This window comes from Papaver somniferum, chromosome 4 (genome assembly GCF_003573695.1).
Source record: "Papaver somniferum cultivar HN1 chromosome 4, ASM357369v1, whole genome shotgun sequence".
In the NCBI taxonomy this organism is placed as follows: domain Eukaryota; kingdom Viridiplantae; phylum Streptophyta; class Magnoliopsida; order Ranunculales; family Papaveraceae; genus Papaver; species Papaver somniferum.
The window spans coordinates 81,404,017-81,548,195 of record NC_039361.1 but is presented as its reverse complement, the minus strand read 5'-3'; the positions used below and the strand labels follow the sequence as shown (position 1 = coordinate 81,548,195).

At 37.0% G+C, this 144,179-nt stretch overlaps 4 protein-coding genes, 2 long non-coding RNA genes and 1 pseudogene across 9 annotated transcripts; 3 read left to right on the top strand and 4 right to left on the bottom strand.

Moving 5' to 3' along the window:
- Positions 1 to 26,077: 26,077 nt before the first annotated feature.
- LOC113274029 lies at positions 26,078 to 27,218 on the bottom strand. The gene is made up of 2 exons (XR_003322718.1): positions 26,933 to 27,218; positions 26,078 to 26,521 (listed from the first exon to the last, which is right to left on the bottom strand). It is a non-coding gene; the product is annotated as an uncharacterized LOC113274029 (long non-coding RNA).
- A 1,716-nt stretch (positions 27,219 to 28,934) lies between these two features.
- Positions 28,935 to 32,940, bottom strand: LOC113276024. 3 transcript variants are annotated; one of them, XM_026525614.1, is made up of 2 exons: positions 29,899 to 32,940; positions 28,935 to 29,789 (listed from the first exon to the last, which is right to left on the bottom strand). In XM_026525614.1, exon 1 carries the CDS (start codon positions 32,842 to 32,844, stop codon positions 30,157 to 30,159), a length of 2,688 nt encoding a protein of 895 aa, XP_026381399.1. In that variant the 5' UTR covers positions 32,845 to 32,940; the 3' UTR covers positions 28,935 to 29,789; positions 29,899 to 30,156. The 3 variants fall into 3 exon arrangements, with proteins under 3 accessions (XP_026381399.1, XP_026381400.1, XP_026381401.1); XM_026525615.1 differs by having other exon boundaries at positions 28,935 to 29,707; XM_026525616.1 differs by having other exon boundaries at positions 28,935 to 29,546.
- A 21,327-nt stretch (positions 32,941 to 54,267) lies between these two features.
- On the top strand, positions 54,268 to 57,740 carry LOC113276022 (probable serine/threonine-protein kinase PIX7). 2 transcript variants are annotated; one of them, XM_026525612.1, is made up of 6 exons: positions 54,268 to 54,955; positions 55,330 to 55,667; positions 55,758 to 55,893; positions 56,280 to 56,416; positions 56,497 to 56,620; positions 56,947 to 57,740. In XM_026525612.1, the coding sequence occupies exons 1-6, from the start codon at positions 54,724 to 54,726 to the stop codon at positions 57,471 to 57,473; spliced, it is 1,494 nt and encodes a 497-aa protein (XP_026381397.1). In that variant the 5' UTR covers positions 54,268 to 54,723; the 3' UTR covers positions 57,474 to 57,740. The 2 variants fall into 2 exon arrangements, with proteins under 2 accessions (XP_026381397.1, XP_026381396.1); XM_026525611.1 differs by having other exon boundaries at positions 56,277 to 56,416.
- A 546-nt stretch (positions 57,741 to 58,286) lies between these two features.
- Positions 58,287 to 60,717, bottom strand: LOC113276023. The gene is made up of 6 exons (XM_026525613.1): positions 60,416 to 60,717; positions 59,943 to 60,323; positions 59,579 to 59,700; positions 59,200 to 59,363; positions 58,822 to 58,976; positions 58,287 to 58,567 (listed from the first exon to the last, which is right to left on the bottom strand). Exons 1-6 carry the CDS (start codon positions 60,635 to 60,637, stop codon positions 58,463 to 58,465), a joined length of 1,149 nt encoding a protein of 382 aa, XP_026381398.1. The 5' UTR covers positions 60,638 to 60,717; the 3' UTR covers positions 58,287 to 58,462.
- Positions 60,718 to 71,165: 10,448 nt separating this feature from the next.
- On the bottom strand, positions 71,166 to 74,873 carry LOC113272744 (E3 ubiquitin-protein ligase UPL5-like). The gene is made up of 5 exons (XM_026522542.1): positions 74,819 to 74,873; positions 74,612 to 74,727; positions 72,320 to 73,537; positions 72,071 to 72,139; positions 71,166 to 71,429 (listed from the first exon to the last, which is right to left on the bottom strand). The coding sequence occupies exons 1-5, from the start codon at positions 74,871 to 74,873 to the stop codon at positions 71,166 to 71,168; spliced, it is 1,722 nt and encodes a 573-aa protein (XP_026378327.1).
- A 15,286-nt stretch (positions 74,874 to 90,159) lies between these two features.
- LOC113276021 lies at positions 90,160 to 91,787 on the top strand. Its single transcript, XR_003323865.1, has 2 exons — positions 90,160 to 90,351; positions 90,441 to 91,787. It is a non-coding gene; the product is annotated as an uncharacterized LOC113276021 (long non-coding RNA).
- A 20,844-nt stretch (positions 91,788 to 112,631) lies between these two features.
- LOC113276721 lies at positions 112,632 to 112,731 on the top strand (annotated as a pseudogene).
- Positions 112,732 to 144,179: the final 31,448 nt, after the last annotated feature.

Sequence of the window (144,179 nt, the reverse complement as noted above, 5' to 3'; positions counted from 1 at the left end):
TTAAATGGTGTTTCCATGAACCTGCTAACAAGTCCTACACCATAAACTATGTCAGGTCTTGTAGAAGTTAAGTATCTTAAACTTCCTACAAGCTGTTTGAAATATGTGGGATTAACACATACTCCACTTCCACCTTTTTCTAACTTCAACCTTTCTTCTACTGGAGTTCTAATTGCTTTGCAGTTGCTCATCTTGAAACGTTCCAGTAAAGTCTTTGCATATCTTTGTGTGACACAAAAATTCCTTTATCAGACAGTAAAACTTCAAGTCCAAGGAAATATGTCATTAAACCCATATCTGTCATCTCAAATTCTCTGATCATGGCCTCCCTAAATTCATCAATAATCTTAGTATTGTTTCATGTGAAGATAAGATCATCAACATAGAGACAAACTATAATTTGATTTCCCTGAGTATCTGTCTTTACATACAAAGTATGTTCATATGGGCACTTCTCAAAACCTTTTTCAAGAAAATATGTATCAATCCTTGTGTACCAAGCACGTGGTTCTTGCTTCAACCCATACAATGCTTTGTTCAACTTGTAAACTTGATCTTCTTTTCCTTCTTTAATGTACCCAGCTGGTTGCTCAATGTAGACTTCCTCTTCTAACACTCTATTTAAAAAGGATGATTTTACATCCATTTGATAAATCTTCCACTGATTTTGTGCTGCTAAGGCAATGATCATTCTAACAGTATCTAACCTTGCCACTGGTGCAAACACTTCAAAATAGTCAATTCCAGGTTTTTGCTTATAGCCTTTAGCTACTAGTCTTGCTTTAAGACGCTCTATTTCACCATTTGGTCTATATTTAGTCTTATAAACCCACTTAACACCAATTGCTTTTTTTTCCTTTTAGAAGAGGAGTGAGCTTCCATGTATTATTCTTTTTCAATTGCTTTTATTTCAACATCCATAGCTTGTCTCCACCCTTGATTCTTTGAGGCAACTTCAAACAACAATGGATCACAGTCTCCACACAAAGCAAAGTTCACTTCTTCATCTTCTTCATCATCTCTGTTAATAACATAATCATTCAGTCGAGCAGGTACATTACGATTACGTACTGATCTTGTATTTTGTTGTGCTGTTCCATCAGTTCTTGTTTCATCTTCAATTCTTTCTTCATTTCCAATTCTTTCTTCTTCTTCTTCTTCAATTCTTTCTTCATCTTCAATTCTTTCTTTTTCTTCTTCAACTAATGTTGTTTCATTAACCTTTTTTATTGATACTTCTTTGTTCCATTCCCACTTAGCTTCTTCTTCAAAAATCACATCTCTGTTGATTACTAACTTCCCTGTTTCTGGATTCAATAACTTGTAGCCTTTGGTTGCATTACTGTAACCAATAAAAATACACTTTTCACTTTTGTCATCAAGCTTCATACGTATTTCTTTAGGTATGTGTGCATATGCTATGCACCCAAATACCTTAAGATGTATCACACTGGGTTTTCTTCCACTCCATGCTTCCTCGGTGTCATATCAATCACACTTCTTGTTGGACATCTATTCAGCACATAGACAGCACAATCAACAGCTTCTGCCCAATAATCTTTAGGTAAATTCTTTTCCTTTCTCATTGTATGTACCATCTCCATAATGGTGCAATTTCTCCTTTCAGCTACACCATTTTGTTGTGGTGTATATCTTGCAGTCATTTGATGTTGTATTCCATGTTCTTGCATGAAAGAATCAACCAAAGTGTATTCAGTAGCTTTATACTATTACCACTTTGTCTTTCAGCATATACCTTAAAGCTCTTGAAGGCTAAAAAAGCATCATTCTTTTGTTTCAATAAATAAACCCATCCTTTTCTGCTAAGATCATCAATGAAGTAAATAAAATACCTATTTCCACCACGAGATTCTACTTCAATTGGTCCACAAAAATCACTATGTACCAATTCCAATAATTTCTCAGCTCTTCTTTCTTTGCCAATGGGAAATGGATCTCTATGTTGTTTCCCAAAAACGCAATCTTCACACCTTGATTCAGGAGATTCAATAGTTGGTAATCCTGAGACCATCTCTTTTCTTGAAAGAATTTGTAAATTATGAAAATTTACATGCCCCATTCTTCTATGCCATAACCAAGAATTTTCATCAATAGTAGAGTTGTAACATCTCTCTATTTGATGCTGAATCTGTAAAGGAAACAATTTGTTCTTAGTCATATGAACTCTAGAAATCAATCTCCTTCTTTTATCTCTAATTATGCAAACCCCGTTGTAAATGTTCATAGAGAATCCTTTTTATGAAAGCTGACCCATACTTAGGTTTTGATGTCGATTTGGTACATAAAATACATCAGTTATGTAAGATTGTGCACCATTCTTGAGTCTTATTCCTATCATGCCTTTTCCAATAACTCGAACTGTTAAGTTATTTCCAAATTTTACAGTGGATCTCATAGACTCAACAAGATTTGCAAATAAATCTTTCCTTCCAGTCATATGATTGTTGCAACCTGTGTCTAAATACCATTGCTCTTGTGGTTGTTCTTCTGCTGAGTAACAAGCTAACAAGAGAGTTTCTTGTTCTTCTGCAATATTTGCTTTATTATCAGCTTTATATCCACCATCTTTGTTGTTATGATCTCCAGCTTTGTTGTTGTAACCTCCACCAAAATTGTTGTTGTAACCTACAGCTTTGTTGTTGTAAACTCCAGTTTTATTATTGTTGTAGTTTCCAATATTGTTGTTATAGGAACCATCTTTCTGTGGTTCAGGACATTCACTTTGAAAGTGACCAATTTGTTGACAGTTATAGCAGTGGACTTTAGATCTATCAACAAATTTTCTTCCTTGATATCTTCTTGAGTTTGCTTCATTGTTCCAGTTTATCTGACTTTGTAAGGCTTCCTCAATTGGTTTCACAGCTGACTTCTCCAATATTCTTTGCTCATATGCTTGAAAAGAACCCAACACATCATCAGTACTCAAATCAGATATTGTATTACACTCTTCAATTGATGTTACTTTAGATTCAAACTTTTCTGGTAAGCTACGCAATATTTTCTCTATAATGGCAGTATCTTCGATAGTATCTCCATTGGCTTTCATCTCATTAACAAGACTCAATGTTTTTTAAAAAGAAATCTGCTATCAATTCAGTTGAGTTCATCTGTAACAATTCATACTTTATTTTTAGGGTTTGTAGTCTCACCTTCTTTACTTTGTCAGAACCTTTATAGTAACTTGTTAAAGAGTCCCAAGCTCTCTTAACCTCTTTGATGTACACAAATTTATACATGATAGATTGATGAATTCCTTGATGGAGAATATAGGTAGCTTTCGAATTCTTTTTTATATTTTGTGTTAAAGTAGTTTGTTCAGCTGTTGTAAGTTCAGCTCCTGCTGCTGGTTCGACATATCATGTATTAACAATGTCCCATACCTCTTGATATGAAAATATATTCTCCATATGTATTCTCCAATGCTCAAAGTTCTTTCCTTCAAAAACTGGAACCTTGATTGAACTCAAGTTTGTAGTCATCTTCTTCTTCTTTGATTAAACCACAGACCTAAGATCATATTTCTCTGATACCAGATGTAGATATCTGATATACAAAGACTTACGAAAAGAACATAACAAGAGAGAATTCTTAAACTCAGTTTAATTAATAATTCTGGTGTGCTTTGTTTCATGGATTTACAGCCTATTTATACAACTCAATAACACCAAGAGTTCTCAAAACAGGAAATACTAAAACATACCTAATCAAACTCAAACTACCAAAATAAACAAACTTCTAGAACTAAGTAAACTTCAAACTCAAGTCATTTCTAAACAAAACACCTTCTAGAAACTTCAATGCTTGATTGTCAAGCAACAGTGTACGGTATTTGCTTGTTTAATTCTGTGTGCATATAGTCTTCACGTCACCTTTCTGTGCATATAGTCTTCACGTCACCTTTCTGTACATATAGTCTTCACGCCACCTTTAAGTCATAGTCTTGGTTAGACTTTATTTCCAAAAGATATAACCGTGTGTATGGGACTTGAAATAAAGAAAGGTTTGTTGTTATTGCGTGCAGTGAAACAGTTCCATGTACTGATATTTCCTTAAAGCACATCGACTTGACGAGTTCTAACAATGGTAAAACAACAATATCCTATTGTCTCAATGCTATGGTGAATCCCAGGGTGAAATAGTCCCCAAAATCCCATGTTTTCATCATTATTCATCTTGATTTGTATATTCCGATAACCCGATGTATATATATTATCCTTCTTCTAAAAATATTTAGTATAATCTATTAAATCATCAAATGCACCCCCTAAGTGATTCATCCTTGTAAATACAAGCAACCAACACCATGAACGAACCAATCGTACATCAATGATTTAGCCTTTTCTACCTTTCTCTATATGCTTTTCATCTGATATCATATTTAAAATTTTCAGTTTTAAATAGTGTACCTACTTTTATTTTTTTAGTGCATTTTCTCAAGATTGCTAATAGGGGGTACCAAATTGCTTGGGGGTGTACCATATTACATATAGGACAAAACCCATTTGCCTTTGGGTTGGTACACCCCCAAGCAAGTTGGCACCCCCCATTAGAAGCCTTGCATTTTCTCACGATAAAAGGAGAAAGTAAGTACACTACAACCTCTTCGTCTGTGAGATATAATCTTAAACATGATATGTGATTAAGTGTTGAATATGGTGATGGTGGTATTTTGACAAGGGTAAAACTTGTAAAATTGCATCTGTACGAGAGACATATCTATACATATATATGTGCCACGACTTCACCCAACGGAACTCTCAGTATCCTATATTCCCTCTATTTCAAAATTTTAGTCCACTTTGACAAAGTCAAAATATTAAGGAGATCATACGATATCGTAGACTACCCTTATAATTAGGGGATACCTCCACAAATTGGGGGATACTCACAGTTATATGGAACTAGATTTTGGCTAAGAGCATCCACATTGGACGAGTAAAAACCAAAATTTGGTCCAAAAACCAATCACAATGTAAGGAGTAAAAACCAAATATGTGGAGTAAAACCAAAATTCAGAGTATATTTGGTATGAAATCCGGACTGAAACTATATTTGGTCGAGCGGAGGTTAAAAGTACGTTCGATACCAGGCGCATGTATTATGTCCGTTTGGAGTGAGGCGCATATTAAAACTACGTTTGAGTGAGGCAATTGTGTAAACCTCGCCTGATGGGGTGTGAATATAAAGTTCGCCCGGCGGTAGGCGAAAATTTTATGTTCGTTCAAGTCAGGCGAACATTATATTGACGCCCCGTCAGGCATATGTAATACGTTTGCCCCACATCAAATGAATTTTACACTTACGCCTGGCTGCCTGGTTTGAGCGGAGTTTATACCTCTGGTTAATAATTTTCGACTGTCGATGATTTAGTGGCTGTTCTGAAATTTTTTTTCGAACGTTTAATTATGACGACTATCTTTCTTTCGTATACCTATATATACATATGAATTCCTTTACCATTTCCTCACGACTACTAATTCAATCATATATCATAACAACAACAATCACGGTACCATTTCGTCTTTCAAATATTTTAGAGTTTCTTCATTGAAATTGTTTAGAATGACAACACGAGTACCACGAGGTCCAAATTTTTTAGTAATCGAAGACGTAATGATGTGTAAAATTCATTTATCAATATCTCAAAATGATAACGTTGGAGCCGATCAATCAGAAGCGGCGTTGTGGAGTCGCATCAAACATGAGATGTAACGTCAATTACCTAAAAAACCAAAGCGCACTTGGACCTCCATTCAAAAACGATTTCAAGGAATAAGTAAAGATGTGGAGCTCTTTTTTGCAAAAGAGGCAGAAGTGGAAAGAGAATATCATACTGGATGGGATCCTGAAAAAGAAGGTAAATATTTTTTATCCTTTTGAACCCTTATTAATAATTATTTAGATGCGCATGCATTAAACTTATTTTAAAAACAATAACAGCTTGAAGAAGTAAGGAACCGGTTCACGGGATGCAATGACAACAAAAAATTTAAGCACGAAGTGCTACCCAATTATGTTAGAAAATATAAAGTATTCACGACGATCAACATTTGTGTTCGATACGACGCACGATGAGGAAAATTATGAGAATGACAGGGAAGACGGGGAAGGACAACATCAAGGCGAGTCCATTAACGACACCGATATATGAGACATAGAGAACACATATCTCCGTAAGTTGGGAAAAAAAGAAGCGAAATGACTAAAGAAAATAAGGAGAGAAAAATCCACTACCCAAGAGGAAATAATGGGAATAATTATTAAAGAACAACAAAATTTTAATTTCCATTACCAAGCACAATAAAAATTCAAGATGGAATAACGAGCATCCGATTTTGTAACTAAACAAGCTGAGTATGCGTCAAAACAAGCAAAGAAAGTTGCAGACGAAGAATTTTGCATCGTTATTTTGGATGTCTCTAAATTGGATCCTATACAAAAAGAGTATTTCGAACTTCGAAAGGCATACACAGTGCAGAATAGAAGAAACCAAGCTTAATGCGTATGCGGATTAGTTCAAACCTTAATTATTATGATTAATAAGTGACTAATAGTTTTAGTAGTTAAATCGTGCTTTAATATTTATTATTATCATTAGCAGTTTTATTATGTACCTTTTGGATTTTTATTTTATTTCCATTGAATTGAATTAACTTTAATACTTTTTGAAACAACTTACCATTTCTTAATTACAATCTTATGAAGAGTATATAAAGAAGAGATAATACATTTAAATAAAATCATTTTTCAAAATTGTGGTGCCCGATCATTGATTAACATCTTATGTACAGAAGTTAAACGAAAGATAAAACATTATAATTTAATCATTCGTCAGGATTGTAGTGCCCAAGACTTGATTTGAAGATTTCATAGCATTCCTCATGCTCAAATTCCTTGCATGTCTCTTGGTAATATTCCAACCGAGCTGTAGTTTGTTGAAAATTTAAAGAAAAATAAGTTAGATATGTTTAGCTTAAATATAGCTCTAATCATCCGATTTGAACAAATACTCACCCGTTCTGCATACTCCATACTCCGATCGCGTATGTTAACATCAACCTGAAACGTGATAAAAGTTTGCACCTCCATGTTGATGCAATCGAATCTATTTTGAACATTTTTTTAGTTCTACCATTTTCATTACCGGTTATCGTATCGAATATTTCAAAAATATTTGACCAAAACCGGTACGAGGTTGCTCTGAATAAAGTGGATCAGTTGTAACATGGATCCATGCTGTCACAAGACCAAAATCTTATTCTTTAGTGAATCGTTTCATACTTCTTTGGTGAGTCAACAATCTGGGATTGTTGTGGTTAGAAAAAAAAACTGGAAGGTTTATGTAGTTTTATATGATATGAAGAAAAAACTGAAATGACAAGAATTGATTATAATCCGTTGGGATAAGAAAATTGTATCAACAAGAAAAAAAGAACAATAAGAAAAAGACATGAAACTATTATTATCATAAGTAGGATAAGAAGAAAATGACAAGGATCAATTTCAATAGCAACACATTCAGAAATATTAAATTTAAAACTAATAATAGTATATAACAGCAGCTCATATAATTAAACCTATTAGCCTCGTGTCCAACTTCTTAATTATCGATATTCTGCCCATATGCGTTCGATCAAGTCATCACGCAAGCGAATATGCGTCTATTTGTTACACATTGCACGACCAGGTTGCTCAGCTCTCATTTGGGAAAGTTCATCACGTTGCTCTCTCATTTGGGAAAGTTCCTCACTATGGTCTCTCGGTATATTAACTGGTGTTGGGTTGCCGCGTTGTTCATATACATGTGGCCAGTCACAGGGTAGATGCTCATCCTTGACTATCATATTGTGTTGAATAATACAAGTTTTCATGATGTAGGCAAGCACATATGGATTCCATATTGTTGCAGGTTGTTTGATGATTGCAAATTGTTGTTGCAATACACCAAATCCTCACTCTACATATTTTCATGCACCCTCTTGCATCGCAGCAAAAAATTCCCTTTTTCTCGTACTTGGATATTTTAAAGCCATCGCAATTGTAGCAATCTCTGGGTATATGCTATCACCGAGATAATATCCTATATCATATGCATTTTCGTTTACCAAAAAGTTCCCCAGTGGTGATTTCCCGTTGATAAGACTTCAAAAAACATACGAACGGTTCATCATGTTAATATTATTGTTTGAGCCGGGAATACCAAAAAATGCATGCCAAAACCAGAGATCATACGACACCACTTCCTTCAACACAATACTTTCTCTCCTTTTATACGCAGTGTAAGCCCCTGATTCTGCCGACGTACATTTACCTGTTTCCAATGCATGCAATCTATACTACCCAGCATCCCTGGAAATCCCCTGTCTCTGTTTTTCTTAAGCAACAATTCAACATCACCTGCAGTTGGTTCACGCAAATATTCTTTCACATTCAAATAGACAATCGTCTTACAGAACCTACGAGTAGCTTCCAAAATAGGGGTTTCTCCAATGCGTAAGTACTCATCTATTGCATCTGTCGCACATCCATAATCTAACATTCGGACTGTTGTTGTTACTTTCTGATGAGGGTTTTATCCAAGAACCCCGCAAGCATAGGGCTTTTGAAAAAAAAAAAATTGTGGATGCAACACGTGCCACTATTTAGTTAAACAATTGTTGTCGCATTCCGAATCTTTTATAAAACACATTAGATGGAAAGCGTGGGTTCGGGGAAAAGTAGTCTTTCCAAAGAAGTTCTGCTCTCGTATCACGATTTCTTGGTATTTTGGTTCGAGTTTGAAGCCAGTTTGAATCTGTAACAAGGACTCTCAAATTGATGGACAGGTTATTTTCCTGAATTGCTACTGAATAATCATCTGAGGAGTGGAAACTATTATTAGAAAAAGAAACTGAAGAAGAATAGTGAGTGGTATTCTCATGGTATTCCATTATTATCAGACGAGGAAGAACTGTGTTGGTTTGTATAAATTAAGAGATCGAGTCTTCAATTTATAACGAAAATTCAAAACCATTATGAATATAAAAAGAGTAAGTGGTGGGGTCTTGATTTGACTATACATTCTTGGTATTTTAAAAATTATAAAGAGTAAGGAACGGTGAAAATAAAACACACAGCAAAAAGAAAAATAGTTTGAATGACAATACCATGCAAAAAAAAGACACGATATTAAAAAGTTGACATTTGAAATGACAATTCCATATCAAAGAAAACAAGCCATCAGAAAAACTACATTTAAAATAAGCCAGTCATACAAAATTATCCATTCATACCATATAAATCTTGATTCAATGGCACATGTCGCGGTAGGATAAAAGGATTTGGCATTCTCGGCGGGAGATTAACTTACGATGCGGTTGATGTTGAACCTTGGCCTATTTGACGCCAAATGTGATGTGACATATTTTAAAAAAATCTAATGTATCCAAGGGAAGTCCGGGGTGATTTTTGCATTTGATATTGTGATACTTGCACCTCCAAAATGCGGGTTTTTTTTTGTAGTATCTGTTTTTTCTCCATCTTTCACCATAAGAGCATATGACCTATCCTTCGTTTAATCTAATGTAAATTTGCAAAATTTTTGATTAAAATCGGTTTGTTGTTGAAAAAATTCATAAGCTTCAGCCTGTTAGCAAATAATAAATTACATTAGCAAAATTTACATTAAAAAAAAAAAGTTTGATGCAACTTACGTATGATAATTGATGTTGAGGTGGAATGGGAACATGTTCAACAAGTTTTTCAAGCATGTGCTTATTAAGGTCACCAACATACCATATGCTTCTACCTCCCAATCAGGATTAGTCAATAATTACCTGTCACCAATATTGTATATATACGTCATACAAAACAACTTTCACACTGGTCATTGCATTGATCCAACCACCATATTTAAAATTTGTTGCTTCATCATCATTTATGTTCCTCATACGAAGGGGAGGGTTTACGGAAATTCCAAAATTAGGATGGTTTTTCCTCCAACACCGTTCTCCCATTTAAAACTCATGTTGAACAATTTATAAGTAAACGTCTCAATAGGTACATGTCCCAGGGAATATGCATGTCATAAGTATGTTATCATCAAAATTATATAAAAAAAATAACTATCAGAAAATAAATGTCAGTGTTAATATATGATAATGGTGACATAAAAATAAATTTTTAACTCATAGTGCCATTCCCAGAAAATATATCCAGCGAGTCCGAGAGCTTCGCATCCTTCCGTCGTTCGTCGGTGTCAAGGACATTTTGAAGGATTCCCGCGGTTCCCATGTCACTTGGTCTACAGTCAGTTGATTTAGTCGACTCCTTATGCGAACAGTATCAAATGTTTTCTTCTTCACCTTTCACCGAGAACTTCTAGGCAATCTATGTTCATTACCTTTTTTGATATCTGGTCGACATATGCCCAGATATTCGTACCCCAAAAGCTACTCAGTCATAACAACCAACCAAAAATCAATCACCAAAAAAATAAACATTTAAAGATAGTAGAAGTAGGAGGAAAATGTACCTCTAATATTTGGAAGGTCCCTCTTACTGCCTTTTGTCTCTTACCACATGCGCCGAGTGCCGAATATAATTTTGAAAAAACAGCACCACTAGGTGCCAACTGCATTAAGATCCTCGAAAGAATCTAACCATCCGACATCAATATAGTTCTTGGCATTAGAAAAGAAAAATTACCCTAAAACATACATGAAAAAGGCTCTTGCAACTCATTCAGCAAGTATGTTATCATCGTTAGCCGCTACCATTGTATCTACATTGAAATATGTGCTTAAAATGTAACTGTTATTGCATCTGAAACCCATTCTTGTCCTTTTTCTTCTCTTTTAAGAACTTATGGATCTTTCAACTCTGGGAAAAATTTCTCACGAACATAATCAAATTTGTATTCCAGTGGGTTATAAGGTACATCAACCCCAACACCAATACTCAATCCTGTCAACATGACCCAATCACGTAGTGTGAATCCCATTTCACCAAAGGGAAAATGAAAAGTGTTCGTTGTATCCCAAAAATGCTCAACAAGATAATCAATCAACGGTTGACAAGATTCTTCTATGTCCATGGTCAAAAAACTTTTCCATCCTGCTTTTCAATTATATATTGAACTCTAGGATTGTGCTTTGTAACGTCCTTGTAGTGCCCAATGACCAGACGACAGAACCACGATGATGATAACTGAAATTTTGATCTTGTGTATATGTAATATCCGTCGATCTCTGTTTATTTCCATATTCTATTACATGATACTTACCAAACCCGAAAAGATAGACCTCCACAAAGACTATATCAGGCTCCGCAACAACTTTAGGTTTCTTGTTGGCCTTTTGTCGACGACCGAATCTCGCCATAGGCCGGTTACTCATATGTGCAAACGATAAACTCTGCAAACATTCATAAATTCACAAAAATACAAATTTCATAATTAAAAGAGTAATCATCTAAACAAATCAACTCTACGAACATTCGTAAATCCACAAAAATACAAATCTCATCATTAAAAGAGTAATCATCTAAACAAATCAACTCTACAAACATTCATAACTTCAATATATATACTAATTGCCAAGTTAAAAGAGTAATCCTCTAAATCGAGTAATCAACTCTATTCAATCCTACAAAATTCAAATTCCATCCATAACAAAGTCTACATATAATCAAATAATCAACAATATTATACAACTCCATAAACATACATTGTTCCATAAATTCATATACATTCATAATTCAAAATCACATAATTTCAAAAACATCCATACACACAAATTAGATTTTGTACAACAAACATATCCATCTCTATTGTTTTAACTCAATTTACATACACATATTAGGCCTTCTACATGTACAACAAACATATCCATCTCTAGACACATAAAATTATCCAAAACCCAACTCCAATTAGTGAATCCCAATTCAAAATTAATCCTTTAAATCCTAATTCACAACTTCAAAAACCTAGCTAAAAATTAAACACATTCTTTAAACCCTAATTAAAAAGTACCAGAATCATAACTTTAATCCTCAATTACATTCCTACAAACCTAATTAGAAAAATACTATAACAAAAATTAATTATACAAAACCCTTGAAAAATTAGTTGTAACATCAAAACTAATACCGGTGAGTTACATACCTTCTTTAAATTAATTCATTCATAAATTTAGGCTAAAATTGGAATAGAGATTGAAAGATGAAGATTATGGACGTCTCTTGTTTTTGTGTCTAGGTTTTCTTCTTAGTGTTGAACTGTGTAGAAGTGTTTGAGAAGAGTTTAGTGAAAAAGCAGGGTCTAACAACCACACCCAATATTTCGATTCGACATCTGTATGGACTAACTCCAATATATTTCCAAGAGAATCAACTAGGCAGTAAGACTCAATCAAGGAAAATACATCCAAGAGTTATATCTCAATTTCTCAAATCAACCTGCAATTGAACGGATAGGAATCTGTGAGCCGGATCAATAAGAAAAATAACTTGAACGGTCAAAGACCAAGGTTCAAATGTCAATCAATTTATATCAAAAACCAAAGGTTGGATTATATAATTGATTGAAGTACGCACAACCTATGATATTTCAATTATATAAATATATAATGCGGAAAAGAAATAACACAGACACCAGAAATTTTGTTAATGAGGAAACCGCAAATGCAGAAAAACCCCGGGACCTAGTCCAAATTTGAATACCATACTGTATTAAGCTGCTACAGACTCTATCCTACTACAAGTTAACTTCAGACTGGAATGTAGTTGAGCCATAACCAATCTCACACTGATTAAGGTGTCGCGTTCCTTACGCCTCTTGAACCATGCCGGATTCTGCATACTTGATCCCTTAGTTAATCTCACCCACAACTAAGAGTTGCTACAACCCAAAGTCAAAGACTTGATAAACAAATCTGTCTTACACAGAAAAGTCCTTTGAATAGATAAATCTGTCTCCCATAGAAATACCTACGAGTTTTTGTTCCGTCTTTTGATAAATCAAGGTGAACACGAACCAATTGATACACCTGTCTTATATTCCCGAAAAACAACCTAGTAATATCAATCACCTCATAATAATCTTAATCGTATGGAAGCGAAACAAGATATTCTGGAATCACAAACGATGAGACGAAGATGTTTGTGACTACTTTTTATCTTACCTATCAGAGATTGAATCTCGAGCAAATCTTAGAGAAGATAGTACTCAACACGATAGAACAAAGTAATATCAGAACACGCAACTACGTAGAAAATAGTTGGGTCTGGCTTTATAATCCCAATGAAGTCTTTAATTCGTTAACATGTAATGGTTTTAGGAAAAAACCTAGGTTAAAGGAGAACCCACTCTAGTCGCAACTAGTATTGATAGACACATTTTTGTGTCTACGTTGTCCTTAATTTCATGTATTGTTGGTACTCGATTTTTTATACTTATTATGGTATTTTATGTGTTTTTAGGTATTGTTAGAAATAAACATTCTTGGAAAAATCGTCTTGAAAAGTCGTCTAAAGCACCGGAAGGAACGTGTTATTCAGACTCTCACTTGTGGATAAGGGGAGCCCAAATGATAAGGGGTACCCAAAGGATATTTGAACCCAAGCAGCTGATTAGAGACACCCCTCATGGCATCTGCTATTCGCACCCCAGGACCGGATAAGGGGCACCCATCTTCTTCTTCACGGGAAAGATATTTGGCGGGAAAAGAAATCTCAACTGTGTGAGATTCTGGTCATGATATTATGGGGATATTTGTGTCTTTAAGACACAATTATCTTCTTACCATGATAGTAAGATTTTGTACGTGTCTTGAATGGAAGGAAATCGTATACTTTTGAATATTTTCGAAAACAGGGAAGGAATTATTCACGGAATTAATTGAAGATATTCTCTTCATTATTTGGCTCAATTAAATGAGAATATTTGGATATACCATACAACTCAGAAGACGTGTGAAAATGGAGAGGAAATATTCCCGTGAAATACTTTCATTAACTGCAAAGATCTTTTGGAGTAATTGAGATAATTGTCGACCTAAGATTGGATTCACAGTATAAATAAGAGCGTCTTGGGTATCAGTATGGGGATGGAGAGTTTGGGGATCGTATAGAGCAAACCCGGTTTAATCATTATTTTCTCCCATTTCATCACTTGTAAACACTTTTGAGCAATGAAAAATTATTCACGAAATTAATTAAAGATATTCTCTTTATTATTTGGCTCAATTAAATGAGAATATTTGGATATACCATACAACTCAGAAGACGTGTGAAAATGGAGAGGAAATATTCCCGTGAAATACTTTCATTAACTGCAAAGATCTTTTGGAGTAATTGAGATGATTGTCGACCTAAGATTGGCTTCACAGTATAAATAAGAGTGTCTTGGGTATCAGTGTGGGGATGGAGAGTTTGGGGATCGTTTAGAGCAAACCCGGTTTAATCATTATTTTCTCTCATTTCATCACTTGTAAACACTTTTGAGCAATGAAAAATTATTCTGAGTGTGTTTCCAATATGCGGAGCTAAACCCAATCCTTGGGGCTATGGAGGAAGCCGTTGTTTCGGTAAAAGTGATATATTTTTATTAATTAATTACAACAACTCTATTATGATTTTTGCATTGAATTAAAAATTGTTTATATGATTTTGATTAGTTAGGTATATTTTCTCTTGATAGAATATGCTTGCTTTAGGGTTTTGATATTATATGCTTGGATTAACATCTATTCTTTTGGAAATCTACATGTCTAGGCAATACTATTAGAATCAATCTGAATGTTGAGTTGCATAATTATTGTTTTATTAAATCACTAATATCAACCAATAGTGGAATCCTAGTCCTATTCTCTCCATAATTTTCACAACATCTTTTTAATTTAGTTCGCTATTTTTATTTATTAAAAAAATCTAAAAATCCGCTTTCACAAGTCTTGAACGAATCATATTACTACAACAACTTTGAAAATACATCAAATTTTGGCGCCGCCGACGCGGACTTGTCTTTAGGCTAGAGTTTTTAGATTTTTTTGTTTTAGGTTTTTTTTTTTATTTGTTCTTCTTTACGTTTTTGGGTTTTTGTCTTTTTCTTTCAGATTTTGGAGCGAAAGAAAATTTTGCCAAAGCTTTTGGTGAATACTTAAAGATTGGAGTAAAAGGCAAAGCGAAAGGAGCGAAAGAAGAAGATTTTTTTTATATAAAAAAAGAGAGAAAAAAAAAAGAGAGACATTTTTATTTTTGTAGATTTTTTATTTTTTTAGACTTTCTTTTTCTTTTGCACTTTATATTTTTGGACTTTGGATTTTAAATTTTGGGACATTATTTTTAAACCCTACGGAAGGGTTTTAAATATAAACTGTTTGCAGAGAAGGACGGTGATTACGATATCACCTCGGCCCCTCGGGTTCGTACATGACATAGGAGTCGTGGCCCGAGTCGACTACAAAGGTTCATCCCCCGTCTGGTACGGGAGGTAAGTTTGTCGAAACACTCGCGAATCCCCTGTCAGCGAGTTACGTCTTCCTTCATATGCATATATATTGAGGACTTGAAAATGGCTGCTTTAATTTCCTAGTAAAGGGCAAGGACTGGCCATACAAGATAAGGGTTCGGATTTCATCATCGTTCTCTTCTTGCACGCCTCAGGAAAACGACACCAAACGCGAACCTAAGCCTAAAATTTTGACTAGAACGAGACCGATAGGGTAACGAGCTTAATAGGAAAGTCATTCGAAAAGTATTGGTTACTCTTTTAAGCATACTTCGAAGTTCTTGATGGTTTCTGTAAGTTGAATGCGTGACTGCGCCGCCTTGTAATACCGGTGAGGCCATGGGTATCAAAGCTCCACCGAGCTTCCCTCGCTTCTATTCAACTTACTTTAACTCGGATTGATTCCAGAGGGGTTTGCTTAAATTGTAACGAATTCCCGTTCGAAGGATTAAGCTGGTCTAGAAACAATCTAAGTGGAGCCATCATGCTTTTTGTTTGCTAGAAATCAGTAGGTTTGCTGTGGTGGAGTCAACCTTGTTTGTGTTTGCATAGAACATCCCTTCCTTTTTAGGGCTTTTCTTTTTGATTTTATTTTTCTAGTGTATGCCCGAAGTTTTTAAACGGGATTGGAAAAGAAACACTCTAGGTCGTTTGATTAGTGAAAAACCTAGTAGTTCTTCTTGTGAAGACGAGGAGCTCGAAGACTCTTCTTTTGAGCGCCCCGTTTTTGGAAACTTCAGTTTTGAGAATCTGTCTCTTTGTGTGGAAAGTACCCATAGTACTCCTAATCCTTTGGTAGTGCCAAAAATGGAAACTTTGAAAGCTTTGCTAAACCCAACTAGGACCTCTCGTCCGTCTTGTATCAAGTTAGCTGAAACCGAGGCAAATTATGAACTGAAACCTGGGACTTTACATATGCTCCCAATGTTTTTAGGAAAGGAGAATGAGAACCCCTATTTTCATGTTAGGGAATTTGAGGAAGTTTGTAGTAATCTGAAAATTAAAAACCTAAGTGATGATGCGTTGAAACTTAGGTTATTCCCCTTTGCCTTAAAAGATAAAGCCAAATCTTGGTTGTATATTTTGGACTCTGAGTCAATTGAAACCTATGACCAACTTACTTCTGCCTTTATACATAAGTTTTTCCCAAGGCATAAAACATCGTCTACTAGGACACAAATATGTACTTTTGCCCAACAAGAGGGAGAATCTTTATATAGGTACTTAGAAAGGTTCAATGACTTGATATCTCAATGTCCTCATCATGGTTTGGAGAAGGTTAGGTTAGTTCAGATCCTCTACGAGGGTTTAGATTGTTCAACAACAACCATGGTTGAGTGCTTATACACAGGTGGGTTTGAAAATAAAACTGTTGATGAAGCGATGACATTTTTGAATGAAATCGCCGATAAGACCCAACAATGGGAAAATAGTAGGGAACCCCAGAAAACAATTCTTCTAAGTAGAGGAAATGTTAATAGGGTAGAAGGATATTATGAGTCAGATGCCAAAATAGCAGCTATAGCCAAAAGGTTAGAAGCCTTAGAATTAGGTCATTCTAGTGGTAGTAGTGGAAGAAATGAGCCTTTTTGGGAAGGCCATGTTGTTGAAGAGCAAGCCAATGCTCTTTATAACAACACTAGGTTTGATAACCAACAGAAGTTTAACCCATATTCAGAAACCTATAACCCTGGCTGGAGAAACCATCCAAACCTTTCTTGGTCCAAGGGCCAGAATCAAGGTCAGTCTAGTAATACTCAGGTTCCCCCAGGTTTTGGCTATACTAAGAATCCTTCAGCTCCGGCACAGTTTCAGAACCCTTCGGATAAGAAGATTATGAGTTTAGAAGAGTCTCTTCTTGTTAACTCGTAACACTGTGCAGTTTCAGCAATCTGTTGCTCAAGGTTTAGAAGAAATAAGAATAGGTCAGCTAACTCTCAGGCTATTTCCGAGTTGAAAACCCAGGTTAGTCAGATAAATGAGACATTGAGAGAAAAAGGAAAGTTTCCTAGTCAACCACAACCCAACCCTAGGGGAGTCCATCAAATATCTTTAGCTGGTGAGAAATCATCAAACCATGTGAACTCGATAACAACCCTTAGGAGTGGTAAAACGGTAGACAATAAGGTAGCCATGCCTAGTGGACATACTGTAGTTCCACCTTCTACTTCCCAAGAGGAGCCCGTAGACGAGGAAACTGAAACAGTCTCTAAGGATTCCCAAGAAATTCCTGATAGGTCTACCTTTGTGCCTAGAGCCCCATATCCACATTTGTTAGCCCCAACAAAGAAGGAGTCGACTTTCAACGAGATAATGGAAACATTTAAGCAGGTGAACATCAACATTCCGCTATTAGAAGCAATTAGGCAGATGCCTGCTTATGCCAAGTTCCTTAAAGATCTTTGTACACGAAAGCGTAAGCTTAATGTCCATAAGAAAGCTTTTTTAGCTGGTCAGGTAAGTTCCATTCTTCTGAACCAAACACCCCCTAAGTATAAGGATCCTGGATGCCCCACCATATGTTGTGCGATTGGTAATCACATGGTCGATAAAGCTTTACTTGACTTAGGAGCTAGTGTTAACTTACTCCCGTATCATGTATACACCCAGCTAGGTCTTGGTAAGTTGAAACCGACTAAAATGACACTACAATTAGCTGATAGGTCTGTCAAAGTCCCTCGTGGTATCATAGAGTATGTTCTGATTGAGGTTGATAAGTTTATTTATCCTGTGGATTTCGTTGTTCTAGACACCCATCCTGTTCAGGACCCAAGTCGTCAAATCCCAGTGATTTTAGGTCGCCCATTTTTAGCCACAGCTAATGTTGTCATCAACTGTAGGACTGGGCTTATGAACATATCCTTTGGTAATATGACCACTGAACTAAATGTCTTTAATGTTACTAGACAACCTTCTGAGAATGATGATTTAGAAGAAGTGAATATGATTAGAACTTTAGTTCAGGATTTGGTTCAGGATAATTGGCTTGGCACTTTACTGGTAGATTCTTTAGATGATTTTGAGGAAACCATTCTCTTAGATCAGATATGTGATCAATCTTTAGAAGAAGCTCTTGAGTATTTTAAAGATTCTATGGACCCAAAAATTCAGGCAATAGTTTTAGGTTTTTCTGAGAATAATGATGACCCTAAGTTTGGGGGTAGAGAACTAGAAGAATCTCTTGAGTATTTTAAGGACTCTGAAGATCCGTAAATTCAAGAAATAGTTAGAGGTTTGTCTGTGAACCCTAAGTTCGGGGTAGTGATGGTTCTCGTGATTGTATCGTATTCCTAATTAGAGTCCCTAACTTGGGACTCGAGCCTTGTACATCTGAGATATTACTTGAGTCTTTTCAGACTCCGCAACCCGATCCTTATGATACTGTCCAGGAGGTAACCCAGGTATTAGAGACCCTTTTTTCGGATGAATTTATTTATCGAGACACACATATGAAGTTCAATTACGTGCCGCAGATAAACCAAGTTGTATTGACAGAGACCTTAGATGAGGACGTGCTCCTTCTTTTCATTTTTCTGAATCAGTGCAGTTGTCTCATACTGGTGTCAACTCTATTTGGTCTTATGGACCCACAATTGTTTCGAATATTGATATATGACTTTGGAAGGTGACAATCCTTTTGAGGTATTTGATGTCTAGCTAAAGACTTTAAATTTAGCATTTCCTGGGAGGTACTCATGCTTACGGTAATATCCTTCCTTATTTATTTTTCCATCCATCAAGTGGTAACAGTTTCTTATTGTTCATGCTTTTAATTTCATCTTTAGAACATTGAAGACAATGTTAGATTTAAGTTTGGGGGTGGGGAAGAAACTTTTTGTTAGCTATTAGTTGCAACAAATAAACTCCAGAGCCTAGAAATTTATGTTTATTAAGGTTTGCATTAACCAATCTAAGTGGATGGGAACATCTTGGTTGTAGGAGTTGAGGAACCAATCTGATTAGATGGAAACATCTAAAGAGTCTATTCATAAAAGCACAAAGATCAGGTGTTAGAATTAAAAAAAAATATGGTAGTTTCGCCATATCTCGTTGAATCCTAATCCTTCTGTTTTTATTTTTTAAGTGATTTGGTGGGGCACACGATTCAAGTTGTTACCTTTGCTAGGGTGGAATAGAATGATTGAGATACCAAAAAAAAAGACCAGGTCATTAGACCAACCGGAATAAATTCAATAAATTCGACCACTGGTGCCCTTGTATATGCCAGTTGTGTTGACCTAGAGTTAGGTTTATCGACCACTGGTCCCCTTGTATATGCCAGATGTGTTGATATTAGTCATACCGGTATCTCAGTACATTAGGATGGGTTCACCTTGGCAGAGGCCTTCAGACAGATATGGGAAACACCGTTCACTTTTAACCATCTCTTTGTCCATCTTCTTAATCTTTCCATGTGATTGGTTGACTCCAGTTATGATGTACAGAAATTATCTGAGTAGAGCTCTGTCACTTATATATGAATTTTAGTATGTTGAGTGCAAACTCGTGTACAACAATTGGAATTTCGCATCAGGGTACTTCCTCCTATAGTAAATGATTGTATGCCAACCAAGGAGATTCTTTAGTGCCTTCCAAGGTTCTGCGTAGATAGCTAGGGTCTGGAGTAAAGGTTTTGTGGGTACACCTCTAGTAAACCCTCCGGAGACAACACTCCGCCACTAGGGCCACCTAGCGGTTTAACGGCTTGCTGCACGTGCTAAGTGTAGTAATTTTTATTTTCTAGATTTGCTCGAGGACTAGCAAATAATAAGTTTGGGGGTATTTGATAGACACATTTTTGTGTCTACGTTGTCCTTAATTTCATGTATTGTTGGTACTCGATTTTTTGTACTTATTATGGTATTTTATGTGTTTTTAGGTATTTTTGGAAATAAACATTCTTGAAAAAATCGGCTCGGAAAGTCGTCTAAAGCACCGGAAGGAACGTGTTATTCAGACTCTCACTTGTGGATAAGGGGCGCCCAAATAATAAGGGGTACCCAAAGGATATTTGCACCCAAGCAGCTGATCAGAGACACCCCTCATGGCATCTGCTATTCGCACCCCAGGACCGTATAGGGGGCACCCATCTTCTTCTTCACGGGAAAGATATTTGGCGGGAAAAGAAATCTCAATTGTGTGATGATATTATGGGGATATTTCTGTCTTTAAGACATGATTATCTTCTTACCATGATAGTAAGATTTTGTACGTGTCTTGAATGGAAGGAAATCGTATACTTTGGAATATTTTCGAAAACAGGGAAGGAATTATTCACGGAATTAATTGAAGATATTCTCTTCATTATTTGGCTCAATTAAATGAGAATATTTGGATATACCATACAACTCAGAAGACGTGTGAAAATGGAGAGGAAATATTCCCGTGAAATACTTTCATTAACTGCAAAGATATTTTGGAGTAATTGAGATGATTGTCGACCTAAGATTGGCTTCACAGTATAAATAAGAGTGTCTTGGGTATCAGTGTGGGGATGGAGAGTTTGGGGATCGTTTAGAGCAAACCCGGTTTAATCATTATTTTCTCTCATTTCATCACTTGTAAACACTTTTGAGCAATGAAAAAAAATTTTGAGTGTGTTTCCAATATGCGGAGCTAAACCCAATCCTTGGGGCTATGGAGGAAGCCGTAGTTTCGGTAAAAGTGATATATTTTTATTAATTAATTACAACAATTCTATTATGATTTTTGCATTGAACTAAAAATTGTTTATATGATTTTGATTAGTTAGGCATATTTTCTCTTGATAGAATATGCTTGCTTTAGGGTTTTGATATTATATGCTTGGATTAACATCTATTCTTTTGGAAATCTACATGTCTAGGCAATACTATTAGAATCAATCCGAATGTTGAGTTGCATAATTATTGTTTTATTAAATCACTAATATCAACCAATGGTGGAATCCTAGTCCTATTCTCTCCATAATTTTCACAACATCTTTTTGATTTAGTTCGCTATTTTTATTTATTAAAAAAAATCTAAAAATCCGCTTTCACAAGTCTTAAACGAATCATATTACTACAACAACTTTGAAAATACATCAAGTATCACATAGGAGGTGTGGGGATTAGGTTTCCCAGTTGCTAGCATTCAATATTCACCGTTAGATGAAAACCTGATTAGAGTCAAGCTAATATCTTTCAACCATTATATCGAACTTAGCTTGTTATACACAAATGAAATGTGACGTCATTTAGGTATGAGTAACCGTACCCAAATGTTTACACATGGTTGGCTCAATAATGGTTAACCGAAGTTATCTATATGAACACTTTCATATCAACTTTGTTCATCTTAATCACAACTAGTTCAAATGACTCAAATGAAACTAGTTCTAGAGTTGTTCAATTGTTTATATTCTCATAAAGTATATAAGACACAATTGAAGCAAAATCGATTTTGATTCATTCGAATCAATTCATGAACATTATAGCCACGGTTTGCAAAAGATTGCATTCCCTATTATATAAATGTATTTGTCATGAACAAACCGATTTTAGAACTTAAATCACTCAAGTATGCAAAAGGGTACGCATACTTAGAGTTTCAGACTTGGTTTGGGTTCGCCAGTATGCGGACGGGCACGCATACCGTCGTACATGACCAACCTCAGTTGAATTCCCTGACTTGAACTGTTAAGCCGTTAAGCATACGAATATGCATAATAAGTTCCCGGACTTCAACTACCAAACCAGTATGCTTACGGGTATACATACTATGGTTCCCGGACTTAGAATGTGACGGACCAGAGAATTTTCGCTTCCAATGGGTCGGGTTATGACCCGCTTGGAAAGCTCCGACTCTCTGACACGCAACTCGAGAAAGTAGACTTTCAAATTTTTCGGACCGATTCAAATTTTGCCAAACAAATGCTCATCGATTTACGCTAAATTGCTTCAATAGCAGCTAAACTCTGTTTTCATTCCAAGGTGTAATTTTATATATCATCGCTAACCAACCAAATGATATGAATCACCTTGTGAAAATGACAATCATCTCTCAAGCGAACACCAAGGTTCAGAGACTGAGATTCTGCTGAACAGAAACCTCGTTTAAGGGTCACGTAAATATCAGAATTGTAAGGGTAGTTCTGAATACCAGCCACCACCGGCCAGTGCCAATGGTCTTCCGGGTAGTCACCGAGGTGGTGGGGTGCCCCAGTGGGCCTGACAACACACCCCGTATCAGACGGGTGAGGGATGGCCAGTGTCAATGTCAGGGTAGTTCTGGATAGGGGTATAAATTCGGGCAGGACGGGCAGGCCAGGCTTAATATTTGTGAGCCCGTAAACAAATTCAGGCCGGACAGGCCGGGCACAAGTAGATAATTTGCTACCCAAAGACCGCCCAAAGCCCGCTTTTTATACGGGCAGGCCAGATCGGGCCGGACAAGCCACAATTTTTTTTATTTTTTTTTTAAGTTTAAATTTTCAAATGAACGGTAATAAATACAATATCCTTTCCTTCCAACATCGCATATCGTAAGTGATAGTATTATTTTATATTTAAATTACACTGACAAATTTTTAATTTTAGCCTATAATAAATAATTAATTAGTGTACAATAAACTTTCTAATAAGAAAATATATTAATGTTTTGAAAAGGTTAATTATAAGTAAAAACAATTATATATTTTATTTTTCTTGACACAAAGTTGACAATTATAAAATTGTAACTTTTAACTCTTTTTAAGAGGATATTAAATGATTAATGGCACATAGAAGGCTTTCAGGCCGGGCACCAGACCGGATATCAGGTCGGGCATCATAATTAATCGCAAAGCCCGAGACCGCCCAATAATTTAATCCAGGCCGGGTGGTCCATGACGGGCCATAACAGGTTTTGGGCTACTTCGGGTACAGGCGGGCTCGGACGGATACAGGCAGGCCGAGTATTTTCGGGTATTATTTACACCCCTAGTTCTGGATACCAGCCACCATCGGGCAGTGCCAATGATCTTACGGGTTGCCACCCGTAGATGGGTTGCCCCAGTGGGCCTGACAAGGGTTGCCACTTAGGCTTAACAATCTCACCACCCAGACAATTCATCCACCGGTGTGGGAGTCCTTCCCTGCAGTAACCATCCTTCCCTCGTTAGATGGTATGAACTACCCTACAGTAACCATCCCTCATTAGATGGTATGGTCTAAACGACAACAACCATATCCTCTTAGATGATATGAGTTACCAAATGTGATAAAAACCATTGCGTAACTCACAAACGGAGACGGATGATATGAATTACCTCGAACGGTAATAACCATCTCTTGTCTTACAGGTTGTACAGTTGTCAGATGGTATGATTTACCCCGGATGGTAATAACCTTCTCTCATTAGGTAGTATGAACAGCCGAAGCCGCAACTACCTCTAAAGAAAGCATTATATAATCTGCCAAAGTCACAATCATCTCTGAATAGATGATATGAACTGCCAAACAGCAACCAACACTTTTCGATGATATGAACAACCTCACACAGTTGTCTTGAACCGCATAGCGACTGCCTACGTACTATCTCCATTGCTCGAAGGGATCAAGCACGACCGTAGTTTGTCAATTTAGTTTAGATGATATGAACTACCCACAGTAGCAACCATCTCTTATCGTCTCTATCAAGTAAACTGATTACATTTGCAGTATATATGATGAGTTAGAGTAGAATACCACTCCGAGTAAGCCAGAGGTCCCCAAATACAATCCATATGCTCCAAAATGCTAATTCATAACTTACAACCATCATTTACATATTTCTACAACAAAGAATGGGTTGGAACAGGCTACAAACTTACCACAAGCAGAAATGGCATTTTAAAGAAATTAGTTGAACTACCAATATTTCAACTTAGATTGTTATCGGTCCTGAGTTCTAAACAGTTACACCTTCAATACGAAAACAAAGATTCTGTAACAAGCCAACAACTATAAATGCACATTACAGAGGATAGCTATTTCCCTTCCTAAAAATCCAAAGAAATCACAAGGATAAGTGCGCTAATGTGCATACGTATGACAAAATATCCAAGCTTATATTTTAGAAAGAATTCACAAAACCGAATAAATGTCTCACACAACTGCCACATATGAAATTAAGTAACACTAGAGTACACTCAAAGCCAACAGTTACGAATATCTTCTTAAACATCAAAGCACCTATAGCTTTAGGACACTCAAATATGCACAATAACTAAGCATACACAAGATTATTGAACACATTTCTAAATGCGGCTCAACCATTTACCCTGAACTAGTTTGGCTAGGTCCAATAATTCAAGGATGATTCGAATACTTTAGCAACTGCTGCGCAATTGTGAAAAAAGATCTTTCTTTATCAACTTAATTATGAAAGAAATGCAAGCTAGGTGACGATATCTAGCTACTAATTATAATCAACAAGTATCTAGCTAGATTTCCTATCTAGCCATGAAACATTAGAGCTTCATCCGATCTGAGGCTAATGGATATTATGAAATCTCTTAACAAAAGAAAAATGGTACGTCCCAACACCATACTTAAGTGCTCCGTAAATGAGCAAGATCAATAGACATCGATACACAATTTAGTACATAGTTCACAGCCCAAGTTCACAGAGTAATTTCGGTATACAGTACTTCTACTGAAAATATTGAAATAATTATATCGAAACTTAACGAGAGCCGATGCCTTCATTTTAGAAGGTTAAGATAAGATTAACCACCACAATCGTCTAACCACATTCAAAACGCTACAACGATTATCTTTAAAATGTAGAACATCAACTTTTAGCTTAACTAATCAATTTCTACTTGTTCGTATAGAACAGTATATCAACACCTTTTCCCTATCAACTAATTTAAGTAAAATGAAGACACAAGCTATATACCAAATTTGAATGTATTCCTGTTTCCCCTCTTACGGTTCCACTTACTGTATATATAACAATGAGCCAAAATGACATTTTCATTTTACATGTAATACAGGAGAAAGTGAAGAAAGGGAGGCATCGTTCTAAATCTTTTTACGAGAATCCCATAAAGTACATTTTTGGTAAGGTCCTGTAAATACACTTTAGAAACTAAGCTTAGACTATTCTAAGCGGTCCGAAATACACCGAAAAACACCTTGTTACAGAACTAATATGAATTACTAAAGTCTCCATTAGCCCTCTTGTATAGTCTGCACTAAACATACATCACTACGTTTGAACACGTTACGTCCAAGAACGCACCATTAATTATACCCAATAAATTGATAATTTATCTTCCAAAACTCGTAGGTACAAATCTTATAGTCTGCACTAATGTGATATAATCTAAAGATAAAAGTACTAACCTGCCGGTACTCTGAGCAAGCCAAGGCATCCAAAAAATGTACCAACAACCCATTCATTCTTACAATATCTGGACTATATCTGGACTGTAATTCTCTTTTCAATGCAGTGGAGAAAATAGGAATGTGATGGTTTCATAAATTCAAAAGGGACTAAATTAATTAAGCCCAATGGTTAACCAATTAGATACAACCAAGATTATCTACCAGTAGCAGCATCGTCAACAATCCATGACCAGAATTCATAAAGATGTGCTAACATACATATAGCAAACAAGAATATACAATGCATCTGTTGCCTTTCCCACTATTATAAATCTTATCACTACTCACATCGGATCTATCTAACATGTAAGCTAATAATCATCTGATACAAGTCAACTGCACCTCGCTATCTTAGCATTTCTCATTCAAACTTGTACTCTTGAAAAACTAATATGTAGTTAATTTGAATTCTCATTAGGAATTAAATAGTACATGAATTCCACTTTCACACATTACCTTTTCATTCACTCATTAATAGAGTCCAAAAATCAGGGAAATGTTGAGATTACTTAACTCGACATTTGTTGGTGACTGACCACCAACCTTGCAGCACTCATTGAGACCTTTTTACAAACACCTGGAGGCAGAGTTGAGATCCAGAGAGAGAGATTTCTGTTGTTAGGGGTAACGCTCCTTTATCCTGCAAACACGAATTCTTTAGGGTCCAAGGACCCAGCTGACTCCACACTCAGAGCTGGATTAGCTTAATTCAATCCAATAGTAATAATGCAATATAAGTACTCAAACCAATATCAGCATGCTACTGTTTGTCCTTTTACAGTTGAGAAACAAAATATCTATGCAACAGTAAAGTCAACATTTTGATTCCCAAATAAACTAGGATCAGTTGGATACAAAGAAAAATAGTTATTATAGCATAAAGAATACTTCTCATTTGCTATCAAAACGAATCCAAGGTTAACAAATCAATCAAGCCATTGCAAGTATTAGTCACGAATCTACCCGTACAAGCAGACTTGGGAAAAATTCCCAAATACAAATGTAGAACCCTAATTCTACAACTGAAATCAGATAGAAGAAATCCTCTTACCCTGCTTATGAAATCAGCCAACATTAATTGCATCCACATCTTCACTTATTTGCATCTCCACCAAGTCTCAAATCAAATTTCTTTCAAACTGAAAAACAGAAATTAGGAATTCTTCCGGCAACAAGAACCCTTCAACTTTTCGGGAAATCAGATCTCTCTCCAAAGCCTAGCTTAGTTCTGTTATTGCATGAACCTAGATTCTAAATTTTCTTTCTGAAAGAGAGTGACGAGAATGAGATCAGTGAAGGAAAAATAAAATCTCTCCCCCAAAATTTCACTCCCTGTCCTTCTAGTTTTATTTTCATATAAAAATTATGAAGGTTCCCTTGAAAGCTACACGTGTGCATCATGCATGGATGTTTATGAAAGCACCCAGTTCAGATTAATACAAACTCATCATTAAGAAAGAAACTATCACTTATAATTAGGGCACTTAAATTGTTAAAGGCACAAGAACATTTCATATTCAGGCAACCTAAAAGTGTTTATAACACTTGAGTGTTTGAGTTCTAGGCATTCTACATTCAGAATTTACCTGATGGGTTTGTTCAACCCTAGAAAAAGTAACGGAGTGTGACATGGAATAACTTGCAACTTTTAACATACAAGTACACATATTGTGTTATATCCAATCAATGGTTAATCGTTCTAAACTTCATGTTAATCATTGAAACATTCTTAGAAGACGAGAATAGCTGTCTCACATAAACTATTAGCTTCAAAGTAATTTTCAAGTGATCAATAGATCAATACGAAATATTCCGAGTCTACATCAAATGACTGTCTCACACAAACCATGTAAGATGTTACCATGCGATTTTCAAATGATCATCTTTTGACTTTCGTCGAGAATAAAGATGAACTTGGTTAAAGCGAAAGCTTACCAACACATATTTCGAGAATATGTAAGCTATTTAAACTCATCTCTAAATATCAAATGTGTATAATATAAAGTCTATATAGCTATACGACTTTTGTCTCAATAGAAGATAGAATAAAAATAGGCTTCTGAGTGATAGATGAGTTCAAGCCTCCACATACTTTTTGTTGATGAAGTTCCACAAGCTCCCCTTAGTAGTTCTTCGTCTTCAGTCGATGAACGTCGTGAAGTCTAAAACTCAACTACATATTCTATCATAATCCGAGACATAGCTATAAGTAGACTAGAAATCAAGACTTATACTTTTGGCAACTAAACTTGACAAACAAGCTTGAGATGGAAACGCTTGCGAGTTCGACCGAGCAGTGCTCTAACATTTAGAAGTGTTGAGAAAAGTAAAGAAGAAATGCACTTATCCTCTATGGAATTTTACTCATGTTCACACGCACGAATTTTTCATGTGAATAATGAATGAAATAGATATATAAACTACACCTGAAACAGGCAGAGGTATAGTTAGTGCCTCACCAGGAGAAGGTATAATGTGCGCCTGAAACTCGGGCAGAGATATAGTATATGCATGGATAGGACGAAGGTATAATTAACGCATAATATGGTGAAGATATAGTTAACGCCTGAAACACGGGCGGTGACTACTGCATCGTTTCATTTGGGAAGTAATTATTATGTTCGTCTGATACCAAACATTAGTATTATCTACGCCCCATACAGGCGTATACATCGCATGTGCGTGAGACAGGGTTTATACGTTCTCCTCTAAGTGAGCGTAGATTATACGTGCGCTTGACTATAGTTTTCTCGTCACCCGCTGTGTTTAACACAAACTATAACAAAAAAAAATAATGGTATTTTTAGTTTTTGCTCTTTGGTTATAGTCGCGTGATCGTGGACACTCTAAGGGAGTTTTTTTTTCTAATAATGAAATGTCAATATTGTTTTTTACCTTAATATAAAATAAAAGGAAAACCTAAAAAACATTAAAAGTATCTCTTTTCGTAATAAGAGAGTGTAGTGAACTCACTACAAATTGGAATATCAGTAACAGTTTGAGTCTCTAAGGATAGAGATGATCTGGGATAGATAGAGGGAAATAGAGGATTAGGAGAAGAATTAGATGAATTAGGGGAATAAGAAGAAGAAGAATACATTGTTACACAGAGAAGTTACAGAAGCAATTGGATAAGAAGATAAGTTTTACACTATTATTAGCTAATTTTACAAATGGTACCGGTACTGCATATAAAGGAAATACTCGACGTGGAAGGGAAGATACTCGTGATAAGGATAACTACACCTAACAAGGGGGTGCCCCAATTGGGTGGCCCATAACCAAACATACTAGTCATGAGGGACATGAAAAATACCCACCCCTCCAAATCATCCTTGTCCTCAAGGATGGAGGATAAGAAACACTCTCGATCAATGCAGATCCAGCTACTGCCACTACAATAAGAATTTGACTTCGTCCCCACTTCAAAATTGGCACGGCAACTGATTGTACAAGCACTTTGAAGAATGATGAAGTAAGCCAGTACTCGAGTTTAAGTAATTCCCCTTTGTCATATATAAGAAGGTATTGTACTCGCAGAGCCCATCTTGTAAAGTTGATGCCGTTAGTACTTGTGTAAGTACAATCGAGCCCTCGAAAACCTCTATGGGACAACAACTCGACCAATATTAGGTTGTCTTGAGATGCACAGTATCCCTTCCTCTCTGCAGTGACAACCTCAATTTCAGAAATGGTGTAACAAGCCAGTTACATGTTAGTGCCAATTAATTGAATTGATGAGGACTTTGGCTTCAAAATCAACTTCCCGTAATCACCCTTGTTGGCGGCTGACAAAACCTTGACTAATAAGTATTCCACCTGGTCACTGTGTGAGATGAATAAATTCATTTATTCCCTTGAACCAGTTGTACAGTTATGGTGACTTGTACTAACTCGTAGAGAAGTAGCTGTTGTGGTGAATATATCATGCCAAAGTCTTATAAGAATTATATATTCATGGATGTAGAGACTGTATAACAACAAGCTATATAATTCCATCGGAAGAAGTGGACTTACCCATTCAAATCTGTGTATAATAATCCTGGTGATGCGAGACTTAGCTGAATCAGGAGTTGAAAATGCGATATGCAGTGATAGCTCCCAGGAAGCAATTTCAATTTCCCATCTGGATTTGAGTATATAAGAGAAAAATACTGGTCCTATCAGTACCACGGTATATATACCCTTCACAATATCATGCACAATCTAATTTAACTGAATTGTGTTTTCTGATGTGCTCACACTAAGTAGAACACCGCAAACAACTTTAATATCCTATAATAAACTGCATATTTGAATAATCAATATGACAGTTAACTTCAAAACTGCAACTCTTAGCTGAGTACGAGAACAACCAACTCCCATAAGCATTTCTTCCAACCATTCATGTCCACTGATTTCACCAGCACAAGCCTTTGCGAGCATTCCCTTGATTTCCTTTCTTCTTGCATAGCGTTCCACTCCTCTATAACCTCTCTTGAGCCAAAAAATTCTCCTAGTATCCTCAAAGGTGTTGAAAACAAACAAGCCAGGAATAATAGTTTCCTTCATAGATTTTCTTCGGGTATTATGGTTATCATTCATAGTAGATGTATGCAAGAAACTGGGCAAGAAGAAACTCACCCACGGAAGAATACTTCTAGGCCTTTCTGTAGAGAACTCATCACAGGTTGTAGCTACAGTATTTAGTGACAGAATTCCAATGTTGCCGCCTAAATTTTGTACAAGAATCTTCGATAAATCACCTTTCTCTACTGTGTTACTATTAGTCTTCATCGAACTAACATTCAGGAGCTTATTACCAATAGGTAATCTATGTGAAGGCCTCCAAAGTAAGGATAATTCAATATCTAATAAGAAAATCCATAGGTTTAGCTGTACAAAGTTTAACATCTTCACTAGTAGCATAGTGGTATTGGTTGAGAGTATTTCTTGCCCCATGAACTTCTTACAAGCCTCTTCCATCTGTGTAGAACGACTGTCATCTTTAACAAGCACTTGACTGAACCTTTCTGGTACATTTCTGTACTCACGTACCCTTGTCACTTGAAGGGTCGAACGATTCAAAACTGTCCAAACGATACTGCCCTGTTGCGACTTTTCATAATTCAGCTTGCTAGCATCACAACAATCCCCACTTAACAAACAAAACATATTCATATACTTGAATAAGAAATCACAACAGAGCCCAAGTTCCAGATCTAGCTCATATACTGAATACCCACTTATAAGTACGTAAAATTCTTTACCACGATCAAATAATGTTCGAGCAAGGTCAAGGCTACATCCAACCCACTTTACACTTGAAAATTTGTTGTTGGTGACAGTGAACATCTTTGAGTCGTTAAGCTGCTCATAAACAAAATTCCCAGTATACTCATTCATCCAGGCTGACACCATAAGAAAAAACACACCAGAACTAAGAGTATTCAAGCAGAATTTAGAACTATTCCAACTCGATTTCAACATCCTTCCTCGATCAAATACCCTTCCAACAATCAATGTATCACCATCTTCATTATGTCCTTGAGATGTTTTCACAAGCACTTCAGCCACACCAATTACATAACTATTTACATTCAAATAATCCAGCTCATAATCATTGCTTCTCATGTAATTAAGTAATGTATGAAATAATTCTGAACTTGATGCCACTAGCACCTCTAAATAAGAATTCCACAATTTGGTCTGATGTATTCTACATTGATCAAACAACAAACGACCACAAGCATAACTGGTGATGCAATCTCTGTCGTACATTCTTGCAAACAGATTCTCACCATTATAACTGTCACTATCTTTTACCAATACAAACACAACTGAATTCATAAATTTGGAATCCAATTGGCACCCATGCTGAAGAATAAGCTCATAATAGGATTCCTCATCATATTTCTCCATTGGGATAATCAAACAAGAAGAAAGTGTCTCAAGACATAATTTCAAATTTCTTCTAGCACAATAAGAATACATCTCACAGACTACAAACTCTTTACCGCAATCAAAAAGCATACAGACAGAATCAGAACTAGATATAATTTGCAGTCTGGAAAATACCTTGAGAATTTGGAATATGTAAGAAGTAAATTGATTAAGGTTATCATATGTAATTAACTTTTGATCTTCAAACTGCTGAGATTCAGCATTGGCATTCTGATGTAACAAGTTGAAATCCTTTACCTCAGCATTTGTAACCCTTCTAACTTGAGAATCCAAAACAATATTAAGAGAATTATGTTGAGAAACGAAGGGTTTACCTTCTTGATAATCTAGAAACTTCAATTGCTCCATGTATTCCTGAACTTCAGCACTAGATCCATTGGTTACAGAGAAAACATATTTAAAATTAGATTGAAAATTACCTTCATCTGTTGTACCAAAAGTTGAATAATTTTGAATTGATTCTCTTACTGAACTTAAATCATCTGCAGAGTCAAGTGAAATTGATTTCAAATTAACATCAACTTCGTCCTTGGTCAGCTTCGGCTCAATAAACTCGGATTCAATTAAACCGATGTTTTCAAATCCGAACTTCACGATTCTTGTATCAGTACCTAATTGAGAATCAACACCGGTACCAACGATGACCTTAGTATCCTGATCGGAGTCTGTATCATTTTGGTTTTGATTTTTTCTCAGAATAGTTAAGAAGAGATCATTAAAAGCCTTTTCAAACTCCAATGAAGATTCGTCGTGATTTTCTCTCCTTAATCTATGAAAATAATCCTGTTTCTTTGAAATTTCTTCTTCTAGTTGTGAAGATTTATCTACTGTAGCTTTGTTAACCATGGTAGCAGTCTCATGATCAACTGATCTGATACTACTTGTAGTGAACTCACTACAAATTGGATTATCAGGAACAGTTTGAGTCTCTAAGGATAGAGATGATTTGGGATAGATAGAGGGAAATAGAGGATTAGGAGAAGAATTAGATGAATTAGGGGAATAATAAGAAGAAGACATTGTTACACATAGAAGTTGCAGAAGCAATTAGAGAATAAGATAAGTTTTACATTATTATTAGCTAATTTTACAAAGAGGGAGGATTCATGGACACTCTTAGATGGACAAGGTCGGATAAGATTTGTGCCATTTTCTCTGCAAAACCCAAATGATAATGAATTTAAGTCTAGTATTTTGATCGTATATTCTTCTTATAAGACCCTACATTCATATAAAAAATGAGCACAATTCGAGATGTATAAAACCAACATCTACCCCTTTGAATATCAGCCGTTCAAAATTAACAGTTGAAATTAAGACCGGTAGATGGTCAGGTTTACTATCTCGAATTGTATTCATTTTTGGTAGGAATATGAAGTATTATAATAGGAACATATCATTAAAATATTAGACTTAAATTCATTGTCGTTTGAGTTTGTTGGAGAAAATGGCGCAAATCTTATCCGACCTTGTCCATCTAAGAGTGTCCATGGATCATCCCTCTTTTACAAATGGTACCAGCACTGCATATAAAGGAAATAATCGATGTGGAAGGGAAAATACTCATGACAAGGATATCCACACCTAACAAGGGGGTGCCCCAATTGGGTGTCCCATAACCAGACATACTAGTCATGAGGAACATGACAGAGAGGAGAGTCGATATTGGTATGACTTTGAAGGCAATACCGCCTGTAACTGGCGGTATAGATTTATTGATGAATCCAGTATCGACTTTGTTTGTCGGTATTGTTTGTAAATTTAATTCAATACCGACTAGGTATTGGTTGGAGTATAACATCAACAACTGGGCTAAAGCTAAGAACACCAGTGATTCTCTACGGATAAGTTAAGCAGCATCATAAGATCTTTTGAACATGTAATTCGCGAATCCTCTTTGAGTTTTTGCACAAAGGCAAGATATTATGAAAAATAATGCATTCATGTGCACTATATGCAATGGAATATCATTTACACTTCACAGGTAAAACAGTACTTGGTGATCTTAAGGACCAAAGATGCATAACGAAAGTTGTATTTGGTACTTGAGAACATATCACAATCACACTTGAATAAAAGCTTTAGGATGTCTGCTAATTGAATTTCAATACCGGCTAGGTACGGATTGGGGGATACTCCTTTATTCCTTCTTCTTCTCTCTCTATGCTACAATTAAAAGGATAAAATCTAAATATAAAGTCTAATCTTAACACACTTGAGGGATATTCAAAGGTGATTTAGTCATTACTAACTTTTTTTGGATAAGGGATTTTTCAAATTGCTTCATAATGTTTGTTTTTTTTCTTTTGATTATGTTCTTAATTATTTACCATAATTATTTTATAAAAGGAATGAATATGAAAAAAAAATATAAAGATCTTAATCATATTTGTTTCCTATTTAGATAGATATTTTTAATAAGATCTTGAAAATATTAATACAATGAAAATAAATAAGGGTATATTTGAGAACATATTGAAAAGGTATAACAATAAATAAAAATAGGACATAATGAACTGACGAAAATAGTATGAGAGCAGAAAATTTGAAATAGAGAGAGTATATTTTTATAAAAGAATTTCAGTACTTAAACTGTACTCACATTCGTATTGAATTTATACCGATTGGGCAGCTCCTAGATGGTTTGACCACTAGCATAGAGCAACATTTTTCTCAGGATGCAACTGGTGCTGGTTGAAACTCCTCTCTAGATGTTGTCTGACTATACAAAATGTATGTACAAAACATATGCTTACTCTTAAATGACACCAATATTGAATGTGTTCCAAGACGCAAACTTCCACGGCTGTATCCTTGAACATGCTGCATATGCACCTCGTACTCAAATACTTGCATGAGGAGCATCATACCCTAAACTCGATCATGACATATTTCCAACACAACTTGGCGACGTCCATGGTGTCGTGGTATTCCTTAAAATTCTCGGTCATGGCCATGCCATGGTCATTACTGACTATCCGAGCCACGACCACGGTGCCGTGGCATAGTCAACACTAGGCCATTCCACAATATACAAAGCTACGTCCACGACGTTGTATTATTACCCGGCCAAATCCAAGCCACAGTCATGTCCATCACCTCTACTATCCATGGATAAACCACGGCCACGCTGTCGTGGTCATCTCCCCTACAGGCCATGACTAATCCATGACCACGCTTTCGTGGCCATCCCCTCTAAAGACCATGGCATGGCCGTGGATGTTTCCTATACAAGATATGGCCAAGCAATGGACAACCACGTCCACACTGCCGTGGCCATCTCTTCTACAAGCCATAGCCACTCATGGCACCGTGGCATAATTTTTCCAAATCATGACCACGCCATGGCCGCTTACGGTGTCGTGGCATATTTTGTATAAGTTACGGTCGTGTCATGGCAACTCACGACACCTGGCATAATTTTCTTAGGCCATGGACACTCACGGCGTCGTGGCATAATATTTTCCAATCCATGACTACGTCACTGCCATCCACTGTGTCGTGGCATATATCTCACTAGGCCATGGTGCATGCCATAGCCATTCAATACACGACCACGACGCCGTCGCATATTCCTGCTAGGACATGGAATTTCCATGGACATCTAAGTCACCTACGATGTTGTGTCATGTTTTTTTACCATGATATGGCAACGCCATGGTTACCCATGATGTCGTTGCACATTCCTACTAGGCCATGGCTATATCATGACCATTCAAGTTACTGTCATGATTCTGCGACGTATTCTTTGCTAGGATATAACTACGATATGGCCTCTAATGCGTTAGTCATATGATATGGCATATTCAAAAGGCTCACTATGACAAGAGACTAAGTGTCACTAACACTCCACATGGATTAACATGTCCATAACTGACGCTTCACACATTATATATGGCTTAGCTAAAGCAAGAAATTGTTCATGACTCTACTAATTCCTACGAAACATCAAAATATGTCACATGGGGGATTCTTCATAGAGTATTGGTTTGGTGGTTTACCACAATATGCGGCATATGAACACCCCATGATGAGAAAGTTACGAGTAGTTGTGACAATTTATATCAGTTAGAGAGATGATAGAGTAATGGTCTAGAAGTTTCCAAAAACTTCCCAAGCATATAATGGGCATGACCTTACCATTACTTCCATGATATCTATCTCTCTATCCCTTCACTACCTCCACTACTTACGAGGAAAACAGTTTGTACCTTAACTCTTTCATCTATTCATAAAAAGAAAACAATTTTATCATCCAAAAGCTTTGTATTTTCAAAGTTCAAACCCTTCATACACACAATTCATTACCACTGCAATTTATTCAAATTTCTCTACTTTCCTTCCCTAAGATCAACCGATCTTCTTTTATCGTGAGTGAAGTAGGACAGTTAGAAAACTTTCTTGGTTCAGGCTTGTCTTGTACGGTTTTGATTTTTGAACCTAAAGAAAGTACCACGACGATGTATTGTTTTTCCAAGGAGTAATTTTTAGGTACTAACAATTGACGATTATAGATGGAGATTAACCTCTCAGTTACGATTTAACTCCTCAATTTTCTCAAGATGATTGATTATAAGAGCGGATCAAAAACGGTCAATCTCAAATCCATGTATTAAACACCGGAGGAGTCACCCTTGTTGCTCCAGAATTCCTCATGCATGTTCAAACTCCTTTCGAAGCTATAGATACTAAAAGCCCAACCATTATAGCTGATTTCGTGAAATTCTAAATGATATCATCACAAATCAAGCTGATGTTATCAATATCCATAATGAGATGTTTCCACTTTTGATAATTCTTAGAACTCAAGTATTAAAGGATCCAATGAACATTCGCTATAGGTGCAATACTACTGAATTATGGATTGAAGCTGATGGTATTGATTCTTCTTCTGGTTCCATGTCTCTGACAGTGACGACGAATACGAAGTACATACCTATGTTTAACGGGAACTGGAAAACAACAATCAACCTAAATTTGTTGCTTATGAAAACTTGGAACAACCTTCTCAAGATAATAAAGAAGACGCGTCGTAATTATCACATTGCAATCAACGTCCTCATAATAAGAGCAGAACGTCAGTATCCAAAGCCTTGTTGTAAAGTTTGTATTTTCAAACTTTTTCCGAACTTCAGAAGACTGTCCAGCGATCCGTGACAACTGCCCCAGCCTTGTTGAAGAAAACAAGGCCCATTAGAGAAGAAAGTCGTAAAGTAACATGTTGGAATAGACGACTGGAAGCAAACAACACTTCGTCAAACCATCCATAAGCGTTGTCGCTAAAAAAAGAAGCCAATATGAATGTTATGCCCCAACAGGTGTCTGCCCTACATCACCCCAACTCAATCTCTAACCATCCCGACACTAGCACCAACCCAAGAACGACACCCATCCAAAGCTCTGCATCAGCAACCGCCGGAGCAGCAGCCAAAAACGAACCCGACATTTCCACCATGAATAAGATCTCAAGGTGTAACCCAGTCGAATGCATTAGGGTTTGTGAATTTAAGTTGATCTTAGCATCAAACGCATAAGCTCGCTCTGCTTACTAGTGTTTTCTTCACACATGATTGTGATTAATGATTTAATGATGGTTGTAGTAATGAAGGTTCGAACTCTAAGACTTGTGAAGGTGAAGGATTTTTAGATTTATAAAAATTATATACAAAAATATTGACAAATTGGTAGAGAGGTACTGGGACTAATGATTCGGCCAATCTTCATAACATAGGGCTCAATGATTTATTCTCAACAATAATCGCTCAAAACATATATGGACTCTTATTTTGCCAAAGTAGATTCTCAAAACATTGATTGTAAATGTTAAGCATGGAACATCAAATCACCTAAGCTAAGCATGACCCATCTAATCAAATAACACCCAATTTAATCAAATCATATTTCAATTAATTTTTAATGCAAAAGTCTTAAAAAGAATTAATAAAATTACCCATGTATGAAGCTCGGCTTCCTCCGTCGTCCCAGTGTTGGGGTTTAACTCATCATAGTAAAAATGCTCTCAAAATAATTTATTATGGCTCAAAAATGGTTTACAAATGATGAGAATATGAGAAATACAATAAAACCAGAGAACTACGACCCTCAGTGATAAAATAAGACTGCTGAACCTCTGTCGCAAATGCTGTGTAAAATAAGACTGCCTGATTATGACCAACAGCTGTTGGTCGTTACTACTGTAGAAAAACGACTGTTGTTGCAGGTCCGTTCTTCGTGTTCTTCATGTTCATCATCATCAGCAGCAGCAGAAACCGAGTTTGGGAAAACTCGAATTTCTTCTTCTCTGGCTCTCCTCAGCCCCCCAGACTCTCGACACCCTCTCTGCTCAACCCCAGCAACCTATTTATAGCCAACAGACCCATCGAATCTCGCTCATTCACTCCATATAATTCTCCATTACTCGGAAAATATTTTTTTCCATTTTCTTCACTGTCAGCCGGGATATGATCTTTTCCATCCCCTCTGCCTGCGCATATGAGCTGTAATACTTCCATAGTTGCATAAAAACTTAAGAAGATCAGATATCTTCCCCATTTAGTCCACAAAACTTCCCAAAAATTCCTCTCACAGAGAACTCGAGCGTATCTTCCCTGTTTAACTCTCGATTGAAAGTTAGCGGATTCTATCCAAATTTAACTCATTCCAACGCTCAGAATAATCTTGTTATACTCAATAGATATGACCCAATTAATTCCAGCCATTTAGTTTCTCCACAAATCCATCTAAAATCAATTTGAAAATCTTCCAGGGAGAGAATATATTTTCCCGCCAAAAATGAAATTTGAATTATGAGAAGAAAAGTGTCCTCCCCCTAATCCTGTACAGGTGTCCCTTTAGCAATTGGGGTGGAAATAGTAATTTTTCTGGGTTCCTCCGGTACATTTCTGGGACGCTTCCGGTGCATTTCTGAGGTGCCACCGGTACATTATCCTGGGGTGTAAAACACTACTTTTCGAGCTCAATTCGCCGCAAAGGCTTATTTCTCTAAAAACATCTACAAAAACACAAAATAACACAATAAGTACTTAATCGAGTCCAACAATACAGAATATTGAGAACAAACTAGACACATAAATGCGTCTATCAAATACCCCCAAACTTATTATTTGCTAGTCCTTGAGCAAAAATAAAACCGAGTTAATCTCGGGAGGGCTTACAAGAGATATACCCACAAAACCTTAATACTCCGGACCCTAGCTATCTACAACGAACCTTGGAAGGCACTAAAGAATCTCCTTGGTTGGCATACTTATTGACTACAAGAGGAAGTACCCTGATGCGAAATTCCAATTGATGTACACGAGTTTGCACTCAAGCATACTAAAATTCATATATAAGTGACAGAGCTCTACTCAGATAATTGCACTATGGACATCATATTCGGAGTCAAACTAATCACATGGAAAGATTAAGAGATAGATATAGAAGAACATAGATGGTTTTGATGTTTACTAAGTGAACGGCGTTTCCCATATCTGTCTGAAGGCCACTGCCAGAATGAACCTATCCTAATGGACTGAGATACCGGTCTGACTAATATCAACACAACTGGCATATACAAGGGAACCATTGGTCAATAACTTAAATCTAGATCAACAAACTGGAAAATACAAGGGAACCAGCAATTGACTACACAGAACAATAACCATTTTTTTTTTTAACTTAACTCAGGCACTCTAATTCACCCTAGCAGTGGTAACAACTTGAATCGTGTGCCCCACCTAATCACTTAGAGTACATAGTTTGAAAACAAAATAAAATAAAAATAGAAGTGAAAAGGACTCAACGAGATATGGTGAAACTATCATGTTATTTCTAACATCTGAGCTCTGTGCTTTTATGAATAGACTCTTTATATGTTTCCATCTAATCAGATTGGTTCCTCAACTCCTACAACCAAAATGCTTCCATCCACTTAGATTGGTTAGTGCCATCCTAAATACGCATAAATTTCTAGGCTCTGGAGTTTATTTATTGCAACTAAAAAGTTTCTCCCATACCCCCAAACTTAAATCTAACATTGTCCTCAATGTTCTAAAGATAAAATTAAAAGCACGAACAAGGAGAAACTGTTACCATTTGAAGCAAAAGAGTTAAGGAAAGATATTACCGTGTTGCATGAGATTGGGTTACCTCCCAAGAAGTGCTAAGTTTAAAGTCTTCAGCCAGACTTAGGAAAGGATTAGTCAACTCGAACCATAAAGTAACAGTCGAAATAACTGTGGGTCTTCAAAACTAAATGGAGCTGACCAAAGGAAACTGCAATGAACCAAGAAAGTGGACAAGAATAGCATGCCCTTACCTAGTTTCCTGAAAACTATCGCTAATTGCGGTTCAGGTTCAGGTTCTATGAAAGGGTCTAACTAGAATATTTTTCATTGGCTGCGTTTCTTCATAGATGGGATCCGAATCACTAGGTCTTAGAGTCTGTAAAAACTCAAATACGAACTTAGAATCACGAGTAATAACCTAAATAATTGTGGATCCTCTAAGTCAATCAGATATGACTTACATAGTTGACCACAGTGAGAGTAGTGGTCATTCTTAGGAAAATGTGTCGATTCTATTAACCTAAAGTACTTAGGCTTAGTCTCAGAACTTAATATTCGACTCATTTGAAACATTCCCACAGTTGGAAGAAAACTATTTGGTGGGAAAACAAAGTCAATCTGGGTATCATAGCCTGGGCAAACCACATCAACCAGAGGATGGGTTTCTAATAACTGAAATCCTTCATGGACATCATTAAGCTCGGGAAAACGAGTATGAAGGTAATCTTGTAAAATGGTCGAGGCACAGATATCAAGTCCTAAGTGTGGGGACTTTCTGAGAGTTAAAGGTAAGGCACTAGAGAAGTGATAATCACCCTCAAACTTAGAGTTTTCAGTGTCTCTAGATAGACCTCTAATTATTTCTTGAATTTCCGTATAAAATATTCAAGAGATTCTTCTAAGTTATTATCAGGTAGTGCATCTTTACTCATCTCTACGGGTATATCTTCTTCTTCCAAGACTATTGTTTCTAAGTCGCTAGACTCTAAAACAGTATTTTCGAAATGAACTCGTTCCTCTAAACCACTATCGGCTTCGTAATCAAAAGGAAAATCTACATCGTCTAAAGCGGTGGTATCCCTAATCAAATCCTCGTCCTTTTGAATAGGTGAATAATCATAAAAATTATTTGGATTTGAACAAGATATAATATAATCACTATACAGCTCAATTGGATTACTAGACTCCTGATCACTATGCCTACATATTTCAGATTCTTCATTACTGCTATCATCATCATCATAATACGAAGATGATTGAACCTTATCTAAATAATTAGTGTATTTTATTCTAACCTCGTCCTCTAAATTAGGCAAATATTCACTATTTACATCGAGGGTAAAATTGGAAACACTATTTTGGAATGTAAGATTATTTCGAGCAAGTCTTTCGTTCGTCTCAGCCATCAGCTTGAGGGATTCCTCTATAGAAAGTTCACTCATTATTGTAGTTCTTTCGTCTAGAATTACACTATTCATCTCAGCTAACTTACGCGTCGACTCAGCTAACTCCCTGAGGGACTCTTTTAAATGAGGAATAGGAACAGAGGGATCATAAAAAGGACTACTTTTCAATAGTTTGATTGTATCCTCTAGAGACGAAGAACTAGTACTATAATCTTCTTGCTCGTAAGACTGATGCATGTGTGGATAGTAATTGGGCTCACCAGGGTATGACCCATATCCTTCCAAATGATGGCGTTCCGAACCACTATTCCCAACATGGTCATAGAAAGGATGATGTCCATGTTCAAATTCAGGTCGATATTCATTGTATTGGCTTCTATCATACCAGCTCGACATTCTTAACTGCAAGGGAATTCTACACAACCACAAACAAGGCCGACTCGACTCCACCAAAACAAACCTAAAGATTTCTAGCAAACAAAAAGCATGATGGCTCCACTTAGATTGTTTTCTAGACCAGCTTCTATTCCTTCGAAAAGGAATTCGTTACAATTTGAGCACGCCCCTCTGGAATCAATCCGAGCTAATGTAAGTTGAATCGAGGAGAGGGAAGCTTAGTAGAGCTTTGATACCCAAGGCCTCACCGCATTAGAAGGCGGCGCAGTCACGCATTCAACTCACAGAAACCATCATGAACTTTGAAGTGTGCTTAAAGAGCAACCAATATTTTTCGAACGAGTTTCCTATTAAGCTCGCTACCCTATCAGTCTCGTTCTATTCCAAATTTTAAAGCTTGGGTTCGCGTTAGGTTTCGTTCTCCTAAGGCGGGAAAGAAGGGAGCGGTGATGAATCCGAACCCTTATCTTGTATTGGCCAGGCCTTGCCCTTTACTAGGAATTTAAAAACAGTCCAAATTCGTCCTCAATCAATGAATCACCTTAAGGAATACAGTAACTCGCTTACAGGAGATTCGCGAGTGTTTCGATGGACTTACCTCCCGTACTAGACGGGGGATGAACCGTTGAAGTCGACTCGGGCCATGACTCCTATGTCATGTACGAACCCGAGGGGCCGAGACGATATAGTAATCGTCGTCCTTCCCTGCACACAGTTTATATAATTTTTTTTTTTAATAATACCCTTCCGTAGGGTAAAAAAATAAAAAAAAATAAAGTCTAATTGTTTAAAGTCCAAACTCCAAAATAAATAAATAAAAAATTACAGTTTTCCTCACACACTCTAAAAAAAAAATTAAAAATTAAAAATTAAAAATTAAATCCTAAAATTGTCCTTTTTTTCTTCTCTTTTCGCTTTTCGCTTTAAGCTTTTTCCTCTCCAAGTCCTTAGTGCTCCACTTCGAACCTGTTATACAAAGATACAACCAAAGAGACGTAAAAAAGAACAAATGGAATGATAAAAAAAAACCTAAAAATTCTATCTAAGCACAAATCCCCGGCAGCGGCGCCAAAATGATTAATGATTTAATGATGGTTGTAGTAATGAAGGTTCGAACTCTAAGACTTGTGAAGGTGAAGGATTTTTAGATTTATAAAAATTATATACAAAAATATTGACAAATTGGTAGAGAGGTACTGGGACTAATGATTCGGCCAATCTTCATAATATAGGGCTCAATGATTTATTCTCAACAATAATCGCTCAAAACATATATGGACTCTTATTTTGCCAAAGTATATTCTCAAAACATTGATTGTAAATGTTAAGCATGGAACATCAAATCACCTAAGCTAAGCATGACCCATCTAATCAAATAACACCAAATTTAATCAAATCATATTTCAATTAATTTTTAATGCAAAAGTCTTAAAAAGAATTAATAAAATTACCCATGTATGAAGCTCGGCCTCCTCCGTCGTCCCAGTGTTGGGGTTTAACTCATCATAGTAAAAATGCTCTCAAAATAATTTATTATGGCTCAAAAATGGTTTACAAATGATGAGAATATGAGAAATACAATAAAACCAGAGAACTACGACCCTCAGTGATAAAATAAGACTGCTGAACCTCCGTCGCAAACGCTGTGTAAAATAAGACTGCCTGATTACGACCAACAGCTGTTAGTCGTTACTACTGTAGAAAAACGACTGTTGTTGCAGGTCCGTTCTTCGTGTTCTTCATGTTCATCAGCAGCAGCAGCAGCAGAAACCGAGTTTGGGAAAACTCGAATTTCTTCTTCTCTGGCTCTCCTCAGCCCCCCAGACTCTCGACACCCTCTCTGCTCAACCCCAGCAACCTATTTATAGCCAACAGACCCATCGAATCTCTCTCATTCACTCCATATAATTCTCCATTACTCGGAAAATATTTTTTTCCATTTTCTTCACTGTCAGCCGAGATATGATCTTCTCCATCCCCTCTGCCTGCGCATATGAGCTGTAATACTTCCATAGTTGCATAAAAACTTAAGAAGATCAGATATCTTCCCCATTTAGTCCACAAAACTTCCCAAAAATTCCTCTCACAGAGAACTCGAGCGTATCTTTCCTGTTTAACTCTCGATTGAAAGTTAGCGGATTCTATCCAAATTTAACTCATTCCAACGCCCAGAATAATCTTGTTATACTCAATAGATATGACCCAATTAATTCCAGCCATTTAGTTTCTCCACAAATCCATCGAAAATCAATTTGAAAATCTGCCAGGGAGAGAATATATTTTCCCGCCAAAAATGAAATTTGAATTATGAGAAGAAAAGTGTCCTCCCCCTAATCCTGTACGGGTGTCCCTTTTTTAGCAATTAGGGTGGAAATAGTAATTTTGGGGTGGAAATAGTAATTTTTCTGGGTTCCTCCGGTACATTTCTGGGACGCTTCCGGTGCATTTCTGAGGTGTCACCGGTACATTATCCTGGGGTGTAAAACACTACTTTTCGAGCTCAATTCGCCGCAAAGGCTTATTTCTCTAAAAACATATACAAAGACACAAAATAACACAATAAGTACTTAATCGAGTCTAACAATACAGAATATTGAGAACAAAATAGACACATAAATGCGTCTATCAGATTGCTCTACAGAATCCCTCTACGAGGTCTCACGTTCTCTACTTGTGTAGGATATGATCGACTATTACACGTATTTCACAACTCTCTACTACAATATAATGGTCAATGCAATAATCCAATTGTACAGTTGAACGATTTAGAAATCGATTATAAACCCTAAATATAGTGAAAACAAACGATGATGATAAAACTTCAAACAAACTTGTATTAATAATAAAGCTTCACACTTAGAACATTGAATTCATCCTTAATCAACAAAAGTTTAGATACTCATATCACAAAGAAAAAGAAGATGAAAGAATTGATGAGTTTCCCTTTAGTACATCTTGTGTTTAAGATGTAAAAATTATGATATGAGATGTAGAGATATCTTGTGGATAACCTTAGATGTCTTATTTTATATCTTCCAATGCTTGGCCTTCAAGAATCCTAGTCGGTTCAGGAATCCGACCCTAAAAAGTTGGAAAGAAAGGCCTAAAAAAAGTTCGTGAAATTTGGCCATTAGGGTATGTGCCAGGTATGCGCACCCTCCTTACTATACTTTTGATACGTGTACTCTTACCACTCACGAAATTCCAGATACCAACGGGACATGTACCCAGTACGTGTACCCTCCTGTTGTCTTCGATATCAAAATGCTTGTTTCAGCAATAAATTTTTCGTTCGAACTCAGAATGACATAATTCTTTTTGCGTTCTCTACGTAATTTAATTATATTCAAGATGTTAACGAGAAATCCTGAGTTTGGATGAGTTGAACTTGGTCTTTGGCCCGCACTTTTGCTCATTTTCTCGCACTTCTTCCACTTTTCTTCGACTTGGGCACTTGGATACTTGGAGTACTTATCTTCCCAACTCATTTATAGCCTTTTTTCGCTCTTATTGATATGATCACCTAAAATATATAAATAATATAAAACAAGAGAAAATGATAAGATAACATGCAAGAATTATAGCTAAAGTAAGTATGTACGTGATAGACACTAAAATCATATGAATTATGCAATTATCGTTTCCATAGCCATCAAGCCACGACCACGGTACCGTGGGATATTCTGCTAGGCCATGGCATCTAAGTCATCCACGATGTTGTGGCACATTTCTTACCAGGCCATGGCGTCCATGGCCATCCACGATTTCGTAAGACATTCTTACTAGGCGATGGCTACGCCTTGACCATTCAAGTCATGACCATGGTGCTGCAACGTATTCTCTGGTAGGCCATAACTACGCCATGTCCTCCAAATGCCTTAATCACATGATATGGCATATTCAAAATGCTCATTATAGTACGAGCCACATTGTCATTGAGACTCCACATGGATTAACATGTCCATAACTGACACTTAGCATATCATAGCTATGACTTATCCAAAGCAAGAGGTAGTCCATGAGATGAAACATCAAAACATCTCACATGGGAGTATTGGTCTGGTGGTTTACATCAACATGAAGCATGAAAATACCCCATGATAAGAAAATTACGAGAAACGATGACGGTTTGATAATGGAATAATGGTGTAGAAATTTCCAGAAACTTCCCAAGCATAGCGGGCATGACTTTGCCATTCTGATCTCCATCTCTCCATCCCTTCACTACCTCCACTACTTTCGAGGAAAGCAGTGTGCACCCTTGAAAACTATAAATAAATTCTTTCATCTATCCAGAAAAACAGAACAAGGTTATCATCCCGAAGCTCTGCCTTTACATAGTTCAACACCCCTAACACACAAATTTTATTGCCACTGCAATTTCTTCAACTTTTTCTTCTTCCCACCCTTAAGATCAATCCATCTTTCCCTCGTGACCGAAACAGGATGGAACGACCATTTTCTTGTCCTGTACAATTTTGATTTTCGAACCTAAAAAGAATACTATGGCGGTATATTGTTTTGCGTAGGAGTAACTTCTATGTATTAATATTAAGAGCATGTATAGCAACCAAAAGCAGAAATGTTTTTAATTTTTTTTTATGTAATATCAACGTCCGAAATCATAAGTAAATAATAAAATTCACTTCACCAATTCTTTTTTTTTTTTGCTTTTAAATGTTATATTGGAATTTGGCTCCCAAATTATTTAACTTTTTAGACTTAATTGTATATGATATCCAAAACAAGAAAGGTTATCTACTAGCATTCTCCATTTTTTTGAAACAAGATATTACTTTCATTCTATATACTGAAAGATGAGTGTGAATGAGTCCTTTTTTCTACGTATAATCTATATCCTTTCTGTTTTATTTGGAAAGGGTCTACATATAATAATATACTAATGTAGCATGCTGCATGATATTCTCATGGTTTCATGCAATATCTACCTGTTTATCTATCCAGATTGCCACTTTTGGACGCCATTTTGGACTTCATCTGAACTCCAATTCTCATTTCATACAATTTTACTTTTATACGGACTATTTTAATATTTCGTACCCAGTTACTAAGCATGGGAACAAGTCTTAAGCCTATTGATTTTTCACTTTAGACTAATACTATTTGTTTAAAGTGATAGATAAGTCTCCAGCTCTAAAGTTCAGGATTACCGAAGTGACATTTATGCTGTTACTCGTAAATTACCCAAAAATAACTTTCTAGTAAGAAGCAAGATAATGATTACAATAGATAGGTAAATTTGGGTGCGATCGGATGAAAAATGGTACTAGAAAGTGGCTGAATTTGCTAGCAAATTGATTGCAACTTAAACCCAATGATGCCCTGTTTAGCGTTAGATTTATGATTCATTCCAGATGATTTGACACTTGAGTGAAAGTTTAATGGGGTAATCATAAACTAGCTAGTTGCACAGCAAGGTCGGCAAAAAACGATAAACCTGAGGGGCAAAGTTAAGGACCAATCCATTATTTGTTTGAATGGAGAAGATGGACAAGACTAGCTTGACCTTGAGTCCACTGGTGGCTAAACCATATCGGTGTACAAGATATCAAGATTACTCATTGAGATACTAATTTTGGCGATGCTACATTTACTGCAACTTTCACCGAAAAGAATTCTGAGAGGTCGTGCTTCCCTCTACCATTCCGACAATGGGTAAAAATTGGGCCAGGCAGATATAAAGGGTCGGGATTTTTAACAAGATTTGCGCCCGTCAAGCTAACATTTTCGTACTAATTTATCTCAAAGTGTATTAAAATTCGTATACGACAAAGCACTGTTACTCGGATACGGTACACACCCTTCAAATTATACATCTATCAACCATAGAAAAACATAACATCCTTTTTTTTTTACAGTTTTTCTTAGTCGGTGGTGTTATTTACTTCCCTGCTCTCCACCTCCATATTCTGCTCCCTCCAATCTAAACCCCACATCTGCGAAATGATGAACTCTATGTGTATCAGAATGTGACTCAAATCTTAGATATATAGTGTAGATTGGAGGGAGCAGAGTAGGGAGGTGGAGAATTGGGAGTATAACATTTCCGTTTTTTAATGGAAGCACAGTACACAAGGATATATGCATGGAATGGAGCAAGGAAAAAAAAAAGTTGAATGAAGGAAGAAAGTAAAAGAAAAAGTGAGAACAGAGATATCCTAAAAACATACTAAATGTTTATTACTATATTTTATTTAAGCTAAAATATTGTCGGATTGATATGAAACCGGTTTGAGTTTTACTACAATAATCAACAAAATTTTAAAGAAAAACTAATATATTAATGAAGACCTATGTTCATGTCTTCACCTAACTTTAGTTTGATGTATTTAACTAGTAGTTATTAAGACAAAACTTTCTTAAAACATCAATCATATGTTTGATTAAGCAATAATTGATTGAATGGGGTTTGTTTATTTGTTTATGAGTTATCAAGCTTCCAAAAATCATACTGCCTACCTAATTATGGAGATTTGTTAGATTATTGCACATTGCAATATCTAAACTGGAATTCGATCCCTTTAATTCGTGTATAACGCGTCGCGAACAAAAATTCATTTCATTTTATTTGTTTATGAGTTAGATTATTTTACTCTCAAGTATCTTTATAGTTGTAGATATTAACGGTGAAAATAAAGAAAAAAAATACAAAAGCAAAATACTATCAAATTACATCCAAATATGCATTCCTTTGCATAGAGACATGATTAGTGCATACGTCGGGTGTAATTTATGCATATTTTTTTATAATCGCTCTGAATTGTTCATCGATGAAATCGGAATTTCTGAGAGTAACATATTTTCATGTGAACTTTAAGTATATTTTGGAGTTTTTAATTTTAAAAAAATAAAATAAAATCGACATTAGTTTTCCATTTATAATTTTCGTCGTCATTTTTTGGACTTCTGCAGTTTTACCAATACAAGTATTTATCCTCACTAAACCACAACAAGTTCCGCTGAGTTTTTATTTTGTTGCTAAAATTGTGCAATACTCGGACAAAATTTCAACCTACTAAATTGGCAAAAATTATCTTCAGTTGTCTTTAATATGATCATCCTTTTGTTATCTTATGGTTATTCCAATATAAAGGGCTTGCGACAACACATGCAACTTATTGAAAACTATTTTCTCAGATATAGGTATTTCATCCTTTTGAATACAGGCACAAACTTTTGTCCAACATGTCGCAAGGCAAAAATGGATGCACGGGGGAACACATGACGTATAAGCACAAATGGATTCACTGTATGCTTTACACCGAGGTTCTAATATAAACATAATGACGTATAGACACCTTGATACTCTAGGAAAGGCAGATATTCCCGTTAAAATAGAGGCACTTGTCAAAAAAAATATTACGGATTTACGGGAGGGAAGATTCACTCTTTAGCGCCAGATTTTCCTATATGCGAGTAGATTCGAAGAAAACACGCATATGTTGACCTAGCAAATGTTTTCCTTTTATTGGGGGTTAAGAGATACAACGTGCGTTGTATGAGAAAAAGTCTGATTATAACTAACATGTCGTCGTCTCTTTCGCTTTGATAAGTTTGAGTTTCTAGCTCCAAACGATGTTGACCTCCTAAAAAAGGCTCAGAGATCCATGCGTAACAATGTTTTAAATGCCAAATCAGTGGATGTTGTTCTGCAACGAGCAGAGAAATGCAAAATAAAACTGGCTATGCAATTCATTTCTTACTCCTACAATTTAAGTCTTTTATTTTTCCTTTTTGCTAGTGTAGATACCTAAATTGGGGTGAAGGGGTAGAATTAAGGTTTAAGATTTAAATGAATGTGAGAGAGGTTGTAAACGAACTATCTTTGCCTAAACTAAGAGGAATGACTATCTGAAGACTGCTTTAATCACAAGAGAGAAATCTAGGGCTGGTTTTAGGGGGATAAACAGATAAGAGAGATATCTGAGTGATTCTAGTTATGTAAAAGAAGATATTGTTCTGTCGCTTGGTTGTTGTGTCTGGAATGACTGATTGTTTGTCTATTATAGTTACAAAACCCTGATCTCAAGTCAGTGAGAAAAGGACGAAGCAATACGAGGAGGACCCCTTCCACAATTAAAAGAATATCCAAGGATGGAGCAACTGATTGGTCGTTTTAGCGGTGAGAAATGCAGTTATATATTTTCTACAAGTATTGTAAACTGCCAAACCAAAATCCAAAAGATATCTCATATTTGTTTGAGTAAGTCAGCCTTCGTACTGATGTGTCGGTAGGGTTGCAATACTCTCTGTAGCCGATGTTGGTTAATGTAAAGGAATATTCCCTGATATGTGCGTCATAACTAGGATAAGTCGTGTGGAGAGCATAAATACATCATGACGATCGTGTGTGACACAGGGAGGAGTTGAGAAGAGCCTCAGCTTGGCATGGTCTTCCATGCATGACCCACGAGGCCGGATTATATTGATGAGTCTTTACGTGTGAATGCGAAAGATTTAAAGCCTATATTCGAGGATGAGGCCTATTTCTGAGACTTGGTACCCTACATACCGTGTCTTTGAAAGATAAAGATGAGCTCGTGGGACTCAAGTCTCATGGATTCAACTAAGACGTGCTTATGAGAGTAAGAGTGAGTCTAATATATGTACCTGAGTGTGTCTTATTTATTCTTGGCTTTGACTGTTGAATCTCGTGGGATGTTATTAGGAATCGGTCATGAATCATGTTCATTTTCGGAACATACATGACCAATATATATCATGGAGATGTATTAGGAGTCAGTCACGAGGTTCGTAAGTTCTGAATCTCTCTTATGAGGCTGAAAAAAGAGATTTGCTCACTCTTTTATGAGGTTGAGAACGGAGGCTTGTCCCTAAGGTGAGCTGAGAGCGGAGGCTTGCTCACGATATGAACGGAGTAAAACTTGGGAGGCCAAGACTTTGGGCTACGCTTGTAAATCTAAATTTTTCGACAACATTCGAGCTGAGTCCTAAAATGAGCATTTTGTCCTCGTTACAAAAATCACCATCTGCACCTAGTAAGAGTTTCTCCAATGGAATATATGTGAAGATAAATGTCTAAGTCCACATATGATAGACATTCATTTTCCCTAAAATTCTTCTCCAACCCCAACTTCTTAAATCAATGTGAAGATGACATGGCTAAATTTTTGTTAGACATTGTCAAGGTGAATGTCTAGTTTTAGACATTCACCTTGACAATGTCATGCTATCCTAGTAAGAGCTACTCCAATGGAATGTGTGTGAAGAAAAAAGTCTTCATCCACATGGGATACACAACAATTTTTAGAAAAAATCATCTCCAACCCATTAATGTGAGGATGATGTGGCAAAAAAAAAGTTAGACATCCTCTACATTCAACCTCTAGTTTTAGACATTTACTTAGAGGATGTCTTCCCATCCTAGTAACATTTTTGTTAATTAAATTCAGCAAAAAAAAGGAAATAATTTTAACCAATTATATACCTACAAACAGGTAAAAAAATGGTACACCATTTTATGGATTGGAGACAAAATTTATGTTCACCTATTAGGATTTTATATCTAAAGGATGTCTTAAAAGTGATGCCACATTTGAAAGATCCACATTCACCATTGGAGAAGTTCTAAGCTTTTGCTTACCTAAAATAATTCCAATATATTAAATAACCATTTTTAGCTCTAATAAAAATATACATATTACTAAATATAAAATTTACATTTAACCCAAAATTTCTTTTATTTTATATTTAAAATATTTTGAAATATTAGTCTTTTACACATAAGATTTTTTAGTTGGCAACCAAGCAACAAGCTGGGCACCAACCTCCTTTTGAATAGCAACACCCAATCTATGAAAAATAAAAGTATATAGACCACTACCAACATCATTGTTAACTAAACAATTATTCAGACGCTTAAAAACAAACAAACATTATCTTCACTAAGCTCCCCTAAAGTAGTAAAGGCTAAAATACCCAACCCATAACCATGCGAAACACATTCATTAAGTATTTAGTGCGTTTACGCGAGATTGCTTTCGAAATGGCCTGGCCTGGAATGAAAGCCCGAACCCTGTCACCAGTGAAGGGCGAGACACATGTGACATCCGTACACACGTCTTGGCCGTTTTACCAATTAAGTACAAGGATGTCCGCTGGACACAAATCCTTGTTAGTAGTTGACGACAAACCCAAAGCAACTTTTTTGCGCGCAGGAACATCAGACTTGTAACAAATATCCATAATCACATCATGAACTAAGTCATTCCGAAACTTACACCCAACATCATTGGCACAATGAAGCGCATGGTCCCAAAAATGTCTATAGGCTTATTACAACAAGAGCACGACCCGTCTTCAACAAACAAAGGGATACCGAGGAGATAACAAACAACCGCTCTGAACTGTCTAGGCCTGAGGCATTGGTCTAACCCACTGATAGGGACTTCCAAAAGGTAATCTTGCGCATGCTTGATTTGGTTACATTGCTACAGAATGGAGTCTCTTGCAGATAATGTAAATTGGAAAAGGATTTGCTTCTTAACTGCTTCAGTATAAGTGACTTCCAGGGAGTGGGGTGAGGGGGGGTGGGGGGGGGTGGGTGGGTGGGGGTGGGAGTAGTGTCATCAGTGTAATAGGTGGAAGGAAAACCACATACCTGAATGAATTTCTGAAGAGTCAACTGATAGGCAATATCGTTATCGGTTGAGAATAAGCTACCAGTATCACCTTCCGCACCGAAATAGTCTGACTATGGGAGGCAAGGTAACAGTAGGTACGAGTGTCTACGACAGTGTAGATACCAAGCCCACCATCTTTGATAGGTAGGGTAGCCCATCTCTGTTGCAAAGGACCAAAACCAGCTCTATCTCCGGTGATTAAGAGTCTTAAATACTTGAGCAAATGGACGTCAAAGAGGTCAGAGGCCTGTTGTAGAGCTGCAGGATTGGTGCTACGCATAGCAAAAATATAATTTGGATACTCCAACACAGTTGCGGAGTACCAACATCTCACTTTGAGGGTCCTTGAGTTTTTTGATGGCGCCCATGAGCTGAATAGTCTTTTTTACCCCGTTCAATGCCAAGTCGCTCATAAAATCCAAATCTAAACTCACGGTCCACCTAAAAGTTTAACTCCCTTGCTAGGTTTGCCAATATCCTCAGGGAAAACACCCTCATCAATGCTACGAGGATCAAGAGAAGGCCAAAATATCTCAGTTTTCTTGATATTGAGATGTAAGCCCCTACTTGGACCTTCGGCTTCTATGATTCTCAAAGCTTAGGCGACCTCCAGCGTGTCACCGATAATAGTGCCATCATCCAGATACCAGGCATGCAAATCAAGCTTACAACGAGATGCGATAGATTTCACTAGAGGATGAAGTGTCAGAGCAAACAACAGGGGACCGAGAGGATCACCTTGTTGGACACCAAGTGCAGAAGACAAGATATACTGATCATACTAAAGTCTAGCAGGTCTAGCATAACATAATTCTACCCAACGAGAAATACCTGGAAAATGAAGCCGGACTTCACTAATGAGATGGGATATGCACACCATATTGAACGCATTCGAGAAGTCAATAAGCAACATTAACATCTTATCCGAATGAATTTTCAATTCTAGCAGACCATTTACAGCATGAAGTATACTTTCGCCTCCAACTGGTACACCCACACCAAATTGATGATCTCCTAAATAAGATGACATGGCCTTACCGACGGAAAAGGCGCCACCTTAGAGACCAATCAACGCCAGATAGTTCCAACCGCAATAGGCCTAAGCCCACCTCCGGGTTTGATAAGAGGTGTGAGGGGTGCACTGGCGATGAACTCTCCTAAGACCATATGACACTTTCCTGCCAACCAAAGGTTAACAACCTCTGCAATCGAAGCCAATAAATCATCCTCAACAGCGACAGCTGCATCAATCAGAGCGTCGATAAGATACTGGGCTCGTAAGCCATCACGACCACAAAAAGTACCTATTGGAAAACTCTTGATCGCATCGAAAACAGCCCTAGAAGCAACCGTGACTTGTTCACAATTGACATCTTCATCTGGAATAGAGGGTGGAGAAGCTACTAGGTGTTTAGCTTGTAGTTCAGACATGGCACTCTCGCAACGAGGAGCAACACCATTCGACGGCAAAACACGTATCACAGTTGTATAGTGTCCGCACCCGATCTTCTTCCTAGAGGCTTTTAAACATATATTGGAGATGAACTATTTTTTCTCCTTCAACTTAAGGCAAAATTGGAATGAAATGTCTTATTTCTATTGCCACCTAGAAGACACACACCACCACCATTTGGAATATTTTCTTTAAAATGAAATCGAAAACAAAAAGAAAGAAAGAATCAAAGAGTCTCTAGATAGTATTTTCATGCTTCAAAAAATACATAAAATGAAAATATTTTCATCATTTTCTAATAAGAAGTATAAACAAATTTGATTCCAAAAACATGTTTGGTGACTGTTTAAAGAAAAAAAGGAGTTAGGCAAACCCACATCTCTACCTTCAATCCTTCTGCCTCTTGCCCGACCTGCCCGCATTTTCCGCTTCCCACTCTGCCCAAAGCAAAGTACCCGTTTTTCTTTACTCTCCCCCTCTCTCTTAAGTGCCTTCACTTTCTCTGGTTTTCTCTCTCTTTTATCTCTTCTTCCCCTCCAGTCCCTACTACTGTGTATCTACTTATTTTATTGCCATTTTTGTAATCCCTGTATCGTATTATTACATCGGAGATCAAGTTTCTGTCTTTGTTTACACCCTTTGTTTTACTGCTACAATATAAAAATAGTTAGAAATAATATAGAGCAAGGGGATATAGTTTTTTGATTTTCGATTTTCCAGTTCTCAACTTTATTGGAGTACTCATCTTGGGTTTGAGTTATTTTGGTATTTTAAAGCGTGTTTTTTCTTTTTTAAGAAAATTGATATATTTTGTGTGGAAAAGGGGGATTTTTTATTTAGGGAAGGAAGGGATTTGGTGTTTTGGAATCAGATCAAGAGGTGGAGAAATGAGAATTTGATTTTTTCAGTTTATGAAGATGGGATTAGGTCCTGATGATGCTATTAAAGTTAAAGAAGTATGGGATTTTGGACAGAAATCAAAAGGGGGAAAGAAAAAGAAAGATGAGGAAGTGAAAGCAAAAGTAGTAGATGAAGTTGAAGAAGAAGAGGAAACTGGGTGTTGGGTTAAATTTAGATTTATGGGTTGTCTTACTTCAAGATCTAAAGTTAATAGCTCTATAAGTGGCACTAGTACTCATTATGGTAAGCCTTTAACTTGTCTAATGTTATTTCATTTTCACTAACTCTGTTGAGATAGACTTGTAATTTCGTATGGGGCATAAGAAGTTTATGCAAATTTGGTTTTCTATGCATGTTAATGGTGAATAGTCTTAGTTTTTGAGAGTTATATTGAGTTAGAATATAATGATTTTTCTGGTTAGAATATATTGAGTTTTGTGTTGGCATTAGTTGATTTTTCTGGTTAGAATGATTCAAAAATATCTGCGCAATTTTGTTGATTTTTTCCTATTTTTGCCACTTCTTGCATTGGATTTGTATTTAATGTCGTGTTTATGGGATTAGTCAATGTGGAGGAAATTGTATTTGATGTGTTGTGGATGTTTTGTATAAACCAGCGGAGAGCAAGTCTACGAATGATACTAGTAGAGACCAACCGATTCCTGCTTTAGGATCTTCTTCCACTACTAGTAACGGAGAAAGTAACCCTGATACGCCTAAAGTGGGGGAGGATCTGAAAATTGCATCACAGCTGAGAAAGTTTACATTTATTGAGCTCAAGTCAGCAACAAGAAATTTTAGGCCGGAGAGTATTCTTGGTGAGGGTGGGTTTGGTTGTGTCTTTAAAGGATGGATTGAGGAGAACGGTACTGCTCCAGTGAAACCTGGTACAGGGCTTACAGTTGCAGTTAAAACACTCAACCATGATGGACTTCAAGGTCACAAGGAATGGCTGGTAGGTGTTTTATTCCGATTCATTAAATTATGTGCTTATTATGCTTTATAGTCAACACAGTTTATATATCACGACTCTCCCTTTTGGCAGGCTGAAGTAAATTTTCTTGGTGACCTCCTTCATCCTAACTTGGTTAAGCTGATTGGTTACTGCATTGAAGATGATCAGCGGTTGCTAGTATACGAGTTTATGCCCCGAGGAAGCTTGGAGAACCACCTCTTCAGGAGTATGTAAATTTCCATCTTTTAATCCTCATTGTAGCTTAAATACAAAGTAGCAAACTTTAGAAAATTTGTGTGTTGAAACCTGAGTTAAATACAAGGAGTGGCATGTCACATATGCATTATGTTATGGAAAGCACCAAAATGGTTTCGGATGTAATAATTCAATAATATCGGGTTGTGATGATGAGTTGGTGGGCCACATTTACGGTTCTTGGTTCTTCCATCACATGATGTTTTCCTTGAAGTCTCACGGTGCTTAAAACTGACTACACTCAAATTATCAATCAGTTTGATTATTTGCGCTGAATATGGGTTGTCAATTTGATGAAATTTACTACATATTGGGGGTTTAATGTATTTCTGGTAACAACCATGTAAAATGCAGAAGGGTCTCTGCCTCTACCATGGGCTGTGAGAATGAAAATTGCACTCGGTGCTGCCAAGGGTCTTGCATTTCTTCATGAGGAGGCTGAAAGACCAGTAATATATCGTGATTTTAAAACATCTAACATTCTGTTAGATGCGGTGAGTGACTAAACCCTTTAGGAGACGAGCTCATATTCTCTCTCAAGGATCTTTTGTGTGACAAAAAATGCCTTTTCCAGGATTACAATTCTAAGCTCTCTGACTTTGGACTTGCAAAGGATGGTCCAGAGGGAGATAAAACTCACGTTTCAACTAGAGTGATGGGAACATATGGCTATGCAGCTCCAGAGTATGTGATGACAGGTAAAGTATTTTTAATTTCACATTTCAGCTGCCCCGTGTTTTCCTTCTGTGCTTGTATTCTTAATATAAATTTTCAGTTCTGTGTGCTATTTATGAGAGGGCATAGGATTTGATTGATGAGTTTTCCTTGAAAAATAATGATGATAAAACAATCGAATAGACGTTTATTGGTGCTGATTTTCACTATCAAGGATGGCAACGGTTTGCTGTGTGATTCATGGAAATTTCGTTACTATTGCCACACTCACAAGGATTCTTTCTCTATAATGTCATTGTTCATAGCTGGTTGATTCTTGGAAGTCTAATTGATTTCATCTGTTATACAGGACATCTGACTTCAAGGAGCGATGTGTACAGCTTTGGGGTAGTGTTACTTGAGATGCTGACTGGCAGAAGGTCCATGGACAAAAATCGTCCAAACGGGGAGCACAACCTGGTGGAATGGGCACGACCCCATCTAGGAGAAAGAAGACGGTTTTACCGTCTCATAGACCCTCGGCTTGAAGGTAATTTTTCCATTAAAGGTGCTCAGAAGGCTGCCCAGCTGGCTCACAGTTGTCTTAGCCGAGACCCAAAATCTCGTCCACTCATGAGCGAGGTTGTAGAAGTTCTGAAGCCTCTCATAAATCTGAAAGACATGGCTAGCTCTTCCTACTACTACCAAACTATGCAAGCAGAACGGACCGGTGCTAACAACAACAGTTCCAGTGCTAGGAATGGCCTGAGAACACAAGGAGGAGGGTTTGTATCAAGAAACGGGTTACCTGTGAGGAGCCTTTCGAGCTCAAATGGTTCACACCCTTCTCCATACCGCCATCACCCGTCCCCAAAGCCAAGTGGCAAGAAGCTGTAAAGCTGGTTCATCGTTTTCAACTTCAGTTGAAGTGCTCAAGGTGAACCTCATAGATATATAAATTGTATTGTAGATCTTCTAGCTTCATGTTCACTTTTATGCGGTTTTTGAATTACAAAGATACGTGGTCTTTGTCCTTATTAAATTATAAGGGGTGTTTGTTATTGTTTCTATAGTAGTTTTGATGCAACCCTCTTGTGGTGAATGTATAAAGAGATCTCCCTGTTTATATTTAGAGCGCTGGATGTGAACTTAGATAGGGAATAACTGAGTTGAGGTTGATGTTATGTTCAGTGAGTTCGATTAGTTAGATAGGATTGAAAATTAATTGTTAGGCCAAATGGTGCATGTATCATCAAAAGCGAGGTACAAGATTTGGCCGACTCTACTTGGACAAGTAATTCAGACAAGAGTAGAGGCAATATCATTTCCTTCCTATGTTTTCAATAATGGGTTACTTAATAATGTGTTACCAAGGCCTCAGTTTTGCTGTTGAATTCGATATCAAATCACCCAAGTGACCCAAAATCTGACACCAAAACCTCAAATCTTTATTTTCCAGTTTGCGGCCCCAAATAACCATTTGTTTAATTAACCCAAAATCTAAAATTTGCCAAGTAAACCAAAATCCAACATAAAGCACGCTTCACCCTTGCTAAACAGCATTTGAATGCACTGTGAAATGGACCAATGCCAGTTTAAAGTTCTTATGATGCTGAGTTATCTATTAAAGTATTTCAAGGTTCTGAATTAAAATTTAGTCAGAAAACTAGACATGGTTCTTGTTTATAACCACAGAAAAGTGAGCACTAGTTTAATCTCTAAAACCATTCGATCTGTCCATTATAACTTCTAAATATGTACAGGATTGAAGTCCAAACCCATAGATGAGCAATGGTTACGTAAGATTAACAACTAAATTTATTCCCTTGATATGTGTCCTAAACAGTTCCAATTCTCTAAGCAACATACATGTTACAAAGGTGGTTTTATTTGACAGTTGTTTTCCTGGTCAATTGATCCTTGGATGTGCTCTCAAATATCTTATCAGCATTGCCCACCTCAAATCCGTCACGCCTGTGATGTTCTTTAATCTGTTCATTTAAACAACAACGGAGATAGAAGTGGTCAGTATAAGATCAATGAATATAAGCTACAATTCATCTGCTAGAATCTGACAGCATTAGTTTTTTTTTGTTTAGCTCATAACCGAATTCACCTGTCAAATTGGACGGAGACTGTAGAACTAAGTGTGCTAAGATGAATTAAGATCTATGTGTGTTTGAAAAGCTAGATTCAGTATAGAAATCATATAAATAAGTATCATAAGATCTACGTGCATTTTTACCTCACTGTTAGGTATGTTCTTATACTGGGGCAGCACAAGACGCTCTGCGAACTCCATGTACGAGCGTGGAACAGACTCAGTCACACCATCGGCAAAATGGAAAGTTGCTGTATCTGCCACAGTTGAACTTTGCTGCAGAAGTCCATCAGGGCTCACTGTTTACAACCCGCACAAAGTCAACAACCAGAGGAGTTGTGGAAGCTAGTAAGATATTATAATGCATATGTAGCTATAACCCCGCGGAATGTTTCAAAACCAAAATAAAATAAAATGTAACGATAACCTTTTGAATCATTTTAATTTTAATACTCATCATTAGAACGAAATGAGGAAGACAATTAACACAAATCAAATAAATTGAGGAAGGGGATAGCAAACCTTTTAGAACACTCCCTTCAGAATTCAATTTGAATCCACTTTCTTCAATAAACTTATTAAGGTTTGTAATGTCTCGCAAGTGAGATTTTAATCGATGAGTGGAAATCGTTAAATGGTTCAATGCATATCCATTGACTAGAGTCCATGCCGCATATTCACTTTCTCTGAATAACAATAATCCAGTAAGAAAACCAATAGATCTGTTGCATCACTACATGGGAACAAAAATGTTTCTGATTCACGAGTGACAGAACAAAACCAAAACATTTTTTTTTTGCAGTCACATAATATATGCTTTTACTTCACAATCAAATCTGTAACCAGTAATCCATGTAACGAGAAAACATATCAGTAGGGAGAACAGTGCGAAAACAAGTACTTAGCCAATTCTTGAAACTCGGAATATAACGGCGTCTCCCATGTTAATGATCCCAATGCACTTGCAAGAGCTGCATGTTTATTTCCATTACCAGATAATTTAGTGTATTTCCGAATTATGTCCTGCACATTCAAATGTGAAACCTCAAACATTGAGATACACTGAACTAGGAACTAAGAACACAAAAGATTCATATTTCAACATTTGCCGATTCATATACCAAGAGCAAATTCCAACTTTCATTAGACCATTAGAGTAGTTGCATAGTGCGTCTGCTCCTTTAAGTCTAGCTAGTTGGTCAGAATTCCAATTCTAATCAAAACGTGAACCAGCTATTTAGTATCATAAAAAGTTAAGAACAAACCTGAGCTTTGGGACTCAGCTCATCAACAAGAAGCTCAGATATGAAGATTCTAGGCAAAGGTCCATTAACACCACTTCCATTATCATCTGATTCAATAATACTATGATGAGTAGGAGGGGCAAACCAAACTGCTTTCAATTTCTTTGCAGGGAATCTCAGTTCTCCTCTTGGTGTAAATCCATAGTCTAAGAAAATTTGAGCCATGGAATCAATCCCATAACCATCAACCCCAAATGTTCTGAATGCAAAATGATCATAACAAATTTGGTCTTCATCATCAGCTGAATTTACAAGCTCTAGAATTGATTTTGCAGTTGGATTTCTACTCAAATACACGTTTTCCATATTAGCTAAAACACTCCTAAAGAATGATTCAATACCCTGCATAATAAACATACAAAAAAAAACCCATTAGTATTTTTTTTCCCTTTTATGTTCTGAGTGAATTTAACGGAAGAGATGTAGATGAAAACCTGGGGGTGTGATGAGTTTTGAAAATAATCCATTTTTGATGCAGAAACTAAGCAAAGATGACGTTTTTCGTTAGTGATTGAATTACAGAGAGATTTTTCTTTCAAAGAAATGAAATTTCTTGTGTGGGTTTTTAGCAAAGTTGATGAAAATGAAGATTTAAGAGCAAATAGTGAAGATTGAGATGTAATTCTTAACATTCCCGTGAACTTAGCAACATCCATGATATAATGAATGAACCTTCGAGACACTCACTTATCTCGGTTCTCTGCTCTCAAATAAAAGCAAAATGGTTTTCCGTACACGTCCTTACATGGTGCCACGTGTACGTGCAGGCGGAGAATTTTTGTTTGTTTGGAGAGTTGTATACGCTTTGTTTTTGTAAGATAGAGATTAAGGTTGTCTGTCTTATCGCATCTGATGCGATTAGGATGTGACTAGGTATTCAATCTTTGGTTTCTAGCACCATTATTTGCTGAAAACGTAAGGCGAATTCCCGATGCCCATGCAAAAAAAAAAAAAACTGTTTGGCATATCAGGTGGCATGGCAAACGAGTTGCGTCATTATGGGAAAAACAAATGTTATCCCACGTGATTTTGGGGGACTTCTAAGACGTTGGATGAACAAATAAACGGTTAGATTTGCATTCACTTTAGGACCCACCACTTTCAGTTCGGGATCCACCATTTTCCTTAAAGAGTTCAAGGCTTCTAGATCTGGATTTTAGTTGTGGGCCATAGTGATCTAACGGCTTAGAAGCCGCTTTTGCGGGAAGGCATCCCGCAAAGTCGTGCGGGATACACTGTTTGGTGAGAAAACCAAGGAGCGACAGAGTTTCTAGCGACCGATATTGATAATGTCGCCAGCAATAAAGACTTTATCGCCAACGATTCCATGAATATCGCTCGATATTGAAGTCTAGCGCCAGCGTTATATTTAATATCGTCAACCCTCGACTTTTTAATGCCTATAAATACCACACCGTTTTTTCTTCTCCTTCATACCTCCCCTTCCCTTCTAAAACCTGTTCTCTTTTCGTCTATTTTGTAGTTTAACAAAGTTTTCTTGAGTGAGAAAAGAAATATGAGTGAGAAAAGAAAAAGAAACAAAAAAGTCAAAGGATCTACTAGTACCCCAGCCAGTGGATTAAGTTATGTTGTGGATAAAGAATATGAGTTTCAAAATGTTAGATAATTAGTCGGTGATGGTGTGCTCCCTAATCACATATCTAACCATCCAGAGCGAGTTAATTCACTGTTTCTAAGAGGTAGATGGTCTGAGTTCCGTATGATGTTTCAATTACTTCCCCCTGTTGTTCAAGAGGGAGTCTGAAGATATGATTGGCGACATTTATATCATATACATTCTAGAAACTACATGGTTCAAGGAGTTCAAGTTATATTAGAACGATGGTGGAAGACTACAAACACGTTATTTTCAAAGACTTTGAATGCGGTAAGTTTTTTCTAGTAATTAAATTTTCAGATTATGTTTTTTGTTTTATAAAATTCAACAAACTCTAATTATGAATATGTTGTTAAATAGGAGTTACACCGATAGATTTGCACATGTTAACGGGAATTCCATGTGCTGGAAACTTACTTCCATTTAACAGACTAAATTGGTTATCAGAAGATATATGGAAACAAAGACTTCCTTTATACTCAAATGATGTAAAAGGAAGTCAATCATATAGATAAATAAAAACGCATGTGTTAAAAGTGGTTGGGTTGATTTTTTTTTTACAACGTTATACTAGGAAAATGGAACAGTTGAGGTCAGATAACCAACCATATTTGTTTCCTGATCATTATGAGGAGCTCGAACGTATGTTTGTGTTGTGGACACTAGGCTAATGTCTATTTACAAATGCCAGCTCAGTGGTGTTAATTGGTTTTCTCGAAGCATTAGAAGATTTAGATCAAGCACCAACATATAATTGGGGGTCTCCAATTTTATCAGAGCTTTACATATCCCTCGGTAATTGCTCGATGTGCGTCAAAGATAGTTTGAATGATTTTTGGGGAGTGTTGGAGGTAAGAACCAATATTTTTCACACAATTTATTTGTTATTTTGACATGAAAAATTTAGTAAACCAATAATAATATTATTATTTTCAGTGTTGGTGGTATACATATTTCCGTATTTCGGAACCTTCTCTTGAGAATCACACCAATGTTTTTCCGGTCATACTGAAGTACGATTCCGAGAATTGGAAAACAGATCAGGTTGAAGATGGTCAACATACTGCTATTGTTCATAGGATTCAAGAGTTGTGTAGAACAAGCCTTAACCTTGTCTCCCAGCCGTATGAGGCAATCCCTGAGTTCGAAGAAGAACAATCTCAGAGAATGGTACAACTAAGCCTTAAAAGGATCGTGCTATATAGCCCTATTTCTGAAATAGGTGTTTGGTATTATGGTGAAAGAATACTTCTTCAGTTGCAGAGAAGAACAGTGATAGATGTCAACCCCTATCCAAGTGAAGAGGTTTCTGAAGACGATCAGTTGAAATTGATAAGGTAAGATCATCATTCGCAAGAAGCTGATGAATTGATCCAGGAGCCGGTGGACAGAACTGACCATCTACATTGGTTTAACACCATTTGCAAGCCCAATATTGCTATGCAACCACAAAGTTTGGATCATATGGATTTCCAAGATTTAGGTAGGATTCCAATTGGCGATGAATTTCTTCCTTCCCAACCTCCACCAGATACGGGAGACGCATTTTCATATCCTTCTCAAGCGGGTTCATCGTCAACTATGCCACCATTTTGTTGGGATGTACAGACTGTATCCACCACATATGGAGAGATTGTTACTTATCCAATTTCTTCCATTTCACTTGATCGTACTTATCCATATTGGGGGGGTCAGTGCTACACCGGAGCAGTATCAGACCCAGTTGAACGATTATCATGCTCTTTTACATGGATTTCAGAGATTCCACTTGGATGAGATGCAAAAACTGAGGGAAAGCATGATGTTTGACATGATTCAAGGATTTTCCGGTCATGATGGTACACGTAGTAGTAGAGGCATGAGTCCCATTGGTATAGGAATGAGTCCCAGTGGTAGAGGAATGACTCATTTGGTCCCAGTAGTAGAGGAATGAGTCCCAGTCAATCAAGTCAGCGAAGTCGTGGAAGTGAAAGAAGTTTGAGACTTTGTTCTATGCAGGAGGTACCATAAAGTTGTACTCCAAATGAAGTGTTAGACACTCAAATAGTACGTGAATGTGATGAAAACGCTGGCTTGGATACAACTCCTGCACGTCTGTTTAGGAAAATGCCAACTGACATAATGACTCCTGGTGGTGGTGTGAACATGGAAGCAATTAGGTAATCCACTATGTATACCCCAATTGACTCAAGCTCATCATCATTTCAACCATTCTAGCAACCATTTTTAACAAACTCCTCCAACATATCAACAACACGCATTTCAAGATTTGTATCATGTTCCCATGCGCCCTGAACCCATTATTTATCAAGGTTATGGTGATTCTAATGAGACTCAAGCACCAAGTGAGTATCAAACCGGCTTGCTAACTGATATGTTGAAAAACACTCTTGATCCAGAAAACGTGGGTAATTGGGTATTTGGTCAGGAGGGAAATGGCCAAGGAAATGCGTAGTATTTTATGAGTAGAAACTCGTTTAAATATTTATGGACGTAATTTAGTTTAAATATTTCAAATGTAATCTTTTTATTTTAATTAATGAAAACTATCTTTTATATTAATATTCATATAGAAACTACTTTTACATTTCATTAAAAATTAACCTTAACTGCATAACACAATACTTAAAAATTGAATCCCTGCACGTGAACCTTGTAGAGTTCATAAAATTCGTCGTGACTAAACTATCTTTTGTTGTTTTCGAAAAATTTGGTATGAGCTCTAATTTTTAGTTCTTCAGTTGATAACCCAGGATTATCCCCTTTTATCAACCACATAATTTGCTGATACTTTCTCACCTCGTTATTGATGAAAACAATATCGATTTTGAAGTCACTCATTTGTTCTTCTTGAATTTACAAGACTTAACATCATAAACCTTTGAAACACAATGTCTCATAAGTTAAAGTCTCTAAATTTAAATATTTATCGCTTGCAACTGAAATCCAACATCGAATTAGAGAAACATCTTCTTCTCGAGTGAAATCCACTTCGGTTATGCGAGCACTAGGCATGTTGAAATGAATTTGAAGTTGAGATGGTGTGAGTTGAGATGGGTATTTATAGGGAGAATAGTAGCTGTTGGATGAGGAACTGATGAACGATGTTCATGTCAGCGAGCGACGTAGTGACTAGCGATGGCGCTGGACTGACCAGCGAGCGATATTTAGACTATCTAGCGATGGAAACTCTATCGCTCGCTGGAAAGTATGCCGTGTATGCCTATATGTTATAATTGACATATAGACATATATGTTTGACACTTTGGCATACTCATAGTGGGTGCATATATGGCAAAATCTGATGTTTGCCATGTGTATAGGAATATTCCTTACGAGGTGAAACTGAGATGATTACTTTTGATTCACATGCTACCAAGTACCAGGTAGTGACGCCTCGCTCATGCACAAGTTTTTTATTTGAAGTACAACTTATATTTATATTTTAGGTCATTGATATCAACGTTAGAGGCGGTGATTCATCATGCGACCAGAAAAAGCAAACGAAAATGCTATATCCACCATAGATTGGGTCCCGCGGGTGGTACCGCGTGACACAACCCGAGTGGAACCCACATTAATCTGTGATGGTGATGGATAACCTTCGATAGATGTAGTAGAGTCCTTTAATAGCATATTTGGATGTCACTCTAAAAATTACCTGTTGACTTCTAGAAGCAAAAATATCGGAAATTAGTTTGACTTCTTGTGAATCATTTTGCTTATAAATTCTGCTTTTGGTGTTCAAACAACTATAAAGAATTGGATTTGACAACCGTTTAAAATCGAATGAGTAAACTGACGTATAATCCAAGGAGACGCAAATAGATCATATAATTCATTTTAATGACGGATATCCAAGGTAACGCAAATCCAAATAACGCTAGGCGGCAATCAAAATAATGTTCCTCGATTTTTTTTTAGTGCAATTTCAAATTGTGCTTTTCTAGTCAACGGCCAAAATGCAAATCAAAATAGCAGAAAACTCTTCGCGCTTCCTAACAACTACTCTTTACTTCTTCTCCTCTAAAATCCCTTCTTCCCTTTTTTGATTTTTCACCATCATGGATAAAATTAGTTCGATTGCTTCAAAGAGTTTGATCTTTGGTTGATAAGAAATCTATACATACTTCAATTGATTATTTGCATGGACAATGTAAAGAGAGGTTAGTTAATTTTTGTTCTCCTTTAATTTTTTTTTTTTTATTTGATCAAAACAGTTGATTATTTGATGTTATAGAGAGTTAGGTATATTTGTTGAACACATACGACGAATTTTACATGAAAATTTAGGGTTTAGATGATCAAGATAGTTACTTTGCATATATTATTATTTTAAAAAGATTAACGATCGTGAAATAGCCTGGACATAACATGCTTTAGTTTATTTTATGTGAGCACATTGGAAAATAATTGCACGATTCCATCTCATAGCCATTGAATATACAACGACTCGTTTTATTTAACAATGCACAATGAAGCGCCAATCGGAATGGTGTTTCAATGACTAGTATTGTGAAGTTTCTCTATAATTTGAGTTCTCCTACTCAAACCAAATCACATCGAAATTTCAATATTTTCTTAAGCATCTCTTCTAAGAAAATTATTTTCATACATTCTTTCAATTCTTATAATTTTCTTGCAAGTATACGGCATTGTATGGTATAAATGAAGATTTATCTATCACAAGAGTTTGGTCAAATGTTAGCTTTGATCCAAATATCAGATAAAATACTCCAATCAATAATTTTTAGAATGGGGTGTTTCAAGCTTATGTAGAAGATTTTGGAAATGGAAATGGAAGAATAACACATAGGCTGCAACCCTCGGTAGGTGTAGCAGAACCTTTTTGGGTTTGATAACCTTTTGAATAATAAGTTAAGATATTTTTACTTTAAAATCGAATGAGCGAACTGATGTGTAATCCAAATCCAATATTGGAATATGAGTGTAGGGATATATCCATGGAACAAACTTTACGTGTTTGATATATCATACTTTCTTCGACGTCCGTTTAGATGTTGCAGTTCACTTTTGGGTCCATCGTCTGAGAAAAATAACGTTGTTACTTGTTACTTATATGTTTAGTAAAAAAATTACCAAGAAAGAAACGCATATCTAAGATCAAGTCCTATGTGTAAGAATTTCATCGTCCAAGATCCATGACATCTCAATACTTGTAATAGATAATGAAATCTCAAGTTTAATGGTGGAATCCATGGAAACACAAAACTAAATAAGGTCAGACCGTAACTAGAACCATGTTCCTCAATTTAGGTGTTGAGCGCAATTTCGAAAATGTGCTCGACTAGTCAACGATCAAAATGTAAATCCAAATAGCATTTTCATCAATATCTATGCAAAAAACTCGTCAAGTTTCCTATACCAAGTTCATAAACTCTCAAACACATAACCATTTTGTACTTCTTCTCCTCTAAAACAAATAAGTCATAGTCTTATGCCAAGTTAAAGATTTTCTTTTCCAACGATTCTATTTTTTTTTTATTATTATTTCAGGGAAAGACAATGTATCGTTAAAGTACCTTTAAGGTTCGAGAAATCAAAATTGTACAAGACGAGCCTAAACCCAAGAAATGAGCATTCTCGTCTTGTTTCGGTCACAAAGTGGAGAAGATGGGTTGATCTTAGGGAAAGGAAGCGTAGCAAGTAGAGAAATTACTATGTAATGTGTTTGTAGTGTGGAGTTGTCGAATTATTATGTGAAGGATAATTTGTGAACATAAGCTTGTTCCGAGAGATCACTCTAAATAGATGAAGTCATCTATTTATAGTCGTCGTGAACATACACTGATTCCTCATAAGTAGAGAAAGTTTTTAAGGAGTGGATTCATGGAGGTAGTGGTGATCATTACATATGACCATTACTCCCTCATTCTCCTAACCTCTCTAAACTATTCCCACTACTTGTTACTTTCTCATCACGGGATGTTTCCACGCCGCATGTTGTTGTAAACCACCAAAGCAATATCCCACTGAGAATCCCCGCGTGGCATATATGATATCTTTTTGAAAATAGTAAAGTCGTGGTCATAGCCATGGCGTGCTGAGACTAGATGATCATTCCTATGAACTGACTAGCGTCAAGTATGGTAGTTATTCTATGAATGACTTATATTTTTATAAGTCTAAGAGTATACCGTATTGACATGACTTGAGCATTGAGTTCTGATGATGCCAGGGCATTGAGTAGCCTAATACTCAATAAATGAACATAAATTACCAATGATGGTGTCTTAGGTGATCTCAGTTGGGAGGATCACTTGTAAAATATTTATGACTCGGAGCATAAGGAGAAAGCTCCGACTCGAGATACGCATGGTCAATGAAGAAATTGATATTACACCAAGAATGAAAAACACCAAATGATCACTAGCATGAGGTCAACACTAGGTAGAAGTACCAGTGATGATACTAGGTAAGATAGCAGAAGTTTCAAGCTCTAAGATTATCCCAACACCGTGAATATTCTGGCGCTAGCAATAGGATAACATCATATAGGGTGTGGCGCTGGGCTGCAAAGAATTTGGTGCTAGCAAGGCTAGTGCTTGGAAATTCTAGCACTGGGACTGCAAAGAGTTTGGCGCTAGAAATAATAACGCCGTGGAAATTATGGCACTGGGAAAGTCTCATCGCCGGGTTAATTTTGGCGCTAAAAATAAGCTAGCGTCGTGTTCAGTTTGGCACTAGGAATGAGATAGCGTCGTGGGAAGTCCCGAGGAAGTTATAATACTTTGGAAATCATATATATATATATATAACTTTTACACCTTCATGTTTCATGTTTGTAAGGTCAAAAATAGTTCATCACCTTTATTGATGATCATGTAAGATTTATGTATCTCTACCTTCTTAATGATAAAAGTGAACCATTGAATGCTTTTAAATCATTTAAAGAAAAATGAAGAAAAAACCGATAAGTAATAAAGATTGTAAGATCAAATATAGGAGGTAAATATTGAAGATACATATAAACATGACAAAAACTATGTCTTTGCAAAATTCCTTGAAGAACATGGAATTGTTGCTAAATATACAACCCTGGCTCCCCACAAAAAAATGGTGTAGCTGAAAAAAGAAATAGTACATTGACGGACATAGTAAGGAGTATGGTTAGTAACTTTATCCTCCCAATTTCTATGTAGAGTGAGGCCTTAAAAACCGTTGCGTACATCTTAAGTAAAGTTCCAAGTAAAACAGTTCCAAAGACTCATTTTAAGTTATGGAATGGTTGGAAACCTATTGACATGTACATATATGGGGTTGTCAAGTTAAGGTTAGGGTGTATAATCCACAAGAAATAAAATTGGATCCAAGAACATACAACGAATTTTTCTTAGCCTATGCAAGAGATCCAAAAGTTTTAAGTTTTATTATCCTAACCATCGAATGAAAATAGTTGAGGTTAGAAATGCAAGATTTATAGAGGATGAGAACATAAGTAGGAGTCTTCACAGAATTGTATTTAAAGAAGTACGTGATCGATTAAATACACGTGCACCTTCTTTAAAATTACCCACTTTGCATGACATTCAACAAAATATCACACAAGAAGAAGCAGCGGTTCTAGAATTACCGCTTAATGCAGAACTAGTCATAATGGAAAATAAAATACAAAAAGTTCAAAATGAAAATGTTGAGAATATTCCATTAAAAAGATCCTCGAGAATAAAAAAATCCACAATACCCTATGAAGTGTATTTTTAAGAATGTAACTATGACATCGGAGTAAAGAATATGATTCATTGATTTTTCACAAGATGTTAATGATACTGAACCCAAAATTTGGCATGAAGTCATGAAAGACAAGATGGATTCCGCGGCTGACAATCAATTTCGGGACCTTTTAGAATTACCTGAAGAAGTTAAACATATTGGTTGTGAATGGATATATACGAATAAAAGAGATTCCAAAGGTCATTTTGAAAGATACAAATATATACTTGTAGCTAAGGAATTTACGCAAAAGGATGTATTGATTGCCATAGGACTATTTCATAAGTTTCGGGAAAAAAAAACTCATTTCGAATAATCATGACATTAGTAGCTTATTTGACTTCGAATTACACAAATAGATGTGAAAAACTGCACTCCTTAATGGAAGTCTAGATGAAAATGTTTACATAATGCAAGCTCAAGGTTTCATTTAGATTCAAGGTGGACGTCTAGTTTTGCAAATTAGAGAAATATATATATGGTATTAAACAGGTTTGAAATCTGCACAACATCCCAACTGCGAGAGCAATGTTAGGTCTTGTACATGCATGTTCATACATTAAGCTCCCAACCGATGATTCATAGGGAACAGTTTCCTTCATTTGTCGTTCTAGATCATTCTTCGTATAATGATCTAAACTTAACTTATCTCCTTTTTGAATAAATGTTATACTAGGTGCACAATTCTGCATTTAGGACCGTTTAAAAAATTTGTCTACATGCACAATTTTTTCCTTTGGGACCTGTCTCTATGAATCTCTATGCCAATAATATAAGAGGCTTCACCCATATCCTTCATTTCAAAGTTTTGTGAAAGAAATTGTTTCAGTTTATGTAACAGTCCCAAATTATTACTAGCCAACAAAGTATCATCTACATATAAGATATAATAAATATTATTTTTCTCCTACTAACCTTAAGATATATGCATTGATCCAAAATGTTTTCTACAAAACCAAATGAAGATATCACATGATGGAACTAGGTTTCAAGCATTTGCGTGACGCAAAAAAGGTTACATGTCACTTACAAGGAACCAAAAATTTTGTGTTTACATACAGACGATTTAATGACCCTTTAGAAGTAATTGGGTATTCAGATTCGTATTTTTCCAGTGATGTTGACACTAAATATTCAACTTTAGGATACAGTTTCTTTTGGCCGGAGGAGCAATTTGTTGGAAAAGGGCCAAATAAACAACATCAATTACGGAAGAAGAGTTTGTATCATGTTAGGAAGAAACTTCACAATCTATATGGTAATGTTTTTTTTTATTTTTTATCATAGGGCTAAGAATCGTGGATTCTATCTCTAAATCGCCAATGTTATATTGTGATAATTCTGCTGCAGTTTTCCACTTTAACAACAAGAAAAGTGAGAGTAAGAATAAGCATGATGGAACTTGAAGCATTTATAAATAAGAATTCTATATTTTTATTTCAAGTTGTACATATAAACACTACACCAAAAATGGACATTAGCAACAGAATTCGCTGTTGCGAATTGTGTCGAACGGCATCTAGATATTGCGAAAGGCCCTGACTCGAATTTTCGCAACAGAAATATAGCTGTTACGAATTTGGAGTCGCAACAGTTTTTGCAACAGACAGAAAATTAGCAATTGCGATATCTTGACTAAGTCAACGAAGACCGACCCAAGATTTTGCAGAAACAAAAATTTTAGCAACAGAAACAAAAATGCTGCGGTTTCTTTTTTACTGTTGTCCTCTGAAACCATTTCACTCAAAATATAAAACGGAGTGCTTTTAAAGAAAATAAGCATCCATTACGGACTTCAAAACCTCAAGAACCAGAAGCATGTGGAGCTAGCTTCACATAAACCCAAAACTACAGCCAATGTGTGCTTGGCAGATAAAAGAGAGACGTTGCTGTATGATGGGCATAGATGGGTAACATGGTAGTGACAAGCGGTAGAAGCATGTGTGGGAAGACGGCAGGCGATCATCAAAACCGCAAGTCTTATAGATTGTCAAAGGATAAGGCAAACCAGAAAATCCATTTACCGGAAGGTATTTTACTGAGGTCCAAAAGAAAAGAAGCTCCCTCTGCTGCTCCATGGACATACCCTCTACAACCTGCAGCAATAGTTTCATAAAGTGGTATCAGGTTCCACAGACAATATATATTATCTTCTAAATCAGTTTTTTCCCTTGAGAATCAAGGAGATGAGATGGTACATATCCATCAAGTCTACACGATTCTAGCTTCAACAGTGAAAGCCTTTGCAGAAAGGACAAAATTTATTTACCCTCATCCATCCTACTCCTAATTCTTTCACACAAGGATAACCTGAGTGCCAAATCTTCGACTATTTTGGTTCTTTCGCTTTTTTCTTTTCTCCATCTTTTGTAGCTCGTGCCTTATCCTTTTAAGGTTTCCAATAATCGCTTAACACCATTTAAGCTATTGCAGGTAATAAAGGTCTACAAGGTTTACATGTTACATGCTAGGGCTCAAATAGGGCTACTGAGTGAAAAAAACATGCCTCTCAAACCATCCAGCTTAGTATTAGGGTAAACAAAAAAAAGACAACTAAAACTGATTGTAAAAAGTAAAAACAAGATCATAGAAATGAAAGAGAGACCTAACTAGACGAGAGAACATGACACCGAACAAACAATCCAACAAAGAAATACATGACATAGTATAAAATGAGCATTGAAGCTAATCGTAAGAACTTACGGAATTCATAAAGGGATTATGGGGTCATACGTACCTTCCAAAACCAGCAGATTTGTTCATCAGTTTCTTTGAAGTCCTCGTACTTTGTGTGCGCTTTCCAATCCTTTAAACAAATAGGTTTATCACTTCCAAGTAACACACAATTAAGACATTTCAAATCTATGCCATGGAAAAAGTTTTTAGCCAGCCTTCGCTTGCAAAGAATATCACCAAAACCGCGGGCAAAATAGGCAACCTTCGCGGAGATTTATCTGACGAACAAATGCTGAATAAGAAGATGTACATGTTGTTCTCTCTTCTTGCTATTGACGACAATGTTGTTCCCTCCCGGACACAGCTCCACAGTTTTCCTGGATCCGAACTCTTTGATTTCCCTGGAAAATGTCAACCCCATAGCATCTGAATCAACAAAGTCAGCATCCGTCTCCAAAATCTTTTTGCAACTCCCATACATGACTGGATCTGCGCAGCGTATGTCCTCCAAAGATATTTTCTCATTGGCTAATTGCAAGAAAAATACGCTATCAAATGCAATGCCTACTTGCACTCTGTGCATCAAGGCTAAAGCAACAATCCGACCACAGAAGCCATAATATTTCAGTTGTTGGGGTTTCCCTTCTACTGGGTTGGGAAAGAACCTGCGACGGTCCTCCGGGCATTCTACAAAAAGGGATTTTTGTGGACTAAAGAGTGCTTGGCATACCAAAGACAGCCACTCCCGCAGGACACCATGACCTGTAGCTACCTCATCTTTGAACTCCACGAAAAGGCCATTGTGCAAGGACTGGGCTTTTACAAGAGCAATGTGTTCAAATGATTCTGGGAATAACAGAGACCTGTCAATGAGGATTTTGTGCAGCTTCTCCTTGTCATCCTTCACCTCAGGGAACATCATCACCATCAAATGTATTCTTGATTCAGAATCTATTGCATTGCCATACTTGAGAAGCCACAGATGATCATCACCCCTCTTGGAGTGCCTAATAAGATAATTCCTTGCAAGGGGAAAGTCTCGAAATGCAGCAGAAAGAAGTTCTTCTCCATCCTCGTAAAGTTCAGATATGTTGTTCAACTCCTTCAGAATTGAAAGAAAGTAAGACCACCCAAAATTGAATTTCAAACTGCCTCTAGCATCCCTAATAGATGTGCACAACCAGTCCAGGCATTGCTTGAGGATCCTCACCAAAGTCAATAGAACACGATGAAACCTACCAATTTCAGCCAAATAAATTGGGCTCTCCTTCTTAAAGTCATCCGGACTCAATGGAAGTGATCGACCATTCACTCTCACATGATCCTGAATTGCACTACGGACATGGAGTGAAAACAATGCGAATTCGTCGAAATAGCTCTTAAGACACCTTAAATCAGAAGTTACTAGGGGTGGTTGTGACTGATAAGTTGATTTCAAACATCCGTACAACTTCCTCTCTGCCTCGCTTAGAAACCTGTGGAGGCCATAAATTAACTGAGAATCCTTGCGATACCAAAATATCTTGGTCTATTTGAGAAAGTATAAACACCCTTAAATTATCTTAGGGTAATGAGGAGACTAATCCCAATACACAATATAATTATCCGGAAAACTCTACTCTTTTTGGAAAGATTCCTTGTTTTTATAGGAAAAGTCCCACACGTGGATACCGTACACATGTACCTTAATGACTTTTCTAGTAAGTCTTCCGTTATTATTTGTACATATGTACTATCACATCTGGAACTATTTCAGCGCCCATCAATTATTATCTTCAGGGCAGCCTCCCTCTGGTACAACCCACAAGCGCACATGGCGACCCCGGTCTTGGCAATGGTGGCTTTGGCTTATACCCAGAGCCCCCAATATCGTCTCTGCCGACCCCGGTCTTGGCAATGGTGGCTTTGGCTTATACCCAAATCCCCCATTATCGTCCCCGGTTCTTAGTCAAATTCCCATGTTTACATTAGCCCCCTGACTGTATTGTCGAGGCTTGCAGACTTGATGATCTGTCATGCCTTGTCCTCGGGGTGTATCCTTCCGACGGTTCCTTTGATGAAGCCCCCGGACTAATCATCGCTTTGGGTTTAAGTTCCTTGGATCGGTCAGGGCTCCTCTTCTATAAACCCCGGCTCTAAACTTCATTGTCAAAGGTGGAGACCCAATGAGACTCGTCAGAAGAAGCGTCACTTAATTATGACGTTCCAAATTCCCTTTGCCGTTTCATTCCCCATTGAGCACTTGCCACGTGTGCATTCCCGGCTCTTCATCTTCCCACTATTGTCCCCATATAAAATCTGTTCCTTCTTCTTATTTCCTCATTTCTGTTTTTGGCATTTTCTTCCTCTTTTCTTTCTCTTTCTCTTTTCTTCCACAATAAATTGCTTTCAACGGCGTTATCGTCCCCGGTCAAAGGATGTAAAAGCCAACGTCTGGTGCAGGTAAATCAATATCGGCGGAGGATTCCGCGGAAGAGAGAAGGACTCGACTATTTGGTCCAGAGGCTGGTAAAGACCGCAATTGTGGGTCTATTTTTTTATGAAGAATTTATCCCTAGGTTGAGCGTTGTAGGGTACCATTCCCGAGGCTGCCCGTCCTGACTTTCTTCCTCTTGAGAGCTTTCCCCGACTCTGCATTGAACGTGGGGATTACCGGGATCCCTCTATTGAGTTTTCCTCCACAACCCTTGTCAGTTATGAGTGGGCGTCGTGGAAAGACTACATTATGTCTAAGTCGCACCATGCTCAGCGTATTCGAGATCTTAATATTGAGCAAGCTTTAGAGATATCTGCTCATCGTAGTATTTACCGATCCAATAAAGCTCTCCTTTATGCTTGTCCTCTATTGAGATATCTGCCCCCATGTTCTTAGGTGGTGTATATCGTCATTTAGATACACTGATTGCGGACATAGAATCTACCAACAGTTCTCGGCATGTGATTGAGAGTTTTGGGCCAACAAGTTTCTTGCAGATGTGGTTCTGAGAGCGCTTTCCCGCTAGCATGTCCGGGGTGAATACCTTGTCCATGAGGGGTGAGGATGTTGTTAGTACTTCTGGGGACTTCCCCCCCCCCCTCCCAATTCGGCACCCCGGACTGCTTTGTATGAAAAACAACACGTGAAGAAAACAACTGATGAGTTCATGTGGAAAGTAGATGAGTTGCAATCATTCCGGGCGCGCCCTTATGATGATGCTCCGCGGTCGGTATTGTTTATGGGTCATGTTCATGTCTTTCTTGGTGATATGCTGGACTCAGAATCTTCAAACCTTGATGACGACGAATGGGATTTTGCAGAAATGGCTACCCCGGGTTTTATCCCAGGGTATTTCGAGGGTAGGTTTTATGCGGTTGGATACAATGTTGATAGGGTGGCTAGGCAGTTAGGTTATGATCAAGGCTTGGCGTCTGTGCAAGATCCAATGTTTCCGCCGGATTATGATATCGAGTTAGTGAAGAATTGCTACCAAAGATTCGTCTTTAAACCTAATGGCCCTCGGTATTGCCATGATCTCCCTTTCGTCTTATCAGTACCATCGCCTAAGGTTCCCCCAAAATTTACAGCCTGCTGCACAAATTGGTACGTCCAGATGACCGGGATAATAGATTTTTTGTGTGATGTTGCTGATCCCGCAGAGGCATGTTCTCCCCGTGAGTTGAATGCTCGGGGCCGCATCAAAATGCACCCTAGGTTGCCAAATCTCATGGTATAAAGTCTGGGTCGAGGGGGAGAGACAGCGGAAGTGTAGCCCAAAAGGGTAAGGAAAAGGCTGGTGCTACATCTCAGGTGAGGTTCTAAATGGTTGAAGTAGACAAGGGCAGTGTTCGCAAGCATGGATTTGTTGTGTTGTGTTGTGTTGCGTGTGTTTGTTGTTGCTGTTGTTGTTGTTAGAAAGAGACTAGTTGTGTGACTATTTGTAAAGGCATTAAAGCGACCCCGGATTGTTATACGAGGTAGAGGGGAGTCGATGACGTCTTTAGAAAGTCAAGGAGGTAAAGTTAGTCATTAATTATTAGTTATCGTGGCTTCACGTGATTGTCATAAAGTAGTTGGGAATTCGATTGGCACGTTATCCACTTCATCTGTGTGTTTGTACCTTATAAATATGTTGTATTGTTATGTTCGTGTATTTGTGTGTTCTTGAGAATTTCTCTCTTTCCTGGAATAGATGTACGAGTTGGTGAAGCGTTGAGTCCTCAACTTTCTGTCTCTGCTACGGATTCACAGGTAAGTGTTGTATATTAGTTTTGAAAAGAGTTTACTGCCTTTTGGTGTAGTCCTGTGTAGAAAATGATCCGTTGTGTCCCCGATTTTTTTCATCAGGGTGCCACTATGGGTCGTACTGAGCAATCAGGGGAGCAAAATAGTTCGAGAAAGAGGAGGCAACAGGGTGGTCAAATCATGCCGGGGTCGAGGTATCCTGACCCGGAGCCACTGCCTGCCATTGGTAGCCCCGGTTCTTTGATTGGTCAAGCTACTTGGTTTGATTTCAAAGGAAATGCCGCTGCCGTTGCTGGGACTTACGCTCATTTTGTGCCGGTTTACAACTTTCTGGTGTCTCCAGAATTAAGGGAGTATTATAAGGAGATTTTGGAAGACCGTGGACATGTTGCAACCACGAAAGTGCTGTCGGATCGGAACACCCTGATATCCAGTGTGTCCACTCTTGTCGCTGCAGCCAAAGAGATGGCTGAATTTGACAATGAGTGTCCTTACACTGTCGCTTTAGAGACATGAAGAAGCAGTTTTGGTCTGCCGCGGTTGCTGAAGTTTAACATTGATTGGATCGAGGGATTGTTCAAAGGATTGGAGGAAAGGAGAGCGGGTCGTCAGTTAGTGTTACCTGGTGAGATTATGAGTTTGAAAGAGGATGTGAAGGCGGAGACCCAGACTCTAAAGGAGCAACAGAGAGAGCAGATTCGGATAACTGCTGAAGCATCCAAAATTGCTGCCGACGTTGCTGCTACCTCAACGCGTCTGAAGTTGAAGCAAAAGGAGTTAGCTGACAAAGAGTCCGAGTTAGATAGCTTTGAGTGATGCTGTCACTTTGTTTGAATTTTCTTTATTGTTTCTTTGTGTTGGATTTTATCATTTCTTCTCCCTCCCCCTTGTTTTTGGTGAAGCATTTTGGACATATTTGATGTTGTTGGATATTTTGGTTGACTTTTCATTATTATGATTATTTTGGTTATCGTGCATGTGATTGCTTTATAAGTAGATGTAAACACTGATTATTATGATACGAAGGTTTAAATTGTTTGTGGTTAAGGTATTGCTTGGAGATGTCGGCTCATATCAGATTGGTGTTAGAGGTGTCGATATTGACTCGGTTGGTCAATGTATTAGAACTAGATATTGGACATTTTAGGTGTATGTCAGCTGAAGATCAAGATTTGATTGCTCATGCGGAGAGTAATTTAGCAAAGCCAACACAGACAAAGTCTCTGGTGGATATAGCTAGTGATAACCTGCGACTTACACGAAAGGAAAGACGACTGAGGTTCTTTCTCCTTGTCCAGGAAATCGAAGTTGCTTTGCGTCATGCGAGGGTTGCTTTATCTCAAGTATATAGCAAGTTGGATAATCATATGTAACGCTTATACGAGGCGTTTGCGTGTTTGTTTCTTGTGTCGCTATTGTCATGTCTTTTAAGTGAAGAGTCAAATTTGTAAGGTTGGGTCTCATGAAGCATATGTGTAATTGAACCTTAGTGTGCGTAATTTACATACACAGTTCCTTTGCCTTTTTTTTAGAGATGTATGTATGTATATTCTGCTAGTGTGTTGGGTTATCGTGGTTGAGTTTGGAATCCGTAAGCGGATTTGAGTTGTGCAGGATAAGATTATCCATGTGGTGGTTGCATGACACTCTTTCGGTGATTTTGGTCACCCTTATGAAAGAGGCAAGGGGTGGAAGAAGACTGTAGAGTAAGTGTATGAAGCCTTTTATTTCAACGGCATTGTTGCTTACACGAATTGGAACTAGTGTCATTCATTTTCCGTGATCCCCATGCATATTCCCTCTACAATATCTCTCATTGGAGTTTTATTGAAAGGCTTTTGTTGGCGCGTGCTTGGTATTTTTAACGTTTGTAGACATGTCCACCATCTTGACGAGTAGTTTTCCGAAATTGTCTTCTCTCATCCTTGTGAACTTGGGTGCGTTTGGCAGTGTTATCCATGGTTGGATTGGCGTAAGTGGTTTCCAAATCTGGGATCGGGGTCGAGTAGATGTGTGCAATTACCTCGCTTGGTTCACTTAATCCGTTGTAGAAATACGCTTCTGCTAAGTGTGCTTCCTCAGTTGTGAATGGATCCACTGAGGTCGGGACGCGTTTCTGCTTCCCCTGCAGAATGAACTTAATACATTGGTGGTAAGTAGAGGGCACAATTCCGTGTTTGTGTAACCAAGGCCTTCTCAGGATTAAATGGTAAGCTGGGTGCACATCCATAACATAAAAGGGTACACTAGCTTGGATAGGTCCTACTTGGATTTTTAGCTTAATAATCCATATTGTCTGTTATGTGATTCCCCCGAGCCCTTGGATACTAGTGGAAAATTTGTTGATGTCTTCTTCTTTAACTCCGATGCTTTCGGCGATATGTAATGGGATCAAGTTAAGTGATGCCCCTGTGTCAACAAAAGCTCTTTTGAACTTATGCTTTTGAATTATCACTGTTATATACAAGGGTCTTGTATGGTCGCAATCCGTTGTACGACCTTTTTTTGAAAAGGTGATGATATCAGTTGGGAGTGGGTACCTGCGGTCCAGATACTGGTGTATTTCCTCATTCGCAACTATCTTGGTTATAATGATTGATGCGACATGACGTTGTTCAGCTATGAAGTTCAGAGTATCCAAAAATGCTGCAAATAGTTGTTTTTTGGCGACCGTGGCTGCAATGTATTGATAGTCATCTGCCTCAGACACGACACAAACTTCTCCTGTGGTTGCCTCAGGTTCTTCGTGTGTGATCATGAAGACTTTCCGTGGCAAGGGATCCTTCTGAATATGTGTCTATGTGCCAAAATCGATTTCCCCACTCCCCTGTCTGTTATAGATTTTCCACTTGAATGTTCTACAGTTCTTTGTCGCATGTTCCACCTTTTGGTGGAAGTAGAAGTACCTTGGGTGACGTTTGTCTTGTTCTGTTGGTTCTTTCGCAGGAGAGGGGAGGGTCTTGTCCCCGTCCTTACGCCACTCTTCCAAAAGTTCGATTGCAACTTCTAGCGGACATGGGAAGTCTGGGGTCTCTACCACTTCGCTTGAGTCACCGCTTATCTTGTAGCCTTTCCCGTCTCTAAAGCTAGCTTGTATTTTCCCTTGTCCGTTGGTGCCTTCATCCTTGGCATATGCCACTGAGTGTCCCCATTGTTTGGCTTCAGATGTTTTGAATTCCGCTGCGTCATCTGCCCGAGAACATGCGTCTTCGAAGTCTGCAAAGGTTTCTAGCCTAACTGCTGCGAGAATAAAGCTAAGTTCTGCCGGAAACCGGCTGATGCCTATCTTGACAAGTTCCTTCTCAGGAATTTTCACGTTGCTACGAAGACACTCTCCCCGGAAACTCCTCGCAAAATCTAAGTACTTCCCTCCCGGCTTGAATTTATGGTTACAAATGCCTGAGATGGTAAGTTGCTTCTTCCGAGAGTAAAATTTCTTCATAAATTGAGTTCGCATTTCATTCCACGACGAGATGTTGTTTTCTTCAAGCCCTACGAACCACGAGAAAGATGCCCCGGTAAGTGACTTTCCGAATTCCCTGAGGCAAATAGAATCATTTGTGGCGTGTTCATTCAAACTCATGAGAAAACGAAATATGTGCTCTGTCGCGTTTCCAGAGCCGTCAAATAATTGAAACTTTGGTTGTTTGTACGTTACTGTCATCGACTTATCCAATAGGCCTTGAGTAAAAGGGTACTGCACAGTAAAATTTTCCGTGGGCGGGGTTAGACCATAATGTTCCTCAAGATATTTAGAGATGTGTTCTTCCGTTATAGGGACTTGTTCTATTTCCTTGATGGGTTTCCCTTCAAAGTTTTGAGTGCTTTCGTTTGGCACATGGATAGACCCTGGCGTCTCACTCCGTTGGGGGTTTGACCTGATGGATGAGAGTCATCTCCCAAAGAGGGTCCGCTGGGCTCTGCTCTGTAGCAAAAGGGGATGCTGGGGTACCCCGAAAAGGTTAGAGTCTTCATCTCCACCTTCAGGTTGCAGTTTAGATAATCTTTCCATAAGGACCAGCCTTCTCTTGTCTGAGCTGGCCAACTCTTGACGCATTTGTTGTATCTCGAGCTGATGCGGGTCTGGTGATGGTTGTTCTGATGTCAGTGTATTTATCCTGTCTACCCCGGTTGGTGCCTGTTGGATCTCCTCAACATGTCTGGACGCGACCCCGGGTACGCTCAATTGACTTACCCTTATTAGTAGACCTTGGTTCTGTCCTCCTGACTCTTCCGTCAGTGGCATCCCAAATTCAGGGTTTGTTTGTCGATTCACCATTTCGTTGATGCCTGATGCTGCCATTGACCCTCCTGTTTCTTTAATAGGGGGTTCTGGGCCTGTGTTGTTTAGGTTGCCTGTGGCCGAGGACTCCATCAAAGTTGAAATTATATTGGTACCGAAGACTACTCCCCAGTGAAGTCGCCAAATGTAAACACACTTAAATTATCTTAGGGTAATGAGGAGACTAATCTCAATACACAATACAATTATCTAGAGAACCCTACTATTTTTGGGAGGATTCCTTGCTTTTATAGGCAAAGTCCCACATGTGGATACCGTACACGTGTACCTTAATGCCTTTTCTAGTAAGTCTTCCGTTAATATCCTTACACATGTACTATCACATCTGGGACTATTTGAGCGCCCATCAATTATTATCTTCAGGGCAGCCTCCCTCTGGTACAACCCACAAGCACACATGGCGATCCCGGTCTTGGCAATGGTGTCTTTGGCTTATACCCAGAGCCCCCATTATCGTCTCTGGCGACCCCGGTCTTGGCAATGGTGGCTTTGGGTTCTTAGTCAAATTCCCATGTTTACAGAAAGCAATTGATTTCTGTATGTATACAAGAGTTTCACGACAGGAGTAGTATAACTGGCACCCATCATCATCACTGGCTCCACGAAAGAATTCGCAAAAGCTCAAAACTATAGTAACACACTGCTTTTGTATGGACCTAGGTAAGAAGAAACCAGAATTGGTTTTATGGTCGACTAGAAAGAGCCTAATACATTCCTTGGCTATCTCTTTATTTTCTTTAACCGGGGAACGGAACAATGACACAAGAATCCAGGTTATATAACAGCTGTCGAGGATTTGAAGATGCTCCATAGATTTCTTCATATTGTCTCTAGGAATGGTCCTCAGTATATCCTTAAGCCCCGGTAATATATCGTCTCTTGATGAGTATCGAAAGACATGACCAGCCTCCTCTTCCTCCTCTTCTTCCTCTTCATCCTCCTCATCATCATTAGTACTTCCGTGACAGAAGTTATACACGAAGTTGATATAATCTTCAAACTGTTGTAATCTTTGTTTATATTTATCACTGTTCATCAGTTGATCAATTAGAGTATTTGCTTTCTCGTCACCCCCCATGTTTTCACTACTATCCTTATTCCTTACCAAAAAATAAAGGCCCAGGATGGAGAGGATGTTAGGGTTCTAGACATTTAGGTATAATTTGCACAAGAATTTGAGTCGTTAAGATAATCTTCACAGAGTTGAATTGTAACAAGAACTGGATAAACCCTTTGAGTTGGGGGTTATCCACCAGTTTGAGAAAGAGAAAACTAGTTTAACTGAATAGTTATGTTGATTGATGCTTTAATACAACTCAAGTTACGTATTTATACTTGATAGACACATTTTTGTGTCCGATTTTTCTCGATTCTATATATTGTTAGGGCTCATTTTTGTACTTATTATGGTGTTTTATTTATTAGTAGGTATTTTTGGCCAATAAACATTTTTGGAAAAAATTGGCTCGAAAAGTTGTCGGAAAGCACCCGGAGGACACTTGCTATTCGGACCCCCGGTTTGGATAAGGGGCACCCCCAAGACACCACCAAGACAACTGTTATTCGCACCCCCACTCTGGATAGGGGGCGACCACCTTTCTTCCCAAACTCAAATTTCAAATTGGCGGGAAAATAGTGCAAACGCAGGCAGATTAAGGGTTGGAGTTTTGAGCGATTTCTATGGAGATTCAATGGCTTATTTTCGTTGGAATGGACCTGTTAGAGCCTGACAGGGTTGGTGTGTATGTTTGGATCGAGTATTTTGGGCTGGACAACCGTGTTGGAGTGAAACAGAGGAGGTGGAAGTTTATCGAAGTTCTGTTGATGACTAGGAGCAGATTTAGTCGGAGTTTGACGTGGATATTTGTTGGGATTCACTAAATTCATCAAAATAGGGATGGTAATCCCTCTAGATTCGAAAGTAGAGGAGGAAATCATCGAGTTGTCTAAAACAGGGAGGCGAAGTTTTTCACGGGATTTTGGTTGATATATGGAAACTATCAGGTAGATAAGGAAATATGATTCTCTGTTGAAGTTAAGACTATCTTTGAGAGAGTCTGGGATGTTGGATTATACTTGGAAGACGCGTGAGAAGCAAAACATGGAGTGTTTGAAGCCGCGTATGAGGATATGGAAAGAATAGATAAAACCCGTAACTTTGGCAAAAAGAAAAAGGAGATTTCTTGGAGATTAAATCGACCTGTGGGCTATAAAAGAAGTTGGGATAACTCATAGAAGGGGGACGAAGCCTTTCAGAGAAGTTTAGAACACCACAGAGCTCTAGAGATCGAGTTGCAGGAAAATACCTTATTCTGCTGCTGCTGCTGAAGAGGAAGAACACGAAGAACATTGACGCACAAGTATCTGTCGCAGAACACTATCGCTATTCAACAGCAGAACCCATCTATCGTTTATCAACAGTAATTGCATTAGGTCTTTAGCTACTGTTTCCTCTTTGTAACAGAGATTCTGCAACACCTTCACACTGTTGCGAATCGGCTGTGTTATCACTTTTTCACCTCCTTGTACACTTTTGAGCTATAAAAACTTTGAGAACATGGTTAATATGAGGAGCTAAACCCCATTGCTGAGGCACTAGAGGAAGCTATTTTTCCAACAAGAAGTGGTATATTCTCTTTTATCTATTTATTGCAATTTTATTATGATTATTTTCCTTGAACTAATATCGAATATGATTTTTATTTGAGTAATTGTGATCTATTTTGATGGAGTATGCTTAGTTTAAGACTTTTGATGCTTCATACTTGGTATTTACAATTATTGCTTTTGAAAATCTACTTGTCGCAATAGTAAGAATCAAATTGAATGAGAAAATTGCATGAATACAAAGATTGGATTAAATCACCTTAAACTTGGAAAATAGTGGAATCTTAGCCTCAGTATTCTTTTAATATTGATACCAACTTTGTCAGTGTTTCTTATAATTATTAGTGAGTTTTCAATTTAGTTTTGAATTTAAGTCTAAAGTTATCCTTCACAAGTTCGAGAATCGAATCACTTTTTACCACTATCTACAAATCACATCAATACTCCACCAAAACTTGGAGTTTACGTAAAGAGAAACTAAATTTAAGAGTTTTATCTAAATAGGGAAACTAGATAAAAATAAGTAAACCAATTAAAGAGAACTTAAGCAAACTAATTAACGAAATCAGAGTAGAAGGTGTTGGTGTCGTAACATCCCACCATGCTGGAAAAAATAGCTTGTCCTCAAGCTTTAAACTTTGGAAAACGAGCGAGAATATCATATGCATCTTCCCATGTCGCTTCTTCTTTGGGATGATCTTTCCATTGAACTAGCCACTTGGTTCCAGCAATATTGTTTTTCTTGTACATTTGGCGCTGTAAAACAGAGTCTGGTTCCCATTTCTCATAATTAATTATGCTGGGAAAGGTTTGTTCAACATCAACAGAAAAACCAAGTTTCAATTTAAGCTGAGAAACATGAAAAATTGGATGTATACGGCTTGTAGTAGGTAATTCCAATTTATACGCAACTTCACCAATCTTCTCAATGACGCGATAAGGCCCATAAAACTTAGGAGAAATTTTAGAAAAAGACTGACTAGAAACTGACGATTGTCTGTATGGCTTAAGACGTAAAAATACCCAATCATTAATCTCATATTTTCTTTTCAGTGCGATTTGCATCAGCATTGTTCTTCATTCGTGTTTGGGCTGCTTCAAGATGAAACTTTAAGATCTTTAATGTATGATCTCGTGCTCGTAAATTGATATCAACATCATTCACAGTCGTAGAACCAGGAAGATAACTAGCAATTGTTGGAGGAATTCTGCTATAAACAGCTTGATACGGTGTCATGTTAATAGCTGAGTGATGACTGGTGTTGTACCACCATTCTTCCCATGGCAGCCATTTAACCCATTCAGTTGGTTTCATTCCTACAAAACATCGAAGATAACATTCTAGAGTCCTATTTGTCACCTCTGTTTGCCCATCTGATTGTGGATGGTATGCAGTAGTTTGACAGAGTTTGGTATTCTGCATGGCAAAAAATGCTTCCCAAAAATTTTTGATAAAAATTGGGTCTCTATCACTTGCTATACTCTTTGGCATACCATGAAGTCTGAAAAATTCTCACACAAACACTTCAGCAACATAACTTGCAGTATGTGGATGAGAAAGAGGTATAAAATGAGCATACTTGGATAGTCTGTCAACAATGACTAAAATAGAATTTCTTCGACTAGAAGTTGGAAATGCATCAATGAAATCTAAAGAAATATCCATCCAAATGTCAGTTGGGATTGGAAGAGGACTAAAAAGCCTTGGTGGAGATGATGCTTCAGACTTATTACGCTGACAAGTATCACAACGAGAGACAAATTCTTTCGCTGAATGTTTCATGCCTCTCCAATATTTTTTTTGCTGTAGACGCTTGTAAGTCCTTAAATAACCAGAGTGACCTCCAATAGGGTTTGAATGAAATTCTTCCAGTAGTTTTGTGCACCAAGTAGAATTTGAAGGTACAACTATACGACCTTTAAAACGTAAAATACCATTAGTATAGGAGAAATGTACCTTAGAAGTCGTATGTTGCTGTAATTGTTGGATAATGATTCCCAAATCAGCATCATCATGGTATTCTTTACTAATCTCATTAACTCCAGAGAAGACATGTGTAGAAATATGGAAATTAGAGCCAACATTTCTTGATAGTACATCAGCTGCAACATTTTCTTTGCCACGACGAAAAACAATTTCATAATCGTAGCCCAATAACTTAGATAACCACTTTTGTTGCTCCATGGAAGAAAGTTTCTGATCAAGGAAAAATTTGAGACTGCGATGATCAGTGGAAATCTTAAAGTGTCTGCCAAGTAAGTAAGGTCGCCATTTTTGAACTGCAAAGACAATGGCCAACATCTCTTTATCATAAATAGAGAGATTAAGATTCTTCCAAGAAAGTGTTTTATTATAGAATGCAATTGGACGTTATTGCTGAGTTAAGACAGCGCCAATGCCATTACCAGAAGCATCGCATTCCAAGGTAAACTCTTTTGTGAAATCAGGCAGTTGTAGAACTGGAGTTGTAGTGAGAGCTTTCTGCAATAAACGGAATGCAATAGTTGCCTTATCAGACCATACAAAAGCATCTTTTTTGAGCAATTGTGTTATTGGAGCACTAGTCCTCCCATAATCGTTGACAAAATTTCGATAATACCCAACTAAGCCAACAAAACCTCGCAATTCCTTTATTGTAGAGGAATTTTCCATGAAAGTATGCATTGAATCTTGTCATTCTCCACTGAAACACCCTTAGCATAAATTACATGACCAAGATAACATATTGTTGGTTTAACGAAAGTACACTTGGATTCTTTGACAAACAAAGAATTAGATCTTAATATATCAAACACAATAGATAAGTGTTCAGTATGCTCCTTCATATTCTTGCTAAAAACAAGTATATCATCAAAGAAGACAAGAACAAATCTTTGCAAATATGGTATGAAAATATGATTCATCAAACTCTGAAATGTAGCATGAGCATTTGATAATCCAAAGGGCATAACTAAGAACTCAAAATGACCATCATGTGTTCTAAACGCAGTTTTTAAAACATAAGCTCCATGAAGTCGAATTTGATAATACCCTGATCGCAAATCCAATTTTGTAAAAACAGTTTCTCCAAATAACTCATCCAGCAACTCATCTACCATTGAAATATGAAAACGATCTTTTATAGTGACTTTGTTTAGAGCTCGATAATCTATACACAGGCGCCAAGAACCATCCTTTTTACGCACCATAAGTATAGGAGAAGAGTAAGGACTGGAGCTTGGCCGTATAAATCCAGCCTGTTGTAGTTCTTGAACTATCTTCTCTATTTCATCCTTCTGAAAATGGGGATATCTATAAGATCTCACATTGACAGGAGCAGCACCAGGTAAAAGTGGAATTTTATGATCATGAACCCGTTCTGGTGGAAGAGATGTAGGGGTTTTGAAAAAGTCAACAAACTTGGAAATTAATGTAGATACTTCAGGTGTCAGATTTGAGTTAGGTGGCAGATCATTAGAAGTACTTATGACAGATAATTGAATGAAAACTGCATGAGTTTCAGTGCATAACATACGCTGCATTGAATCTGCTTCCATAATCATGATAAAAGGGATGTTATCTCCATTAATGAAATAGCTGCACCATCAATGTGAAACTGCATGGTCAACTTTGCAATATCCCATTTAATTTTTCTTAAATTTCGCAACCATTGAACTCCTAATACTGCATCACATCCACTAATATCAAGTATATGAAAATCTATTGTAAAATCCTGCTTCTGAAAACAAATGGGAACACTAAAACAAACTCCTCGAGTATCCAATTTACCACCATCTCCAACCGTAACACTAAGTGGTAAAGTGTTGGATTGAATTGAATAACCACATTTCTTGGCCAAAGAAGGATGAAGAAAATTGTGTGTTGAACCTGAATCAATTAACACAGTAATAGGTTGATCTTTTGTAAAACCAGTAATCCTCATTGTTCTAGGAAAAGGAGATCCCATCAAGGAATTCAAAGAAATCTTAGGCTCGGATTCAGATATCTCAATATTATCAAAAATAGTAGGTTCTTCAGTTTGTGAAGCAGATAAATCAGGTTCAACTTCATCAATGTCCAGTAGAGTTAATCTTGGATTTTCACAGATATGATTTGGTGTGAATAATTTATCATAATTAAAACAAATACCTTGAGCTTGTTGTTCTCGTTGTTCAGCTGGAGATAATCTTCTAGCACCAGGAGGCAAAGAAGATTTATTGTATGGGGTAGGTTGTACTGTGGTTGTAGGTATGAATTGAGGAGGACGATAAGGTTGTCATGTAGCAGCCTTATTGACAGATGCATAAGCTTATTCTTGATGGATTGCTTTAGCAAAGGCCTCAGCTAAAGTTGGTGGTGACAAAAGTTTAACCGTAGTACCAATGTGAGGTTTTAATGAACGAATAAAGCAACTAATCAAATAATCCTCTAGAAAATCAACAAAATTTAATAATATTTCAAATTCAGGGATATGTTCACATACTGACCCTTTCTGTTCGATTATGCTAATGGCTAGCCGATCATCAACAAATTTGGCAGGGGCAAATCTAGTACGAACATGAGAACAGAATTCTGACCATGTAACTATCGTAACTTTGGTTTGTTTCCAACGATACCATACATTAGCATCACCTTTCAAACTAGCAACAACAATGATAATCTTGAGAGCATCATCAGCTGTATGAACAGAAAAGTATTTATCGGCGTTGAAAATCCAGCCATCAGGATCTTCTCCATCAAAGTAAGGAAATTTGAGGTTAATGACACTAGGTCTGGCAGGCGAAGGTGGAGGTGGAGGATTTTTACCACGATTGTTACCATCACCATTAGTAGCAGGCTGAGGAATATATTCAATGAATTGGTGAGCTCTGTGGATAGGTTTTGAGAGACGTGAGTAGATAAAGCTGTGGATATACTTGTCGACAGAGTTGTGGACAAAGTATTCAAAGCTGTTGTAATACTGGTAGCAATGGCATCTGCGAGAACTTTATTATTCGCAGTTGTTTCTTGTTTACGAGTAACGCGTTCTTCTTCTCTTAATTGAAGTTTTTCAACATCCTTGGTTTTTTTCTTCTCGGCTTCTTCCAGTTGTTTTTTAGCCAAACTAGTAATTAGGGTATCTAGATTTTTAGACATATCAGAGATGCCTTCACTTACACTTTTCATATTCTCTGTATAGTTTTGACCCATTGTAAATTTTTTTTTTGTAGAATTTAGGGTTTGATCAAAACCTGCTCTGATACCAGGTGTTAGGGTTCTAGACCTTTAGGTATAATCTGCACAGGAATTTGAGTCGTTAAGATAATCTTCACAGGGTTTAATTGTAACAAGAACTGGATAAACCCTTTGAGTTGGGGGTTAGCCACCAGCTTGAGAAAGAGAAAACTAGTTTAACTGAATAGTTATATTGATTGATGCTTTAATACAACTCAAGTTACGTATTTATACTCCACCAAAACTTGGAATTTACGTAAAGAGAAACTAAATTTAAGAGTTTTATCTAAACAGGGAAACTAACTAAAAATAAGTAAACCAATTAAAGAGAACTTAAGCAAACTAATTAAGGAAATCAAGGTAGAAGGTGTTGGTGTCGTAACAGAAGTATAAATAAATTTTGCAAATTCCCAATTTTTTCCTTACCAAATCACAGAAACACCTATATGTATACTAGCTCAACCTCACCGCCAAAAAAATACATTAAGGAATCAAAATTACTCCTTAAACTTGAATTTCAAATCAAAGGTTTGAACTTTTTTTTTTCTGTTTCCAATCAATAAATAAAAATTTAACCTTTTCTATGTTTCCTTATTTTCTTGGCTAAGAATTAGAAACCTGAGGGTGTTTCTTCTTTTTACCTATTTGGATTTGAAACCGCTTGTCCTCCAATTTAGTGTTCTTTTGATCAATTTTCATCTAAAATCTGCAGCGACACAATAGAAACCAGACGGTGGGGATGCTGGATGGTTTACCGCACACCAATATGACGAGGAGTTTTTGCCAAAAGTTTCATTTTTCAATATCGCCTCCAACCAGAATCGGATAACTTAGCCTGGCATTTTTAGGGGTGACACCAAAAGAATTAGGAACTACACAAAAAGACAAAAAAGGTCACCCAAACATAAAATGTAGCCATCCCTTATCTCCCATTTTTTAATGGCCAAACTACCCTTTATAATCGGTATATAACTTTACAATCGGGAAGCTAATCCACAATCGGGAGTCAATTTAGTTTATATAACTTCCGAATATAAAGTATCCCCAAAATAAAATCCTCTATCTTTTGAATTTTGATTATCTTATAATCGTTAGTTAATAAAGTTATTTTGTGCCCGATTAAAGTAGACCTTTGGCTAAAATGTTACCATAATCGGTAGTGAATTTAGGTTATTTAACTCCCAATATAAAGTAGCCCCAAAATGAGATTTTGCAAAAAATCTATATTTTTTGAATTTTGGTTGAACCTATAATCGGTAGTAAACGAAGGTATCCTGACTTACGATTATATAGTAGACCTCTTTACCGAAATCCTAGCATAATCGGTAGTCAAGATAGTTCATAACTACCGAACATAGAATAGCCCCAAAATGAGATTTTGCAAACATTCTCAATTTTTTGAATTTTTGTTGAGCCTATAATCGGTAATAAATGAAGTTATCCTGACTACCGATTATGTAGTGGCTCTCTTTGCAAATTGTAACGAGCCTCAAGCTCGTCAACGCTATTAGACCAGTCAGGAGACGACTAAGCCGCTATTGACCTGATTAATTAAAGACGGATGTTAATTAATAGAAATTAATCTAACAACGATCTAGTTACGAAATTAATATCACTAGACAGGTCTCGAAAAGTTATGCACAATAGACTACTCGAACATGTCATTCGGATACCGGAAGAAGAAGATATCATCAAAATAGTCGAAGAACAAAATAATCGTTTTCCCACTAAACCGCCTGGCTGCCCTTATCCATTTTTGGGCGCCTCAGTAATTTTCTTGGTCTTATCCCTAGACCGATTGTAAGGAAACTCATTTCTCTTTTCTCTTTTCTCTTTCTCTTTCCTTGTTCTTTCTTCTTCTTCTCTGTTCTTAATCTTCTCTTCTCTGTTTAATCCGACCTCAGAGATTTGAGTGTTTATTTGTACGAGAATTCTTGTAGATTTTTTATCCTTATCGGTTGAAGATGAAGGTGATGGTGCTGAGGTTGTTTAGTCACAGGAAGAAGCAGAAAAACGGTAAGTTATTTAGGGTTTCTGTTTTGATTGAATTTCTTTATGAAATTGAGTTTGTTTGGTGTTGTAAGGTTTAATTTTGGTTTCTTTAGGAAATTAAGATCAGGGTTCCCGAGTTTTAATTATTGATGAAGAAGGTGGGTTTAACAGTGATGAATCGAAGAAGAACTGATGTTGTTTCAAGCTTGTGTTTGTGATTGAAATTGGGTTTTGATTCAGGGCTTTGTAAAGAAGAAATAAGAATTTAGGGATTTGAAGAGGATCTAAGATTGGGGGTTTTCCCTGATTCGGAATCTACTATGAATTGGGTTGACATAGGAGAAGATTCAGTGAAGAATTGGTGTTGTTGGAATTGTAGTTATCATGGTTTGGTCTTTAGTGATAGGATTGTTAGTGTTAAATAGTGGATGTTACAGGTTATTGGTTGGTATCGGGAGGAAGATTGAATCGGTGTATTTGAACGATTATGTATGTGTGTTAGTTTGGAGATACTATGGCTTAGTAATGGAGCTAATTATGAACTTCCTAAGTTGGTAATGATGTTGCTGATGAAGCTCAAGTGACAGGTGAAGTTGAGTTAGTGGATTTGATTTATGAGATTGCTGACTTCAGGAGTTTGGTAATGAAACTGAGACTTAGGTGGTAGTGATATTGAATTAGTATGTGTTGGGATGGTGCAAGTATAATCTGGAGATGAAGTCAGTTAATGAAGATAAAGATGATGTTGAAGATACTTTGAGGATGTGTTTGTTCAGTTGAGCCTAACTGAGATGTTGACGGTTGGTACCTGTAGTTGTGAATTGATTTATAGGGCATGAACATGAATTAGATACTAGAGTTGTAAATGGTGCTTTGTAGCGGCAATAGAGGTGGAGATGAGTTTGGAACTAGAGTTGTTGAAGTTGCAAGAAAGGTATTGATGACGCTGTTATGAAGATAAGAGGTATGGATTGATATTGAGTTGGTAACACAAGTGAAGTTGTTGATGATGAACTGGTGAGAGCAATGGGGAGCCGATAGTGAGGTGTTGTGAACTGAGTTAATGATGGACTGTGGTAGCTGCAAATGAAGTTATAAGTTATAATGAAGGTGTTGGCTTGGGTAGCTAGTTTGGTTGGTTCTAAAAGAGATACATAAATATCAGTTTAGGAAGTGGATTGTGTATATGATTGTGTTGTTTGGAATGAAACTTATGAAGAGGCCTGAAGAGTATGTGGATGAGCTTTAGATGATGGGATTGATGATATAAAGATTGTTTGGTGTTAGAATTACAGTTAGAACAAATTGTATGATTGAAAATATATTAGATTTCTGTTGTATTTAAATTATAAAGTTTTGTTGGAATGAATAGATTGTATTTAAGCTAGGATTAGAGTCTCAGCTGTATGTGAACCTTAAGCATGTATGACTGGACTTATTCAGTCTGTTTTAGTTTTGTATAGCTGACTGAGTTGGATCGTTGACTGAGTTAACCCTTGAGTTGACCTGACCTTGACTAGACTTTGACCTAGACTTAGACATTGACTGTCAGGTTGACTTTGGACTGCCAGTTTGACCATTAGTGACTGTTAGTTGACTAGGATGACTCTATTTTCCTAAAATGATATTTTGGACTCCTTATGGTCCGAATTAGCCTTTGGAGTCTTCTACAAAGTTGTAGACATTCTTGAGACTTAGCTAATGGACTATAAAACCAACCTAATTGGATTGGTAAATTCTTAATTACGTTCAAGGTAGAGAATGAGATACCATAATGGGATTAGAACCATTAGATGGTTCACTAAACTTATAACTAGATTATTGTATGAGATTGATATGAGCCTTGTATGATCCTTTTGTTGATTCCTTAGAATGATTGTGTGACTAACAGTTAATCTTTATTAACAACGATCGAATCAAAGGTTGAGCCGGTGGATTGAGGATCTCAAGGTAGGCGAGGCTTGTCATCAAAAGAGGTGGGAATACTTTAACACTTTTACAACCATTGTTGTTGTTTATTTTATAAAAGTCCTTGTTTAACAAACTCATGCATTGCCTAATCCATGCATTGTTTATTTTAAATTTCGGAAGTACTGTTGATTCTTTTAATCTTTCCATTGCCTGGAAAGGAATTGTAATGCTTTGTTGGTCTTTATGATTGTCTTTGGGAAATGAGATTTCCAACTTTGGTATATCGGATACGCTCCTTCGTTATTTTACTTTTGTGCTTTATTTGGTGTGGAATTGGCATCAATATTACGGGTGTGTACATTCACCCACAGGATATATAGGTGGTACGACCATCAATATTACGGCGTGTAAATGTCGCCACAGAAAGTTATCAGGTGTGTAAATGTCACCGCAGAAACTAAAGAAGGAGTTTAGGTCCATATACATGATTGTTTATTTCAGTGGTTTGGTTGTCTTCTAATGTTTGTGAAAACATGTACTGTTTTCCAAATCATGCCAATGAATACTTGAAAGTTAAATGTTATTCCTATGGGGCACCCCTTTTAGGGGTGATGTGCTCATCCATTCCCACTTTCAGTTTCAGAGACAGATCAGAGTTGCGCAGCGGAAGCTTCGAGGAGTTGACTTCGTTAATTAGTTAACTTCTGCTATATTTATTATGTTTGCAAACCAAATGACTATTGTATATATAACATTTGAGAGAGTTCTTGTATATGTATATTTCTGAGCTGGGCTAGTTTTGGGTTAAGTTTTGTAGCAGATTTCTTAATTGAATGTTTAAGTAAATGATTTAGATTTTTAGTGCCTCTTATTTAGCTAATTTAATGGATTAGTCAGCTGATAGCTTAGGGGGCGCTACATTGTTGGTATCATAGCTCACTATTAGATCTTATATGGGCGAAAATAGGAATTGCCAGTGCCAGTTAACAGATGAAACTAGTTTAGAACTGGGTTGGGTTGTGAGATAAATTTTAATTACTAAAAACAATCAGGAACTAAAATATTTTTGAATTGAATTGTTTGATTGTTTTGTATAACATGCTGATTTGTTTATTTAGTGTGATGTGTATGTATGTTACTATATAAACTATGAAGTAAAAGTTGTAGGTTGAAACCAGTTACATTATAGTTTAGATATTTCAATAGAGAATTAGAGATTAGTTAGACTCAATTATTTAACATAGATAATGTAGCACTGGAGAATAGTTAGGTTTGTAATTCTGGTGTGTTTGTGTTGTCTTTGTTCGTAGGAAACCATCGTCGGGTCTTGCTAACCTGGACAGGCCAACTACAAGCATGGATTACCATTCATGTTAAGGAAGACTTGCTTCTATTAGTGAACTGATAAATCTTAAATTTTATTTAGAGGCTAATAGGATACCTTTTCTCATAATTAGAACCTTTTATCTATCGAACTAGATATAAAGTTAAGTGGTAAGAGTAGTTAAGACAATAGTTCGACCATTAGTGTTAATAATAATAAATGACAATAAGATCACTAATAATTATAATAAAAGTAATATCAACACTTATCTATTATTATTGTAATGAACTTTATCTAACTAAAAATCCTATTAGTAAGTATATAATGACAAAAGTAATAATTAGAATCAAGTAGGTAGGCAAAATTATTAGTAATTATCTACGGTTAGATTTTGTAAATTAAATAAAATTAGAAATACCTTCTTGTGTTTTGAAACCAGATAGTTAATGTAAAACTTGTTAGATTAGACCTAAGAACGTAGGGACATACAACGTAAAATAAAAAGACTAGAATTCCTAGTAATCTTATACCCAAAATTAACTTTAGTTTAATAACTGATTTAATTGATCATTAAAAAATTAAACAAACATACATGAGGAATTAGTAATAATATTTGGATGTTTAGTGCGACAATAGACTTGAAAGAAAACAAATTCGTAAATTAATAGGATACCTTACATTAAAGACTATCAGAATATATTACATTTTTATGCAGACCCAAATTGAAATAATATTAAGTTACCAACGCTAATATTTAATATGATATACTCGCTCCATTCCATTTTAGATGATGTTTTAGGGTTATTTTTTTGTTCCACAATACTTGAATGTTTTTCGTATTTTTCCATAAAACTTCCAATAACACCCTAACATTTTGTCTTGGAACTATAAGTTTATTTTTAAGTGCCCTAATAACAATTAATGTTTGAAGACTTTTCTTAAAGGTATAAATGGAAAATATCCATACCTCTCTTCATTTCTTAATCTGCGTGAAAACTCCAAAAACATCATCTAAAGTGGAACAGAGGGAGTATATAGTATAGAGACTCGATATGATTAGGTAAAATCAGTTATAGTCATACTTAGAAAATTAAGACTTAGTGTACCAATGGGACTATAAAAAAACTAATATCAATAATAATAAAGATACAGAAAATAGTAACACTATTGATAATAGTATTTCGATAATTTTGTTAATATCATATTTAAAGTAGATAATGTTCAGATAATTTATATATTATATAACAGTAAAGTTAAAATATCTGATAGATGTACGTTAAATCATATTTGGATTAATTATATAGATAAATATATAACAAACACGGAACTACGCCAAATTAATAAATTAATAAATACCAGATTATAAATTTTAGCGTATAGAACTTAGACATGCTTATCTGTTAGAATCAAATTACCATAATGAACTTAGAGACAATCCTTATGAAATAGAAAGGTTAGTCCATTGAACCTAGAGCTACAAATTATAGATCTTAGTTGCAGAAAACCAAATAGGCTTGTGCTTTTGTTCTTGTTATTCTGACTCATTTAAAATGAGTTGTTCTTTTCGCGCGTTTGTAAGTACGAGCAGTACTTGCACTTAGTCGAGAGATAGTGTTTCTTCATAAGGTGAGGAGTTCTGAAGACCAGAAGAACAGTTCGATTTTAGAGGACGAAAATGTTATAAGGTGAGGAGAATGTAACGAGCCTCAAGCTTGTCAACGCTATTAGACCAGTCAAGAGATGACTAAGCTGCTATTGACCCGATTAATTAAAGACGGATGTTGATTAATAAAAATTAATCTAACAACGATCTAGTTACGAAATTAATATCACTAGATAGGTCTAGAAAAGTTATGCGCAATAGACTACTCGAACATGTCATTCGGATACCGGACGAAGAAGATATCATCAGAATAGTCGAAGAACAAAATAATCGTTTTACCACTAAACCGTCTGGCTGCCCTTATCCATTTTTGGGCTCCTCGGTAAGTTTCTTGGTCTTATCCCTATAGACCGATCGTAAGGAAACTCATTTCTCTTTTCTCTTTCTCTTTCCTTATTCTTTCTTCTTCTTCCCTGTTCTTCATCTTCTCTTCTCTGTTTAATCCGATCTCAGAGATTTGAGAGTTTATTTGTACGAGAATTCTTGTAGATATTTTTATCCTTATCGGTTGAAGACGAAGGTGATGGTGCTGAGGTTGTTTAGTCACAAGAAGAAGCAGAAAATGGGTAAGCTATTTAGGGTTTCTGTTTTGATTGAATTTCTTTATGAAATTGAGTTTATTTGGTGTTGTGTTTCATGGGTTTGTTGTTAATTAGAGTAGGAAGAGTTGCATAAGGTTTAATTTTGGTTCTCTAGGAAATTAAGATTAGGGTTCCAGAGTTTGAATTATTGATGAAGAAGGTGGGTTTAGCAGTGATGAATCGAAGAAGAACTGATGTTGTTTCAAGATTGTGTTAGTGATTGAAATTGGTTTTTGATTCAGGGATTTGTAAAGAGGAAATAAGAATTTAAGGATTTGAAGAGGGTATAAGATTGGGGGTTTTCCCTGATTCGGAATCTACTATGAATTGGGTTGACATAGGAGAAGATTCCGTGAAGAATTGGTGTTGTTGGAATTGGAGTTATCATGGTTTGGTCTTTGGTGATAGGATTGTTAATGTTAAATAGTGGATGTTACAGGGAATTATTGGTTGGTATCTGGAGGAAGATTGAATCGGTGTATCTGAACGATTATATATGTGTGTTAGTTTGGAGATGCCATGGCTTAGTAATGGAGCTAATTATGAACTGCCTGAGTTGGTAATGATGTTGCTGATGAAGCTCAAGTGACAGGTGAAGTTGAGTTAGTGGATTTGATTTATGAGATTGCTGACTTGAGGAGTTTGGTAATGAAACTGAGACTTTGGTGGTAGTGATATTGAATTAGTATGTGTTGGGCTGGTGCAAGTATAATCTGGAGATGAAGTCAGTTAATGAATATAAAGATGATGTTGAAGATACTTTGAGGATGTGTTTGCTAAGTTGAGCCTAAATGATGTTGATGGTTGGTACCTGTAGTTGTAAATTGATAATAGGGTATGAAGATGAATTAGATACTAGAGTTGTAAATGGTGCTTTGCAGCGGAAGTAGAGGTGGAGATGAGTTTGGAACTGGAGTTGTTGAAGTTGCAAGAAAGGTATTGATGACGCTGTTATGAAGATAAGAGGTATGGCTGGATATTGAGTTGGTAACACAAGTGAAGTTGTTGATGCTGAACTGGTGAGAGCAATGGGGAGCCGAGAGTGAGGTGTTGTGAACTGAGTTAATGATGGACTGTGGTAGTTGCAAATGAAGTTATAAGTTACAATGAAGGTGTTGGCTTGGGCAGCTAGTTTGGTTGATGTTAAAATAGATATAGAAATCTCAGTTTGGGAAGTGGATTGTGTATATGATTGTGTTTATGAAACTTATGAAGATGCCTGAAGAGTATGATTGCAGTGAGAACAAATTGTATGATCGAAAATGTATTAGATTTCTGTTGTATTTAAATTATAAAGTTTTGTTAGAATGAATAGATTGAATTTAAGCTAGGATTAGAGTCTCAGCTGTATGTGAACCTTAAGCATGTCTGACTGGACTTATTCAGTCTGTTTTATTTTTGTATAGCTGACTCAGTGTCTGACTGAGTTGGATCATTGACTGAGTTAACCCTTGAGTTGACCTGACTTTGACTAGACTCTGACCTAGACTTAGACGTTGACTGTTAGGTTGACCTTGGACTGTCTTTTTGACCGTTAGTGACTGTTAGTTGACTAGGATGACTCTATTTTCCTAAATTGATATTTTGGACCCCTTATGTTCCGAATTATCCTTTGGATTCTTCTACAAAGTTGTAGACATTCTTGAGACTTAGCTAATGGACTATAGAACCAACCTAATTGATTGGTAAACTTTTAATTACGTTCAAGGTAGAGAATGAGATACCATAATGGGCTTAGAACCATTAGATGGTTCACTAAACTTATAACTAGATTATTGTATGAGATTGATATGAGCCTTGTATGATCCTTTTGTTGATTCCTTAGAGTGATTGTGTGATTCACAGTTAATCTTTATTAACAACGATCGAATCAAAGGTTGAACCGGTGGATTGAGGATCTCAAGGTAGGCGAGGCTTGTCATCAAAAGAGGTGGGAATACTTTAACTCTTTTGCAACCATTATTGTTGTTTCTTTTATAAAAGTCCTTGTTTAACAAACTCATGCATTTCCTGATAGCGTAATCTATGCATTGTTTATTTTAAATTCCGGAAGTATTGTGGATTCTTTTAATCTTTCCATTGCCTGGAAAGGAATTGTAATGGTTTGGTAGTCTTTATGATTTTCTTTGGGAAATGAGAATTTCCAACTTTGGTATATCGGATACGCTCCTTCATTATTTTACTTTTCTGCTTTATTCGATGTGGGATTGACATCAATATTACGGGTTTGCACATCCACCCACAGACTATATAGGTGGTACGGCCATCAATATTACGGCGTGTAAATGTCGCCACAGAAAGTTATCAGGTGTGTAAATATCACCGCAGAAACTAAAAAAGGAGTTTAGGTCCATATACATGATTGTTTATTTCAGTGGTTTGGTTGTCTTCTAATGTTTGTGAAAACATGTATTGTTTTCCAAATCATGCCAATGATTACTTGAAAATTAAATGTTATTCCTACGGGGCACCCCTTTTAGGGATGATGTACTCACCCATTCCCACTTTCAGCTTCAGAGACAGATCAGAGTTGCGCAGCGGAAGCTTCGAGGAGTTGACTTCGTTAATTAGTTAACTTCTGCTATATTTATTATGTTTGCAAACCAAATGACTATTGTATATGCATCATTTGAGAGAAGTTCTTGTATATGTATATTTCTGAGCGGGGCTAGTTTTGGGTTAAGTTTTGTAGCAAATTTCTTAATTGAATGTTTAAGTAAATGATTTAGATTTTTAGTGCCTCTTATTTATCTAATTTAATGGATTAGTCAGTTGATAGCTTAGGAGGCGCTATACAAATATCCTACCATAATCGGTAGTCGAGATAGTTCATATAACTACCGAATATAGAGTAGCCCCAAAATGAGATTTTGCCAAAATCATCTATTTTTGAATTTTGGTTGAGCCTATAATCGGTAGTAAATGAGGTAAAATCCTGAATTCCGATTGTACAATGGCTCTCTTTGCAAATAGTCAACCATATTCGGTAGTCAAAATAGTTCATATAACTACCGAATACAGAGTAGCTCCAAAATGAGATTTTACAAAAATTATTTTTTTTTTTGAATTTTGGTTGAGCCTATAATAGGTAGTAAATGAATCTATCATTAACTTTCGGCTAATAGTAGCCCCAAATATGCATTTAGCACAAATTTCATATCAATCGGTAGTATCTTTACGTTACTTAACTCCTGATTTAGTATTAATAATCGGGCACAAAATAACTTCCGATTATTGAAGGGCATTAACGTATACTACTATCCTTTTGGACATCCCTTAACCTTGTCTATGGGTTGGGAATAAAAAAGTCGCCCCTAATTCTTTTGGGGTCGCCCCTAAAAATGCCAGGTAACTTAGTTCTGGGTCGTGATTTTATGATAGATAGTATCCGCTCCCACAGTGGGGAAGGCCGACCGAAGAAAAAAAGGAACACTGCTGCAATTGGACTGTAAAAGAAATTTTATGTCTAAAGTGAAAGTATCACTTTTCCTGAAACGGAGGGAGTACACCGTTTTGCAATGGAAAATTAGTTGATGCATAAACCAAAATATGGCTACATAATGTGTTATGCTTCCTTTGTGGTGGCTTGCATAATGGATATGAAATCAATTTTTGAAAATTGTGCCTAAAATGATAAATACCTCTGAATTTTTTGTAAAAACTTTGAATTTGATATTGTTCTTTGTATTCATTGTGTAGATCTCTTTAAAATCTTTCCAACGAGATAAAGTTTATAAAATTCCAAGGCACAGATTTTTAGATATGTTATACTCTAGTTTGCTTGACGATTATACCCCTGAATAAATATGATACATACTACAATTTGACTCTTATACCCATTTACCTTTCCTTTTTGGTTTATTTACAAAAATGTCTAATACATATTGCTCTTCGTGTTTGGTTTATTTATGAAAATGTCTAATACATATTTCCCTTCCTCTTTGGTTTATACACAAAGTCACCATATATAGAGTCCTCCATCGCTTTGCTCGATCGGCCTAAATATCTGCTAGCCACGTGGAGAGCATAATAAGGAAGGGTTTTAAATGCTCCTAAGACTTTATTTTTGATATATAATTAATTTTTATGTTTCATATTTTACTGAGATAATACCTTTTTTTTCCTAGTTTTGGTCTTTGGTTCCTATATATTAGTAAAGTTCATTAAACATCAACAAAAATCAAGGTGTAACATTGGTTAGAGGCTACTCATGTGACGTAGGAGGTAATAGGCTTGAAACTTCACGATTTCATTTATGAAAAAATCCATTCGACAATCGTAGTCAAATAAGGTTGACTAACTAACGATTCACAGAAGCGAGTCGAATCAATTTTGTGAAAAATGAACCGAATCGTGAATCGCACGATTGTAAAGACTCGAGAATACATACCCGACGATGCACGTGATATCCCTCGCTTTATCATAGTTCATTTCATGAGGCTTAAAATGGTTCGAATTAGATTTAGAGGAGACCGATGTGACTCAACAATGTGTCAAAATAAGATTCGATCACGATGCTCGTTGGAGGAAGCCATTAATCACTAGATTCGATCAACTCCCGAATCAATAATGCTAACATCTATGGTCATTCTAGTACGATAATAAAGTTATTATGTGACGGTACTAGTGACCTGAGTTTGAAATTCGCTAACACCAAATTCTTAACCAAAAAAACAAAAACAAAAAACATTTATGGTCATTTAATATTCAACCCAGTACGCCCAATGATTGGACGCAAAAAAAAAAAGATTCACTTTTGTTCCCAACCATTAGACCATTACATAAAAACATTCTTGACGACTCCACTATTAGGCACAACGTGCCAAACTATTAGGTACATTTGGTGATTCAAGCTGACATGACTTCAACTTGAAAGTTGAACTTGGTGATCCATAGAGGTTAGCCTAATTGTTGATAATCTTATTCCATGATAAAGTTAGACCATAATATATGGTTATGAAAGGAGAATTAATTGTAGTATGTTTTTAACCCAAGAGAACAAAGAGAGACGTTTGTCTATTATTATGGAAGTCCATGGGCCTACTTAACCTCAAAAACTGGTTTACAAGTTTATGGTCGCTCAAGGCTTATAAACTGCAGGATCTTAAACTTCTCATACTATGTGAGACTAATAATCTCAACGTGCCCCCTCACGTGTGGTCTCATTGGGTCTAACACGTGGACAATGAATCTGGTGGCACAGAGCAATGTAGTCAATATCAGATTTCGATAAATATCGACCGAGGACCGAGACACTATATTGCGATGAATATCGGTGAAATATTGGAAAATATCGTCGAATATCGATGAAATATCGGCATCTCGGATAAACACCGAAACATATATTATCAGCGGTATCTCTGCCATCTCGGCCGAGATTAAATACATTGGCACAGAATAAAGCTGCAGTCGAACAACTCGTCATAAATTACCTGTTCTGATACCATATTGAATTCCATGGGCTTAACTAATCTCGAAAACCGTCTTGCAAGGTTAGAGTTTCTTAAAGCTTATAAACTGCGGGATCTTGGACTTCCCATACTATGTGGGACTAATAATCTCAATACGCCCCGTCACGTGTAGCCTCGTTTCAAACATGTTAAGATTAACATTCCTCTTTTAGATGCCATTAAGCATATTCCTCTTTATGTTAAGTTCTTGGAAGAAATGTGCATTGTGAAGCATAATTTGTATGTGCAAAAGAGAGCTTTCCTTGCTGATCAAGTAAGCTCCATTACTAATCAAAGAATGCCTCTTAAATATAAGGATCTTGGTTGTCCTACTATTGATTGCACTATAGGTGTTAGAGCACTGCTCGGTCGAACTCGCAAGCGTTGTTATCTCAAGCTTGTTTGTCAAGTTTAGGTGTCAAAACTATAAGTCCTGATTTCTAGTCTACTTATAGCTATGTCTCGGATTAGGATAGAATGTGTAGTTGAGCTTTAGATTTCACGACGTTCATCGATTGAAGACGAAGATCTACTGAGGGAGCTTGGAGGAACTTCATCAACAGAAGGTATATGGAGACTTGAACTCATCTATCACTCATAAGTCTATTATATTCTATCTCCTATTGAGACTATGTCGTATAGCTATATATACTTTACATAATACACATTTGATATTTCTAGCTGAGTTTAACTCGCTTATATCTTTCTCGAAATATGTGTTGGAAATATTTTTGCTTTAACTACGTTCATCATTATACTTGACGAGTTTAGTTGAAAACAATTTATTTGTTGGAAACTAAATAATGAGTCAAAAGATGATCATGTGAAGATCGTCTTGTAACATCTTACATGATTTGTGTGAGACAATCATTTGTTGTAGACTCGGAATGTTTCGTGTTGATCATTCGATCACTTGAAAATTACTTATAAGATAATAGTTTGTGTGAGACAACTATTGTCGTCTTCTAAGGATGTTTCAATGATTGAAATGGGAGTTTAGAACAAATAACCATTGTCTAGATATAACCAAGTATGCAACCCGTATGTGAACAGTTTTAACTGTTAAACTCCGGGAACCAAGTTTGCGTACCTGTTTGCAAACTGTTTCACCTGAGTTCGTTCTGGAACGACATTATGCGTACCCGTTTGCGAACTGTCGGAAAAGATCAAAGTATGGAACTCTAGTTTGCGTACCCGTTTGCAAACTGAGTTGGTTTAAGTTCTAAAATTAACTATGATTCGATAATCATACAAATACATTTATAAATTAAGGAATGCAATCTTTGCAAACCGTGGCTAAAATGTTCATGAACTGATTCTTTGGTTCAATCCGATTTTGCTTCAATTGTGTCTTATATACTTCTGTGAGAATATAAATAATTGAAAAACTCTATGAGTAACACAATTATATTCATTTGATTATCATTTGATCTAGAAGTGTTAGATGAATGTGGTTAATACAAAAGTGTTCACATGGCTAACTTCATTTAACTGTTGTTGAGCCAACTCAATATACACGTTTAGGTACGATTAACCATATCTAAATGAAGGTATATTTCATTTGTGTGTAACAAGCTAAGACCATCTAACAGTGGGGAGATATTTCTTTTGTTTTAAGCAAACTTAGCTTGAATCTTAAATTAAGTTTTCATCTAACGCTGAATATTGATTGCTTTGTTTCAAAGCTATCAAACCTTGATTTGAAGACTATACAAGGGAGAAGTGGTGTGATTTGTAGATAGTGGTAAAAGTGGTTCGATTCTCAGACTTGTGAAGGATATTAATTAGACTTAAATTCTAATATTAAAATAGAAAACTCACTAAAAATTATAGCAAACTCAATCAAAGTTGATATCAATATTAAAAGAATAAGGCTAAGATTCCACTATTTTCCAAGTTTAAGGTGATTTAATCCTATCTTTGTATTCATGCAATTTTCTTGTTCAATTTGATTCTTACTATTGCAACAAGTAGATTTTCAAAAGCAATAATTGTAAATACCAAGTATGAAGCATCAAGAGTCTATAAACTAAGCATACTCCATCAAAATAGATCACAATCACTCAAATAAAAATCATATTCAATAATAGTCCAAGGAAAATAATCATAATAATATTGCAATAAATTAAATTAAATAGATTGTACCGCTTTTTGTTGGAAAAATAGCTTCCTCTATCGCCTCAGCAATGGGGTTTAGCTCCTCATATCAAAAACAAGTTCAAAATAATAAATCATGGCTCAAAAGGTGGTTTTATTGAAGAGAATATATAAAACAACATATCTGCAATGGTGTATAGATGTTACAAAAGTCACCGTTACAGTTGGTGTTGCAATACTGAAGATATACGTTACTAATCAACTGTTACAGGATCAGAAATTTAAGACCCTAGAATACGACTGTCCTTGTTCTTCAGCTGTTAAACAACGACACTGTTCTGCGACTGTTTCTCGTGCGTCAATGTTCTTCGCGTTCTTCCTCTTCAGCAGCAGCAACAGCAGAAACAGAGTTTGATAAAACTCTGATTTCTTCTTCGCTGGCTCTCCTTAGGTCCCCAAACTCTCGACACCCCTTCTATATGACCCAAACAATCTATTTATATAAAAAAATACTGATAAAATCTCTCCCAAATCTTCCAAAATCTCTTTCCTTCTCTTCACGGCAAAGTTGCGGCAGTTTCTTGTTTTAAAATTTCTACGCGTTTCTGAGCTTTCATTTTTTATTCTAAACTCTTCCTTAGATAGATACAAATCTTTGAAGGTTTAAATCACTTTAATCTCTCTAAATTCCCTAAAACAGGTCACACACGTGTCTTTCCATATTTTCTGTTGTGATAAAAATCCGTCGATTGAGCCCAGTCTAATCGATTTCAACACCCATATCAGATTCCTAGACCTATAAGGAGTCTATCCTATGAAAATCAGAGGTTTAATCGACCTCAAACTCCTTCAAATCAAGAACCCTAAATCTGCCAGAACTGTATCTACTTTCTCGCCTTTTGAATTTAAAATGTAGAAGATGGTCGCCCCCTATCCAGAGTAGGGGTGCGATTAGCAGCTGCCTAGAAATGGGATGCCCCTTAGTAATTATGTTACCTCTTATCCAAAGTGAGGGTCCGAATAGCAAATGTCCTCCCATGAACGCAAAAAACACTTTTCGAGCCAATTTCGCCGCAAAATCTTATTTTTCCAAAAACACCTATAAAGACATAAAAAGCCAAAATAAATACAAAATCGAGCACTAACAATATATACAATTGAGATTATATCAGACACAAAAATGTGTCTATCAAGAAGGCAACTGGAAAACCTAATCCCCACACCTCTTGTGTGATACTAATTGCGACTAGAGTCAATTCTCCTTTAACCTAGGTTTTTCCTAAAACCATTATAGGTTAACGACTTAAAGACTTCATTGGGATTTTGAAGCCAGACCCAACTATTTTCTCTGTAGTTACGTGTTCTGATCTTACTTGTTCTATCGTATTTAGTGTTATCTTCTCTAAGATTTGCTTGATATTTATCTGTAATAGGTAAGATATAAAAAGTAATCACAAAGCTCTTCGTGTCATTCTTTGTGATTCCACAATAACTTTTTCTACTACCATATAGTTAAGTTAGTGTAAGGTGGTTGATATTTATAGGATATTATTCAGGAATATAAGACCGGATTATCAATTGGTTCCTGTTCACCTTGATTTACCAAAAGACGAGACAAAAACTTCATAGGTATTTATGTGGGAGACAGATTTATCTATCAGAATAGACTTTCTATGGGAGACAGATTTGGTTATCAAGTCTTCGATTTTGGGTCGTAGCAACTCTTAGTTGTGGGTGAGATCAGATAAGGGAATCAAGTGCGTAGAGTCCTGCTGGGATTCAGAGGCATAAGGAACGCGACTGTACCTTAATCAGTGTGAGATTGGTTAGGGATCACCTACATTCCAGTCCGAAGTTAACTTGTAGTAGTCTAGAGTCTGTATCGGCTTAATACAGTGTGGTGTTCAAATTTGGACTAGGTCCCGGGGTTTTTCTGCATTTGCGGTTTCCTCGCAACAAAACTTCTGGTGTCTGTATTATTTCTTTTCTGCATTATATTTGTTTATATAATTGAAATATCACAGATTGTGCGTAGTTCAATCAATTGGTAAATCCGACCTTTGGTTCTTGATTGAAATTGATTGATACTTGAACACTGGTTTTTGTACCGTTCAAGTTATTTCTCATATCAATCGGGCTCACAGATTTCTATCTGTTCGATTGAAGATTGTGTTGAGAAACTGAGATATAACTCTTGTATGTTTTTCCTTGATTGAGTCTAACTGCATACTTGATTCTCTTGGAATTATATTGGGTTTAGTCCATACAGATTGGCGAACGAAATATTGGTTGTGGTTGTTAGACCCCCTCTTTTTCAATAGGAGAACACAAGATTGAACATGCTTTGTTATATTTAGGTGCTAGTGTGAATCTTTTGCCATATTTTGTGTATGAACAATTAGGAATTGGTAACTTGAAACCCACTAGTGTTACACTCCAATTGGAAACTAGGTCCATTAAAATTCCTAGAGGGAGTGATAGAAGATGTTCTTGTACAGGTTGTAAGCTCTCTTTGTCCTGTAGATTTCATAATTTTAGATACACAACCTGTTGCAGACCCTAGTGGAAATATTCTTATTATTTTAGGATGTCCGTTTTTAGCAACCGTTAACGTAATTATAAAATGCATGAATGTGTCAATGTACCCGACATGGTAAGGGAGTGCCCATATCCTATATGTGTATTTCCTTAATAATAATAGTAGTATTTAGTATAGTTAGGAGTGTTAATTAGTAGTGAGTTGTATTGGACGGTTGAGATGTAACCACCTGGTTAGTTACTGGTCGTTGGATGGTAAGGGAAGAAATGCCTATCTTTATAAGGCCAGAGTTTGCAATGAAAATCTTATCGTTAATATTAATCCAAATAGAACTTTGTTCTACATGTTGTGTTCTTTTGAACTCATAGAGGATTGATTCTCACGAATCAAGAGAGGTTTATCCTCAATCTATCCACCCAACCTTGTCATTGTACTTAAGTACATTACAACTGGTATCAAATTCGTTTCGATCCATGGGGAGGATTTTGTATTTAGTTAGGGAGAAATTTCAACTCTATAACCATTTACTTGATCTGAAGAGAAGATATCAAGATTTACTTAACGATATACCTTCACCGAGTAGAAATTATCATATTTCGCAAACAGAATATCTGATCAACTTCTCCAAGCTTAGGTGCAAATCCATTTACATACCACCATTAGAAGAACAATTCGTTCCGGGAGTTGTGAATACAGAAGCTACGAAGAAGGAGGAGGTTTTTATTGACGAATTGGTACATGAATTCCGAACAAAAATAAAATAGAAATGAAATCCTAACTCACTGTCGCAGACATCGTCGATTGCATTTAGCGTATGCAATAAGCCTTTAAACCCCTAGGTGTACCTAGTGGCGGAGTGTTGTCTCCAGAGGGCTTACCAGAGGTATACCCACAAAACCTCTATACTCCAGACCCTAGCTATCTATACAGAACCTTGGAAGGCACCAAAGAATATCCTTGGTTTGCATACTTATTGACTACAGGAGGAAGTACCCTGATACGAAATTCCAATTGCCGTACATGTGTTCGCACTCAAGCATACTAAAGTTCATATGAAGTGAAGTTCATATGAAGTGACAGAGCTCTACTCAGATAGTCGCACTATGGACATCAATATTCGGAGTCAAAACTAATCACATGGAGAGATCAAGAAGATGGATATAGAAAAACATAGATGGTTTTGATGTTTACTAGGTGAACGGTGTTTCTCATATCTGTCTGAAGGCCTCCGCCAAAATGAACCTATCCTAATGGACTGAGATACTAGTCTGACTAATATCAACACACTGGCATATACAAGGGAACCAGTGATTGATAATCCTAACTCTAGGTCAACACAACTGGCATATACAAGGGTTATAGTGGTCGACTTTATTGAATTTATTCCAGTTGGTTTGATGGTCTGGTCTCAGTTTCTCTTTTTTTTTTTCTTTTTTGTATCTCAATCACTCTAATTCACCCTAGCATTGGTAACAACTTGAATCGTGAGCCCCACCTAATCACTTAGAGAAACAGAGTTTAAAAACAAAACAAAATAAAAACAGAATTGAAAAGGACTCAACGAGATATGGTGAAACTATCATGTTATTTCTAACACCTGAGCTCTGTGCTTTTATGAATAGACTCTTTAGATGTTTCCATCTAGTCAGATTGGTTCCTCAACTCCTACAACCAAAATGCTTTCATCCACTTAGATTGGTTAGTGCCATCCTTAATAGGGATAAATTTCTAGGCTCTGGAGTGTATTTATTGCATCGAAAAGGTAACAAAAAGTTCTACCCCACCCCCAAACTTAAATCTAACATTGTCCTCAATGTTTCTAATTAAAGAACAGTACCAAAAATAAAAGTAACATGAGGAAATAGTAAAGAGAGAAGTCGGAAAGATAGTACCTGAGTGAAGAGTAACCAAAAACCTACAAAAATATTATACAACATACAAAATCGCCTCGATGGTCAATCAAGGTAAACAGGGTCCTCCAGAGGGACCTCCTCAACATCACCTGTAGGAAAAGGCTCTAAAAAGGGCTTCAATCACTGACCCTTAACCTTCGAAGAACTACTACCATATGGTGTCTCAATCTCAACAGCGTCATGAGGAAAAACAGTACGGACCACAAAAAGACCGGTCCACCGAGAGCGCAACTTCCCGGGGAATAGATGCAAACGAGTGTCATACATAAGAACTTTTTGACCTGGAGAAAATGACTTTCGTAAAATATTCCTATCATGCACAAGTTTCATTTTGTTCTTATACTCCTTAGCACTATCGTATGCATCTCTACGAATCTCGTCCAACTCATTGATATGGAGCTTTCTTTGAGCTCTTGCCTTGTCAAGTGAAAAGTTTAAGTTTTTAATATCCCAATAAGCTCGATGCTCTAACTCAACAGGCAGGTGACATGCCTTGCCAAACACTAAACGATAAGGTGACATTCCAATGGGTGTCTTAAACGCAGTACGGTAAGCCCATAAGGCATCAGTAAGCCTCGACGACCAGTCTTTCCTGTTTGGATTAACTGTTTTCTCTAGAATACGTTTAATTTCCCTATTGGAAACCTCTACCTGACCACTAGTCTGAGGGTGATATGGGATTGTTACTTTACGGGTAATAGCGTATTGTTTCATTAAAAGAGAAAATGGTCTATTAGAAAAGTGTGAACCTCCATCACTAATTATAGCTCGCGGCGTACCAAAACGTGTAAGTATATTCTCTTTCAAAATCTGGACTACGACCCTGTGGTCATTCGTTTTACACGGAACCGCCTCAACCCACTTAGGCACATAGTCTACAATGACAAGTATGTAAAGATGACCAAACGAAATAGGAAATGGACCCATAAAATCAATGCCCCACACATCAAAGACCTCAATCACTAAAAAAGGGTTCAAAGGCATCATATTTCTACGGGAAATGGTTCCTAACTTCTGGCAACGCTCACAAGAAACACAATGACTATGGGAATCTTTAAACAACGAAGGCCAGTAAAATCCACACTGCAAAATCTTAGCAGCAGTCTTCTTAGCACTAAAATGACCCCCACATGCATGTTCATGACAAAAGGAGATAATACTAGACTGGTCACTCTCATATACACATCTCCTAATAATCTGGTCCGGACAATACTTAAACAGATAAGGATCATCCCAAAAGAAATGCTTAACCTCGGCTAAAAACCTAGAACGATCTTGTTTACCCCAATGTTGAGGGGTTTGACCAGTAACAAGATAATTCACTGTATTTGCATACCAAGGTGATTGGGAAACAGAAAACAATTGTTCATCAGGAAAATTTTCCCTTATAGGAAGGGAATTATTAGGGGAACTAACAACTAGCCTAGACAAGTGGTCTGCTACTACATTTTCTGCACCCTTTTTGTCTCTAATGTCTGGAAAATTCCTGTAACAATAGGATCCATCTAATCAATCTAGGTTTGGTATCCTTCTTAGATAAAAGGTATTTCAAAGCAGCATGATCTGTATAGATTATGATCTTAGAACCTAAATAGGACCTAAACTTATCCAAGGCAAACACGATGGCTAAAAGTTCCTTCTCGGTAGTTGTGTAGTTCATTTGGGCATCATTCAGATTTTGCTAGCATAATAAATCACATGAAGTAATTTGTTTTCTCGTTGCCTAAAAACGCCTATAGCATAATCTGAAGAATCACACATAATCTCAAAGGGTAGGTTCCAGTTAGGTGCCTGGACTATCGGGGCAGTAGTGAGTAAAGTTTTAAGCTTCTCAAAAGCCTCTAAACAAGCATCATCAAAGACAAACTTAACATCTTTTGCAATTGCAAAGAGGTCTAGAAATCAAGCTAAAATCCTTAATGAATCGACGGTAAAAACCTGCATGCCCTAGGAATGACCTAATATCTTTTACGGTTTTTGGGACCTGTAAAGTCTTAATAAGGTCAACTTTGGCTTTGTCTACCTCTATACCCTTTGAAGAACGATGTGCCCTAACAATTCCTGATTTAACCATGAAATGGCATTTTTCCCAATTAAGCACTAAATTTTTTTCCTTACACCTAGTCAACACTAATGTCAAATGATGCAAGCACTCATCGAAAGATGAACCAAACACTGAAAAATCATCCATAAAGACCTCTAAGAACCGTTCTACCATATCAGAAAATATGCTCATCATACAACGCTGAAAAGTTGCAGGGGCATTACATAGCCCGAAAGGCATGCGTCTATACGCAAAGGTACCAAAGGGACAGGTAAAAGTGGTTTTCTCTTGGTCTTCTGGGGCAATAACGATCTGATTATAACCGGAGTAGCCATCTAAGAAGCAATAGTGACTATGTCCAGCTAATCGCTCTAGCATTTGGTGGAAGGGGGAAAAGGGGAAATGATCCTTCCTTGACCTTGTTCAATTTCCTATAGTCAATACACACACGCCATCCCGTGGTCACTCGGGTTGGGATTAATTCATTATTATCATTCTGGACTACAGTGATACCTGATTTCTTGGGGACAACCTGAACAGGGCTGACCCACTTACTGTCTGAAATTGGGTAAATAATACCCGCATCTAACAACTTAAGCACCTCTTTTCGAACTACCTCTTTCATGTTAGGGTTCAGTCGACGTTGCATCTCCCTAGAAGGTTTGGAGTCTTCCTCTAAATGAATCTGATGCATACACACAGTAGGACTTATACCCTTAATGTCTGCTATAGTCCACCCTAAAGCTTCCTTATTGTCTTGAAGTACATTTACTAGCCTACTTTCCTGATCACTATCCAAATCGGAAGCTACAATCACAGGTAAAGTCTCAGATGGGCCTAAAAACATACTTTAGAGTATCGGGTAGTGGTTTAAGGTCCAACTTTGGGGGCTCTTCTAAAGAAGGAATTAGGGTAGTCTCAGAAACTGGTAACGGTTCGAACCTAGCTTTCCATCTATCAGTGTCTAACACGGGGGTAGAATCTAATAGAGCATTCACCTGTTCAATAGTGCTATCGTCGTCAAAATCTAAACCAAAATGGGATAGACAACTTTCTAATGGGTCTTCAGACAAATGTTTGGTAATGACTCCTGAACTAAGGCTTCTATCATGTTCACCTCTCAAACATGTGTCATCTAGCTCATGAGGTTGCTTACTGACATTAAAAATGTTCATCTCCATAGTCATATTACCAAAAGATAAACTCATCACACCATTTCGACAGTTAATGATCGCATTAGACGTAGCTAAAAATGGGCGACCTAAAATCACAGGTATCTGGTTCTCTGGGTCAGGGACAGGTTGGGTATCTAGGACCACGAAATCCACTGGATAAATAAACTTGTCGACCTCAATAAGAACATCCTCGATAACACCTCGAGGGATTTTAACAGACCTATCAGCTAACTGCAGTGTCATCTGAGTAGGTTTCATTTCACCAAGTTCTAGCTGTAAGTATACATGGAATGGCAGTAAGTTCACACTGGCTCCTAAGTCAAGTAAAGTTTTTTCTACCCGGAAGTTACCTATTGTGCAAGCAATGGTAGGAGAACCTGGGTCTTTGTACTTTTGAGTTGTGGTGTTATGAATGATTGAACTTACGTGACTAGCTAAAAAGGATTTCTTATGGACGCTAAGTTTTCGCTTTCGCGTACACATATCCTTAAGGAACTTGGCATAAGCAGGATTTTGCCTAATTGCATCTAATAAGGGAAGGTTTATGGTAACTTTCTTAAAAACCTCCACTATGTCATTAAAGTTCGATTCCTTCTTTGTTGGTACTAATAGCTGAGGAAATGGGGCTCTAGGCATAAAATCAGACTTTTCAGGAACCGAATTCCCATCATCAGAAACTTTATCAGTCTCTTCAGCTACTGGTCCTGAGAGGTGAGATCCTGAGGGGTGAACTACAGTATGTTCACTATCGGGCATGGTTACCTTATTGTCTACAACTCTACCACTCCTAAGGGTTCTAACAACATTCAATTTATTCGATGGTTTTACACCTAATTCATGAACTCCTCTAGGGTTGGGTTGTGTTTGACTAAGAAACTTACCTTTTTCTCTCAAAGAATCACTTATCAGACCAACCTGGGTTTTTAACTCGGAAGTAGCCTGACTATTTTCTTGCCCTATCCTATTACTAGCTTGTAGACTCTGTTCTACGGATAACTGAAATTTTGCAGTTTGCTGAGTTAACAAGGCGAGAGATTCCTCTAAACTTAGGATTTTCTTATCTGAATGATTCTGAAACGGAGCTAATCCTGAAGGATTCTTAGTATAGCCAAAACCTGGGGGAGCATTAGAATTACTAAACTGACCTTGACTTTGGCCCTTAGACCACGAAAGGTTCGGATGGTTTCTCCAACCAGGATTATAGGTTTCTGAATATGGGTCAATCTTTTGACGGTTATCAAATCTAGTGTTATTATAAAAAAGCATTGGCTTGCTCTTCAATATTCTGTCCTTCCCAAAAAGGATCCACTCTACCACTAGTCTGGCCCACTTCTAAGGCTTCTAACCTTTTTGCTATAGCAGCAATTTTGGCATCTGATTCATAGCCTCCTTCTACCCTATTAACGTTTCCTCTACTTAAAAGAATTGTTTTCTGGGGTGCCCTACTATTTTCCCATTGCTGGGTTTTTTCGGCGATTTCATTAAAAAATTCCATCGCCGCATCAACAGTTTGGTTTTCAAATCCACCAGTGCATAGAGACTCAACCATGGTCGTTGTGGAATAATCTAAACCCTCATAAAGGATCTGAACTAACCTAACCTTTTCTAAACCATGATGAGGACACTGGGATAATAAATCATTGAATCTTTCCAAATACCTATATAAAGATTCTCCCTCTTTTTGTGAAAATGTGCATATTTGCGTCCTAATAGACGATGTTTTGTGCCTAGGGAAAAACTTATTGAAAAAGGCAGATGTAAGTTGTTCATATGTCTCAATTGACTCGGAGTCCAAACTATACATCCACGACTTGGCCTTATCTTTCAGGGAAAATGGGAATAACCTAAGTTTCAAAGCATCATCATCTAAGCCTCTAATTCTTAGAGTACTACAAATTTCCTCAAAATCCCTAACATGGTAATAAGGGTTTTCATTTTCTTTCCCTAAAAAGATTGGGAGCATCTGTAAGGTCCCAGGTTTCAGTTCATAGGGTGCCTCTGTTTCAGCTAACTTAATACACGAAGGACGAGTAGTCCTAGTTGGATTCAACAAAGCTTTCAAAGTTGCCATTTTTGGCGCTATCGGAGCAACAGGGATTCTCTCCTCAGTCAAAGGACGTTCAAAAACAGACTCTTCAAAAGTCGGACTTTCTAGATTAAGGTAATCGAGACGCTTCGAACTACTAGGTTTCTCTTTAACATATCTACCTAGTGCGTCTCTTTTACGTCAGGCATACAATAGAATTTTCTAAATTTGAAGGGTAAGAAAACACAGATCAAGGGCGACTCAACCAAATCAAACCTATTGATTTCTAGCAAACAAAAAGCATGATGGCTCCACTTAGATTGTTTCTAGACCAGCTTATAATCCTTCATACGGGAATTCGTTACAATTTAAGCAAACCCCTCTGGAATCAATCCGAGTTAACGTAAGTTGAATAGAGGCGAGGGAATCTCGGTGGAGCTTTGATACCCAAGGCCTCACCGGTATTACAAGGCGGCGCAGTCACGCGTTCAACTTACAGAAACCGTCAAGAACTTCGAAGTATGCTTAAAAGAGTAACCAATATTTTTCGAATGACTTTCCTGTTAAGCTCGTTACCCTATCTGTCTCGTTCTATTCAAAATTTTAGGCTTAGGTTCGCGTAGGTTACGTGTTCCTAAAGCGGGCAAGAAGAGAACGGTGATGAAATCCGAACCTTTATCTTGTATGGCCAGGCCTTTCCCTTTACTAGAAAAATTAATGTCCGTATTCAGTCCTCAACATATATGCATACGAAGGAGTCCAGTAACTCGCTGACAGAGGATTCGCGAGTGTTTAGAATCTTACCTCCCGTTCCAGACGGGGGATGAATCGGTTGTAGTCAACTCGGGCCACTGACTCCGATGTCTAGTGTACGAACCCAAGGTGCAGAGACAATATCGTAATTGTCCTCCTTCTCTGCAAACAGTTTATATTTAAAGTACCCTTCCGTAGGGTAATAAAAAAAATAATGTCCCAAAGTCCAAAAGTCCAAAAAAAAAAAAAAAGTAAAGGAAAATTACAAAAATAATAAACCCTAATACAGTTTTTTTTTCTAAAAGAAAATAAACAAACCCTAAACTAAAATTGTCTAAAATAAAATTGTCTTCTTTTCTGTTCTTTTGCTTTAATCTTTAGCTCCAAGTCTTTATGAAATCACCAAACTCTTTGGCTCAATTTTCTTTATGATCCAGAACCTGTAGACACAAGATAAATACCCAAAAACATAAAAAAAAAGGACAAAAATAATAAAAAATAGAATAAAATAAAAATAAAATAAATCTAAAACCCTAAAAACAAGTCCGCGTCGGTGGCGCCAAAAATTGGTGTGATTTGTAGATAGTGGTAAAAGTGGTTCGATTCTCAGACTTGTGAAGGATATTAATTAGACTTAAATTCTAATATTAAAATAGAAAACTTACTAAAAATCATAGCAAACTCAATCAAAGTTGATATCAATATTAAAAGAACACTGAGGCTAAGATTCCACTATTTTCCAATTTTAAGGTGATTTAATCCAATCTTTGTATTCATGCAATTTTCTTGTTCAATTTGATTCTTACTATTGCAACAAGTAGATTTTCAAAAGAAATAATTGTAAATACCAAGCATGAAGCATCAGGAGTCTATAAACTAAGCATACTCCATCAAAATAGATCACAATCACTCAAATAAAAATCATATTCAATAATAGTCCAAGGCAAATAATCATAATAATAATTGCAATAAATTAAAATAAATAGATTGTACCACTTTTTGTTGGAAAAATAGCTTTCTCTATCGCCTCAGCAATGGGGTTTAGCTCCTCATATCAAAAACAGGTTCAAAATAATAAATCATGGCTCAAAAGGTGGTTTTATTAAAGAGAATATATAAAACAGCAGATCTGCAACGGTGTATAGATGTTACAGAAGTCATTGTTACAGTTGGTGTTGCAATACTGAAGATATACGTTGCTAATCAACTGTTACAGGATCAGAAATTTAAGACCCTAGAATACGACTGTCCTGCACAGCTTAATGTTCTTCATCTGTTAAACAACGACACTGTTCTGCGACTATTTCTCGTGCGTCAATGTTCTTCGCGTTCTTCCTCTTCAGCAGCAGCAGAAACAGAGTTTGATAAAACTCTGATTTCTTCTTCTCTGGATCTCTTTAGTTCCCCAAACTCTTGACACCCCTCCTATATGACCCAAACAATCTATTTATATCAAAAATACCGATTAAATCTCTCCCAAATCTTCCAAAATCTCTTTCCTTCTCTTCACGGCAAAGTTGCGGCAATTTCTTGTTTTAGAATTTTTACGCGTTTCTGAGCTTTCCTTTTTATTCTAAACTCTTCCTTAGATAGATACAAATCTTTGGGAAGGTTTACAGCACTTTAATCTCTCTAAAATTCCCTAAAACAGGTCACACACGTGTCTTTCCATATTTTCTGTTGTGATAAAAATCCATCGATTGAGCCCAGTCTAATCGATTTCAACACCCATATCAGATTCCTAGACCTATAAGGAGTCTATCCTATGAAAATCAGAGGTTTAATCGACCTCAAACTTCTTCAAATCAAGAACCCTAAATCTGCCAGAACTGTATCTACTTTCCCGCCTTTTGAATTTCAAATGTATAAAATGGTCGCCCCCTATCCAGAGTAGGGGTGCGATTAGAAGCTGCATGGAAATGGGATGTCCCTTAGTAATTAGGTTACCTCTTATCCAAAGTGAGGGTCCGAATAGCAAATGTCCTCCCATGAACGCAAAAAACACTTTTCGAGCCAATTTCGCCGCAAAATCTTATTTTTCCAAAAACACCTATAAAGACATAAAAAGCCAAAATAAATACAAAATCGAGAACTAACAATATATACAATTGAGATTATATCAGACACAAAAATTTGTCTATCAAGAAGGCAACTGGAAAACCTAATCCCTACACCTCTTGTGTGATACTAGTTGCGACTAGAGTCAATTCTCCTTTAACCTAGGTTTTTCCTAAAACCATTATAGGTTAACGACTTAAAGACTTCATTGGGATTCTGAAGCCAGACCCAACTATTTTCTCTGTAGTTGCGTGTTCTGATCTTACTTGTTCTATCGTATTTAGTGTTATCTTCTCTAAGATTTGCTTGATATTTATCTGTGATAGGTAAGATATAAAAAGTAACACAAAGCTCTTCGTGTCATTCTTTGTGATTCCACAATAACTTGTTCTACTACCATATAGTTAAGTTAGTGTAAGGTGGTTGATATTTATAGGATATTATTCAGGAATATAAGACCGGATTATCAATTGGTTCCTGTTCACCTTGATTTACCAAAAGACGAGACAAAAACTTCATAGGTATTTATGTGGGAGACAGATTTATCTATCAGAATAGACTTTCTATGGGAGACAGATTTGGTTATCAAGTCTTCGATTTTGGGTCGTAGCAACTCTTAGTTGTGGGTGAGATCAGATAAGGGAATCAAGTGCGTAGAGTCTTGCTGGGATTCAGAGGCATAAGGAACGCGATTGTACCTTTATCAGTGTGAGATTTGTTAGGGATCAACTACATTCCAGTCCGAAGTTAACTTGTAGTAGTCTAGAGTCTGTATCGGCTTAATACAGTGTGGTGTTCAAATCTGGACTAGGTCCCGGGGTTTTTCTGCATTTGCGGTTTCCTCGTAACAAAACTTCTGGTGTCTGTATTATTTCTTTTTTGCATTATATTTGTTTATATAATTGAAATATCACAGATTGTGCATAGTTCAATCAATTGGTAAATCCGACCTTTGGTTCTTGATTGAAATTTATTGACACTTGAACACTGGTTTTTGTACCGTTCAAGTTATTTCTCATATCAATCAGGCTCACAGATTTCTATCTGTTCGATTGCATATTGTGTTGAGAAACTGAGATATAACTCTTGTATGTTTTTCCTTGATTGAGTCTAACTGTGTAGTTGATTCTCTTGGAATTATATTGGAGTTAGTCCATACAGATTGGCGAACCAAATATTGGGTGTGGTTGTTAGACCCCATCTTTTTCAAAAGGAGAATACAAGATTGAACATGTTTTGTTATATTTAGGTGCTAGTGTGAATCTTTTGCCATATTTTGTGTATGAACAATTAAGAATTGGTAACTTGAAACCCACTAGTGTTACACTCCAATTGGAAACTAAGTCCATTTAAATTCCTAGAGGGAGTGATAGAAGATGTTCTTGTACAGGTTGTAAGCTCTCTTTGTCCTGTAGATTTCATAATTTTAGATACACAACCTGTGGCAGACCCTAGTGGAAAGATTCTTATTATTTTAGGATGTCCGTTTTTAGCAACCGTTAACGTAATTATAAAATGCATGAATGTGTCATGTACCCGGCATGGTAAGGGAGTGCCCATATCCTATATGTGTATTTTCTTAGTAATAATGGAAGTATTTAGTATAGTTAGAAGTGGTAATTAGTAGTGAGTTGTATTGGCCGGTTGTGATGTAACCACCTGGTGAGTTACTGGTCGTTGGATGGTAAGGGAAGAAATGCCTATCTTTATAAGGCCAGTAGCTCAATCCAATAGGATTTTTAGGTTTGTTTTGGCAGTGACCTTCAGACATATATGTGAAACACCGTTCACCTTAGTCAACAGTCCGCCACCATCTACTTTCTATATCCATATTCTTAATATTTTCATGTGATTTTGGTTGATTAGATTCCGAGTATTGTGGTTGTGTTCAAATTTTCGAATGAAGCTATATCACTAATTTATGAATTGGATTTGAAAGTGGGTACATCCTCTTGTAATCATTGATAGTATGCCAATTAATAAAATTATTTAGTGCCATTCTTAAATTTTCACAGGTGGATGGAGTTAGAAATATAGGTTTTGTAGGTATACCTCTTGTAAACCTTCACCAGACTAAAACTCGTCCACTAGGGACACCTAGGGGTTTAAAGGCTTGTTATACGTGCTAAGTGTTACCGTAGCCTCGACGACACGGAGTTGTATGTATGTTTTAGAATTGTTTTGTTTGATTTGTTCGAGGACTAGCAAAGTCTAAATGTGGAGGAATTTGATAGGTGTCTAAAACACCTAATTTTATATCTAGTATTTATGCTTTCTTTGCTATTGTCGTGTAAATTATATATCTTATGTGTGCTTTTGAGTTATTTAGGTACTATGGAGTCATTTGGGAGCAAAAGAAGGAGAAATCGTTTATTTGGAGTGAAAAGACAAAAGGATCAATTCACGGGCGATATTTGGAGCAGACTAATATTGCGCACGAAGGAGCGGAGAATGAATAGTCAGTTTTCTGAGGCTGACAGGCCACATATTAACTGGGCCACCCTTATCCAAGTCACTGGGTGTCAATAGCCAGTCCGTACGGACAGACCTACTTAGGTCGAGTGTTTCTCAGAGACTCAGACAACTAGTTTGTCTTTCATTAATGCAACACCTGAAATTGAGAGGAGAGATGGCGGCTTTATTCTCTGAGGAAGAAAGAAATCGATGAAGTGATGCAGAGAAGAAATGGAACTGAGAGAGGAATTACAGGGAATATTAGGAGTTATTGATGCTATTTCAATCGATCGAGGAAGGAATTAGGCCATGGAAGGTTAGGGTTTGGTGAAATTGAAGTCACAGAGAAGATATGGTGGTAATTGAGATGAAATTCGAGATGGAGGTGTTGTTTCTGTGAACGGGTTATGATCTGAAGACAGAGATGATTGAGCTCATGGTGGTTCTGATGGGTTTAACAGTTCAGATTCAATGGATGTAGGAGGAAGGTAATGAATGGAAAAGATGGGTTTTGGTGGATGAATTAGGTGGAAACGGTTCTTGTAACTGAATCGGAGTTGAGGCTGTAGATTGGTGGTCACTGCCATGGGAAGATGGTTGTGTTAAACGCAAGGATGGGACTGGAATTGTTTGAGGTGTGAATTGCAGTGGTGGTGATGTTCTAGTGAAATGATTGAAGCTGCAGTTCAAGTAATGGCATTGCAGGTGGTAGTGGATCTGGGGATTGTTACAAGACAGTGTGGGTTAGGAGTTGAGATGGACTGAAATGACAAAGGTTCTGGTGGAGTTGCTGGTGCAGAATGGATGTGACAGGTTGAGTTGATCTGGCGCTGCTGTTGTGTTTGCTTGAGACAGGGAATAAGGACATGGCTTGGAGGTTTGGCTGCACTGGAACAGGTGGCCTGTAGAGTTTATCTGATTAAAGAAACAAGTGTTGTTGCCGTGAATTTGAATCTGAAATCGCGAAGCAATAATGTCGGTCGCTGCTGAGGTTACAGAGAAGCTTGGATGGGTGCAGTTTCTGTCTTGAACTAAAATTGGTGAACGTAGGTGGAGATAATGGTTATGATGGTGCTGCTCCTGATGGAATGGTGCGACTGCACTGACTAGGTAATTAATGAACTGAACTGCATTAATAAATAATTGAAATGGTCCGAGTCTGTTTGGAAGATGGGATTGCAGTTGAGATTGGTGCCATGTTGGTTACAGTGAAGTCATGGGAGATTGCAAGGTTGAGATTGTGTTTGTTGCAGCTTAGATGGAGTTGTGCAGTGAGCTGTAGGTGATGGGATTCGCATGTTTGAGTATGCGGCAGTGATGCAGAATGAATGACTTTGAATAGATGAATGTTAGGAATTGTTTGAAATGGCTTGATTAAATGTGCAGGGAAGATCCAGAATTTGGCCAGGAGAACAGCCAGAAACAGATGAGACTCTGCTGGATTTTCTTCATAGTGAGTTGACTCAGTGATTCCCGTTTCTACTCATCTGACCCGGTTCGATCCAAAGAAGGGCTTGGACCTGGGCTTGACTATTTTGGGCTGTTGCTAAGCCGATCGGCAAAAGGCGTGGGAAGATTGTAAAATATCCGAGACTTCTCTCTTTATATAATCTCTTCTTTTACTTGTTTTCTAGGGTTTAGAACATGATGCTTTCTCCTATGATTTTTGTTACGAACTCCATAAACACAAGTCCGTAAACACAAGTACTTGATTTATTTTTATTGGTTAAAGATGTAGTCGGATTTTGCAAGCATGCTATTTGATTTATGAATTAGTTTTCTCTCAAAATCATCGCTCACTTTCTACGGTTTATAATAATTGCATGATTGACGTATTGCATTATGATTGAATGTTTGTTTAGTTAATTCTAGAATTGATTGAACTCACATCCATATCTATAACTAATTTAGGATTTATCATCGAGCGATAACCTTGAATACGAGTAGCATGATATGATTATGGTTTGTAGTGATACACTATTGTAATCATGTGTAGAGTTTGACCATTATCCGAATTGTCATGCGCAATGTATGACAATTGCATTGATTAGCCTATTTCTGAAACTTAATGCTCCTAGGAATTGAACTTGTTATTCTTTAGGTAGAATTTACATACGTAGCTCTAATGTGTGTGTTGATGACTTAGGAAATTTACGGAGTATTCTTGCAATAAGATATTCTAGGGCTTTTGATGATAGCGAGATTAAATACGAATTCTATTCATACATTCAACAAATAGGAAGCTTGTTTTTACGGAGGATTAGTTTGCTAGAAAGGCAAACTTCAAGTATTTATAGACAAGAAAGTTTGCACACCAAGGAATTTCCAAAACCGAAAATATTCTCAATATATTTATTAAAGCACAAATTCGGTTTTCATAATTCCTGGAAATGCTCTGTCCAAAAATAATGATCGAAATCTCTTGGAAAATCTCTAATTAGTAAATGCACATTACTAATTCTTGTTTCCCTACAAAATAAAATTAATAACCTTAATTAAGAGATTCTTAACTTATTTATGTTTCGATCCTGGGGTTCTCTTCCCTTAGCTATTAAGGAATAACTTTGAACAATTAAAGAAATAAACATTCATAGCACGTGTTCAAAGTATGTCGACAACCTTACTTTGTAAGTTCTCTTTCACACTTACAACCTTGAAACCGATTTTCCACACTTCCAAACAAGTTTAGAATTGGTTCATCTGACTTTCAAGAACTATGTGATTGATCAAATAACATTCAATCACAATCATGGGTTTAACGGTTCTACCAAAACAAGTTTCGGTTCTACCTTCCATGTGAGTATTGTGCATAGTCACACTAGCTTTCCAAAATTCGGTTGACTAGGTACTTGGATCGGTTCCCCACACTTATATATATATGGTATCTAACTTATATGTGTTGCACATGTCCATAGGATCGGTTCCCATTTGCCTAAAAACGTGTTGCACATGTTCATAGGATCAGTTCTCCTTTCTGCTATAAACCTTGCTTCACCTCATACAAGGATCGGTTCCCCTTTGTGATGTAATGCACCTCTTACTAGGATCGGTTCCCCTTTCCCATATTTGGTCAGACATAAAATCACAAACCTGATCATACCATCTCAGTTGATTACTTAAGATCGGTTTCACTAATAAAAGTCATACCAATACATAAGTCAGGCCTTTGTGAATAGTTCTACCAAGAACACAAACAAGTCGTGAAAAGTTATACTCAATAACACATACTGGTTGTTCATAAGATATGCAATGAATAACAAAACCAATAACGTCTGGCAATTTCCTTTTCGGTTCACAAACAGGTTTATGAACTTACTTCCTTAGAACACATGTAAAACATTGTTCCCTAGGATGAAATCCTCACCTCATACCCATACATAATCACAATAGCATTCAAATGATTATGGCGATGTCTTATCTACAAATTTTAATGGTTAAGCAATAAACCTCGTATCGTATTCCTTAATACTATATCTATCTAGAGTTCAAATATGCTTCGCAATTTTGTTTTTAATATGCACGACTTGAAAGATACATTAGGGAATGAAACAGTTCAAGTGAAATATCATTAACCTCAAGTGGAAGGATGATTGTTGTCGTTGTAGCTCCTTTCTTCTTCACATCTTCAAGTCTTTGCAATACTTGTAATGTCTCATATCCTAATACTTTCAAGCTAACCTATACGAAGTTGTTTCTAGTACATAATCAAGCAACTCTTAACATGAGTTTTGATTCACTAAATATGACAACCAAACTTGACATACCAACGCTTGGTGGGTTCAACCGAGCTATGCTCTAACATGAAGGGATGTTGTTTGATACAATGTCAGAGAGTAAATATGTCAATTTGATTAGTGTTGAAGTCGATTTCCTTTTGCAGCTCAAAATGGGTAAAGTATTTGATCGAGGAAAAGAGTCAGATGGTATTAAAAGGTTTGTCTAATTCTGTTGGTGTATATGAATGTGATTTTGTTACATTTTCTTCTTGTGTGATTTTTCTTCTTGAGTCTCTATTACCGGAAAGGTACGGTGATGATTTGGGTTGTGAGTTGTTTCCAAGACTTGGGTATCCGTCTGAATTTCGGTTTCTGAATTCCTTGGTTCTTATAATTGCCTATGTTGCTAAGTCCGATGGAGAGTGGAATTTGGATGCTGAATTTTTAGAGAGCATTAAGCTTTTGTTTCAATTATTGGTTGGAGTGGCGAGGTTTAACAAAGCGCATAAAGGATATGTTCACGTGTTTGGTATGCAGGGAGCAGAAATTTTTTTCTTACAGCTCACATGTGAGTTGCTTGAGGTGATTAAAATGGAGGTATATGAATATCAGAATTCTCCTCCATGTTATAGCTATATGGTCAAAATGGTAATGCTCATAAGCATGCTTGACAATGATTGATAGACATATTTTTGTGTCTGATATGATCTCAATTTATATATTTTTTAATTCTCAATTTTGTATATATTTGGCTTTTTATGTCTTTGTAGGTGTTTTTGGAGAAATACGCTTTTGGGGCGAAATTGGGTCGAAAAGTGGTGTTTGCGCTCGTGGGAGAAAACTGCTAAATGGACCTCAACAATGGATAAGGGGTAACCTAATTACTAAGGGACACCCCAACCGCTATTTGCACCCAAGAAGTTACAATTTCCACCCCACTTGCTAAAGGGACCCCAGCAGTGGATAAGGAGCACCCCTTTCTTCCACACCTTCAAAATGGCTTTGGCGGGAAACTAGCTATGTTTTGCGCGAGTTTTTTGTGAAGAATTTGGACGAGTTTTATGTGGACTTTCTCATGGATTTCAATTGGTATGGGCCTGTGGCGTTGAAACAGGATCCATAAGGCTTGTGGTTTCAAAAATATAGGAAGATACACCGAGTTTTGATGAAACAGAGGTGGAGAATTTTACTCGGGTTTCTGTTTTTGATCTGGAGAAGTTTTAGCAGGATTTAAGTACGGGAATGTCAAGGAATAAGCCTGTTAGGACACTGCAAGAAATATAAGGGATTTAGAATCGAAAAAGAAGGGACGGACTTTCTTCGAATAGGCAAGAATATGTTATATACGGAAACATGGAAGTAAACTCAATCCTGTTTTACTCAATATGGAAGTATTAACCAAGGATTTTCTTGTGGAGTAATAATAGGAGGGTATGGATAATTCAGCCGCGTACAGAGAAGATAAAGGAGTTATTCTCGTGACTTGGCCGTGAAGAAGAAGAAAGAAATATTGGAAGATTTTGGGGAGAATAGATCGACCTGTGAGTGTATATAAGGGTTAGGAAAGTACCATAAATGGGTGTCGAGAGTTTGGGGAGTGTTAGAAGGGTTCTGGTGGAGCTCCGGTGCGAAGAAGAGGAATTGCAAAGAAGTTCTCTGTTGGTGAAGAAGAAACCGCTGCTGAAGAACATTAAGCTGTGTAGGACAGTCGTATTCCAGCGTCTTAAATTTCAAATTCTGTAACAGCTATTTAGTAACGCATATCTTCCAGTATTGCAACACCTATTGTAACGGTGAATTCTGTAACGCCAACACGTCATTGCAGATTCGCTTTGTTATATATTTTATTCAATAAAAACATCTTTTGAGCCATGTTTCTATCTTTTGGGTGTGTTTTTACCATGAGGAGCTAAACCCCAACACTGGGACGACGGAGGAAGCATTCTCACAAATGTTTGATAACTATAATTGATTATTTATGACTTTTTGCACTTATTTTAATTGATTTATGATTTTCACTAATTTTTTGTGATTTCGTTTGATGGTGTATGCTTAGATGTAATAGTTTTTGATACACCATGATTTTGATTTACATCTAATGTTTTAAAAATCTACCTTTGATAAATAGAGTCCATAAAAGAGCTAGAAGTGTTATGAATCAACATACGAACCAATTGAATGTGATTAATGGTGGAAACCCGAGTCCCAGTTCTTTCGATATTTTGTGACAACCGTGTGTACATATTTTCTTTATTTTTAGTGTTTTCTATTTTTAAGTCTAGAATCAGGTCTACACAAGTCCGAGTTGAACGAACTGTATTTACCACTTTTTTTACAACATAAAAAACACATCAGTGATCATGGTAGTGTTTGTTTATATCTTTATTTTATTGCTACTCATTCCTTGTTTGATCGCGGAAAATGGTATAATTGGTGTTAGAGCATAGCTCGGTTGAACCCATCAAACGTTGGTATGTCAAGTTTGGTTGTCATATTTTAGTGAACCAAAACTCATTTAAAGAGTCATTTGATTATGTACTAGAGTCAACTTCGTATAGGTTAGCTTGAAAGTATTAGGATATGAGACATTACAAATATTGCGAAGACTTGAAGAAGTAAGGAGCTACAACGACAACATCATCCTTCCATTTGAGGTTAGTGATATTTGACTTGAACTGTTTCATTCCCTAATGTATCTTTCAAGTCGTTCATATTGAAAACACAACTACGATGCATGAATGCTTACACTCTAGTTAGAGGTAGTATTCAGGAATACAATACGAAGTATAATGCTTATCTTTTGAACTTCGTGTATAAGACATCGACATAATCGTTTGAATGCTATTGTGATTATGTATGGGTATGAGGTGAAGATTTCGTCCTAGGAAACAATGTTTTACATTAGTTTAAAGGAAGTAAATTCATGAACTTGTTTCGTGAATCGCAAGGCAAATCACTAGGATTATTGGTATTATTATTCATTGCAAATCTATTTTGAATTACCAATATGTGTGTTTAGTATAACCGCTCATAAAATTGTTTATGTTCTTGGTAAAACTATATCACAAGGCCTGACTTTTGTATTGGTATGAATTTTATTAGTGAAACCGATCTTAAGTAATCACCTGAGATGGTATGATCGATTTAGTGTTATTGGTATGACCAAATCTAGGCAAAGGGGAACCGATCCTATGAAGAGGTGCAACCGATCACAAAAAGGGAATCGATCCTTGTAAGAGGTGCAACACGTTTTTAGTAGATGAGGGAACCGATCCTATGAACATGTGCAACAAGTTTTTAGTGAAAGAGGAACCGATCCTATGAACATGTGCAGCAAATACATGTAGTTACCATAAGTATGTGAGGAACCGATCCTAGTACCTAGTCAACCGAATTTTTGGAAAGCTAGTGTGACTATGCACAATACTCACATGGAGGTAGAACCAAAACTTATTTTGGCAGAACCGCGAAACGCATGATGTGTGATTGAGTGTACTTAATCAATCACATAGTTCTTGAAAGTCAGATGAACCAATTCTAAACTCGTCTAGAAGTGTGGAAAATCGGTTTCAAGATTGTAAGTATGAAAAAGGACTTACAAAGTAAAGATGTTGACATACTTTGAACATGTGCAGTAACACTTATCTTTTATTGTTCAAAGATATTCCTTAATAGCTAAAGGAAAAAATCCCGGATCGAAAAATAAGTTGAGAATCTTTTAATTAAGGTTTTTAATTTTATTTTTGGAAAATGAAAATTGGTAATGTGCATTTACTAATTGGATATTTTCTAAGAGATTTTCGGTCAATGTTTGGACAAAGCATTTCCAGGAATTATGGAAACCGAATCTGGAATATACTGATTTTTGGTTTTGGAAATCATTGGTGTCCAAACTTCCTTGGTCTATAAATATCAAAGTTTGCATTTCTAGCAAACTAATCCTCAGAGCCAGCAAAACTACCTAGTTGTGTTGTTACCGGCGGAGCCGCCTATTCGGAGAGGAAAGTAACCTAATTAGGCGAAATCTCTTATGGCCGCTCGGTTTAAAGACTTCTTTGGGATTGAGAAGATCTATTAGTACCGTTAGTGGGAAACTAGATAATTACGGTTTATTATTAGTTTTCGATTGATTTTATTGACAACGGTTGTTGAACTTTGATTGCACCTAGTTTGTATAAATAATAATATTTTCCAAAGGATATGCTTTAATTGCTGGTGATTAAAACATATATTATGAAAATCATAATTAAATGCTTTTTAATATTTCGATTCGGGATCACCTTGAGTATCAAGGAATATCTTTGAACAATTAATGATAAAAGTTATGTACATGTTCAAATAATGTCGACATCTAGAAGTTTCTCAACAAAACCTAATTCCAAGCTTCACACAAAACATAAAGATATATGTGAATATTGGAAACTCAGGTTTGCTCCTTGGAATCGTAACTACCATGACTCACAATGGAAGTTGTGACCGGTTACACCATGCTTCCCAGAGGTAACTTGTGATCGGTTACACCTTACTTCCCTAGTTGGCTTGTGATCAGTTACACCTTGGTTCCCAAAGTAGCTTGTGACCGATTACAACTAACTTCCAAAATTAGCTTGTGATCCCCTACACCTTACTTCCAAAAGTAGCTTGTGACTGATTACAACTAACTTCCCAATGTAGCTTGTGATTGGTTACACATTGCTTCACAAAGTAGCTTGTGACTGATTATAACATGATGCATATTATAAGCTGTGACCGATTACATATACCTCAATTGTAAACATAAGTTAAGATAGGTTCTACCTAGTCATATTGCACTGGTCATCCGAAGGATATTCAATAAAGAACCAGACCAATCATGATTTCCATTTCGATTATGAAACAAGTTCATACATCTACTTCCTTAAACTAATGTAATAATACATAGTTTTGTAGGATGAAATCACACCTATAATATTACATAAAATCAAGTAACTAAATACAAAGATTATGTATATACAACTTCGCATGTTATGTTTTCAATATAATCCGTCTTGAAAGATATACGTGAGGAATGGAAACAAGATCAAGTCAATATTACTAACCTCAAGTGGAAGGATGATGTCTTCATTGTAGTCGTTACTTCTTCTCATTCTTCAGGTCTTCGGGGTAATACTTGTACGTCTCAACATTCCTAGACTTTCTAGTCTAACCTAAACGAAGTTGACTCTAGTATTTAATCAAGCGACTCTATATACTAAAATATGACAACCAAACTTGACATACCAACGCTTGGTGGGTTCAACCGAGTTATGCTCTAATAATCTCCCCCTTTGTCAATTTTAGTGACAAACTCTATTACATATGGAAATAAATAAATTAAAAAATAACTCATTCTCCATACGCTTGATTCCAAGTTTCAACAACACAATAACCTGAAAATATTCAAAAATAAATGTCGTTGACATTTGAATAACAAAAGCTTTACTCCCCCTAAAGGCAAGCTTGGTAAATATTCGATCCGAACATCTTTGTTATTCCCCTTTTGTAGTATGAAATACTGTACAGTATGACGATATTTTTCCCCTCCTTAATTAGTCTATGCTTTACTCTTTCGTTAGATATAACGTTTAAGCACATATCCCTTTTTCTAATGGTTATAAATCACTTGTTACTCCATATATTTCTGCCCTTTTTGGTCACAAAAATGACAAAGATACGAGCAAACAAAAGGACAAACCGAAAGGAGCTTACAAATCCATAAGACTTGTACAACTAAGAGTTAAGCACGAAGGTTTAACATACCATTTTAGATAACCAATACCGAAAACGAAACTACAAAAGTAATCTAGTTTTGGTATTGAAAACACATGACACCAAAATACACCACCATTTTTTTCTTAGGAAATCTGTATGGATAAAATCAATACAACTCCAAGAGTTAAACTCGATCAAGGAATAGTATCTGAGAGTTATATCTCTTTATCTCTTATGATTAGAACGTTTACAGAACTGAATCCATGAACCTAATTACAAAGAGATAACTTGGACAACACCAAAGACCAATATCCAAGTATCAATCAAGTCGTATCCAACAAACTAGGTCGGATGTCTCTACTATGATTTATTAGCACACAAGTTGTGATATTTCAATCATAAATATAAACAATATAATCCAGAAAAAGAAATAACACAGACAACGGAAGTTTTGTGACCGAGAAAACCACAAATGCAGAAAAAACCCGGGACCTAGTCCAGATTGAACACCAAACTGTATTAAGCCGCCAAAGACACTAGCCTACTACCAATAAATTTCGGACCGCAATGTAGTTGAGCCCTAAAAACGTATCCCACCGGTTAAGATACGGTCGCGCTCCTTACGCCTCTTGAGTCCCTTCAGGACTCTGGGCAATTGATTACCTTAGATGATGTCACACCAACTAAGAGTTGTTTCAACTCAATTGAAGATTTTAAAACAAATTTGCCTCCCAAGAATTAAGCCTATTATATTAATTTCCTTTTACAATCAAACAATATGATCAAAGGTATGGCAATCAATAACAATAGACAACGTCTAACAAACCTCAAAATCCGGATTTATGTAACCGGAAGTGCAGCCTAGATCATTATTAACCTCACAAGTATAAAACCTGTGGAAACAACAAAATTTTAGATGAAGAGAACTTTGATGATTTCTATCTATCTTGATCGATAGATAAGGCTCAACAAATGATCAAGGAAATATAACTGGACCTGGCTTCACGAATTCCTATGAAGACTTTGTATTCGCAAAACCCTAAAAGGATTTCTGTAGAGCACGACTCAAGATACAACTAGGACACACCAAAAAATAGTGTCGGTATCCAAAAATCCCAGTTGCTTGGAGTTACCCTTTTACAGACATTCAAAGCATAGGTTGTTTTAGGTTTAAGCTAAGATAACTTTGGAACCAAGAAAAAAATATCCACCGTTAGATGAATTTGTGAATATGATTTACATAAGCAAGATATACACTATGGTTAGGTGAGACCGTAACCGAACCGTGTATAAAGAATATGTTTAACATGGTTAGATGAAACTAGCCGGTTTGAACTTAATTTGAGTCACAAACATATGATCAATTAAGTCTAATGTTTCTAGAGACTTAATCAAATGCCAATTATCTCGTAGAAATAATTTAAAAAAACTTGAAAATATAATCGACATGATTAGTAGATGTACAAAGTACAAAAATATTGTAGTTCGTGAGTCGGTTCAGTCACAATATGCATACCGGTTTGTAAACTTTCAACCAAAACCAAAGTTCCGGAGTTCACAGAACTTTTAAGGTTTGCGTATCGGTTTGGAAACCTTAAGACTATCGCCGGTTCCGGAGTTCACAAAACTAAACGGTTTGCGTACCGGTTTTTAAACGCTACCGAGTTCGGGAACACATAACTGTTTTAGTTTGTGTACCAGTTTGGATACTCACCCCTGGTTCCGTAACCACAGTTCAAGAATGGTTTGCATACGAGTATGCATACCCATTCGGTTCACGAGTCACACATATTTTTATATTATATACATAAAAATATGTTTACCACTAATCTGTAAGTCGATATATAACTACTCCGCTACGTGTACGAAAACAAGTAATACGTGTTCAGACTTATAAAAGTTTTCCCAGTAAAACTAATACCACTGTCTTGTATCCGAATTAATAGTAGTTTTATATTTCTCTAAATAAATTTGAAACATTCCTAAATAAAATCAATGACACATATAATTGTTCCAGGCTATTTCCGGATGATAAAACTGAATCACGATTTTGATTCCGAACAATAAATTGTCCTTAACCGAATTCATCAATTATGAACAAATGTTTATTAAGCTTAGTCATTATATTTCGAGAAATTCGCTAACTAGAATTACTTCTCGACTCAAAATTCTTGTCTATGCATACTAGTCTAATTAGTTATGCGACATCGTCTCAAACAATAGAAAATTAAATATAACTTGAGATATAGGTGGTTCAATCTTCACTTACATTTTGTTGATGAAGTTCTCTAAAAGCTCCGGTTGATCTTCACTTTCAAACTGTAGAACGCAATGATGATTTTTGTGATCCACTATGTCTCAACTACGTTTCTATCCTAGTCCGAGACTTAACTAATTGTAGACTAGAAATCAAGATATAGTTTTGAAAACAAGCGTCGGATATCAACACTTGTGAGTTCGACTGAGCAATGCACTAACAAGTATGTTATCAAGGAAACAATAGCCCGATGCAATTTTCCTTTTAGTATGATAAATCAACTAAGATAGATTAGTTATTAACCGAACCGATTTACCAAGTATCTTGGTTACGATTCAGACACATACACAATCGATTCATTCGACAAGACACAAATAAAGATCAGAATTAACTCTATTTATCTTATCAGGCTCTAATTATTCCATAAAATAACTTAGACCTTTGCCTTTAGACAAGACAAACACTAGGTTAGTTAACTAGTTTTTCTTGTCAAGGAATTCAATTAGACTTGAATAACTGAATCCTCCATTAGATAAGAATATAATTAACTTACTTTCTCTTATTCAGAATCAAATGGACTAAACAAATGACCCCGTAATTTTTGTTAAGCCAAAACAATAGATACAAACCCAAAAAAATTCTTGTCATAGTTTTTCTTAATCGGAAGCAAGGTTTTAAAAATCGTGACTCATATGATTCGCTTCAAATTTTTGAGTTTCTCTTTAAATCATAACTCCAACTCGCATCTTTTCAGAATCGTACCAGATTCAATTTGTTATGCGATTCTTGACCAGAAAAGATGCTGACCAGTCAAATTCCAAAAACTAAAAAAACAAGTGCCCACGGAGTTTCGAACCCCTGTTGTCTTTTCTACACACGTCTAGGTCTATGCGTTGTTTCTTGTGAAATCTATGAGTTTATAATGTATTTGTACATTTTTCATTATAAAAGTCTACTTTTCCTCTTTATTTCATTCAATATTGAACATATATTTCATTTTAATTTTATATATACATTTCTATATTTAATATATAATGTAAATATACCGATTTAATAAGCGATCATGAATCTTCGATTCACGATTCAATATACGATTCGATTCGCAAATATTGAAAAGCGATTCGCGTTTCGGTTTACGATTTCACAACCTTGACCGGAAGCAATTTAAATAAATATAACCAATGTAAGCACCTCAATTGTACCGAATTCCGTAAAGCCAAAATAATTGATACCAAACAATAAAAAATATACCAAATCATAAGTCAATAAATTGACACAGTTTTTCTTAACCGGAAACAATTGAATCACAATAAAAAATCCATACAACATAATGGAACATATCAATTGTACTGAAATTTTGTTAAGCAAAAGTAAAATATATGCAATAAACTCAAGCTTTTCTTAAACAGGAAAAACGATTAACTAACAATAAAAATCGTTACCTCAATGTTCACAACCACTTCTCCCCAGAAAGATATATCGTTAAAGTGCAAGTTCAAATAAGAACTCTCCCCCAGTTTGTTGTCATCCTCTCGCAAGAACAAAAGAACAACAACAAGAGAAACCTTTACCTTAGAAAGGTTGAATCGGTTTTAACTAATGCGTGCTAATAGAAAAAGTTTAAACCCAAAACCCACATGTTATGCTAAACACAGCTTATGTAAGCATAAATTGACATCAACATATTGTGACTTTTCACACATGAGTTTTAATTGGAACACCTTACGATCCTTTGATAAAGCCTACCAACAAGGGAGAGAATTTAATCTCGCTAAATCAAAGAGCCACATAAATCATAATGGCAACACAACATGAGATCGAATAATTAGGTTAATAAAAACCGAAACTAACATCTCATGATCGAAAAAAAATAGCATAAAATAAAATATAATCATTCACACAGGTTATGCAATCGAAAACCATCAAATAATGAAACAAAGATTATAAAATAAAATTTTGTTCATTCATAATAATTGATAGTTTTATTCAAATAGACTTTATACAAAATATCGAAATAAATCAACAAATTGAATAGTCTATTTCCAGGATCATATCTTTAATCAGTATTTCTCAAAGATCATCCTCAATATCCTCAAATTTTTCGGGATCCTCATCCGCAGCATCACGACTAATTTCCTGAATGCGACAACCAGTACCTTGATTTTGTTCACGGACTAAAGCATTCACCTTTTAATTAATATTCCGAGCATACTCCATGTTACCGATTCCAAGTTTAATCAACTTTCTGAGGAGGACCTGATGAAGATTGAAAATATCAATCTTAACATCCAAACTATTTTGCACAAGAAGATTATTAACTCCTGCATGAGATGTCACATCTTCATTCTCTTTTCCCTTATCCTCACATCCAGATTTCTTGGAGGCATCAAAGAGATTTATAGTTTCATTAGAAACCATTTCACTCAAGGCTTTTAGGATCTTAGCTTGACATCTGGTTTGAGAATGCATCTTTTAGTATAAGTTCTCATTCTCAAACAAGATGAGTACATATACCAATGGATTTCAACACATACAAAACATAGGTATCAGCCTTAAATAAATAATTCTAATCAAATTCGAAAATAAATTTGCATATTATGTGTAATCATATCCTCTAGCAAAGATTTTTCGAAAAAGAATCGACTTCAAAACCATGTAGTTAAAAATACTTAGACAAAAAAACTCATCATGTTTACACAAGTATGCTTAGATAGAGTTATCCTCTATAACCTAGGTTTCCTTTGTGAAACATATTTAAGTTACGAATTTGAAAACTTCACTTAGGGAGTCGTGAATCCCGATCAGACTATCTTTTACCTGATAATTTATGTATCCGGATATTGTTCTTACTTTTTGAGGTTTTCGTAATCTCAGATCAAGAACGAGATAATTAGAAATTGTTAGAGCACTGCTCATTCGAACTCGCAAGCGTTGCTATCTCAAGCTTGTTTGTCAAGTCAAAACTATAAGTCTTGATTTCTAGTCTACTTATAGCTATGTCTCGGATTATGATAAAATGTGTAGTTGAGTTATACACTTCACGGGGTTCATCGATTGAAGACGAAGATCTACTAAGGGGAGCTTAACGGAACTTCATCAACAAAAGATATGTGGATACTTGAACTCATCTATCACTCAAAATTCTATTCTATTTTATCTCCTATTGAGACTAAGTCGTATATCTATATAGACTTTACATTATACACATTTGATATTTCGAGCCGAGTTTAACTCGCTTATATCTTTCTCAAAATATGTGTTGGAAAGCTTATTGCTTTAAATACGTTCATCATTATTCTTGACGAGTTTAGTTTGAAATAATTTATTTGTTGGAAACTAAATAATGAGGCAAAAGATGATCATGTGAAAATCACCTTGTAACATCTTACATGATTTGTGTGAGACATTCATTTGATGTATACTCGGAATGTTTCGTCTTGATCATTCGATCAATTGAAAATTACTTATAAGCTAATAGTTTGTGTGAGACAACTATTGTCGTCTTCTAAGGATGTTTGAATGATTCAAATGGGAGTTTAGAAAAAATAACCATTGTCTGGATATACCACAGTATCCATACCCGAATGCAAACTGTTGTAAGAATGATTCAGGTCCGGGAACCAAGCATGCATACCCGTATGGAAACGGTTTTAACTGTTAAAATACGGGAACCAAGTTTGCATACCTTTTGTAAACTGTTACACCTGAGTTCGATCTGGAACGATAGTATACGTTCCCGTTTGCGAACTGTCAGAAAAGATCGAAGTCCGGAACTCTAGTTTACGTACCCGTTTGCAAACTTAGTTGGTTTAAGTTCTAAAATCGGTTAAGTATGATTTCATACTCATGAAATAATACATTTATAAATTAAGGAATGAAATCTTTGCAAACCGTGGCTAAAATGTTCATGAACTGATTCTTTTGAATCAATCCGATTTTGTTTCAATTGTGTCTTGTATACTTCAATGAGAATATAAACAATTGAATAACTTTATGAGTAACACAATTAGATTCATTTGGTTATCATTTGATCTAGAAGTGTTAGATGAATGTGGTTAATACAAAAGTGTTCATGTGGCTAACTTCGGTTAAATGTTATTGAGCCAACTCAATATACATGTTTAGGTACGGTTACCCATATCTAAATGAAGGTATATTTCATTTGTGTGTAACAAGCTAAGACCAGCTAAAGGTGGAGATACATTTCTTTGGTTTTAAGAAAACTTATCTTGGATTTTTAAATCAGGATTTCATCTGACAGTAAATATTGATAGCTTTGTTTCAAAGCTATCAAACCTTGATTTGAAGACTATATAAGGGAGAACTCTAGCAACTGGAAAACCTAATCCCCACACTTCCGGTGTGATACTAGTTGCGACTAGAGTCGATTCTCCTTTAACATAGGTTTTTCCTAAAACCATAACGACTTAAAGACTTCATTGGGATTCTGAAACCAGACCCAACTATTTTATCTGTAATTGCGTGTTCTAATCTTACTTGTTCTATCGTATTGAGTACTATCTTCTCTAATATTTGCTCAAGATTTATCTCCGATAGGTAAGATACAAAAAGTAATCACAAATCTCTTTGTCCCATTCTTTATAATTCCACAATAACTTGTTCTACTACCATATTGTTAAGTTGTTGTGAGGTGGTTGATATTTCTAGGTTGTTCTTCGGGAATATAAGACCGGATTATCAATTGGTTCCTGTTCACCTTGATTTATCAAAAGATAGAACAAAACTTCATAGATATTTCTGTGGGAGATAGATTTATCTATCAAAATAGACTTTTATATGGGAGACATATTTGTTTATCAAGTCTTCTACTTTGGGTCGTAGAAACTCCTAGTTGTTGTTGAGATCAGCTAAGGGATTCAAGTGCGTAGAGTCCTGCTGGGATTCAGAGGCGTAAGGAATGCGACTGTACCTTAATAAGTGTGAGATTTGTTAGGTCTCAACTACATTCCTGTCTGAAGTTAACTTGTAGTAGGCTAGAGTCTATAGCGGCTTAAGATAATGTGGTGTTCAAATATGGACTAGGTCCCGGGGTATTTCTGCATTTGTTGTTTCCTCGTTAACAAAACTTATGGTGTCTATATTATTTATTTTCCGCATTATATTTGTTTATATAATTGAAATATCACAGATTGTGCGTAGTTCAATCAATTGGTAAATCCGACCTCTGGTTTTTGATTGAACTTGATTGACACTTGAACATTGGTTTTTGATACCGTTCAAGTTATTTCTCATATCAATCGGGCTCACAGATTTCTATCTGTTCGATTGCAGATTGTGTTGAAAAACTGAGATATAACTCTTGGATATTTTTCCTTTATTGAGTCTATTGTCTAGTTGATTCTATTGAAATAATATTGGAATTAGTCCATACAGATTTCCGAACGAAATAATGGGTGTGGTTGTTAGACCCCCATTTTTTCAGAAATCACAAAGCTCTCTTCTTTCAGATTTTTGATTCCTCAAGATAGATATTTTCTTTAGTTTTTTTTGGATTGTTATTGAGAGGTGGTTAGAAATCCAGGATTCTCAGCTAACTGAGTGTAAGTGTTTCGGATTGTTCGTGAGAGGTAGTTAGTAATCCAGGTTTCTCATCTAACTGAGTGTAAGTGTTCCGAATTTGTGAGTTTTGCTGTACTTTATCTATTGCAATCATATTGCCAAACCTAGATTGAAAAATCAAAAGGGAAATCAATTAGTCTTGTCTGTTAGAGGAGGATTGGTATTAAAAATCTTCTTTGAGCTTGAAACAACTTTTAGGTTATAAAGGACGTCATCCAAGGGAATCAAGTGCGCAGAAGCATACAAGGTTCAAGACGCGTAAGGAACACAAATACAATTGAATTACTTGGAGAGTTAATTTGGCCTCAACTATATTTCATTTGAATTACTTGGAGAGTTAATTCGCGTATTATGTAGTGACTTAATACGATATGGTGTTCAAAGTTGGATAAGATCATGCGGTTTTTATGCAGGTACAAATTTTCTCATTAATAAAACTTCTGGTGTCTTGTATTTTTCCGTTCCCACATTATATTATTTTATATTTATAATACGTATAGCACAAGTAGTAAGTAATCAACCTAGGTATTTTAATTCCTTATTATTTGAGACTAAAAAGAAGACTTGTTCTTTTTGAATGCGCATTTTGAAAGATAGATTGCAAGTTTCATACTTGTTAGAATTAAGATCTTATTAATTCGGATACAGCTAGATTGACTTGGGATATTGGTTTTTGAGATCGTCCAAAAACTCTTCTATACAATCAGGTTCACGTTCTTTTAGTCTAAACATATTGATTGTAGAAGAGAAATAAAAAAAAAACTCTATATACAACCTCATTCAAGGGTCTTTGCTTGTGATTATGTTAGGTTTTGTCCATACAGGTTGCCGGACGAAAAAATTGGTGGTGTACTTGGTATGTTCTCCTTTTCACTAACAAACATTAAATTAAAAAAAATACGTTATAAAACATTGTTTATGGGTAAAAACTGATTCTGTTGTTTTTGGTAATTTGGGGTGTGTTGATGAGAAACGAGTTCAAACCCTAAACAAATGCACTGCACGGGAGTGCTTTTAGGTTCGAGAAATCAATCTGTAAGACTCTGGCCTAAACCAAGAAATGGCTGTTCCAGATTCAATTCGGTCACAAGGTGAAGGAGAAGGGTTGATCTTAGGGAGGGAAGCGAAGAAGGTGTTGAGATTGTGAAGGTGTTGGCTGTTTATGACTTGTATCAGAAGGTTGAACTGGCTTGCACAATATAAGTTATCAGTTCTGGAAGTTTTCTGGATACTGAGACAACACTTGGTTTCTCTGTGTTGTGTTAAAATAGGTTGAAAAACCTATTTATACAAGTCATTTCAGCGCAATCCTCATCTCATAGGAAGTGGTGGAAGTTGAGTGATGGAGTAGTGGGGTCGTGTAGGTGATTGTCACATGATCACGCCTTTTCCCACTTCCTTCATCATCGTTAACCGTCCATGCCTCCTGACACGTTCTCGTAATGGGCGTGTTGCACGCCGCACGCTGTAAACCGACAGACCAATACCCCAGTAAGTATCCCCCAGTTTGTGACATGTTTGATGTCTCGAATGAGTGGGTCGAGTCGTGGGACCCGCCGTAAGATGTAGCAAATGGTGCTATTAGGTTAAATAACTAAGTTATTTATGGAATTGATATTCATGAAATGTCGTGCGTGCTTGATGCATGTAATGCATCGTAAAAAACATCTTAAAGCAATCGATATGCATGAAGCATCGTTGTTTTAAAGCTTGATCGAATAAGTCGCGGATCAAGCGTCTTAAAATAGCAACATGTCCAACCATCTTCGAGTGATCGTTTGGAGGCCGCATGGGCGGGCCACCCTCTGGTCGACCACTCCTTTCGGCAGAGTGGTGGACGGTGATCATTGAGGCGCTTCATTGATCGCCTAATTTTTAATCTAAACCGTCCGACCAAGCTGGAAAAGTTGGACGGACGAGATGATTTACGGCATATATTTGCTGTCGTTGATGGAATTTAGGGTTTTTAAAAGGTGCGCAAACATCCCTCTTTGGCTTAGTCGAATCCAAGCAGGGGCGCTATTTTTGAGTGAGCCGATTGGGTGTGCGTGAAGATGGCTCACTGACGTGCATGCCTGCCCCTCTCGGTCCCACAAATATTCGATCTTGGCCACTCAATTTTACAGGTAAAGATGAGTGGTCATGATCGATTTGCGACAGAAACATATTGCCGCAAAGAGGTTTAAAGGTTGTGGGGCATGCCACCTTTGGGGCGCGTGTTTCGAGGTATCGAGCCCTAGTCTGCATAGGCCGGACGGTCACACGCTAAGGTGGGCCCACGGTGAACACGTTGACATCCTTGGGACCTCTTCAGTTTATATCTACACCGTCCGTTTAGGCTGGTGAAGATAGATGGCCACGATCGATTTACGACAGATGTGCATTGCCGCAAACCCTAATTATGGTTTTGAGTCAGTCACGCATACGTGACTTTGGCCAAGCGGTCTAGCACGTCTCCTTTGGGGAGATCGATCACGTGGGACCCATGTTGGGCTGACGGTGAATGCATGTGCACCTTCCTTATGGTCCTAAATGTGATCTAAGCCATCCAAATAGGATGGCTAAGTTGGATGGTTGTGATCAATTTAAGACACTAGTGGAATTCCACGACCCTTGAAAGCATCACGCTCGCCATGTTTTGAAAAAACGTTCATTGCTCCATGAACATGCCGTGAGAAAATTGATCGGGTAAGGGTAGAGTGGGCCCGCCCATGTGTGCGTTAGCGCTTCCCAATCATTCATGGGATGATCTAATCCGTCCAACCAGGCCGGCGAAGTTGGACGGTTGTGATCGTATTAAGACTGTCCTAAACAACCTATGTTCGATCGAATCTCCACAGAGCAGCACGGCTACCCAACTTAGGGTTGGCGTTTGACGGTGCTAGGAGATGTTCGGTAGCTAGGGAATAAGTGGGCCCGCCGGTGGTCATTACGACAATCTCCTATTCTTGTCAGGGTTTGGCTAGGCTTGTTAAATTATGCGGTCAACTTGTGTGGCTGCGATCGTTTCTGAGACTGATATGGACAGTCTAGATTTCCCTTAAGGAAATTAAGCATGCTCGATCGGGTTAACCAAAGCGCGTTTATGTGAGACTCTTTCTGTTGCCAGAGAGTGATGTAGCCTGCGTGGGTATTTCATGCTCATCTCTATATTGGCACTTCGGGAGATTCATGCTACTCTGCTGAGAATGAATACTCAATCGTCATGTCATGTCAATAATGAGAGTTCGGCTGAGAACATAGCACGGAAAATACTAGGCAAAATATTTGGGATTGGTGTTGCACACACCATTCTGGGTGAATTTCGTGTATTTATTGAATTGCTTCAAATACAGTGAAAAGGTTTTCTGCACTCATCACTTCTTAAACGGATTTTCCCTTTGCAGGGTGACGGCGCATAAAATACTGGTTTTACAAGTTTAGCCCTGAACTAAAATCCACCATAACCATTAAGTCTCCTTCCTAGCACGTAATAGTTGCACTATTGTGGGGTAGGCGTTAGATGGTGACGTATGTAATGTAAGAGGACGAAATAAAATAAGCTTACCTGAAGGAGCTTTGACCGACCTCTGATAATTATCCATGTGAACGTGCCGGCGTGAGCATGGAGCCTTGTGGTACCGGCTTTCTACTTTGGGCATTCGATCTAAGAAAGGAATCCTTCTTCTACTAGGATTCTTCAATTATTCGTGTATAAAAGGGTGCTAACCCCTATATTTCTTCTTGCTCTTTTTAGTCTTCCCGCCATGACTTTGCTGCCACTGTTGCTGGATCCCGTTGACGTCGCCGCCGACGCCAGACTTTTCCGCCACCGTCCCGCCGTCGTTTGTTCACCAAGGTAAGTACTTCGTCTGTTTTTTTTTTTTGCGGATATAAACCTTAGTTTTAGGTGTATCTTCCTTGAACTTGAAAACATTATCCCATTGTTATTGAATCATCTTTATTCTTGAGAAAATCATCCCGTTGTAGACGAAACCTCTTTTGCTAGGATTTTTTAGTAAAACAAGCCATGAATCTTACATGAATATATTGTTTTTCGCCCCTTTTCGTCATTGTATGCAAAAACCTAGCCTTAGGTTATGATTTGATAAAACCCCGGCTTAGGTTTCGTAGACATAATTCTCACGAACAATCCGTTTGTCCAAACGTCCATAGAAAACCGACCATGATCGCTTGCTCCGTGCACGGTTTTCATGCAAAACCCCTGGACGAATGTGGTCCCCACTGTGCGTGCTCGCTCCATGTCCAAAAGAACATTCAAGCATGTGTAATCGTGCTTTACTGGCCGTGTGGGCGTATGTTCCGCGGAATTTTTTTTATCTATCGGCCCTGACCATTAACACCCATATTGCATTGTATGCGTGATTTCTTACTTGGCACCAAGTAATGACTCCTTTCCATTGTGATTCATTGTAGTTGTTTGAAAGTGAACAAATAAGCTCTCGTTAAGATGTCACCTGAAGATAATGTTGTTTCCAAATCAGGAGGTGTTAACAACTCAAAAGACATGCCAAACATAGATGATGAGCTGTTTACCGTGCTTTTTCCAAACGTTAGAACTCATCCTGGCCATAAGTGGGTCCTGCTCACAGGCTCAGAAAATGAAGAGATTGCTCTGTCAGCTTCTCTAGAGCATGTGATGAGGTTTTGTCTTCGGATGAACGAATATCCAGCTTCTCCTATTGACTTCAAGGTATGCCACACTCCACTGAACTCTTATGAAGGATGGATGAGGCATATGTTTGGTAATGAGCGGATAAGAGATAACTTGACCAAGGCGCAGATCGTTGAAGCTATTATGGCGTCTGCAACGCTTCACATCAGGAAAGACGCTGCAGGTTTGATTACTTTCATTTCCCGGTGGCGCTCTTCCACTCACACGGCTATATGTAGATGGGGAGAAATGACCATAACTCTGGAAAGTGTAGCCGCGTTGCTCAATCTTCCTGCCATGGGGAGCTTCGCCTACAAGCTAACCACCGCTGAGGGCGTCATCTTCGATGTTATACTTCATAAGGCGGGATAGTATGATAAGAAGGAGAAATGCTTTTACACTTGGTGGGTGTCTGAGTGGTTTCCTACAAAACCAAAACCGGGTCAAGCACTGGATGATGAGCTATGGGTAGTTGCATTTCTGTCTTTGTGGCTGTCTAGGGATATCTTCGATGATGACTCTGGGAAGAAGACTATAAGACACGATCTTGTTATGTTTGCTATAAAGTTGGCGAAAGGCGTGGTTCTCCTCTTAGGCTGCTTATTCCTTGAATCACTGTACTCTCATCTGGATTCTTTGGCAGCAGACATGCATGCTTCCAACGGATATAAGAAAGTGGAATCGTATGTTCAGGCGTGGTTATGGGAACACTTCAAAGGTTATGCTCATGTTCCTGCAATTTCGTTTTTTAGTTTGTGTGGCGGTTCGAGAATACTCCGTTGGCAAAACAGACGTCCAAAACCTGGGTTGAGGCTCATGATAGACACATTTTTATGTTTAATTTGATCTCAATACTGATATTGTTGGCACTCGAGTTTGAACTAATTTTGGTGTTTTATGTGTTTGTAGGCACCTTTGGAAAATTCGGCTCGAAAAGTTGGTAAAAGCCCCGGAGGACACGTGTTATTCGGACTCTCACCGTTGGATAAGGGGCACCTCAATTACTAAGGGGCATCCCAGGTCACCCCAAAGGAAGCTGCTATTCGCACCCCAGTTCTGGTTAGGGGGAGGACACCTTCTTCCCAAATTTAAAAACCGAAAATTGGCGGGAAAAAAATACTATCAACTGGCAGATGTTTTGTTGGAATTTTTGAACGTGTTCTAGGGCGATTCAATGGCTGATTTATGGTAGGAAGTTGTGATATGTCCTAGCAAACACGTTTTGAGCTTTTGGTTCGATCAAATTTGGCCAGAATTAGCTGGATTATTCACGGAATGCAAAACAGGGAAACACGGGTTGGACACGGGATTGGAGAAGATTTGAGCGTGTTCTGCTCATGCATGGGGGCTCTAGCAAATTGTGGGTCGTGTGTAAACATTTCTAGAGTGACCAGGGTGGAAATCTACGCGTGAGAAGCTAAATCAGGGAAAAAAATATTCTCAGAATATTTTTTCATCAAACCGAGTTAAGAGAGAATTATCTCGAGTTATAGCGAGACTTCTTGATCCTGTGGAGTATATATAGAGTGCTGGGGACTCATAGAAGAGGTGTCGAGAGTCCGGGGGGGCTGAGGAGAGCAAGATAAGAAGAAATTCGAGTTTTCCCAAACTCGGTTTCTGCTGCTGCTGCTGCTGAAGAACATGAAGAAAACGAAGAACGGACCTGCACCAGCAGTCGTTTTTCTACAGTAATAACGACTCACACCTGTGGGTCGTACATCAGGCAGACTTATTCGCTACAGCGTTTGCGACACAGCTGCAGCAGTCTTATTTTGTCACTGAGGGTCGTAGTTCTCTGGTTTGTAACAAATATAAGTGTTACAAACCCGGTTTTATTGTATTTCTCATATTCTCATCATTTGTAAACCATTTTTGAGCATCAATGAAATATTTTGAGAGGTTTTCCAACATGATGAGCGGCTAATTCCCTCGTAACCAAGGCAATGGAGGAAGCTATTCACGCAACATAAATGGGTAACTATTTCATTTAATTATATAATTCACCTAATCGCTGCTTTTGCAGAGTTTTAAATTATTTGAATGATTGTCTTAATTATTTGTTATTCAGTTTGATAGGTTATGCTTGGTTTAATCTCTTGATAATCTATGCTTAAGGTTTACAAATAATGTTTGAGAATCTGGATTGATAGTGAATTAAAGATAAAAGAGGACTTAAGAATTGAATAGAGTTTTGAAATATTTATCATTCAATTTTGCATAATAGTGGAATCTAGTGTCTTGGTTACCTCTCGCACCCATTGTTAATATTTTTGTATATATAATTTTATAAATCTTTAAATTTTCCTTCACAAGTCGAATGAACATCATTACTACAACCCATCAAAATCTTAATCATTTTGGCGCCGCCGACGCGGATTTGTGCTTAGGTAGAATTTTTAGGTTTTTATTTTTTATTATTCCATTTGTTCTTTTTACGTCTCTTTGGTTGTGTCTTTGTATTACAGGTTTGAAGTTGGATACTAAAGACCTTGGAATCAAAGCTTAAAGCTAAAAGAGAAGGAAAAAAGACAAAGCAAAAAAAAAAAGAAAAAGAGAGAATTATTTTATTTATTTTTTTAAGAGACTTTCCATTTTTTTTTTGTAATTATTATTATTATTTTTTGTATTTCTTTTCATTGGACTGGACTTTGGACAATTTATTTTAATTTTAAACCCTACGGAAGGGTTATATATAAAAAAAAATTAAATATAAACTGTTTGCAGGGAAGGACGACGATTACAATATCGTCTCGGCCCCTCGGGTTCGCACATGACAGGAGTCGTGGCCCGAGTCGACTTCAGGTTCTTCCCCCGTCTGGTACGGGAGGTAAGTCTAAACACCGCGAATCTCCTGTCAGGGTTTACTGTCTGCCTTAAGGTGATTATTGTTGAGGACGAACGGACTGCTTTAAATTCCTAGTAAAGGGCAAGCTGGCCAATAAGATAAGGGTTCGGATTTCATCACCGTTCCCTTCTTGCCCGCCTTAGGTAAACGAAACCTAACGCGAACCCAAGCTTAAAATTGATTAGAACGAGACCGATAGGGTAACGAGCTTGGTAGGAAATCGTTCGAAAAATATTGGTTACTCTTTTAGCATACTTCGAAGTTCATGATGGTTTCTGTAAGTTGAATGCGTGACTGCGCCGCCTTGTGATAGCGGTGAGGCCTTGGGTATCAAAGCTCCACTGAGCTTCCCTCGCCTCGATTCAACTTACATTGACTCGGATTGATTCCAGAGGGGTGTGCTAAATTGTAACGAATTCCTTTCGAAGGATAGAAGCTGGTCTAGAAAACAATCTAAGTGGAGCCATCATGCTTTTGTTTGCTAGATTCTATAGGTTTGATTTGGTCGAGTCAGCCTTGTTTGTGATTGTGTAGAATTCCCTTGCAATTAAGAATGTCGAACTGGTATGATAGAAGCCAATACAATGAGTATCGACCTGAATTTGAATATGGACATCATCCTTTCTATGACCATGTGGGAATAGTGGTTGGGAACGCCATCCTTTTCAAGGTTATGGTTCATACCATAGTGAGCCCAATTACTATCCACACGCGAATTGGTCTTACGAGCAAGAAAATCAGGAACATTATAGTACTAGTTACGGTTTTTGGAAAATTACTTAAAACTAGTCCTGATTATGATATTTCTGAACCTGTTCCTTCTCTAGAAGAGACCCAACAACGGATTAAAGGACGTATAAACGTTTAGTTGCAATGAATAGTTTAAAAGAAGAGTGTACACGGTATTCTGAGATGATAAACGAGAGTAGTGAACGTATAAGTGTTATGCTCAGTGAAATTCAGGCACGTCTAGAGGCAGAAAATGAACAGTTAGCTAATGCTGCTCGAAATGATCTAAATTTCCAAAATAGTGTTTCTAATTCTACCCTTGATATCAATAGTGAATATTTGCCTAATTTAGA

What these genes read in the sequence shown, in the direction of transcription:
- LOC113272744 (XM_026522542.1), bottom strand. Translation starts at nt 74,873, where the DNA reads ATGGGGGCAGATATCTCAATAGAGGACAAGCATAAAGGAGAGCTTTAT. An exon ending in AAGCTCTCAAGAGGAAGAAA is followed by an intron (nt 73,538 to 74,611) that starts GTCAGGACGGGC and finishes TTTCTCAAATAG; the next exon opens with ACCAAGATATTTTGGTATCG. An exon ending in AAATCTGCTGGTTTTGGAAG is followed by an intron (nt 71,430 to 72,070) that starts GTACGTATGACC and finishes CTATTGCTGCAG; the next exon opens with GTTGTAGAGGGTATGTCCAT.
- LOC113276022 (XM_026525611.1), top strand. Translation starts at nt 54,724, where the DNA reads ATGAAGATGGGATTAGGTCCTGATGATGCTATTAAAGTTAAAGAAGTA. An exon ending in GGAGAACCACCTCTTCAGGA is followed by an intron (nt 55,894 to 56,276) that starts GTATGTAAATTT and finishes TGTAAAATGCAG; the next exon opens with AAGGGTCTCTGCCTCTACCA. An exon ending in CTAACATTCTGTTAGATGCG is followed by an intron (nt 56,417 to 56,496) that starts GTGAGTGACTAA and finishes TGCCTTTTCCAG; the next exon opens with GATTACAATTCTAAGCTCTC.
- LOC113276024 (XM_026525614.1), bottom strand. Translation starts at nt 32,844, where the DNA reads ATGTCTTCTTCTTATTATTCCCCTAATTCATCTAATTCTTCTCCTAAT.
- LOC113276023 (XM_026525613.1), bottom strand. Translation starts at nt 60,637, where the DNA reads ATGGATGTTGCTAAGTTCACGGGAATGTTAAGAATTACATCTCAATCT. An exon ending in AGCTGAGTCCCAAAGCTCAG is followed by an intron (nt 59,701 to 59,942) that starts GTTTGTTCTTAA and finishes TTGAATGTGCAG; the next exon opens with GACATAATTCGGAAATACAC. An exon ending in TGAAGGGAGTGTTCTAAAAG is followed by an intron (nt 58,977 to 59,199) that starts GTTTGCTATCCC and finishes GGTTGTAAACAG; the next exon opens with TGAGCCCTGATGGACTTCTG.